Consider the following 144,179-nt stretch of genomic DNA (forward strand, 5'->3'; position numbering starts at 1 on the left):
CCACATAAAGAGGATAGTAATCTGTGTTCCCAGTTTTCCAGGCCTATATGTGGACCATCCCTGTTGAAGATGGCAGCAAACCACCACTTTGGACATGCCCCTCTGCTCTCTTCCAAAGGTGGCATGAAGACTGAACAAACTGCTGCACAAGCATCCCAGCTCTTATACATCACATTCTGAGGCATCTCAGTTTTATCACACATTTCACTCTGAGACCAAGGGCTTAGCACAGTATTCTGGATTCTAGCTCAAAGGCCAGGTTGCTCAAATTATATCCCATGGAACTTAAACACCCATAAGTGTGCTCCTTTCCTGACACACCACAAGAACAAAACAGGTGTACAAAGCCACTTATCAGAATAGCAGAATTCCTAGTTCATTTGATACTGCAGTAAATCCCTGCAAAAGTCATAGAATAAACACATTCCAGAAAGCCTGATATCCCTGGTATAATCTTAAAAAGCAAGATATAAGCTTTTTATTTTTAATTTTTCTTAACAGCTATAAGCAAACACTGGTGGAAAGTTTAAAGAATAGGTACCTTGTAACAGATTTAGACCTTTTTAAAAAGTAAATCTCTAGTAGTCCATTTGCATAAGAATTCTTATACTAAATAATAGAGAAAATATCACATTCATATTTAATATACCTCAAATTTGATATGTCCCTGACTATTTTTTCAGTAGTTTGTCGCTGAATTGCATATCTGAATCTTTCTTGTCCTTTGTATGATGCCAAGTTTTCAGTGACAATTTAACAGCTTAAGTGACAGGAACTTAAAATTTAAAAAATATATATCTACACAGGCACTGGAATTTTAACTTCTTTGAATTTGAATAAAATGAGATATTAAATCTTCACATGAAATATTTATTCATATTAGAAACACACAAAAAAGCATATCTCATGCATAACTCAGAACAAAGCAACCATATTATGCAAAGAAAAAAGGAAAGGTTATGTCTTGACTTTCCTCATATTTTATAGTGGATTATTATTCCTAAACCAGAAAGGACAAACAAAATAAAATAAATATTAAATCTGTGTCCTAAGGTGTTCTGACTTTTGTTTATATTTCACCATAATGTGTTTTTGAACACCTCTTATTCAAGAATAATTGTGATGCTATATAAATTTTAAAATAAAGTTGAAATAAGTTTTGTTTTATAAATGGAGTGGAGAACTTGGTGTAGTAGAGAAAATACTGTCTACTCTTTAGAGAAATGAAAAATAATTGACCATACTTAATTTTATTCTGAGCAATTCTTATTGAACTATTGGCAAGACCCACCAAGCAGCCAGGTTTTTCCTATGAGGAACTAGTAATTTAAATTTAAATTTAAAAACAAAGAGTTAAAATACAAAGCAGGAAGGTTTTTGTCTTTACGAATACTTTCAGGCCTGAATTCAGGAAACAAACTTTATGAAGCCAAAGCACATCAGCCCCCACACACAATAGATGTGCAGTGGTTTGCTGCCCAGCAGTGCTGCCCAAGAGACCACCACATTCTTATGAAAATGCTGGTATTCAAGATAATTCAAAGACACAGATTTCTGCAACATTATGGCTGTACTGCTTTCAACATCCAAGATACTCATTTTAAAGCTGAATGAAGCTTGAGTGTAATATCCTAAAATGAACTTTAATGTTTCACATGATTTGATAAATTCGGCACATTTTCTCTGAGGTTTTGACCGGTTTTTGTTGATGACATGCACACCACAACTGCTTTTGCAAAATTCCTCCAGCAGAAGCCCCAGCTGCAACATTCCTTACTGAAGCTGTACACAGCTGCCTGACTAACCTATTTTGCTGCTTCTCCTTGCACTCACACTGAAATTTCTTTTTGCCTTTTCCTTGCCCATCCTGTTAAAACATCTCATCATCAATTGTTTTGCCAAACATAAATTTAAAGGAACAGAAGTGACTTTGCATATAACTGAAAGACCTGAAAGTTTGTTCACATCACTGGTATAAACAGGTGATGTGAAAATAATTTCATCTTTGCAGTGGATGCAATTAACTCATTGGTTTGAGTTACACAACAAAATTCATCTAATGAAAACACTAATAAGTTTCTTTGACCATTTATGTATTTTGGCCATGTTTGTCCTGATGGTTCAGTCCACTGGGATTTTGAAGTATTTTCTTTGGTTCTTGAATAGGACATTGAATAAATAGTGAAAAATTAATGTTGATTTATAAAAAAAATACTGTATGTGTTATTACAAAATTCTGGTAAAAAATATGCTTTTTTGAATAAAAATATGATTAATGCATTTCTACTCAATTAAACAAAACTCAAAAAAAAATCTTAAGTGATACAAAATTGTATTGCCACAGATTTTTTAACTAAAATAGTTATTTTTCTAACTATCACCTCCAACATTACAAAACCATTTTGCATCTTTACAGTTGCTGGTATCTAAGAAAAGAAATTCTACACCATGTAAGAGCTAACAGAAGTCAAAACTATATTGGTAGAACAGCAAGTAACAGATGTCTTAAGATTTATTTTAGTGTAAGAACTCCAAAACAAATGGGAAACATTGTGAGACAACTTGATAATAAATTCACTTCAAACTCAAGTATTCAGTAATTGAATACAGTTGGAGCTGTATCAACTAATGGTTTGTCCCCTTAATACCTTTTCTTTAAAAAAAGAAAAAAATGCTCTATTTAGCAGCCATATGAATGTTACCAAGTCTGAAACAGATGTTTGTAATGCTGACAGTGCAATGTGTAAATATCTGTTTATTTATATATATATATATATACATACACACAGAATTTTTAAACTAAATGTTAGAGAAATTTTGCACCAGTAAGCTATATTCACATAAACTCCAGAAATGTACTACTTTGAGTAAGAAGTTAAAGAAGTTACAGAATATTCTGAGTTGGAAAAGACACATGTGGATCGAGTCCAACTCCCAAGTGAATGGTCCATACAGGGATTAAACTCTCGGACTTGACATTATTAACACCACACTCTGACCAGCTGAGCTAATCTCAGAGTTGATATCAACAGAAATTAGTTTTTCTAAGAGAAAGCTGAATTATTCCAGAATGAGCAAAACAGGCAATCCTCAGATATGGACAAGAAACTCATCTGATGGACTCCTAGGTCATACTGGGTCCTTCATGTTTAACTTTGCTATAAAGCAGATAAACTCAGGGAAACTTCAGAGGCCTCATGTCTAGACATGAGGCCTTAATGACCATCTCATTTAAGAAGTGGTTATGCTTATGCAAACAATTTTTTTTTCTGACTCTACCACCAGTGAGAAGGAAGGTACCAGTAGGTAAGAGAGAGAGAGAAAGGAATACAAGGATGATGCAGCTCCCTCGTCCCCTGAGGCAGGCTGGAAGCTTCAAGGTACAGTGCCTTTAACTATCCAAGGCTGAACGTCAGCAGAAGAAGTTCCTCTGCACCCAGCCTAGCTGCAGCAAGACTCTTGACCAGGCCAGGATGAAATAAACCCATGGAAAAGAAAGTTCTTAATTCTTAGTCTCCCCAGCTAACACTGCTGCACTCTAAAAAATATGACAATGCTACAGATAAGGATGTTTTTCCATCTATTCTCATTCATCCTTCAGGTATCAAATAAGGGAAATCACAGTTAATGGATGACAGTTTATATGCTGGGATTCCACACCACATAATCACAAGTTATAATTATTTTCTCCAATAATATTAAGGACTCAAACACAAGCCATTAGAATTAAATATAAAAGAATGTGTACTCTAGAATGAAGGCTTTGCACTGAGAAGATTTCCCTACCATTGAGCAGGGTAAAGAAGCTATACCCTCCTTTAAGTAATCATATACTAAAATTAAAAATAAGCATAAAAGGCTGCTTGAATGACTTCTACAAACTCCTGAAATGCAGGAGAAAGATGCAAAGTTCATGCTAGAGGACTACTAGGATGTGGAAAGATCAAAAGAAAGGGAGTAGTTCCTTTCTAGCAAGAGGTACCTGAGAGATAAAATACAATTCCTACTTCAACTCTTGAGGCACCATCTGCCTCTGCATCCAGTCTATATTTTTTTTGTGGTTGTTGTTTAAAAATTGAGGAGTCCAAGATTTTCTATTATTTCCCTTTTTCACACATACTCTGTCTTATTCCATTTCTATATTTTCAAATCACTTTGATATTTAAAATTAAAAACCTAAACACAGAACAGGAGTACATTATATCTGCTGTATTAGAGTAAAAGAGGTTTCCCTTTTGCAAGCCTCATTAAGTCTCCATGCCTTCATACTTTGTTCATCCATCTACACAATAATTTGCCTACAATATCACTGGAAAAATACATATTATGAAAGACTGATCAAAATGTTACCACTGCTTGGTGAAGAATCTTCTGTCATTAGGAAACTGTCCTAGTGCTGTCACTAAAGTAGCCCAAGAAGTTATAAATGCTCAGAACATTATAACCAATGGATCTGTGACTAAGCTGACTTGTTACTGAAATCATCTTTTTCCAGTGAAGTGGGTCTTTGCTGGAACCCCACACTTATCAGTATCAACATATCTGTGAAATTTCTGTCTGTTGGGCAAAGACCTTAAAGAAAACTTCCTGGTATGCTTACACTTTCTACAATGCTTCTCTGTTTCATCCCAATCTATGATGTCTTTAAAGATGGCCAAAGGGAATAGAAAAAATAATGATAGACTAGGAAGAAAGAGCAAAAGTTACAAAGAGCAAGTAGTGAGGAGCACAGTGGTATGAGCTGGAGGGAAGAAAGCCTGCCTAGTGAGAGACAAAAAGACCAAAACTGATAATGGAAATATAGAGTCAATAATGTCACTGAGAAGAATCCCACACCTGGCTGGAGAAGCTTAATTTCTTTGTTTAGATTATTCCTTGGGGCCGAGAGAAGGGGAGTGTGACAAAATACACAGCCAACAGTTATCTCCATCCTCTTCAATATCCAGTCACATAAAACCTCTGACCTCTGGCTTCAAACAATCCTTGGGACTGACTTCAAAGTTGTGTCTGATATTTCCTAGTTTCTCCTTTCGACCAACAGCATTGCATTCTCCTGCTTTGATGAAAAGTCCATGTGATTGAAGACTTAGGTTCAAAATACCACTGCTTTACGTCTCAGGCATTCCAGCTTCACTCTCAGCTGGATTACTTTCTCCATGCTGTACAGCATTCTTAAATCCTACTAACTGAAGAGTCCTCAAGGACTCTGTAGGACAGAGATAACCCAATGTGTAGTGACACAAAACCTGATATGCCCAGTGTATGGATCAGTAACAAGAGCATTTATTCTTACAGCAGAACACTGCCTGATAAATATAAGTAGCTAGCAGTATGCCATGCACAATTAGAGAACACATATACAATTGGTAGCAATGAAGCTTCAAAGTTGGAAATATTTTAACTTTTTCCACTTTATAATTGAAAGGGTATTGTAAGCTCCCACAAATCACTGCTTCTGTACCGAGCAAGAATTTAAAAATTAGATTATTTCCACTGCAGTGTAAATAACTGAAGATGCCATTACCTCTTTGCAGAGCTGGTGTGTGCATTTCTGAAGCTGTCAACCTGTGTACATGGTAAGTTATTACATACACTGAATTTTTATTTGCTAATGCTCTACCCAGATACTTAAAACACTTAAATATTCCTATTAAAATCCCTTTCTTCGTCTTGTCTAAAACTTCATAAGCAGCTGTCCTTTGCTCTATTCACACTACTGAAACTAAGAGCAAGACCGTCATAAGATCACTGAGTTAGAACAGATGTCTCAGGCTCCTAAGCAAAGTCCCTTGCTATGGGACATGCTGTGTGATTTAAATCCCTTTCACAATGTAAGACACCTCTAAATAAAGGGGAAAAAAAACCACAAAACCAAATCACAGCAGCTTCCTTCCTAACAATTTTTTTGGAGGAACATTCCAGAATTTGTTTACTCATAAAACTAGGAATCTTCCAGTTTTTGAGTTATATCTATTCCAAGTAAATCAATGCCCACTTGTTTCTGTTAGCACGGCTCTTTAGACAGCTAGTTCTTTTTTTCACGGTATTTATACCTGATAAGCTTGCAAATTTCACTCACAACTCTTCTTAGCCTTTGGTTTGCTAGAGTAAACAAATCAAGCCTTTTCAGTTGAAGGAGGTTTGCTGGCTCACCATTTTCTTGTCAGCGTTCTGCACTTGCAGCTGCTTGAGCTCTAGTTTGTCTTTCCTCTTTGTTCCTGAAATAATGTTTCACAATTTGTTTCATCGAAATCTTAATAGCACCAATTGTCTCTTTTCCTTTATTTTTCTTTTCTTTTCTTTTCTTTTCTTTTCTTTTCTTTTCTTTTCTTTTCTTTTCTTTTCTTTTCTTTTCTTTTCTTTTCTTTTCTTTTCTTTTCTTTTCTTTTCTTTTCTTTTCTCTTTTCTTTTCTTTTCTTTTCTTTTCTTTTCTTTTCTTTTCTTTTCTTTTCTTTTCTTTTCTTTTCTTTTCTTTTCTTTTCTTTTCTTTTCTTTTCTTTTCTTTTCTTTTCTTTTCTTTTCTTTTCTTTTCTTTTCTTTTCTTTTCTTTTCTTTTCTTTTCTTTTCTTTTCTTTTCTTTTCTTTTCTTTTGTAACATAGTTCTAATTGCATTGTGCCCTTTTTGCAAATGCATCACAATAGCAGTTTATAGCTGCACCAGCATTCTAAGATTTACCCTTAGCCAATTATTTCCACATTAGGAACTCTCAATGGGAAAAGCCTAAATGACAGCAGGAATAAGAGCAATTAAAGCAAAAAATTAGTGATACACAATCTAATAGCAAACATTCTCTCTGTAATATATTAGTCGGCTTTTGTGTCCTCCAACTAAATTTTGTTGGCAGATTATGCTGAAAATGTTTCCCCTGTTATTAATGTAAGGGTCATTAATGAAAACATTTAAGAAAATTACTCCCAATGCTAACCTTTGAGAAACACTAATGATTTGCCTTTGCTTGATATTTCTTCTTTCAGCATGAATAGTTGCATTAGCCAATACTTTATCCTCCTTTTTAATAACCTACATTGCTTTCTGTAACTTCTGATTTAAGACATAATCATGTAAAATTTCCTACTGAGGGCTACATAAAGGAGGTCTGTCTTATTTTCACCAGGGGAAAACCTCCACACTATGCTATATCACATTAACCTTCAAACCTTTTCTTTTTCTCCTTCTGTTCAAAGTATCATGATTGCAGCAGTGGCACTCAAGCTTTTTCAAAAAGAAAACCTTAACTGAAAAGCAGAAAGGATGAGATCCGAACCAGCAGTGGAAGGAAAGAGCAAGGACTAAGGACAGAAGAAGAATTAATGACAGTGTTAACTGAGCTGTTAGCATTCTGCTGGAACATATGAGGTGCCTTTTCTTCAACCAGCAGAAACACATGCCTTGACATCCTTTCTCTTGTGATCAGAATATTATCAGCAGAAAATTACTGGGGCTGATAAACACCTGGGTCTCATTCCTGTAAGGGAAAAAAAAAATTAAAAATCATGGTGCAATCAAGATATACATTTGGAGCCGGCTGCTTTACCACTGTGTAGTGAGAGAAGAATCCAACACCTACAATCTTGGTTAGCTTTGGGAAGGAAAAGTAGGGGAATTGCAGTTAGAGGGTGCTCCAAAATCCCTTTAGTCTGGACATTGAAGGAAATCAGCACTGAGGATTACATCATGCAGAGTTCATGCTCCATAACTGGGAATTAAGCAGGAAGAGTGTATGTGTAACTTGCTGTGGACAGCCATCTGTTCATCCATTAGGACTTCCAGGGCAGCCATACATACAGAAACAACAGCTAATCAAAGGGCAGGGAACAGTGCCTTGGACTTGGAAATCACACAACTGATCTTACAGGTGTCACTTATTTTTCTTCGAATACATTTTTTGGCCTAGATTTGTCAGGAAATGATGAAGGTATGAATACATTGCAGGTACACTTTTGTCAGGCAGAGAACAAGTAGCACATTTAACTTCTGAAGTAGATGACCAAATTGGTTAGGCTTACTATGCAATTTGACAGGTCCTCCTACACAGTGAAAAAAAGGCCAGGGCATGAGTATAGTCTTTGGAAAAAGAAGAAAATGCATATGAATTTTAATCCTGTTTCTCTTTTTAAGTTTCCAGAGGTTGAAGTGTTCACAGTACAAGCCTATTCATTTTGGCTACAAACGTAACTTCTTGTAAAGAAGGAAATAAATCCAAGTAATTATATTAAAACACTATTATTTTTTTAGTCTTTCATTCTAGGTTCATGAACAGTCAGGATCCTAAGAAGAAGGAGTGTCTACTGTAAGGGAAGTGCATGTACATATGTATATATACATATGTGTGTGTGTGTGTGTATAAATTCATTCGGGCACATACCACTGTAATTAATCATCTATAAATTTAAGATTGTAAAGGTGTTGTTACACCGACTTTTCTTGACATAAAGGTTTGATTTAGAACCTTTAAATGTGTTTAGGCGTACAATACAACAATTTGCATTCTTTATTTAAAGACTCCAAAAACCCAATCACCTATCAGAATAAGAAATCAAAGTAAATCATATGAATTACAAAAATGCAGTAAGCCCTCCATAGAACTCAGTCATCAAGACAAATGGCAATAGCTCATTTGTAGTACAATTGGAATGCTTATTTTCCTGAGCATACATTTTGACACATTGTTATTTCTCACATTCTGTTAAACCCTGACATATTTCAACCTTCTTAAAAGATATTCTTGCTTTTAAAACAGAATTTGTATTTCCTAAATAATATACAGGTTTGCTTTCAAATTTCCATTTCAAAGGTTCAATTAATTCAAGTGTAAGCTACAAAAGCTACTCGTCACCCAGTCTGACTATCAAAATGTGGAGGAAAAAGTAAGTTAATTTTCTTCTATTCAAATTTTAACAGAAGAAATAGACGTTCACATCAGATGAAAGCTTCCATTCTTTATGGGTTTTTCTTCTTGCTGTCCCCAGCATACAAATGGCAAAAAAATCCCAAAAAATAACAACAAAAATCTTTAATAGCTTTAACATCAAACTTAAAAAAAAAAGAAAATAAAAATTATAGTTGCTTAACCTAACTCTGACTTTGATGAATGATTCAGAAAAAAATCCAGAAAATAAATCTTCTATTTTATATATCAAATCCTTCTGGTTCAATGATAGACAATCTTCAAAGGTAGCAGAGCTTTGGTAAGGTTTCCTCTGGATTATCCTAAGCTTCTTTGATTTACCTGAACTTCTGAAGGTCCAGTGGCTCATAGTCCCTTGAATATTCTTGTTTGGCACAGTTTGCAGTGGAGGGCACAAGTTATGGGCCTGCAAAACTGTCAGTCCTCCTTTGTGTACTGACAATCAAGAGAAATGATTGTCTTGCCTATATTTGGCAGCTCTAACACAAACCTTAGTTCTCAGCATAATCTAATTTCCCTTTATTAAAAAAAAAAACAAAACAAAAACAAAAAAAAAAACAAGAAACAAAGAAAAAGACAACAACACAAAATAACATAAATACAAACCAAAACCAACTAAATGTACTGTAAGGGCAACTAAGTAGCTTCAGTCTCAATATCTTCCTGTCTTGATATAGATAGCTATTATTTTGAAAACTATGCCAATCAAAATAAATGTTTTTCAAAGAAATGAACAAAGCAATTTAAGAACATCAGTCCTGAGCAAAAAGATGAAGTGTCCAAGTGTATGCTTACAACAACTGGAGTCAGCAACAGAAAGTAGCTCAAAAGATGACAAAGTTATGAGAAGAATGTCTGGTCAGAAGGTATGCCAGGAAAAATTATAATTCTCAGATCAATGATGCAGCAAAAAGGGGAGGGATATGTGGACTGGAATCTCAGTAGCATAAAAATTTGAAGGTGTCTCTTATCTCTTCATGTTACTTGGGCCCTCACCATGCTGTTCTCTACTTCCCCATCAAAAACTGAGATACACATCCTGCACCACACCTCTATTTCTGAGCTTCAAATAAACTGAACAATTAGCAAAGTTGTGATTTATATGAATATGTAAGGCATAAGAGTCAATCACATTGCCTCACATTTTAGAACTCTCGAATAACTTTCCATTTCTGGAAAGGAAACTGGTGTAAATTAAACTAAACCACAGAGAAAATAACTGCTGAAATTTCATCAAGGCTTAATTTGCCTGGTTATTTTCTCTGCAACTCAATGAGTTTAAGTTATGACTCAGTCTAATTTAGCTATACAAGTGAATAAGGATACTACTTAACACTTGATGGAAAATTCCCTGAGTCAGCTGTAAAGTTAAACAATAGAGAATACAATCACAGCAGCAAATTAACTTCTTTATATATTATGAGATGTGGTCCCTGTATTTATTTTTTAATTAAAAACTGGGCAAGCCAAATTCTCAGTAAAACAGAAAACTCTGGTCTTGAAATTGTTCTGATAAGCTCTAGACATAGTGTCTTACAATCTGTAAATGCTTAAAACAGAGAACTAAAATATTTGAAGTACTGGTCTGGCATGATTGCAGTATAGACACAGAGAGTTCTGAAACTTGACGTTTAAACTTGTGTCCAGGTGATCCTTTGGCTAATCATCAAAAGCATTATGCAGTTTAACACAAGTAGCTTTGAAGGAGAAACTACACAGTAGTTTTGAATTGAATGTGAATAGTTATTTTCTAATAATTTAGGACTACCCAAGCCCTTTTGGATGTTTCAAATCCTCGCATATGCTAGTGCTGTTAGTCATACTGATATCTTTTCATACAAGGTTTGAAATGTGAACATAACTATGACGGGTTCAGATCATCCTTCTCCAAGGGTAATATCAACTCATATTAGAGTGTATAAAGAACATATTAAGTATAGAATAATGTTCTGTGATGCACTGGAGAAAGCTGGATCCAAACTCAACTGGAGCTCTTTAGGATAAGATTTGGAATGTTCAGGGATAGTGGATCTTTCCTCAAGTACTGTATCATTGTTCACATATCAAAAAATCTGCAGTTTAGTCAGCACCTGAGCCAAGTATATGGAGCTTCAAGGCCTGTGACACTTTTTCTCAATATAATTTCTGTGGGAGCTCTTGTCCCCTGAGCCTAATTCAGCAGCTATCTGCTGGGAATGGAGAATGAGAGGAGCAGGAGGAATACAAGGAGGGAGGGAGGTAGGGACAGAGAGATCTTCTATAGTAGACAAGTTTTGTCTTTTAATCTCCTCCCTGCCCTGCATCTTTTCTTCTCCTGTTCTTTCACTAAGCAGTAAGGCTTAGAGATTATAATATTAGAATGAGAACTTCAGCATGGTTAATAACATATTAAAACAGTAATGTCATGTCGCAGACATATTTTAATGAAAAATCCTTTCCTTAGGATTTTTCTCCTGAGAAGCTCAGAGGCCTCAGGAACAAATGTAAACAATGGTTATCTGTTGCTGTGGAATGCAACAGGTGGGTCTGTGATTGGCCCATGTTGGTTTGTTTGTAATTAATGGCCAATCACAGTCAGCTGGCTCAGATTCTTTGAGACAGAAGCTTTGTTATCATTCTTTCTGATTCTATTCTTAACTTAGCTAGCCTCCTGATGAAACCTTTTCTTCTATTCTTTTAGCATAGTTTTAATGTAATATATATTATAAAATAATAAATCAAGCCTTCTGAAACATGGAGTCAGACCCTAGTCTCTTCCCTCATCCAAGAACCCCTGTGAACACCATCACACTGTCATTGACTAGTTTCCTGAAGATCATGTCCACTAGATTTTCAAAATAAAGGGGAAAGATTCCCTTCAGTCCAAAGCTAAGGAATCAGATTTTCTGATAAGCTACTTTCCACAGCAAGTAAAAATTTTCTAAACATATAACAAGACAGCTCTTGATCATTTGCTAGATTCACAAGACAAAACCTTTATTGAAGCATATTAAAATCCTACATCGTATCTACAGGAGTTTCTCATAGAGCCAGCAATGATAAAAAAAGACACGATAATATCCCTTAGGTCAATGGACACAATAATTAAATATTGCTTTTAAATAAATGGATCGCTTTTATTTTTGTAAATTTGTATGGGCTATTAAAGAATCATTTAGCATTTTTCTTATATATAATATATACAAAAAGAAATTTAATGGAAAAAGGTTTCAGCCTTTGCAGTTTACGTTAGGAAAATAAAGTAAGAGAAACTTCACAATTTACTGTCACGTAACGAATTATCTCATAGATGTGCACTACCTGTGTATTATTTAACTTCTATCAATAAACACAAACACTGAATTAAAAATTTAAGATCCTGATGGAATATGCATCTTCTGTCAAAAGTTATAACTTCTGAGCAGCAACTGGCAAACCAACAATTTTTTTCACCAGCTCTGAAAATAAATTCAGCCAGGGACGGTAACTGGCGAACCATGAAATTGTGCACTTAAGTGGACTTCACACTGACAACAGAAATGCCAGATGAAATTTATATAGGCCTGCTAGTATCACATCTGCTGAGTCTTATTCTCCAGAATCTTCTTACCCAAAATCCATTTCCAATGCATGTAGCAGTCTAACCATTTGCTGTATCAATGCCAGTTTTCAGCATCGTATTGATCAAATTCTTTTTCCCTGAAGTTTCGACATCAGAAATAATTACCTTCATCCCAAACCTCTAAAAGGAAGGTGACAGCTAACAGTATGTATGCATGTTAGGATCAAATTAACTATTTGTGCCCTGTCAGAATTTTTGGGATTTGTTAAAAACTAACCAAGAGAAAAATCCAAACAAAATATAAAACAATACGTGGTATGCAAAACTGGACCATGATAGAACATGTATTCTATAAAAACAAAAGAGTATGAATACATGCAGTAGATGAATGCGTTTGTATTATTAGCAAATACTGTTTAGAAGATAAGTAAGTATGCATGGTTTAGAAAAAGGTTTGATTCTTTTTTTTTTCAAGAAAAATGGTGGTTGATAGCATTGGATTTGTTTCTTAATTTTTTTTATAATTTTTATTTTAGCATTCACTTGGAAAGTAGGAAAACTTCACTTGACTACTGGAAGTAATGCTAAAGTGGTATATAATTCATCAATTTGGAATAACACCAAGTAAATTTTCAATGCTCTCAAAATGAATGTTTCTTCAATTCATTTCTATAACTGCATTTACACAAGATATGGAATGCTACATGTTAAACTACAGAGAAACCTAAGACACAGTTTTGCAATAAAAATTAATAATGTAGATTATGTGAAAGTACCTTAACATAAAAAGCCTGTAAACAGATCAATTATGGAAAACAAATACATACTGAAAAATATCTTCTCTCTTCATTACTCCCATGCCAGTATTTAATGCTTGTAAAAATAGCCAGTTTCACTTAAAGGTAATTGCAATTTTCTTCAAGAACAATTTTTCCCCATATAAATTCAGTAGTCACAAATCCACCTACCTGTTCTATAGTTGCACTGCACAACTTTGACAGTCTGCAAACTAAACACTGAAGAGAGAAAAGCACAGATTTATATGTTTATAAATTTGTAGCATCTCATCTGGGCAACCACTGTGACAGCAGAGTCTCCTGCAAGCCAGAGACTCAATCCAGAGACTGCAATCCACAATTTCCCTCAGTCACCTGCCACTAAATGTGCACAGAGATTCATGCCTGTGCACACTCACTTTGTCAACTGCCAAAGCAAGGTCACAAATCCAGAAAATGCTGTTCCAAATATTTAAACCAGTGGACCAGACCGAGTACAAATGACCAATGAATTCTATTAATTTAAATTGGTTTATGCTGATTTATATCACCTGGGACCCAATCCATTTTGAAAATGTTTTTTCAGAGTAAATTTGGTAGAAAGTTTCCAGCTCTAGCAAGAACAGCATAATGTTCTTCTTGGTGTATATCCTCCCAACAAGTTGTCATCTATGTATATAAAGATCCAAGTTAAAATACAAGCTCTAGGGGGAAGAAGGGGGAAAACAAAAAGGAAGTAAAAGAACTAAGGAGTACCCCTTAGGTTTTCAAATGAACCAAAAGCAGCTTGGATCACAGACCAGATTTAAATATTCCACTCAGAGAATTTTCATCTCTTTCTCCACACTAGAAAGTCACGTTGAAAAGCTATCAAAGTGTCTTGGTGCTCTTCCCACCCTAGTAAAACAAATTTTTTTAGTTAGCTTTTCATTCTGATAAATAGAAACCATTACAATGAACTTTTTTCATACTTGCACATGGCAAGGACAGCCCAAGATATTGGCTGAAATACCATTACCCTTACAGAGTTTATATTTAGCCTGCACTTCTCCTGTAATCCCTTGTTGGTGACTGCAGGTAGCTATCTCATTCAGAGTATGACAGCTCTGTTCCCTGATTCAATAGCTGTTAAATCTAGTTTGTTTCCTCAGCAGATTTTGCTATGTTGCTAGGTGAATTAAATGTGAGAAGCAATGTGAAGCCTTCTCTCTCTAAGTCCCAGCTGATTTGCAGGAAAGACAGGATAAAATCTTATGTGGACTGCACAGTAATCCTTCCTGTAAATAGTTTGAGTGCCCTTTACATTACTCTTGCCCCCTTAAATAACTAAAAGCAGGGGAGTTACCATGGCCTCACACCAAGGATGCTACTAAGCAACAATCTCTGTTAGTCTCAAACATGTTTTTAGGTATACAAATCTTCATAATAAGTTTCAATAAACCTATTAACCATGTGTCAACACCAGCAGAAAAGTATACAAACTGTTAAATTCCCTCCTAACACATTCTTAGCAGTATAGACAGGAGCTAGCTGGCACAGCAAGAGCTAGATGGCAAAAGTTATTTTCAAGAAGGGATGTCATTACAGCTCCATTACTCTCTGCAGATGATCACAATACCGATATTTTTTATGGCCTCATTCTGTAACAGAAAAAAACGTGTTCAATGATATTCTATACTAATCTAAGATAAGAGTAGGAAAATATTCATAATGTATCTATATTGGGCCTGCCAATTCTACTCTTATTTTTAAGAGTTTTCATTTACATATTCATGCAAATGAGACACTGCAGCCAGCAAAGAGATACTGATGTAAATGAGGCTACTGTCCAGATAATAAGTAGCCATTATGATTCCCATTATTATTCACTAATAAAATTCAAATCTAAAAATACAAAGACTACTTTTAATTTTTCTAACTCTTTCACCTCCCCAGAACCTTCTGTAAAGGATGTATTTCTCAAATTTCTTGGCACAGTCCAGTAAAGTCCATTGCTGGCTGTCAGAACAGCTCTCTAATTTTATTAAGTAGGAAAATGAGCTGCCAGATTCCAAAGAGACCGATAATTTATAATGCAGTTTCCTGCTAGTTAGCATGCATTCACGCCATCAAAATGTTACTAATTAAATTTTTGGGGGTACTCAGGGAAAAAAAAAGCAAAAACCTGATAACAGACAAGGTACCCATGATTTCAAGTAGAAGTTAGAAATATTGATGTCTGCAAAGAATATATTATGACAAATATGATCCACAGCTTTGGAGAGTCCATTCTCTCTCATTCATAGTAAAGTTTTCATCCAGGAAAAAAAGCAATTAAAAAAAACAAGCACTCCCAATTAATATGGCATAAGTTTGCAAAGATATGTGTCTCAAATAAAGGCAGTTTTTACATTTAAATTATCACTATTTTCAACAGAACTGAAGTGACAGACAAAAAAAATAACAGATATGCTAATTTACATTAAATATTCTTTTATGTTCTGATTTTATAAATGTGACTGAAATAGCTGTTCATTACTGAGAATAACATAATCATGTCAGTGCTATCACTATTTTACAAGCGAATTAATGAAATTTCATTACAGGCAACAATGTGTCAGGTTGCAAATGCAAGATGTGACTGGGGGTGTGTATTCTATTGCGATCTCTTAGAGGTGGGGCAGTTATCTTCTGTTAATTGAGCAGTTTTTCTTTATCTCTTCCACAAGCAATCCTTCCTCCAGGGAGATATCTTCTGTTAATGGGCCATTGAGTGTCACTGCATAACTGATAAAATTACATCACCCCAGCTCTGCCCAAAGGGAGGAGCCAAGCATTCCTTCCTAGATATAATCTGAGATTTGAACACCACAAGCAGCCTTTTCTCACTGGATTCCCAGAGAAGCAGCTTTCTTTCCCACTGGATTCCCAGAGGAAGACCAGGCTCATCTACACCACCACTGGACCTTCAGAAGAAAACTACACCCTTCCACAGGATCATTGTTGCAACAGAACCACATCTGCCACTCCAGGAGGATTGCAGCCACCATTTATTGGGATTGCTACCGACACCCTGACAAACGGGCTGTCAGGTTGCATTCTCACTTTGTCAGTGTTGTTTTGTATCATTGATTTTTTTTGTTTTTTTAATTTTTCCTGGTAAAGAGCTGTTATTCCTATTCCCGTTTCTTTGCTTGAGAGCCCCTTAATTTCAAAATGATAGTAATTCAGAGGAAGAGGGTTTACATTTTCCATTTTAAGAGAGACTCCTGCCTTCCTTAGCAGACACCTGTCTTTTCAAAGCAAGACTAACATTTATTTAAGGAAAAGAATGCCTTTGAGGTAGCCTGGTTTCCTATAACAGTAGACATTCATTTACTTTATAGCCAAGTGTGCTTGCATTCAAACTCTTACAATCATTACTGTCTAGACATCCTTTGCATTTCAATTGTGTCCCTTAAGAAGTTCAATGTCCAAAGTTTTCAAAGTTCAGAATTGAAAAATGTAATTGGAGTTGGACTTCAAATAAAGTTGTATGCAACGCTTCAAGAACTCAAAGAGAAAAAGATAATATTTTGTGTTAAACCCGGTGCCTACATTTAAAGGAAAATTGCTATACTTTTTTTAAAAATGATAAACAGAAAAAGAGCCACTTCATTTCATAAGAGTGCTATGAAATCTAAAAAAACCTTCAGTATCAGATTTACAAGATAAACATGGAGGCTGAATCTACTCATGAAAGGGAATTAATAACTGGTTTTATAAGATGAATAAGTTTTATGAAGATCATCTGTGACCATTGCTTCTGCAATAAGAACATTCACGTTCACTAATTTAAGACTTCCCAGCATGATTGCTAAGCAAAGAAGAAAATCTATTTCAAAACTAGTATATTGTCAATTATAGATAATGTACCTATACATATATCTGTGTATGTGTATACAAACATATTCAGTTATAGAAGGTTATAGAAGGTTATAGAAGTTATGGTTATTAAATATTTGTGTGCAATCCCTTTGAAATGTATATAAACCTGCAATAGTTCACAAAAAAAAAAAATAATTCATTAGGTATTTTCCAAAACACAGCATCCTGCTTTATACCAAATATCAGAGATGTCACTGAGAAATTTTATTGTTACAAATCTGTAACATGATTGAATTTTCAAATCAATCTGCCAGGCTAAAATGCAAAAAACATGCTGATGTTCAGACACATTCAGAACACTGTGTGGATATATTGGGACAGTGTGTGGAGTCCTGAACAGAGTGATTCCATAATTCAGACTGACTGCTAAATAAATTCAAAACACCTTTGAGGTAGTTAAACTAGTAGGAAAATATAAATATTTGAAGAGGAAAAAGCAAAGAAACAAAAACCATGAAGTAGAAGAGACAAAGCATTTAAAGATAAATTAAAAGTATTTAAAAATCAGGTTTACCATACAATTTCTAATTCTAGAGTCACTTTCCAATGTCATCTTGACTGTTTCCTATGGACATGCAATTGATCCACACAGCCATGGGTTTAATTCCTGTACATAAATTTAGGTGTTAAACTGCATCTCCATTCCTACCCATGGAATTTTCCACTCCTCCTTCCTCCATCTATTTAATTTTATATTCTGCATTGTTAAAGGTCTCAGAAATCTCATTCAGAGACACCCAAAATTTACCCATTTTTTACTTAATGTGGAAGTTAGTTTCAAAATGTCCCTCACTAAATTCTTAAATCTCACCACATCTTCAGAAACACAAGCCTCTTATTAACATTTCAAACACCACATCCTGTACTTGATTGGAAGATTAGCAAATCAACCTCTCATTGCAGGGGAAGGAGAGGGGAAGACGACAATTGTTTTTCTCTGAAGTGAACAGGCAGTGATTAAATTTCAGTTTAAAACTTTTTGAATGTGTCTGATTGCTGCCAGTTAATCTGGTATCCTATTTCAAGGTACAGCAGGTACTGTGCTTCAGACAAAGACGTGACACACCTTCAAGATTCATCCAGCATATGTCCTTGTTTGCATTTGGGGAATCTTCTGACCCTTATGCAGACCAGTGTCTGAGTCCCTGAGGCATATGATTTGATTTTCTTTACCATCTTCACTACAAAGAGCTACGTGTTAACATTGTAGAATTAAAATGGAGGTTAATGTTCCACTACTGTGTGTAAGCATAAAGGCAAGGCATGAAGTGAAAGCAGAATGACTTTATACATCATACTGAGAAAGATTATACATCCCTAATCACCTTGAACAGCACTTCACTGAAAAAACATGAAATTCAAATTTGCTGCAGAGTAGAGACATAATTTCCTCTGTAAGAGAACAAGAATATTTTTTGTATAGCATAACAAACATTCTTTTATATAACCACAGATTAAAGCAAGTCTATTTTGATTCTCTAAATATTGTTGGGAGGAGGCAGTTTTTCTAGAAACACTAATGAAACTGCCTCATATTTTGCTATGATGCTTTTTCCCAAACCACCATGCAGAAAGAACCTAGGATGCTGTATTCTGTAAAATCTGTTGAAAGAAATCCTATTAACTTTGTCAAATTAAACCTTGCTGTTGATATAACTAAGTTTCTACCTTATTCAGTCTTACTTTAATAACATTCACAGCCTTCTGTTAATTCAATAACAGACATAGGAAGGGCAATAATATATATCCAGCATTGTCTTCCCTGGGACACACCAGCTACATCACACCTTGCAGTGACAAGGTTCCTTACTTCAGGAACAAAATAAGATATTAATACTGCTTATCTACCCAAAATAACATTTGGACCTATGCAATCTACCCAAATTTCATCACTTACTTTTGAGTTTAGAGTGTCAGGTGCAGTTAAAGAAGTACAATATTATTAAACATGCTGATGTATTTCGAGCTGTATTAGTAAAGGGAAAAAAATACAGCAGAAAGAAGAAAGTAGAGAGTGGAAGAATTATGATATGGGACTATAAACTACGAAAAAGGCAAAAGCAGAAATCTTGCAGTTTGAGTTGTATGAAATTATAATGCTTTCAATATATTTTTGAAATTATAAAAAAGCCAGCAAGAATTGTCAGTGAATTGAAGTTAAGATAGTTCAAATGAAACCAAAATAAACCCATCTGACATCAGTTCTCTGTAATGACAAGGATATACAGCAACCAAAGGGATATTTTGAAAAAGTAGCTTGTCAGATCCTCTCATTTTAGAAAGCAATTGGAGTGAAATTCTTCTACTAGTCAAAAATAATTGCACAAGAAGGAGCAGAGCTGAGATTCAAATTTTAGGATCTTACATCCAGCGAGAATTCATTATGTCCATTTTTCTGCTTGAAACTTGCAGTTCCCTACAGTTTTAGCTTTTCACAGTACCTGCCAATAAAGTGTTTAAAACTGTTTTGAGATTCTGAGGTTCTGAACTGTTTATTTAGATCCTCAAGTACACTGTGAGGCTGCATGAATTTCTGTATAAACTGCACTATCCCATATTCCTAAAAAAAGAAAAAAGCTGTTGAATTTCCCATACAGAGGTAGCTTACGTGCTGGATTTCTGTCAGTGAAGGAATCAACAGGCCTGGGAAGTACAGGGTGCAACATATTGGAAGGGGTCTTAAGTGGATTTTGCCACTCAACAATACAACAATTATTCAATATGAGAGAGATTTTCCTGTCTTCAGTCTTGGTCTCTATTTCTGAAACACATTGGTACATTTTTTTGCTTGCTCTAATGCTTCTGATTCATACCACATCCTTTTTTCTTCAATGCTATAAGGAGAGCAGAGTTCAACATGGAAATACTTTTATGAAATAAAACTACAGTGCAAACAGAACAGAAGAGAATCTAACCACCTCTGGCTGCAAGCAGTTACAAGATATATATCTTCTCTATCTTCCCAGGTAGAGAAAGAAAATCCTGCACTGTGTAAACACTCTCTGATTACATGGTAATACCATACAAACCTAATCAAGATCAAGAAAAAGATCACTGGAAGGAAAATAAGTGTGGAACATGATGGGAAACAAAAGGCTCCTATGAGAACACTGGCAACAAAACAAGACCAAGGAAAACTCGCATTTGCCGTTAATAAATGTAGGGGATCCAGTGATGAAGGAAGAACACATAAACACATTAGTACTTGCTTTCCTCTTCTGCCTTTACAGGTGAGGTCTACCCTCAGTGCACCTTACTGTACTTAATCATAGCCTCTGGGTCTGAGGGAGTGAAGTATTACCCAAAAGAGTAAATCACAGTAGAGAGGAGGACCATAAATTGATAAGGCTGGAAATACCAGCTCCACAGGACTGCATGGGACTCAAGGACATTGCCAAGCAACATTGCTTTGAGACTGCTTTCATCTCAGAGGGATTGCACATTTCTAGCAATACCACTACTGCCACTACAAATGTAGTTTGTTTTCAGAGAGGGAAGGGAAATGAATGAGTACTAAGAGTAAAACCCAAGTCCAAAGATTTGGTGTGTGGGGCCAGATACACACAAAATATATCTCTCAGATGTCTTTTCTGCCGTCTACTTGTAGCTCACTACCACTAGTCTGCATAATTGCCAGAAAATATTGCCATGGTACAACAAAAAAAGCACTGCTGAGATCAGTGCGCACCAGCAACAAGGGATAGCCTCTGCTCTATAAAAGACCCAAACAAAATGTTTCATCAACAGTTTTTGCTGCCAGAGCATTAAGATTTCAACAGCACAGAAACCTGCGTAGCAAAAAACCAAGATAGGTGAGTACACAATATTAACAGAAAACTGAACCTTTCCTAGAAAGTGGGATAAATCTCACGCGGAAACAAGAAAACCCATTCCTTTAAACCTAAACAGGAAATTTCCAGAAATTTTGAAATTATTGGGGGCTGAGAAAATACACAGATTCCCAATCATGGATGTGTTCAACACTCCTCCTCTCTCTTAAGTAAGATCCCATGTCTGAAGTTCTGAAAAAAATTGAAGTGTCTACAGTACTGACTTGCTACTGAAATGGATTTAATTTACTTCTTTCCAGAGAAAGATTGTAATGTACATAATTTACTTAACACCAAGCTTTTGTTAATGATGAAACTGTGGTGCACATTTTGGTACTTCAGAGCTGTATCAATGGGGTGGGACAGGGGCTACAGCACTCTTAAGTGAGAAAGGATGGTGAACAGAAGAATAAAATGGCAAAAATGAAAAGTATCAAAACTGTTAAATGATAAATAAACAGAAAGGCCTTTGAAATAATATGCAAATAAAGACTCACTGTTTAAACAAAGACACAAGGAAGAAGAGAAAACCTCTTTAGAGAAAAAGTGAAATTGATACCCCATCCATATATTATGCATGTCACCACAGTATTGAATATCACATATATGTGGTATATAATAGCCAGTTATTATACAGTTCAGATTCTTGAACGCTGCCTTATCACCCTACATAAATAGTAATTATTATATATTAGCTATTTCTACAAAATATGAAATATTTATAAAAAATTGATAGATCTTTGATTGGTCTGTGTAAATTACTTGCCAACTGATAAGTGGCAAATGTTATATACAGTAATTGGGTTAAAGGAAAACAACAATTTTTAATAACTAATACAAGGAGTAAAGAATCTTGCATTGCTCTAAAGGTATTTCAAGGGTCATCAGTGTTTGGCACTGAGACATACTTCATATAAAGCCTTATTTCTGAATTTAAAAGAATCCTGTCTTGCATGACCAAGAACTAACATGAAAGAAGAAAGAAAGTAAATTTTCATATGCTGCCAGACTGTACACTCAAATATTTCTGATAGAATGCATGAGGCCTAGCCATGCATTAAGTGGCACAGCTATGTTTTGGATCTTGATTCCTTTTCATTCAGTTCAGACAACTACGGAAGTTTCATTTATGTATTATGACAAAAATTGTATATGTTTTATGTATAGGAATCCTTTCACCTTTTTATCCAATAATTTTCTTAGGTCAGTTGACAACTTTATACTTTTGATAATTCCTCTTTATTAACGAGGAATCAGATATAACTAAGTATATGTGTGAGCAATTTGAATAGAGTTCTAAATTTAATAATTAGAAGAGATAATTCACAAGAACAGAAAAAGAAAAAAAGAGTAATTGTTTCTTACCTAAATTTCAGCAAAGCTTTCAAGGCAGTGCTCCACAGCAATCACACAGCCATGTCCTGGAAATACAGTCTGGATGGATGGACTCCACAGCATAAGAAAGGCTTGTTGGATGAGTAGTCTCTGACTCAATACTGGAGCCTATACTGCTTATTTTCTCCCCAGTGATCTTGCCAAAGGGATGAAAGAGATGGGGCTGTTCAGCCTGAAAAGAGAAGGCTCTGGGGAGACCTTATTGCAGCCTGACAGTACCTCAAGGGGGCTTGCAAAAAGGGGGAGTGTGACTCTTTACACAGCAGACAGCAAGAGGACAAAGGAGAATGGTGTTAAAGAGAAAAGATTTAGAGTAGATGTTAGGAAGGACTTCCCTTCTGTGAGAGGGGTTAGACCTGGAACAGATTGCCCAGGAAGGTGGCAGATGCCAGGACCTGAAAACAGTTAAATTCAGGTTATTTGGGCTCTGAGCAACCAGATCTAGTTGAAGTTGTCCCTACTCAGTGCAGGGGGTTGGACTAAATGACTTTTCTGTTAGTTTGACTTTTGTTCCAACTTCAGTCTATATAGATCAAGGGGATTTTTTTTTATAGTTCCTGACATGTTTTCTTCCATCACACATTTGTCTTAAAAAGAAATAAGTTATTTAGAAACTAAACTATATTTGTTTTGGAAAATCAGAATGATGAAACTGAAATAAAATAACCAGTTAAATGTTACAGAGAATATTAAAAATTACATGAATTATGAACATGTACAAAACAAATATGAAAACCTTTAGACCAGCTGTTAACTAGCATTTCAAAGCCAAATGAAGTGAGTTCATCGAATAATGCACCAGATGGAAGAAATATGTATACCCAGGGAATAACTGTTTCTTTATCTGCAATTCTAGCTTACTTTCAGACACATACTTATCACCACTGAAGAAAACTTCTTCACTCTGTATAACACCTTGAAATAAAATAGTCTTGAAATAAAGTAGTATTCTTTATGTCCTTGTCATTTTTTGCATGTTTTTTCCTTCAGTGTACAAAGGAGGAAAGTAGTAGGTAAAAAAATAGAAACAAAATTTAGGTATCTAGAAAAACAATCCTATATGCTTTCTGATTCAGCTTATGTCTGCACATGATCAAATATTATATGTATTATTTAATCATAAATTCATATAGGGGTCCTTATAAATGAAACTAACAGTCTTTGCATATAGCTTCTGTTTAACATTGATAATTTCCTATATTTGGATTATTTTGGGTGTGCAGAACCATACAGAAATTACTTTAATTAGCAACTATAAAGGATATGTCAGGAAACTTCTCCAGTACATGCTTAAATACAAGATACATATGTTGAAAATGGTGCTGTCAAACAGCATATTTAACTGAAACCTGATAGACAAAATTGTACCTGATAGACAAAATATGAAATGTGCTAATAGATTGATAGGAAATAAAAATGTTGCAAATTAGTTCATTAATACACAACAGAAGGGTATTTTAATTTTAGTTTTCTCCAAATGGACAGAGATTGTTGGGTTTGTAAGAGAAGGTTTTGGCAGTGGAGGGGCCACAGGGGCAGTTTCTGTGAGAAGCTGCTGTTATCTTCCCCCAAGGATGATAGAGCCAACACCAGCAGGCTCCAAGACTGGCCAAGGTTGATCCCAGCAGAGACTGAGGCAGTGCCTCTGGAATAACAACTTTAAGAAGGGAAAAGAAATTATTGCTCAGGAGCAATTGCAGCCAGAGAAGAGAGCATGAGAGTATGTCAGAGCAACAGCTCTGCAGACACCAAGGTGAGTGCAGAAGGAGGGGAGGAGGTGCTCCAAGTCTTGCAGCAGGCTGTGCCCCTGTAGACCATCGAGGTCCATGGGGGAGATACTGATATCCACCTGCAGCTTCTGGAGGGCCCCGCACTGGAGCAGGGGAAGAGTGTGAAGAGTGCTCCTCATGAGGAGGAAGGAGAGGAAGAGACAACATGTCATGAACTGAACAGAAGCACCAGTCCCTGTCCCCCAAGCCACTGAAGTGGAAGATGTCGAGAATCAGGAATACAACTGGGCCCAGGAAGAAAACAAGGGTGGGAGAAAGGTGTATTAAGATTTGAGTTAATTCTCATTATCCTTCTCTGATTTGAATGGTAATAAATGCAAAAATTTTTCCCAAGCAGAGTCTGTTTTACCTGTGATGGCAATAAGTGAGTAATCTCTCCCTGCCCTTATTTTGGTCCACAAGCATTTCATTATATTTTCTCTTCCCTGTCCAGCTGAGAACAGGAATGTTAGAATGACTTTGGTGAGCTCTTGGAATCCAGCCATGGTCAATACTACCATATAGATAGAAAATAATTTTCTACATGTGAAAGCTATGCATGGTCCTCAGATGCTGCAAATCCATCTAGGTCATGATTTACAAAACCTTAGGATACTGGCTGGTTTTTTGTGCATTAGGTGCTTTATACCAAAGGTTTTCCACAATATTTTTAGTAAACGTGGGCCTATACTAAGAAATATTCTTCCTGCACATAAAATATTTTATCCCAAATCTCAAGAGCCAATCAAATTATTCATTATTTGGCTTCTTTTGCTGTGGGGCAAAAAATGCTTTCAGAGATATAACTTCATTAAAACTACAGAAAACAGAGTGTGATGTAGACATCAAACACTATTGTACTTTCTCCCAGTATTTTGTTCAACCAAGCATGAATTCCTTTGTTGTTGGTATATGTTTTAATGTTGCAGTAAAATGAAGTCAGTACCCAATGTATAGAGATTAAAAAACGATGTGTTTCTTCGTTTTGTACTATGACTGTAATGATTTTGCATAATCACTGCAGCAAGTTGTGGAAGAGACAGAAAATTAATAAAACCTGCCGACTACACAGAGGATAAAATCATTGCTGTGAATTTTCAGCTGCGCTGTACTAGGTTATTTACTGCACACTACAAAAACAGAGGATGTTTAGCTCAGATGCAGGCAGAAAATAAAGGCCTTCCAAGTCCAGATGTCTTAACTGTGATGAAAAGATAAAAGTTGAATTTTGAAGTGTTAATATTTTATTTCTAAAATATTTTAATTATAATTTTTCACTCCCTAAGGCACTTCCCTTTCCTGTTTCCTTTAAAGCAACCAGATGGTTGAAACTTGCAGAACAAGAGCTATTTGCACATTTCAATCCTCAGTCGTCACAATATTCTGTAGAAAGCACAACACTGTTACTTAAGAAGATAATAGTAATTGCACATAAAAAATATCCTTGTGGAAAGGGAAGTAGCTAAGAACCTTACAGTTAAATTAATTTCTCCCCTCCTTGCAGACTAGAGTGTAAATCCTTGCTTAAGGAATAATGAAGGAAGGTTTGTTTGCCTGAACAACCTGTAAGATACTTAAACAGAAGCAAGTACAGCAATAACATGAAGGTACAAGAAAAGTTTTCTAAATTACTCTAAATTCTACAAAAACAGTCAGTAGGGCCAAAGTCACATACAACTATGCCATGGTTTAGAGGAGATGTTATGGCATGGGTTGAACTCAATGATCTTTAAGGTCTCTTCCAACCTAGTTATTCTGTGAATTCTGTGAACTGACATAATAATCAGATCAGTGTGAGACCCTCTCTGTAGTCACAGCTACAGCGCATAGGGAGATAAAATTTATTTATACAATCTTTAAAAAATATATAGGCAGGCAGCAGCTTGAATTGAATCCTGGTTCATTCCTAGATTCAGAATTATCTGTGATTTGGAAACAAGCAACACTGTTAGGAACTGTCACAGCTGTATTTGTACCTGCCATGAATGAGTGTTTTGGGCTGCTCAAATAACTGGCAGCAAAGGTATTGGCAAAAGTGGGTTTACTATAAAAGTGGAAGCATGAAAATCTTTGTTGGCAAGGTGCATGCTTTTACTTACTAGAAGATTAAATCACACAGGGAAAAATCAAACTAAAATCTGAAATCAATAAGTCTAAAACTAAGTGATCTCCATAGAGGCTGGGATGGAAAGGATTAAGGATAAAAAAGAGTAAGGGAGACCTACCCATTGAGTCACAAGGTTCAGGGTGGAACCTTTTTCCAAACTTTTCCCTGAACTTGACCAACAATTTAGACCAAAATGTTTAAGCAATTTCCTACTTAACAGCGGTAAATTGATAGCTGAATTGACACAATTTAACCAAATATTCTGTAAAATTGACTACAGCACTACAATACCTCACTTTCAGGGCTAACTTGCTTTCAAATCTGATATATTTAAGAATCTAAGAGTAACATTCATAGTACATTTGCTATTCACACACCTACAGAATAAAGGAGTATGTATGAGGCTCCATAGTCAGCTTTCAACAGCGAACCTCCAAGTATAGCAAACTTGGTAGTTCCCTATCTCTGAGAGGCATCCCTGAGGCAAACTCAGGGATTTTGCTGGTCACAGCCTGTTGCAGTCCAACAGAGCTCAAAAGGTCCCACTTAGGACCACTGTTGACAGGGCCACAAGAAAGTTGGCTTTAGGCAGAGTAATTTTCCATCCTGGCCTCAATCCAGGTCAGTAACTTTGAAAGTTGGATAACAAAAATGTTGTTACACTTGGGCTGTTATTCAGGCAAGAAAAATAGGTTTCCAAGGCTGTTCGTTAAAAAGCAGGATCTCATTAGACAGCAGAAGTTCCTGGCAGCAGACAGTGCTTCTACTGAGCTCAAGAGGAGCTTAGGCCAGGTGCTGTTTGTCAAGACTAAGGCCTAATGAGCATTTCTGAAATAATAGTGCAGCTCAAGGAAAGGGGGGAAGGCACCACCACAGTACATTACTTCAGCCAAGAAGTAAAGTCCAACTTCCTTGCTACTCACCAGACAAGGAAAAAGTCTTCAGAGGATCCTAAGTTTTATCTTGGTCTAACAATTTTGAAAAAAACCCACAACTATTTGTTCACACTATTTTTACACCAACTATACAACATTAACTATTGGAAAGGAGAAGAAAAATTATGCAGCTGCAACTACATCATGATTTGGATGTGAGCTCTGTTCTTATAGAACAGTCCTCTATTTTAGATTAACTTCACAGTCACTCAAAGGTCAAATATATCCTCAGCTATAAATGCTTGATGCAAGTGTTCAGGCACTGCAAAGAATAGTTGGGTCTATGCTACCTTTTCACACGAGAACAAGTGCTTACCCACTACAATGTGCATGACTGACATCTATCCCTGACCACATATTCCATCACATGATGCTTATTTTTATGCCACTCAACAAATGTAGGACAAGTCACTGAGGTTGTTTCCAGACCATCTTGATGTTATGTCTTGCAGTGCAGTATGATTTGCAGTCTGCTAGACAGGGGCATTAGGCCTGCTAAAAAATGGGGAGATAGTCTAAATCTCACTGTACTGCTTTATTTCCAGTCCCAGGATGCAGAATAGGTCAGCTAAATCAAGCCTGCACTACCAGCTGCTATTAAGTCCTTGGTGAGCTCTAAGCTCTCTCTGCATTGGGAAAGATAACCAGAAGAAGAGGACAGTGGACATATGTAGAAATACAAATTATTCCATGTACATGCTTCTTAAAAATATTTTTTTCTGGTTCGTTCTCTCAGGATTTAGTGGTGTCTCTACGAAAATTTCTGGCCTCCTATGTGACACCTACTATCTCCACTCCACCTAAATTCCTCTGAAGAAATAGCCAGGAGTAGCACTACAGATTTTCATAATTTGGAACTGTGCTAATTAAAGTCTAATCATAAAGGAGTACAAAAGCCTAAAGAATGCTGTGATGTTTTCTTTAGAAACATCAGAGGGTATAGGCCAAAGAGGCTGGTGTTGCCCTAACTGTCCCACAGAAATATCATCTTCTTTCTGGCAAGGTAAAAAAATTAAGAAAACCAGAATAAAACATATTACCATCAAATTATCCACATTTCTCCCATTCCAAAATAAAAGGAGAAAAAAAAAAAAAAAGGCTAAACAACAAAGAATTTAATCTCATTTAATTTCATGGATCACAAATTCAGGCTGGAGGAACTCAAGAGTTCCCTAGTCCAACTGCCCAGAGATAGCGAGGCAATCTCTGAGGTCAGACTGGTTGCTTGGGTTTGATCCAGTCTGGGCTTGAAAAAATGGAGGCTGAACAGTCTCTCCCACTCTTTGACTGCACTTAGGGTGAAAATGTCTTTACAGACAATCAAAATCTCTTGTATCAACATGTGTCCATTACAGGTTTTTCCTGCCATGCAAAAAGAGCCTGCAGAGTGCTGTTTGCATGACTGCAAAGAGCCTGGCATCTGATATATTTTGCATGCTGTTCATGTGAAAAAACAGGCATTGTATAAAATAAAGTGAAGCTTTTGAAATACAGGCTGAATCTTCGACATTTTCAGCTTGTGCCAAGAGATTTAAGAAGTATCATACCTTGCCTGTCCATTAAGTTTTAAGAGACAGTCCCTGGCTTTTGCAGTGTCCCTTACCCAGGAAGAATATGTGGAAAGCATCAGCTAAAGCCCCCCAGGAAAGACAAACAGAAAAGTACCAAATTTCTGAAGAAAAATTTGCCTGGTTTAATTATTCAACTTTTCTGAAATAAGAGCACTTCAAGCACTTCAGTTTGGAGTCAGAACTGCTATATAACTGCTATACAGGAGCCTTTGAAGCTTTTTGATAACTCACACACTCCCCAGAGTATCCTTTTAGGTTTAAACACTGAGTTCCCTTCCAAGAGAAATAAAACCCAGCAACAATCCTACATGCACTTGGTGCAGATATATGTTAAAACTGCTTCACATACATCCCTTTCTCAGCATAACCCTTCAGGCTCTTCATAAATATTAATTTACAGAATACCCAAGAGGAATAGAATTTATTTTTTTAAATGAAAAGGAAGACAAACAGAACACCTATTCCCAACTTCATAAACAAAATTTTCAACAGAGCAAGAAACTAAATCTAGATGCCTTACTTGCTTAGGCAAACTCTAGTTCAACAGTTTCTTTTCTCTCCAGACCACTCTACTATTCAGTTGGCATCATCTTTTGGAGATCTTAGATCAAATGTTGGCAAAGAGATGGGATCAGGAAAAATCAGCTGCTCAGCTGGGAGACCAGAGGCCATTCTCGCTGGCAAATGATTGGTTACAATGCAATATGGACTCTAAGTACCTGAAAGAAATTTCAGATAAAAACCAGATATTCATCTGATTATTCCTGAATATGCAAGCCAGTTATAGGGGTGAAGTTTATTGTAGTTTGTTTGGGGTTTCTGCAAGTTTTTTGCACTTGAACAGATGGTTTGAACTTGGAAGATTAGACATCAGCATTTTAAAAATTCAATAAATTATCATAATAAAAAAATTTTATTCTATGCTAAGTATTTCTGCTTATATAAACAAATTAATATGGACATATTATTACACAGGTTTGCTTTGCTAATTTAAAAGAATTCTGCATATGGAATTTAACTTATATTATTGTTTAACTTTCAGAGAAAAATAATGTTATAACCAGCCACTGAGAAAAAACAAAAAGGAATCTTGATAAAACAGTGATAGCTAAGTTTATTTACTATTGTGTCTTGTTTACAAAATTTTTCCACATATTCACGTGAAAGTGTCACCATGTTTTCCAGTCTTTCGCCCTTACAAAGGGATTTTTATTCTGAGGGCTCTTCTTCTTAGAGTTATGCAGTTGATATTTTCCCAGTTAGCAGATGAATTAGAATGGGAAGATGCTTATCTTGATGTAACTTGCTTCCTTCTTCAGCTGGGACAGGAAAGAGAAAACATAATGAAAAGCTTGCAGATCAAGATAAAGACAGGAAGGGATCACTCATCAGTTACAGTCATGGGCAGAACATACTCAGCTTGGGGAAATCAGTTTAGTTTAGTTTATTGCCAATCAAATTAGAACAGGACAAGGAATAAAACAAACAACAGCAGCAGTAACAACAAAACCAAAAAACAAACAAACAAACAAAAAAACCCCAAAACCCCAAAAAACCCCAAAACAACCCCTCACCAATAACCTCTCCCTTCTTCCCATTCCTCCTTCTTCCCAGGCTTAACTTTGTTGCTGATTTTTCCTACTTTATTTTCCCCCAGTGGTACAGGGAGTGTGGGCTGTGGTCAGTTCAGCATATGCTCTCTCTACCACTCCTTCGTCCTCAAGGGGAGGACTCCTCACACCCTTCCCCTGCTCCATTGTGTAGATCCTCACCCATGGGGTGAGTCCTCTCTGAACAGCTCAAATGTGAGTCCTTCCCATGGCCTGCAGAATGGGTCCCTTCCATTGGGGTGCAGTCCTTCAGGAACAGGCAGGTCCCCTTCAGGGTTACAAGTCCTACCAGAAAACCTGCTTCAGCATGGGCTTCCCACAGGCTCACAACCTCATTTAGGCATCCAGCCACTCTCTTTTGGGGTCCTCCGTGGGCTTCAGGTGGATCTATGCTACACCATGAAACCTCCATGGCTGCAGGGGAACAGTCCTGGTCTTCACCACAGCTTCAGGGTCTGAAGCACTTCCTCCACCTCCTTCTTCACTAACCTTGGTGTCTGCAGAGCTGTTTCTGTCATATATTCTCACTCTTCTCTGCTGTTATTATTACAACAATAAATTGGGGTTTTTTCCTACTACTGCCTCTGATGGACTCAGCCTTCGCTAGTGCTTTCTCTGCTGCTGTTCTTCTTGGCTGATGCTGAGGTTCAACAAAATTCCTCAGTACTTCAGTGTAGAAATGCAACAATTTAGGTATGGGAAAGTGTTTTAAAGTATCCACGCTCTCCAAAAGTTATGTGTTGCTTCATTCTAGAGAATATCATCAGTATAATTCCAGAAAGCAGTGTGCAAAATTGCAGAACACCAGCAGCAACTTTCAAGTACATTTCAGACATGATTCAAGTTGCTCTATAAGTATCTGTTAAAATAAAATAAAAACTCCAACATATACAACATCTTTCTCAAGGAACTTAGCCTCCAATAAAATAACTTTTTCTTGAACAAAAAAATCTCCATTAAGCACATTTCTGCTTTTAGTATCCATTAGCAGAGAAAAGGACATTAAAAATATTCACATAATGGCAAATCTGAAAGTTTTTACTTGGGTGTTTTAAGCAGTGTTGTACTGACTTGAGTCTTATAGTTCAATTTTCTCCCTTCCCTAATAGCTTTGCTATGCAGAGGAACACTCTTTTCAATGAGAGGAGGAAGGGTTGGTCTAAATATATATACACACACATTTACATGCCTTGTTATACACAGATAATTTATATTGAAACAGCTATCTCTGCCCACTGTTTGGACAATCTAGCATAATGGTGAGTTACAGTTATTCATACATGTATTTTGCAGATACAGAGACAGTTTCTTGTGCCTCTATTCTCATTTTATGCCTCTTTACTAACAGTATATTTTAAACAATCATATAAGCAAAAAATTAAGTTGCATTATTATGAAACATGTAATTTCAGAGTTTATTAAAAGAACATTTCTGAAGATTCACATGCCTGTAGGCAACAGCTGGTGATAGAAAAGGAGCAGCTGGTGGCTTTCAACAGCTGGTGACAACAACCATTGATGAGAGATACTACTTTTTTTGATAAAAAAGAAAAAGACATACTGCTTCTGAGCACTGAGAGAACTACACTCAAGAGGCAAAAGGAGTCAAAAGTGCTTGCTTGCCTTATAGATTCGGAGCATGTCTACCACTGGAAACAGAGTAAGAACTGACAAAAACCCAACAAAACACCACAAAACAAAACGAAAAACAAAGGAACTAATTTGAGTCCAAAACCTACACTAGTGTGGGTATAATGACAGAATAGCTGTTCTGTTAACATAGCATTTTGGCAGGTGGACTTCAAGAATAAATAGATAACTAGTTTTGTGGTAGGAAGGTTTGAAGTTGCCACACCTTGCACTATTACACAAACTTCCTTAGGAAGGGTTTTCATACATCTGCTAAATCCTGATATATTTGCAAGATAAGATTCCCTCATCAAAGGTCACAAAGCCCTGCAACTTCTTTTGAAGGCCCTTAGACCCCATGTTGCTATTTCCTCATCCTCTATGTGGCAGATCAGTAATGGATAGTAGCCTGTGGGCTGCACCAGGATTGGAAGTTTCCTTGTGACATCCTTAACCCATGGAGGCAGCAGATCTTCCTACTGGTTGGGCTCATTGCCTCACAACTGGTGTCCTCCTCCTTGTTGGGGGATGAATAAAGGATCCCCTTGGTCTTGAATTGTTCCTGGTAGCTGCTCCTTCTTTAGGGAGGCACAAGCATGGTCCCTCCAGTCTACCTCCCTCTCTGAGTCTCTGATGCATCTCAGCCTTTCTACTTCATTTCAGATCTCTGCTAGACTGAGCAGCTTGTTCACCTGGTCACATCTGATGCCACTTCCAGCACTGCTACAATCCACTGAGAGGCATGGGCGTTTCCTGTAGCTTGAAGCCTGAATGGCTACATAGAGTTTTGCATGTTTTTCATGGTTTGTTGTTCTGGGTTGCTCTGTTCTGTCTGGGTTGCTGAATCTTTTTCGATGACCTTAGACAAGACCTCAGAGTGGACATCATATCTGACCTCTCTTGGGGAACATAAGGACCAGCAATCCAGCTGGCTGCTTTTGCTGCAGTACTTCACCCTACCTGGGCAAATGGATCACCACTTGCACTCCTGGAGCCATTTCAATCTCCCTCAGATGCTCCTGAGCGTATATATACTCCTTCTTTGCCCAACTGGCTGACGAGGTGTGCCAGGTCCTGAGGGGGCCCTGGGCAGATGCTCCAGTTAACATTCAAATAACATTAACCCAAATTCCTAATACCACAATGGTCATGGGAGAAAAAACATGCCTCCTCAAATTTTCCATCCCCTTTGTAGCACATTTTTAATCCACAGAAAGCAATTTAATCTATAATTAACATCCTAAAACACCCATCTTGTTAGTATTGGCCCACATGCTTCTGCCTTTTAAGACCTAATCTGCCAGTCAAATATTTTTTTAAAAACAAAGAAATCACATTTTTCATTATTTAAAACAAACAGAAGAAATAAAGGTTAGCTAACAGTGTGTAAAGAAGCAAGCTATTACTAATGGCAAAATGTCATTCTTTTGGAGCACGGAGCCAAGCCAAGTTGTGTCTTTTCAAGCTAAGCCAAGCTGAGCCATGATGGGACAGGCTGGTGTCCTGGCTCTTGCTGCATGACAGGATAAAACTCTTCAACAGAGAGCTGGGCTGTTCTGTTTTTCCTAACAGAGATGGAAAATTCATTGTTAACCACTGAATGCTACAGTGATGCTAGAGAGAACCCAGTCTGAGGGCAAAGGGCTGCTGAGAGATGAAATAGAGTCCCCCTAGCCTATGGGAGTTTCAACACAGGTACAAGCAGCTACGGTCTCACTGCAGCTCACATCTTCCCTTCTTCAGATACTTCTCCACCCATGGTCTTTGTCCTCCACAGAAATATTTTAAAAACAATAATCATAATGTAATACAAATCCTAGAGCTGGAGATGACTTCCCATCAGAAACACTCACTGAATACTGTTGTCCCCATTCCCATGGGCTGAGACACTGCTGCCATTCTGATCTCTCGTGCTCCCAGACGTAGATAGATTTCAGCAGTGCCCTACTTGGCTTCCTGCAGGCTCTCAGGAGCCAGGAGTGCATGTTGAGTTGCTAATCACCCTCCCTAAGTCCTATCAGCAATCCTCTCTGCTGTACCCTGGCCACATGGTACTTCAGAGTCTCATCAGGAGATTTAATTGAAGAGAAACAAAAGAAAAGCTAAAACATCAACTAAACATCAACTAAAACAAACCAAGGGCTTCAGCTTACATGGCTTGCCTGGTGTCAGGTTTCAGAACAGGAAACTCTTGACTAGGGAGCCTCCAATTTGGATGGTGGGGGAGGACTCAGTGTGCAAATGTCAACTGCAATGTGAATGCAATTTGGGAGAAAGGAGGAATGGTCAGAGTGTATTTAGAGATGTGTAATCTCTATGTTACGTCCTGTATTTCCCTAATCATCAGGAAAACACTGCAAGTGCATGGCAAATGTGCTCCCATGCTAGCCAGAGGTGATCCACATTAACACACACACACACACAGCTGGGTTTGAAGCAGGATCCCAGAGAAAGCTCAGCAGAATGCAGCAGAATATCATCATTGAGGATGCTAACACACAAACTTGCAATCAGGTGTGCCTGAGAGAGCCTTGCTGGAATGGGCAACCATGATGTTGCTGTCACAGCCTCACCTGGTGATGCTGCAATACCCACAGCAGCCAGGAATCCTCAGACCATGCCTTCCTACACCCATCCACTACTTAGCCGTCCTGGAAGAGTGAAGATTAGGGTGATGCTACATGCTCTGCAGTTCAAAGTCTCCTGCATCCATCATGCCAGGGCTTCCTCCATGGCTCAGCAAGGGTTTACTCCCTCCCCTGGTTCAATTCTAAGTCACTTATTTTGGAAATATTTTCATATATCTTTCAGGACAGGATGCAATCTTAGCACTTGTTGCCCTCTAAATCATCTGGGCATAAGTCATCAAACCAAACACAGACAATGGAAGTGAACTACTCAAAACTCACGTAGCTGGAAAGGACAACTTGTGCTTGGAAAGGACAATGTTATTTTGCAGAAAACCTTAGCCATTTGAAAATTTGTCTGCTCAAAATCAAGCAAAAAGAAAAAAAAAACAATTCTATTATTTTCTCCACATGATTCTACAAAAAGTTCTACTGCAAAATCTCAGAATTACTATATTCTTCTGCCATATTATGATAGCTTCAAAGTAGTGCCATTGTGACTACACACATTTAATGTTTAATTGCATTAAAATAATTAATATATTTAATAGTTATCATTGTGCAGATCCCACAGACTAAATATTAATATTGCCTTTACAAAATTAGAACAATTATATCAGTAAATATATTTTTCTGGATGTTTCTATGCACACATATGTGCAGATATATATATATATATATAAACAAATCTCCATATATATTCACAAAATTCCATTAAAATATGTTAATTTTAGAAACATGGCATTTTCTGATAAAAAGATGTTTCAATGATTTTTTTAAAAGCAATCTGTTTTTATAATTTTGTTATTCAGATCTACATCCCTCCCACAACTGCCCCTCCAGTGTCCACTCAGCCTGCATCAATATTCATCTCTCTCTCTAATCATAAGATGGGCTCCCTGAAGGCCTATAGTAGTTAGGTTCTCTTTATATGACCAATAAAATAGATAACTGGCTTTGCCATTAAGCGTCTCTCAGCCTTCTGTGCAGTTATGCAGAAGTGCTTATGGTCCAGTTCCTAACAGGGAATCCACTCTGACAGAGCCCTGGAGAAGCATTTGGGATACTATTTTGCCAATAATGCTTAGAAGCAGAAAGTTAAGTTAACAAAGTCCTTCAGTGAAAGTTAATTTAGCTATAACCTTGAGTCAAAACCTTACTGAAGAAGTACATTAGACAGAAATCTTAGCTTAAATTAATTCAACCTGAAAGCTCAATAGAGACATATTAACATTTGTAGCTAGACAAATCAAAGCAGGGAGGCTTTTGGTAAAAAGCAGCACTAATTAAGACAGAAAAAAGAACTCCAGAAATTTCTCTAACCTAGAAAACTTCGCAAACCTGTGGTGGAGCAAATAAAATGATATTTTATATCAGCAAGCATCAACCACTAAAAGATCTTATTTTAACAGAACTGTTTTTTAAGACAGTCCTCTATTATTTCTTCTTTCTTTCTTTCCCTCTGTTTCTTTCTCTGCTTATTCTTTTTTCAAGCAGTTTTAAATTTCACTCTGTCCTTCTTTACTTTCTGATTTCTTGTGCTCCATCTGCTCTGCAACTCTTCTTCATGAAGCCTTTCTTATGTTAATCAACTCAGTGGTAACAAACTTTCTTATTGTAGCCACACAGATATAGGACAGATATCTAAAGGCTGTTATAAACAGATGTAGGACAAAAGGTAACAAGGCCTTCACACCCCTCTAATTAACATGAAAAGTCATTTCTCTGAGAGCTTTGATGTCTAAGATTCAAATCCATTAATTTAAACTAGAGGAACATTGCCAAAGGCTGGAATGTTTTCCACTGGTGATCTGTGAACACATTCTGTCACATTGTTTTTGGTAAAGCCTCAGTTCCTTTTACTTCAGGACCTCCTATTTAGCTGCAGCTCTTTCAAAATTTAAATAAACCAAATTTTGGAGTTAGACTTTTGAGATTATACTATAAAAACAATTACAAGGACAAATAAATTCCATTGCTACATCAGAATATTACCGGGGTGTGTTTTTAAACATAGTCAGTAAGTGTCCGCTGTGAAGAAACCATTATTATACATCATTCAGCCATGAACAGAAACAGTGATTTTATATAGATACAAAAAGGTTGTTTTGGGTAGCTCCTGTTGTTGCTGCTGCAAGACTACAGTATAAGAAATTATTTTGGATCTTCGCAGTATTTCAAATACTACTTTTATGAATGTTACATACATCTTTAGTACATATTAAAGAACCTACCATCTAACATAAAATAGACTCCATCAAAAAAAGTCTCCACCACATGAGCAGCAAGTAAATGAAGTTTGACTTTCATTAAATTACAAACAAGTTACTAAATTTATGATGCCCAAAGGGTATAATTTCTAGTTTCCTAAAACCTAATCATTAAAACAGGACTACATAATTCAATGTGATGAAGTCTAGATATAAAGAACATCGGAGTGGAAGAAGAGAAAAAAAAAAAGGAGAAAAAATGATTGATGAAATTGATGTTTATATAGATTTTTCTGAATGATTGCAGGACAGCAAAGACCATGATTACATTTATTATCATCTCTGGTTAGTTAGATGACATTTTAAGTAATAATAAGTAATTATTAAGTAATTTAAGACAGACTTTTTTAAGTCTATCTCAAATACAGAAACAGTGGTTTTTTTCTTTAAAATCTGAAGTCCCTTTTGTACACCTAGATCTTTTGCATTACATTGCTAAAATGCTAGTTCTCATTAATTTAAAACTTATCTGCTTAATCCACCTCCTAAAATGTCTTATCCTAATTTCCAGAGACAACACTACTTCAACATAGTGCGGATGTGTTCAACAGAAACACAGAAAGACCAGAAAATAGCATCAGCTAGTTCAGAACCCACAGGAGCAAAATTACATAATTTCATCGCATGAAAACAGAAAAATCTCACTTGGGCAGAAAGGGCAGAAAGTTGCGAGAGAAAGATAGATGCTCAAAATCTGAGCCAAACACTGTTTGCTAACTAGAATTAACTCACTTCTGAAAGCATATTCCATCTTGTATTGTGAAACATTACCCTCAAGGCACATGAGCATAAGAAAGGAAAGAAACCTCAAGAGCCCAGTTTGTAAAGGTGACTACAAGCATGTCTTGAAATCAGAGAAACTGTAAAGAATAACTGAGGCAAAGCCAAAGCCCTGCAGGTGTTTGGAACAGATATTTCCTTAGGAGACTTCTGCCTTCCCTTTAGTAGGCACTCCCATAAAAATAATCATTCACATTTTACCCACAGAGAAGTTTTGTTTTCTACTTATGTAATTTTTAAAAGTTTTTAAAAGTCATCTTTGCTAAGATGCTATTTGGGAAAATAACTCTAAGATAGGAATGGCTACATTATTTAAATTGTTGCATTATCACTACTACAGTTTGTGTAGGTACTACTAAACTAAATACAAAGTTGCAATTCAAGAACCATTTGCCTTGGTGTAGCTGCAACAAAAAGAGAGGCTTCTTCACGTGTTTAAAAAAGAACAAAACTTAAATATGTGGAAAAGATTTTTCTCTCTAGCTGAATGGCCTTTCCCAGAAGTGAGAGCCACCCAGCAATACAATCGGGAGTGGTTAACTGATGGATAAGAGCACCTGATTCAAAGTTCCTGGAACAGCTTCAAAGCCACTTTTCACTGTTCTGAATTCAACAGGTCTGAAATTTAACTTCTACTGTTGTTGGTTCTATAAAGCAAGTTTTGTTTTGAAAAGTTTCAGACACAATTACTAAATCTCGTAAGGCAAGCAATGATTTTCTTTTATAAAATGTAATAAAACTTCTATTTCTTTCAATAACAGGTGTCAAAGAGACAGAAAGTTTCTCTGAAAGACAGTAGATATTTAGGAAGACTGGAGCATTATATGTATTAAAAAAATAAAATAAATTGTAATGAGATACTTTTTATTTGTGTTTAAAAAAAATCACAGGATTGAGTGGGTGCCAGGAGTTTGTTAGAGCATGGTGGTGTTAACGCCTAAGTTGTGTTAACCAATCCCTGTATAGGCCATACACTTAAGAGTTTAACTTGATGACCCTTGTGGATTTCTTCCACCCCAGAATATTCTGCAAATCTGTGATTCCTCCACCCCAGCTACTGCCCTCCAGTGGGACACAATCTCAGGCCAGGAAGACTCTCCTGGTCCTGTCCCATGAGTCTGGCTGCTCTTGTGCTCTTTCCAGCCAGCAGCAAGATTGCGCACTCATTCCAAAATGATATGGGTAAACACAGTCAAAATATTGACACATACAGCTACAGAGACAGTGTCTTTACTGACATCTACTAGCCCCAACAAAAACACCACCAAGCGTTTTTTCCTCTTTGACTGATTTGAAGTCCATTAAAAAAAAAAAATACATGCTCTCACTCTGTGGTTTCACAAACGTATCTTAATTAATAATATCTCTGTACTGATTTTGTCCAGGATGGAGTTAATTCTTTTCAATATATCTTGTGTATTGCTATGGGATTTTTTTACTATTAAATCGTTGTTGACAATGTAGGGAAGTTTTAGTTATTGCTGAACAGGGCTTATCAGTGCAAAGGCCTTTTCTGTTCTTCACATCCACCAGCAAGGAGATGCACAATATATTGGGAGGGAGCACATCTGGGACAGCTGACCCTGACTGACCAAATTGCCATTCCATACCTTATGGCATCATGGTCAGCAACAAAAGCTGCAGGGAAGGAGGAGGGAAGACAACAGAGTTATGGTATTTGTCTTCCCATAACTTCATTTTGATGGAGCCCTGCTTCCCTGAAGACAGCTGACTATCTCCAATGAGAAGTAGTTTCATAATGAAAACAAAATAAGGAGTTCATTCACTATCTCTGTTTCAGGCCATGAGTTTTCTCAATTTTACACTTGCAATTCTCTTCTCTGTTCCACTGCAGTGGTGTGGGCAAGCAGCTGCATGGGGCTTAGCTGCTTATCAAGGTTAAATCAAAACAGTCACAAATATCAGCACAAACTCCACAACGCCCTAAAACACAGTTTAGATATTCTGGATGCCTTATGCAGCCCCTGCTTCAGACCTTTAGTCTTCCCATATGCAGGTCTCCTTCTACTTGCCAGTGAGCTCAATTTGACATCTGCTAGCACATTACATGTACTCATACAAAGAATTGCAAAGCCCTAGGGAAACATTAACCAGCTGCTGTTGGTAGACCTACAGGCCTCACCACCCACAGACATTTCTCCAGTGAAAGACCTCTCAACCATTCATCCCCTCCAGCTGCTGGCATTTAGATCTTTGAGCACATGCACAGAATACCTTACATGAAAAAGAGTTAAGGCCAGGATTATTGAGAAGATAGGACACGCTGAAGTGGACATGTACTGGGTGCTTTTTCAGCAAAAGACTACTGAGCAGCAGCTGTTTATTTGCAACTGGCCCCTTTTATCAAACTTCTCTCCTTTTTCTCATATTTGTGCAATCATCACCACCCCACACTATACCTTAGCTTTCCATTTCTCCACCCTGGTCTCCTCCTAAACAATCAACTTGCCCCCATCTGCTTTACTCCCTGTCAGTCTCAGTTTGGCTTCACTCATACTCACACCCTGTATTTCTGACACTCTTACCTAGGTCACCTTGTCCTTCATGACAATACTGCTAAAGTTACCTACCACTGTACTTGCAAGATAGCACTTTCACAAGGTCCCATAATACCCTTCTCCATCTCCTTTCAAAGGTCAGACATTCCCTACACAACTGATTTGTCACAGCAGTACCTCTGCCATCCTCACACTGTGTTATGGAACCTGCGTTAAATCCCATATTTTTGCATTCTCCATTCATTCACCTAATGGCCCTCTCATGGCCAGGGCCTAGTCCGTTGCCTGCCTGTCCCAGCAGTCAGTACCCACACACGCACACACACACAGACGTCTTCAACTCTCTGAGCTGCTCCCAATCAGCCTCTGAGGGAAGAGCTCTGAACACAGCTACCCTATGACTTAGCAAGCTTTCCTTCATTCCTATAAGATCTTTCACCACTACTGAGGATCTAGGACTCTCCTAGAAACAGCTGCTCCTACTCTTAATGGATGTAAATTACAGCAGATTGCTGCAGTGACTGCTGAGAGGTTGGAAAATCTTCGCTAGTTGAGCCCTGGGAAGATTAAAAATGAAACACCATGTTTCCTGCAGAGGAACAGTTGCTAAGTAGGGTAATACTCTTCTAGTCTAGGGAGCTCTCCTACAAGTTGCTGCTCTGTTACAGAATTAGCATTCTGATCCCAGCATCAAGTCACAGAGGAAAAGCTTCATCCTTTTGGTTAGGTCATGCTCCAGTCTGCTAACAACAGTCTGAAGCCTTGAGACAATTAATACATATGAAGATCCTTTTGTAGTGCTAAAACAGCATATGGAGACCTTAATGAAAGTAAAAGTTGCATTACTTTTTGATTAATATTGCTGCCAAAAGCACAAGACTCTGTTTTGGCACAGAAAGAAAGCATCAGTGCATTTGTTTCCTGAAATTAAATTAAGTTTATTAGACAGGAAAAAGAACAACTAAATGTGACTTAATAGGAAAAGTAGGATGAAACTCAAGATCCAAAAAGGCAGCAGTGTCTAATTACAAGGATTTGGAAAAAAGCCACTGTTTCTGAGTATGGCCTATATTAGGATCTATAAAACATGATATCTGTTGTCTTCTCCAAGAGTAAGTATCTGTTAATAGATTAATAACTTTTGTCTCCATTAACACTCTGTGAGGTCACCCTGTGCATTATATTGAATTTATCAGTCTGGGCTAGAGTTCAGCTATATCAACTGCAGGATGGCCAAATGTCAGAATATCTATTGACTTTGCCCCTGGAACCTTAACATTAAACTAAAACCCACAAGAGGAACTCAATTTGAGTTCATCCAAATGGAATCATAACTTACCTGCTTAAACTGGAGGAACTAATCTGCCACAAAGCAACAAAAATTGAAGCAGATAATACCTAATTGCAAATAGGTCAAATATCCTAATATCTGCTGAGAATGTTTGCAATTTTTAACCCATTCTCAGATGGATAGAGGTCTACAAGTCAGAATGAATGATTTATGAATGATTTCTAGAGCTGAAGGACTTACAGGACCAATGGATGTTTTTGAAGGTTTTAGTAAAACCAAGTTACTAGCAGCCTGGAAAAGTTTCAGAATATCCAAAATGTTGTGGAGATCCTCATCAGGAGAAATAGCTTCCCATGGAGCAGTTATGATTTTATAGATATGAATATTTTCTGCGAGGAAAGCAAAATATTACACACAGAAGTCTCTAGCTAGATGTTTTTACAGAGCTTCTCTTGTAAAAATGTTCTAAAAGTGTGAAATAGGGATGAAATATGGATATACATGATATTGAGATACATATTTGAAACATGAATGAGTAAAAAAAATAGTTCATCACCAAATTCTCTTGGGACTTTCAATCTGAACTTGTTTAGCAGGGATTATCTGAAAGAGTTTTAATATAACTGAATTTATAAAACCCGGAACCAAAAAGTTATAATGAAAATTCCAAAGCCACCTGTACTAGAGCAGCAGCAGACTCTGCTATAAATCAGTTTTCCCTGTGATTCAGAAATAATTCTATTTTTTTTTTCTTAGTGGCATTCACTCTTAAATGCGGCATTCTACACTTACAGCTGATTAGATTTAATTCAGCTACATGCATTAAAAAATAAATCAATTAAATAAAATCAATTAAACAATTTTTCACTCTAAATGTCTTTTTGTGAACTGAGCTTTCACTTTCCTGGTGAAGATTTTTGTATTTTCTTAAGCATGTGTTACATCTTCTTAAAGCCAGTCAGACTTCTTGAGGTCAGGAAAGGGAGGATGTCTGCACTTTCAAACACTGAGAATAAAAGTTGGTTGGAGAAGTGAGTTTGACTTACTAGTTTTTTTCAGATTTAAAACAGGCAACACACCAGTGAGGGTTAGCCATTATTAGAATTAGTAATGAAGTCACAGTGATTTAAAAAGCAGTTCTGTTTGGAAAGTATATCATTGCAATTCATCTTACTAGCACTATAAGAAAAAATACTAAGGCAAATTCAACTGAGACTATAAATTCCCGCATAATGGTATCCTGCCAAATTCTTGCTTGCTTTTCACCAGAATTATTCAGGTTGCATAAGTCCATTCCTTTCCTTTGGAATCTTGCTTCAGATTGTTCAGAATTCCACATCTTCCTGGATAATTTAGTGCTGATGCAGTGTTTCACAAAATATTTCTTCACCCATACAAAAGATTACCTTTCTGACAATGTTCTTCTTTGCACTTACATACAGGTTTTCATATCACAATAAGAAATCATTTTTGCTTTCACTATTAATCAAATAGCTTTTAAAACCATCCCTCTGCAACTGTCCTGCTATTACTGAAAGATGTTTCATGAATTTTGGATCATCCCTCCTGACTTTTTGCACATGGAGAACATTTTGGCAATGGTGCTCATCATATCTGCCCATTTATTAAATAGCTTACTCAGATATTAGAGCAAATGTCAATCTACACAGGCTATTTTTTCTTCCTGAGAATTCCTACACTAATGTGCAACATTCAACATTTTGTTCCCTACTACTTGAGAAATTAAAACCAATTTTTCCTACAGCCCAGTGCTGCATTTTTTTGTTTGTTTGCTTGTTTGGTTTACTTTTTTCAGGTCTGTTTTTCTTCTTTTTTTATTATTTGTTTGGTTGTTTTCCCCTGTAGATCATGCCCCACACTAAAGAACATAAAGTTTGTCAGGATTTTAAATTAGTGACATAGAATGAGTTTTAAGGAACACATCCATGCTTTTATTTAACTTAAATTCAGCTGCCTGAATTCTTTTGCAACTAGTCTTAATTCCTCCAGGTTTGGTGGTACCGCTAGCAAAAAGGGGACAACAAGTTCCTTGTCTGTACAGGGTTTTAGTTAATGTCCCTTTAAAAATATCCTGCTTTTGTAAGGAGAAGCAGATTAAACCTACACAGTGTTGTACTATCTTCATTTCCCAAAGGGCAGATAAACACAGAATGCTAAAGAGATATAAATACTATAATATAAATCTTTCCTGTAAGCAACCTAAACTACACAGAGTTTCAAACCTGACATCTTTGTCCAATAAGAAAGTGGAACCTGCTCTACATTTTAATTGAATTACTGCTCTTATAAGCCTAAACATTTTTCAATTTTAATCAGAAGTTCTAGTCTATGAAAATTTAGCAAGGTAAAAATGATGGACTTGGATTCTAAGTAGAATTAAGTTCCTGAGACTCTCCCTGGTCTTAAGGTCACTCAGTCAAGCATCAAGTCCTCAGCTGCAGGAAAAGGACAGCATCATCTTCCCCAGCTATAAGGTACCGCAGACACGGGCAACAAAAGGAAACAGAGGCAACCCATCACAGCAACAATTGTGAGGGTGGTGCAGTACAAACCCTTAGCACTTAATTGCCCATTATGCAGGCAAACTCTTATCATTTACACCTGCCAACCCATAGCTGGCAATATAGGAAAAAGAACAACTGGCTGGAAATGTGGCCTTTGTCCAGTCAAGGGTGAGCACATTACAACACTGCCAGCAGAGAGTGTTTTTTATCCCCAGTTAGATCATTTTCATATGCCATGAAGTTACCTCCATGCAGAGTAGCAGCACAGCTCGTTTTTCAGAGCATGTGAAGACCCTGTCAATCTCATAGTCCAAATATTGCTTTATAAAGAAATAATCAGAAATGCCAAGATTTTCATGAGGACTGGGGGAGTGAGGAGAAAAGCTTGGTATCAGAAAAGTAATGCTGCTCTTCACGTGTTTCAGTGTTCTAGCATATGCACAGGAACTTATACAGGAAGAAGCGGGAAGGAGTTCAGGTCTCAGCTGACAGAATTATAGAAAAAAGTGCTAAAAGATTAGAATAACTTAGGTTAAATTAAAAGTTGTACTATCAAAAATAAGCCAGCTTCAGGTCACTTCTTATTTTGCTAAATATGTTCAGTGGTTCCTCTTTTTTTTTTGTTGTTTTTATTTATTTTTTCTCCAAGATGTGTCTTATAATGAACAGCATAGCTATTATTAAAATTTTTAGCTTTCTGTTTTCTCTCTTTGTAAGAGCACTAGCAGTTTTCATCTGAGTACACTATCAAATACTAGGGACACACCTGGAGCAATGGCACATATAATCCCTCTGCATAAACTACTCGGGTTACACTTACCTGATATTAGTTAGGTCTCTTCTTCCCTTACCCAGATAACTAAATTTTCTAAACATGCCTAGTTTCACAATTTTTATTTTCCTTCAAAACAAGGACATCCTCTTACACATAAGTTTAAAAAGAAAAGTAGCAAACAAACACCCCAAACCTGCTCTAGTTCTTACTTGTCAAAAGATATGAAATCAACAAGATTTCTCTTCACAACCTGTGTTTATTTTAACTGCAGTGTCACAGTCACATTGCCCAGAAGAGGCTGAGAATGAGAGCATCCATCAGTGAAGAAGAAAAAAAGATCTCTTAATTGGTCTGATATATATCAGTCAAACAAACAAATGTAATTTATGTGTATTTCAGGCTTACAACTTCTACATACACACATTGTTTCTGTTGTATGCTTCTACAATAACATATTGGGTCATTTATAAACATTCATATCGTCCAATAAGTCAAAACCACTGAATAACTGATGCTTGCAGTGAATTAACTTGCTGACTGGAGTCAACAAGGACTTGGTTTCAGTTGAACACTGCTACCCACTGCGGTACCCGGGTACCTCGTTCTGCACCCCCTTGGCAGTAGGAAGCGTCCCACAGCCACCACCCCACCTGGCTGCAGGGACCAGTTGTTGGTACAGATTAAAACCCAGAGGACAGCAAGGGAAAACAGCAGCAGAAAACACTCTGGGCTTCAGTAAAGCATTTTTCAGCCTGCTCAGGGACTGAAGGGATGGATGCTGTGCAGTGCTGTTCCAAAGGGCAAGCAGGCACTGGAGGATCTGGTCAATATTCAACAAGAGTCTCTTCAAAGCACACTGATTAGCCTACCCCAGCATGGAAACCAAAGAGAGAATTCACAGGTTACACAGAGATGAGCAACAGTGTTCAAGCTTCAGGGCAGGGATTTTTTCAGTAGAAGGATGAACCTAAAAGAAGAGTACATTTATTAGTGAGTCCACTGCATGAGAACACATTTCCTGTTTATCAAATGTAAAAACAGTGATTCAAATCAATCATTGTACATAAACGCAGCAGTGATGCAAAGTTAACAATGGAAGCAAACAAGCAGAGAACATGTTTTTACATCCAGTACTGAAAATTCATGTAGAAACTTGTGGTTGTGGGGTTTTAGTTTTTTAAACAAAAAACAAAGAATAGAACAGTATAACTAATTCCTTTCAAATTCGGATGAATTCTATCCTTTGCATATCTGACTCACTGAGTCAGCTTAGATGAAAATTAGATGATAAAAAATAACAGATTGAATTTTAAATTGTTAAGTCATGTGTATTCATCAATATTTCTTTTTTCAGCTTTCAGACACCAAATTATTCAGAAGACAGACTCAAAATCCATTAGCAGCACTTAAAAATATGCTGTTATATAAACTTCTATATAAATGTGGTAAAAAGATCCTATTTATAACAAGTAGTTAATAACCTAATAAAAGCAAGGAAACAAACAAGGGGAAAGTTAGCTAAAGGAAATATATCACTTTCAATTGCAGCCCCAGGAGACTCTCTGGTGTTTCACTTTGACATTGTGCTATCAGCAATTTCACTGTTACAAGATAGTAGTTGACTGGTTATACACATAGTTTGTTTTGAAACTCATCTTCCCATGTCTAAAAAAATAAAAAAAAAAAAAAAACAACTTTACAATATCTTTCTAGAATTAATAGAAAAATGAGTAATGTTTTCAGGCTTTTTAAAATTTTTCTGTTTGGTTATTTAAACCAAAAGTCAATTCAACATGACAGCCTCAGTAACTTAGTCCAAAACTGTAAAACTTCATAATACTGATGGTGTTCTAAACAGTGCTTTATGACAGAGCAGCATGGTGAAGTGTAGGCCTTCCAGTGAACTCCTGCAGTACTGAAGGGGTGACAGACACCCCTACCAGAGGGGATGTGATGCTGGACATGATAGCCACCAGCACAAGTGAGCTAATCAGTGACATCAAGACTGAAGGCAGCCTGGGCTGCAGTGGTCATGCATTGGCGCAGTTTTCAAAATGTGGAAGAAGCTGAACTTGGCAAGGGATGCAAAGAATAGGAGGTGCTTCTTTAGGTATGTCAGTCAGAAAAGCATGGTCAAAGAAAGCATTCTTTAATGAACACAACTGGAAAATTGGCAACAGCACATGGAGAGAAGGCTGAGGTATCAACAACTTTTTCATCTCAGTCTTCACAGGAAACCTCACTTCCCACACCTCTTGAGTGGAAACATTTCACTCATTTTTAAAAAGGTTAGGAAGGGGGAACCTGAGAATGTGTCAGTCTCACCTCTGTGTCTGGGAAGATCATGGAAAAAATTCTCCTAGGAGCTATGCTGAGGCATAGAGAGGACAAGGAGGTGGTTTGAAACTGTAGTGTTAGAAGAGTTTCACCAAGGACAAAATCTGTCTGACCAAACTAGTGGCCTCCTATGAAAGAATGACTGTAAGAGTGAACAATGGAAGAGCTAGAAATGTCATCTGTCTGGAATCTGGACCTCTGTACAGCCTTTGTTGTGGTTGTTTGTTCCCCACAAACTACTTCTTTATAAATTTAAAATAGATGGATTTGATTAATGGACTGTTCAGTGGATGCAAAATTGGCTGGATGGTAGAAGTAGCAGTAGTAGTCAATAGCCCAATGATGACACCAAGTAGATGACACCAAGCTGAGTGGTGTGACTGACATGCCTGCAGGATGGGATGTCATCCAGAGGGACCTGGACAAGCTTGAGAAGGGGGCCCATGGGGATCTCATGCAGTTTAACAACTACAAATGGAAGCTGCCACACCTGGATCAGGGCAACTCCCGACTGGCTGGGGGAATGAAGAGATTGAGAGCAGCTCTGCTGAGAAGGACTCGGAGGTAGAGGTGGGTGAAAAGCTGGATGTGAGCTGGCAACGTGCACTTGTAGCTCAGGAAGCCGTCTGCATCCTGGTCTGAATCAAAAGCCAGCAGATTGAGGGAGGCAGGTGATTCTGCTCTTCTTCTCCAGTTCAATGAGACCCCATCTAGAGTATTATGTCCCTCTCTGGAGTCTTTAGCACAGAAAAAAAAATTATCTTTTAAAATAAATCCAAAGGAGAGCTGTGAAGATGATTACATGAGTGTAGGAACTTTCCTATAAAGACAGTCTGAAAGAGGTTGTTCAGCCTGGAGAACAGAAGGCTCTCAGGAGATCTTGTAAAGGCTTTTCAGTACTTAAAGGGGGCTTGTAAGAAAAATTGGGACAGACATTTTCATGGTGTTTTGCAGTAGAACAAAAGATAATGGTTTAGACTAGATTAAAGGAACAAATTTTGTACAAGAAATGTGATTAAACACTGGAACAGGTTGCTCAGGGAGGTGGAAGATGCACCATTCCCAGACACATTTAAAGTCAGACTGGACTCATTGCTGGGTGATTTGGCTAGATGATATTCAAAGGTTTCTTTCAACAAAAGTAATTCTATGATTCTATCTAACCAAGTCCATGGCACAACATGTTGAACTTAGGAATCCCAGGGTCTCAGATTTTAATGCCAGGAATCTGACATTATTAATTCATTATTAAATTCAGAGAGCAATTCAGATTTCTGTAGTCGCTGTCGAGAAGTGTCTCACTTTCCTTCCACACTAGCTGATAAGAATGAATTGGCAGCGGGATAGCATTTTGATCTCAGGACTACATACCAGATTCTGCTTGGATAGAGTTAGTTTTCCTCATAGTAGCCAATACATAGCCTTCACAGTAATGTTCTGCAGGGAATTTGTGACAAAATCAGTATTGATAAAACTTTTTATTGATAAAAAATTTTTACTTCTGCTGAGCAATGTGTTCACATGTCAAGGACTGTTCCCTACCTGCCATCCTACACACTATGCCTCCTCAGCAGGTAGGCTGGAAGTGCTGAAATTGCCAGGGAACACAGCCAGGACAACTGACCCAAACTGATCAATACCATGTGACTTCCACACCTCATGGCATCATGCTCAGCAGCAGAACTCAAAGAAAGGAAGATGGGAGAAGGTTTATGGTTGCCACATTTGACTTCCCCAGTAACTGTCATATGTGCTGAGGCCCTGCCAACACTGGCTCTGTGTCTGCCTGCCAACACAAAGCACTGAATATTTGTCTTTGCTTGTATGCACAGCTTTATTTAACATATTTAACTGTTGTTATTTTAATCCCTGAATTTTCTTATTTTTGCCCTTCTGATTCTTTCACCTTCATTCCACTGACAGGGAGGGAAGTAGCGGCAAGTCCCGAAACTTAAAATTACAGTGATATATTTTCTGGTCATCAAAACACCCAAAAGTCTTGTTGAGCTTAAAATAAAACCCACAACATTGTATTTCTTTAGAGGTATAACACAGGGAGGTTTTCATTTCTTTAAAAAACCTTTAGAGTAAACAAATAGTGGAAGTGATGGCAAGTTATAAAGAAAACTCCAAGTAAGACCTTGAGGAATATTAGTGAGATCTGCAATAGTCAATCTCTCACAGGTTTTCTCATAGTTCAAACTGCCCATGTCAAAGCCTTTCAAAAGGCATGGATATATCACAATTGTGAATAAGAGCTATAAAATGTTAGTGTTAGATGTAAATGTGTTACTCTTTATGTTGTCTGAGGCACATATGGGATCTATTAAGTAATAGGATACTGCGTATTTCCTTGCTCTCTCAGATGTATCAATGAAACCAATGCTTTTTTAAAGTCATATCTCCCTTCAATCCATGTATAAATATTGTTTTCTTAATGCTAAAAATATTCAAACCACTAAAAGTCTAAGGCTTAGGAGTTCTAGTGCTGGTTTAACAAATTTCTCTAATGCTTTGGAAGTTGTGATTTTAATAAAATGTGACAGTAACATACTTTGATTAGATGAAGGTTGCTGTGCCTTTTTTATTTTTACTTTATTTTACCAATATCTATGCAGATCAAATGTAAAATATTAAATGAAAGGCAGAGACTTTTGTCCTCCTTTCCACTTATTGATCACGAAGTTATGACTGAATTATTACTGGCATTTTGTTTAGAAGATTGAGTAATTTAAATAGCTCTGTACATCCTTCCTACTCCATTCTCCTAAAGAAGTAAGCCAATATCTACTTCTCAGTCCTCCCTCACTCAAAGTAGGTTTAGTCAACAACATATAAAAAAGTGACTCAGGCTATTTAAAAAGTTTAAAATCAGTGGGTTTGATAGTCTGTATTCTCTTTTGCATAAACAGAAGCTTCATTGTCATTTTCTACTCCCCCCCACACAAACTCAAAACACCCACAAAAACACAAATCAACCAACCCTAACACATTTGAGGATATTGTTGCTGCATTTTGTTCCCACACAGAGAAATTCTAATCTCCTTCATTAGAAAAGAGCTATTTTACTTAATGAGAAGTTCTACTGGTGCCACAGGAGTTGCCAATGAAGCTTACTCAAAATATCAAAACCTGATTCTTAAATATGGAAGGGGAAAATAAACTGTACAGAATTCTGTGAGGAAGGACACTCAAAGGGCAAATATGGAGGAATGCAGCCTACCTATCAATAACCTGCATCTAACTAAAGCTGAAACCTGAAGTATGAAATTATAGGAGGTTTCAGGTAAAGGGACTGCCCAAGACATTGCTTCTCTAAGCACAAAGATGTGTGTTCAACCTTCAAGAGGATTATAAATTAGTCCAGAACTAAAAAGACATGCTTCATCATTCAGCACCCAACAGATCACATTTGAATGCACACACCATAGCAGGAAGTATCAAAAATACACTGAATAAGGACATTAAGATAATTTCACTATAACAGTTTTGAAAAACTGATAATGCATCACACGCTGTGATACAGCTTTCTGGCTCTTGTGGGAAAATGATTGGTCTTTCAAGAATAGGTAGTTCCTTTTCAGTAATCACATCCTGCAGTTATTCTCTGTACAATATGCAAGCCAGAACTGCTAAAAAAGGTTTTCACACCTTTTGCTTCAGTACCTTTCTGGAATGTATGCTGTACTATCTACGGCAACCAGCTGTGCTCACATTGGATATCCTCAGTTAAGCAGGATCAGATTTTGGCACTGCTATTGTTAGCTGTAAGCATTTGTTTGTTTCATTAGTGGCAATTATGCCCAGTAGGGACTGCCAAAGTCGCATAGTGATCCATGAGGTAGATTTAATAAATAAGCTTATATCAGTGGAAAATATTCCATCAAGATATGAGAAAGCGCCGTATTTTTGATTTTCTTACTTTTCAAAATGTCACAGTTAACTTCTGAACAAGAAAAATCTGACTTTTTAGATGTTTGAGCCTCCAACCTACTTTCAGAGTAGTTGTCAATGTGGAAAAGTTATTAAAGAGCAATCTTCAAATTTCACCAAACAATTCCTCATTTCAAGATAAAGAAGCCTTCCTGCTTCTTGTCTACCATGACTAAGCCTTTCAGCTTACTGACTTGGAATCTGACATAAAAATACTTCTTTGTGTATCTAACAAGAATACAGTGCTAGCTGAAACATTAGGAGTTTTGGCTTCACAAAGCTCAACTAAACAGACATCTGGACCTAAAGTTGAAGTTAGCCAAAAAAACTAAGTACAAAAATCCCCTGTTTTATATTATCCTAGAATAAACCTTGAGATCTGGATAGGAATAAGAACAGACAATCCAGACAAATCACTGTAAACTGTTGAAAGCATCAAGTACTAAATTCCATCTCAAAAATTCAAAGTCTTCACTTCAGGGAAGAGTAGAAGTACTAACATAGAGCTATGCTTTGGCTTCAGATAATTCCATGCCAGGAAATGTGGGGGGAAAAAATGAGAAACTAAGACTGGCTGATTTTATACTGATTAAGATCTTAAATAGTACTGAAACCTTCCACCACAAACCCACAACTTGTTCAACAGGACAGGATGCTCACTGTGCCAAGCACAGTTGGCAAAGGGCGTTTTAATCATCAAACACCAAGTGTTTATCGTGGATGTTATGACTTCATCCAACACTTTCTGGCCACAGACACAAGTTAGAAAATATCTCCAGACCTGAGTTTTTCTTCCTGAGACAAGCAGTACAGAGCTTGGGAATCACTTTGTCTATGGGTTTTAGTATTAAATAATAATAAAAATATAAAAGACATCAAAAACACATCCTGAAAATTTTGATTGCACTATCTGATGAAACCTTCTATTTATAACTCAAGAAGCAGATATTGTGAGAGCAATGGAGGTTGATACACTGATAACTACTGAGAGTTAAGGCTGTCTTCTGATTAAAGAGTTTTGCTGGGACTATATATATCTATAACTCTCACCACAGAGAGAGTTGATAAGCCTTGATCTCAGCAATCACAATGAAAATTCTGAATCATTAAACCAAACAAGAATTAGGTGACTAATTTCCATTAACAATCTGAGCCAAAATTATTCTCTTTCTATTAAAAAACCAAGCAAAAAACCCCCCAAAACAAACAAAAATCCCTAGAAAAACTACCCTCCTCCCCAAAAAATAAAATAAAAAAAAAAAAAAAACCTGAAAAAGAAAAAGAACCAACTTATTCCTGAACAAACCCTGTATGTCATGAACTGTGGAAACACCATTTGGGGAAGTCTGGTTGTCCTGATGAGCTTCTTAACTCCTACTAAAAAGCATTTAAGGTAATTAGAATCTAGTAAGGGGGAAAAGAATCCAAACACATATTAAAAAAAAATTAATGGTGAGTAATGAAAAACAATTAATTCAAAATCTCCAATTTTGCATCTTAAACTGAATCATATTTTCCCCTTCATGTACAGAAAAAAAGATAAAATGCTTTAAAAAATAACCACTCCTATGACTCTCCATATAAAAGAGTACAAATCTTTTTCCTACTTTATTTACACTTGTATAGTTGCAGGAACTGGAAAGCTCTAAAAAAATGCTATTTTGGGGAGAATAATCTGTTTCATAAAATATCATCTGGATGGGATATTTATTCAATCCTTTTATAAGAAGAGATTTGGCATCTGAACATTATGTATGACAGACTTCTTTCACACCATCTGTTATCTGTAGCAAATCAGAAAGCATTTCTTCATTATTTTTTGTGAAGAACTCTCAGTGCAGTTCAGAACACTTAAAGAAATAAATTTGCTATTTTTTAGAGGAGAAATACTGGCAGTGGCCATTCAGTTCCAGGGCTTAAATGCTTTGTTCTTTGGGGATCCTGCTCAACAGTAGGCTAGTTCACAATGAGTTAGAAATTTTTAAGGCCACAGAATAGGGAAAAACAAAACCTTGTTTTTTTCTTTCTAATGTACTCCTTAACTCAATTATCTTTCCTATGATCTTCATTCACAGAGAAAGTAAATTAGGCTCTAGTGAGCCATTGCATTAACTCCAGTTACCCACATTGAGCAATTTCTTCAGCTGTTGACTTTGTAAGCATGAACATTCACTGATACCAAAATGTAACTTTATTTCACAGTGTGATCTTTTCCTACACTGCAGCTCATTTTTGAAGGAATATAAGTTTGTGAATAAAACTATACAACAGAAAAATTGGCAAAAGAGAGCCATCACATACACAAACACACACAAAATCCTAAGAAACAAAACATAAAAGCAAAACCAGACTAAACAAAAAAAAAAAACAAAAAACAAAAAACCGCAAAATAAACCCCAAACCAAACTAAACCAAATGAAAACCAAGAACTCTAAAACATTTTTATATTGGGGTTTTTTTTTAGATTTTTGAGATGTGTCTATTTTCTCAGTATCACGCTTCAGAAAATTCAACATGTTTCTTTCAATAACACAAAATTGCAAACATAAGTTTTAGGTGAGAGATGATTCTGAAACAGATTTACTATTCTACTTCCATCTTTGCCATGGCACAAAACAACTACACATCCAGAAGTGCTTTAACATTTGAAAGTTGCTGTAGAATCACAGAATTTGCTGAGATGGAAGGGACCCACAGTGATTATCCAGCCCATCTCCTGGCCCTGCATAGCACAACCCCAAGGCTCACACCATGTCTGAGAGCACAATTTTTGTGCTCTCAATGCCTGACAGCACTGTTCAAACATTTGAGCTCTGGCAGACTTGGTGCTGTGAGCAAGGTGGGGAGGAGCTAAAACGCAAGACTCATGTTGCTCTTACATAAGTCAGGATGAGATCATAACATTTCCTGGAGCAAAAACTGTAGCTAGGAGGGAAATAAAAAAGTTTCAAAAACACTGACCTCACATAGGATCCATTTGTCCAAATTCATTTGGTAAATAAAGTTTCACATTGATAAATTACCTTTTCTAAATTAACTGAAGTCACTGAAAATTTCTTGGAATTTGGGAAACAAGAATGGATTAGTAGGACAGAAGAGGATTAATGCAAGCTTCTTTTATTTTTTTGTGAACATTTTTTACCTATATTTTTCCTCTATCAATCAGGGTGTATGCTGCTCGTTGATATTCTCTATGTACGTATATATGAACCTATTCTTAGAAACCAAATTTATCCAGTAGTTAGCCCCAGACCCTCTGGTCTCCCTACTTATTAGCATCTGGCTGTAGAAGTCCTTGGGTTTTGCAGACACACTCTTCTTGTTGGTACTCAGGCCGGCTCTTGTTCTGTACACACCTCTCTCACTCCACAATAGATGTCCCAGACCCGTGGCTTTCTCAGAAGATGAGTGCCAGGCTCTCTGCCCTAGAAGGTGAAAGAGCCATCAAATATCTGACTGTCAGACTGCTGGTATCTCCACTGTCTGGTGCACAAACCTACTATCTCCTATAGCGTCCTGCCAGACCTCTTATCCCATGCAGCAGCTAATTTGGCTTGAAATTATCTGATGAAGAGCACACTGCAACACTGAAATTCCCTAAGGAAACATTCACACTCTTTCCAGTTACAAGCATTTAAACACTCAACACACTCAACACTCAAACTCAACACACAAACACCACACAGCACTCCACTGAGGAAAACAGAAACAGCATTTCACATGCAGAAATGAAATATTCTGGTGACCAGATCTAGTCCTCTAGCCAAACCTATTGACCAGAAATCTGTTTACACTGAAGTCCTTTCTCCCTCCCTGCTTCATCATGCCTCCTTTTCTCCCCATTTGCACAGGCATGTTCGCCCAGTTCACCTCTATTCTTCCCTTTCTCCACTTTTGGTCCTTCTCTAAATATCTCATTACATCTTTGTCTGTGCCACTACTCCCTTAAAATGTTCTACAAAATTTACTATACAAGCCTAAAACAGCTCTCCTGCATTCCATCTTAAGTCCCATATTCCTTGAGGCGATTAAATATCCTTCAATCTTCGAGGCACTTGCAGTCATTAAGATACAGCATTCCTCCATTTACTGTTTATTTGCATTTTTTGGTGATTAGCCTGTAATTATATTACCTATTAATTATTAGCTGTTATCCTCCTAGAAATCAAGCTGATTAAACTGTGCTCTTTTTCCTAAGACTGACAGCAACATAGTTGGTTTAGATTTTCTTCTCTTTCCTTCTTCACTTTTATATCCCATTGATTCTTAATGCCAACTCAAATGCTGTCCCATTTGAGTTATAATTGGAAAATATTCAATATTAATCTCTTTTCAATTTAAGTGATTTCTAATCTGCAAGTCAAAGTCCATAGGTTGTTTTTATACCTCCTGATCCTCCTAAATAGGATTTGAAGGTCTAACGCCAGCTGGCTTGATCCCTAGACCTTGAGAAAAAGTAATGAGAAACTTAGCAAGACCTCCCCCAAACAAGCCTAACTTGATTTTTGAGTTCTTTAGAAGCACTGAAATGAAACTATTTCCATAAAAATTCAAAAACCGTTCAACAGCAGTATGTTGAACAGAAGTAGACATTTCAATTTATAGTTTAAAAGAAACAAGTTTGCTCTTTGAAAGAAATGCAAATACTATTAAAAAATTCTGTGGTACTTTTATAGTAGATATATGAATGCCAGCTTAAGAATTGAATTAAATACACTGTTTTTTCCATGAAAAGCAATCTACAGATTCCTTTTGCATGTTTGTGTGTCCTGCAACTTGAAAAGCATCTGGATGCTATAGGCTGGCAACAGATTCTTTCAGATATAATAGAAAGTCTTATGAAGACTTAAAAAACAGAAATTGCAATCACAAGAGGCTGTTTCATGATGCAAAGATGTCTGTAACTAAGATTGTTTTCGGGCATCTAACTTCCCTCCCCCTCCAAAAAGTCAACATTTCTTCAAGAGGTATTTTCCATTAACAATAGTATTTTATCCCTACAGGGATCCTGTCCCATAAATACTATCAGTTTTTGTCTATCTATTGCCTTTGAAATACATAATCCTTTTCATAGGAGATTTCATATCCTGCAGCAGTATGTCTGTTTTCATTGCCCAGCTCTCTATTTTAATGCACGCATTTCAATTACTTCTCTGGTCTTGATGAGCTTGCAAATTAAACCACGCGCTGTCCTTTTATTATCTATACATGAAACTGAAGTTATAATAAAACTAGGCTTCATTTTGACAAAGTATATGTGACTCCTTTATATTGTGAGAATGAGGAAACTTTTTTATTCTTTCTGCATCCAGGCTTTCATACTCGTGTAGTCCTGCAGCTGCACCTGCTCATGTTCCAAAGATGATCGCTTCTCATTGGCAATTTTCATTTTTAACTCATTTCCTCGGTGATTCTTCAAACCTTAGGCTATTTAAAAACAGACAAAATCCAAAACATATACTCACACCCAAATGCTGTTACATGAGAATTCATTCCCTCTTCATCCTCTGCCTAAAGAAAAAGGAGGGTTAGATCAGGAATATGAAACCTTCAATGCAGTTTTGGGACCATTCTTAGCTTCTCTTTCTCCTTCAGAAGCAGGAAACAATATATGTCTTTTTTACTTTAATGTAGAGGAAGACTAGCTGCCCATTATAGACATATTTTGTACTTTATTTGATAGTATATTTTTATATTGATATTTATATATGTTCCAAGATAATTCACCATTAAGACACAAGCGTGATTAAGAGTACCCCAAGATATGTTTGCATGAAGTAGAAATTGAAAATTCCTAGGATGTCGTTTGTCTGTTTAGAGCATTAAAAGAAATCATATGTTTGCATTAGATAATTTTTCTGAAGTTACATATGTAATATATGAAGAAACAAGTGTTTTTATAGCATTCAAGCCAAAAAGTTTTGCTTTCATTCCTAGGAAATGTGAAGACTTTCCAGTAGTCCTAACCAAACCTTTTCTTTTGTAAATTGTGACTGGCATAGTTAAATCTAATGTGGGATCTAATCCTCTTTGTTTCCCAGTGGGTCGTTCCAATCAGCCATCATGTCACCAATTATAGCATGTCTAGACAATATAGCCCTTCATTAAGCCATATCACTTCCCTGGAATAACCATTGTTTTCGAGAGAAAAATCCAAATTTCAATACAAGTTTTTAATATCATGACTGCAATGCTTCATGTTTTCCAGAAAATGTGCAACCTAGTTACATTTCCTGGAAAATAGGACCATTCTGTCCCCTTTTCTTCACCCTCCTGCTGTCATTCATGGTTCCTGGATCCTAACTCTCTATCAAGAGAAGCCACTATTTCAGAAACTGCAGCATATTATTCAAAAATTACATAGTTATCCTGTCCATTTTAATATCTGATTTCCACAAAGTTTGTAACTCAAAATCATGGCTGGATCTCAAGCCATTTTCAACTCACCATTAAAAAGCTTAAGACCAAAGTGCAGATCTTGTAGGAAGGCCTGAATTGTCAAATCTGTTAATATATTTAACCCAGTGATAAAATCTTAGTGCTCAATAGGCACATTTATTAGATAAGCTAACAGAATTCCTATGGCTTGACTTCTCTTCCCCTACAATAGGGAAGCTTTATAAGATAAGGCTTAAGTACTTCATTCCTGTTACTTTCAATAAGTGTCACAATAACTGGTCAAATTGCTAACCATGAATGACAAGCCATGGGCTAATAGATGCCATAACAAAAATGTTCAAAATCAAGACAGTATTTTCCATAAGAAAGCTTGAAAAGAACTCCTTGGAATAACAGAAAAAGATAGAAGAGTATCATTTTGGGGAAGAAAAGTCAGAAAAACTATTTGTTAAATCTACCTCATATAAGCTATACTCTTTAATATATTCCTATTCCTATTGCTATTCTTAACAACTTAAGTTGTTTAAGTGCGTTTCACACTTGAAGAATAAATCCACTCATATCCAAATAATTTTTATTTGTAAAATTATGGTCACATGATCTTAGATGTATTTTATTAGAATTTCAGAGACTGTAAATTACTTCAAATAAAAATTATCAAAACTCTTAAATGATGTATCAACATTTCATCATTAAAGATAACCAAGATATCATTATGACTTCTGTTAACATTCCAATGAAATAAAATATTAAAGCATTTTTTCCACTAAAAGCACATTTTTTCCTACTTCCTGAATACCTGAAAATTACTTCCACCTGTGCACATAACAAAGAAGCTTACTTCCTTCTAAACTCCATTAAAATTATTTCTTAAAAAAAAAAAAAATTAAAAATACTGTTATAGAAACAACATACAGCATCTTAAGACTATTTTGTGAAATATATAGTCCCATAGCTATGCTGTATAATGGACTTCTTGAAAGCGAGGTCTACACACTACCTAGCCCATAAATAAAGAATGTAGTTCTTAATTATTTGTTAGCTTGATCCCAATTCCCCAAAGACCAAGTATTATCTTCACACTTATGGGTATCACTTTTGTGACTGACTGCAAGATGATCTACAGCTTCTAAGGCAGAGATTTTAGCCTATAATTGTGTTTTAAAACTGAGAATGAACCTTGTCATATTTCCAGGAAAAGTTAAGTCAACTAGAAGGAAAAATTAAGACATAGTAAGAAACTTGCTAGCCTGAAGTCCTTAATCATCTTGAATTCAAAAGAAAGCATAAACATTATATGATTGTCATGGTTTAACCTTAGCTGTCAACTAAGACCCACTGAGCCACTCACTCACTACTCCACAGTGGGATGGGGAGAGCATAGGAAGAGCAAAAGTGAGATTTGCAGATTGAGACAAAAGTTAAATAGAAAAAGCCAAATCTGCAAGCACAAACAAACCAAAACAATGAATTCATTTCCCACTTCCCAAGGGCAGAGTTCAGCCATACCCAGAAAAGCAGGGCTGCATCACACGTCACGGTAACTTGGGAAGACAAACATCATTAACTCTGCATGTGTCCCCCTCACTTTCCTCTTCCTCCAGCTATATATGGGGGAATGCCATATGGAATGGAATGTCCTTTTGGTTATCCAGGGTTAGCTGTCCTGTGTCCCCTCCTGAATCGCCATGTACTCCCAGCCTCCTCACTGGTGGGGCAGTGTGAGGAGCAGAAAAGGCCTTAACTCTGTGTGAGCACTGCCCAAGAGTAGCAAAAACATCCTTGCGCTATCAAAAGTGTTCAGCACAAATCCAAAACATGGCTCCATACCAGCTACTACAAAGAAAATAATCCCTGTTAAAACCTGCACAATTCTATAAGAAAACACTGAAGAATCCCAGGAATTTTGTTCTGTCTACATAAAGAATCAATATTCTGAACACACATCCTTCATCTCCTCCAGCTACCAGGACTCATAATGATGGTTCCTTTCTCACATAAGTCAGTGCTGGCATTCACTTTCCTTTTGTAAGTCTGTGGATTTCAAGTGCCTGTCTATTGATAATCCTCCCTCACAATATTTTTAAGTGAACAATGGAGAAGCCTGGCTGGTTTTTGCAGCATGATTGTAGAAATGATCTTGTTCATCTAGAGGGGATCTGGTTCAGCTCACAGACATAGCTTAGCATAAGAACAGGAAAAAGTGTTTCTACAACAGCATTCTTACGTTCATATAAAGTTGGTAGGAGGAAAGTTGTGCAGCTGGAATATAAATCAGTGTGTGAAGATGATCAGAATAGATCTGTATAGCTGGATAGATGGACTTTTTTTTAATTAAAGGTATTGAGACAAATCCCAGTTCCAAACACTGGAGTAAAATTTCAAAATATAGAGTGTAGCTGTTCTTCATTTCCTCTTACAGGAAAAGAAAAGAGTGAATAATAAATGCAGTTTTTGAAATACTTGCTTTGAGATCTTATTTTCTGATTTTTAATCACTTTACAGAAACAGTCCCCTTCCAAGTCAGTTCAGAAAAGCCTGAGCAAGATTCAACTACTGCAAAATGAGCATCTTAGAGTCATAGAATGTTAAGGGGCTGGCATGGACCTTAAAGGTCATCTAGTCCCAGCTTTCTCTGTCTGGTCAGTGAGTGCACGCTGCTGGTTCATGATCAAGCAGCATCCCCAACTCTTTCTCTGCAGGGTGGCTCTCATTTCTCTGCCCAGAATGTGGGTGTGCCTGGGAATGTCTCAGGTGTAGGACCTTGAGTTTCATTTTGCTGAACTTCACAAGGTTTCATGAACCTGTCCAGGTCCCTCTGGATGGTGTTCCTTTCCTCCAGCATGCTGACTGCCTGACAAAACTTGGTGTTGTCAGTGAGCTTGCTGAGGGTGCCCTTGATCCCCCTGTCTGTGTCACTGACAAGAGGCTAAACAGTATTGGCCCCACTACTGACCTCCAGGGACATCATTTTTTACTGGATGCAGCATTTGAATATTCTAGTCCTTCCATTAAAAGTTTCATTTTAAAGACTTTATACTTGCTTTCATTTTATCACCTCTTAAGCTATCCTCTTAGGATCAGAGCTAAAATTCCTGAAGCTGATTCCTAAATATAGGAAAACAAGTCTTTGCTTCAGCTTCTAAAGAACCAGACATTTTCCTAATACAGAGAATCCAAAGCTCCATAGGCAGAGAAGTTGAGTCCAGCTATTCTGCTACCTAATCTAAATAGATTGAAGGCCCTCTTATTTAAAGGGAAATATTCAAATACAGATGGCTAAGCTGTATCAGGTCGAAAATCCCAGTTCTTTTATCTATCTAAGCATCCAGAAACATCAAGAAGAAGTCTGGGCCAATATGAATTGAAAAAACTGGCCCTTCATATTCATTAGGCCTGGAATTACCTTTTAATTCAAACTTCTAGGGCAAGCTGCACATTTACTGAAGTGCCATAAAATAAGCTACGCATCTCATACTGTTACACAGGCTGCAATAAAGTGAAAGGTTCCAAAAAAGAATAGCCATTACATTTTAAGAGTCTTGAACTGAAGCAACACTCTGAAATATCAAAGATATCATCTTGACTTTACTACTGGCATATAAACAGCATACATGAAGAAGTAATTCAACTCTCCTTAATGTAATTCTCTGAGAATTACATTTTCATATAGTAGTTCTCAGAGAATACTCCAGTCGTGCGAAAGAGACCATTCAGTTCCTAAAGGGGAACAGTGAGAAAGAATAAAATCTCTATTTGAGGGAGAGGTACAAGAAGAAATTAGATTTTATAAATCAGTTTATTTTCAATAAAATGAGTGAAATAAGTGGTTTCTCTTCATTGGAATGTGTACATATTTAAATTAAAAGGTTGTAATTCAGAATACAGATCAAAGTACAATCTTGCACTCAGATCTGCCTTCCAAAGGAAGCTTAACACTTGTCCAGGAAATGGATCCTTAATTTTGCTGAGATTGCTAGAACTCATCTAGCTCTTGAGTTACTGCTCCTTATTGCCCGTTGTTACAACCACATAACAATGAAAAACACTGCAAAACACTGTTCAGGGACAATGAGATCAAGGTTGATGATATGTCTCTGAGGACTCAGGTGAAGAGGACAGGGATGGGTGGGAGATTCCCAATCAAATCAAGGAGAAAGACTACAGGAGGAACAGATATATCCTGTCAGTGAATCCATTGCTCTCAAGCTGGCAAAGCACTTTGGCTCCTACAAAACCGTAATGATCTTCAAAGAGCAAAATGCTGTCAAGGAACCTGTGATACTTGACAAAAATGGGGAAACAAATCAGAAAAGCAAGATGGGATAGTTTTTATGAATGGAGATGTGAGACAGATGGATACATGATTTTCAGGAAAAAGGGAAAAAAAATTATTTCATTTTACATAAAGGGAAAAAAAAGAATACATGGAGCTCTCCTACAGAATGATAATCGGAAACAGGATCTGTCAAAAGTCGAAGTGATCCATTAGTGAATGACTGTGGCAGCTACCAAAAAGTAGAAAAAATAGACTAAGCATTATTCAATATATACAAAGCATCATCCAGACAGCTGGGAGAAGCTCCAGTCACAAATCTTCATTCTCACAGAGGAGCTTCACCACTTTGATATCTACTGAAAAACCAACACTCTGAAACACAGCTAATCCAGAAAGTTTTAAAAGTGTGTTGAGTTATTTTTTCCCTAAAACTTAGGGGATAGACCAGCCAGGAAGGTGCTCTACTACATAACAAGAACTGGTTAGGGATATGAGAGTCACTGAAAATCTATGCTGCTGTGACCTGTAGATTGAAGAATTAAAGATCTTGAGGTAAGACAGGGAAGCAAGCAGCAGGAGAACAGACAGGGAAGGAAGCAGCAGGAGAATATTCAGACTTCGGAACTGTTTTCAGTCTATTCAGCGAACTGCTGGCAGGATTTCATAAGTTGCACAGAAGATAGAGGAGCTCACCAAGTCTGATTGATCTTCAGGGGTAGCTTCCTTAAAGCACAAAGATTATCAAAAAGTGAGTCAAGTTTTGAATCAAATGATTTACAGGCAAGAAAATGAGCAGTCATACCAGAAAGTCTCCAGACAGGTTAAAGAACCCCAACTAAGCTCAAGTGCAAGGAGGGAGGCTCAAAGAAGTGCAGGTAGCCATGCATTTCTTACAAAGTACTCAAAGAGCATTTGAAAGGCCAATGCTTCACTGGAGTGGAAATTGGAAGGATAAGTGAGGGCCAATGGGAAGGTACTGGTGTACACTGAAGCAAAAAGAAAGCCAAGAAAATCTTTGGCTGAGTAGTCAGTGTGATGGGTATTCTAATAATGAAACAAAGGCTGCTGTATTTGGCCTCTCTTCTTCCTGCAGGTTTTCAGTGACAAGTTGGTGCCCTAAGTCCATATGCTTGGCATCAGAGCTTGGAGAGGAAGAGTGTGATTAAAAAAAAAATTAGTCAGGAACTGCTTGAATAAGATGAACATGTAGAGGTCCAGAATTTTAAACCAAATATTCAGCATTACAGAGCAACCTGGCTAAAGTCATCATAAAGATGTTTCACCAACTTGGAAAGACAGCAGTAAACAGAAGAAGTTCTCAGAATTAGAAAAATCAACTAGAAAAATATCAATTTTATGTCCCAAAGATAGCATTGAGAAGGATGTGGGAAACTGAAGTCAGCCACAACTCCATTCCCAAGATCAGAGGTGCCCTCAAAACATTTTCTAGGCATGTGAAAGGCACAGAATCAGCCTGAACAGAAAAAAGGAAAAAGCCTGTACCTGACTCCGTTTATCACTTTGTGACACAAATTGAATTCAGCAATACACCCACAAAGTAATTAAAAACAGATAATTAATATCTCAAAGTAGAATCAAAATAAACACTTTGATAATTGTGCTAATTTCCAAATTATCTTTGACAAAAAATTCCTCAATTTTCTTTTTTTAGACTCAGATACCATCTTCTTGCTTGAATCTCCTAATATTGTTTTAGTTTGCCATAATTTATATCAGTTTTTTTCAGCAGAGTCAGGACAGGTGTCTCACAATAACCAAAATACTAGTGTTTACAAGCAAGCCATTCATTCACTGGAGCTTGTCTCGAACAACTTTTCTCCCTCAAAAAATAAATACTAGGTTAACATTAGCTAGGGCTAGAAAACCTACTTAGCATTGGGATGTAATTTCTATTTGCTCAGTGCTTTCAGACATATGATCTAGAGCTTTGATCATTTTCAAGGACTAGTCAATTTGTAAACACTTTTTCAAACCTGGCTGAATTTTACCCATAGTGTATATATTGAATTACAGGTATTACTAAGTCTCTACAATGAGGCTGAGTGTGTGTCAGTTTGTATAACATTCTAGAGAAAAAGTAACCCGGTCTTCTCCCCAAATGATTTTCAGCACGTGAAATTTTCAGGCTTTTCCTCCTGCTTCAACTGCTGTCACTTTCACTCCCATTATCCAGTCTCCTTGCTTTAAGCTTGATTTTTATCACCAGACTTAAACCCAAACAAGTTATTCTCAACCCAAAACAATGAACTTCATTCTAGACAAATTTTTCTGCTCACTTTGCTTTGACTGTATGGCTAGGAACACTTGACGTTGCAAAGGAGGTTTATTACTCTCTTTCATAATTTTATTTTTGCAAGCTTATAACACAGGTTTTCATACCCTAAAATTCACACAGTGTGAAAAGGTAAAGAAGATCCAGAAGATTCTTCTGTGGATTTCCCAAAAAAATTTCTACAACATGAATTTTTCTACTAGTGGTCCTTCATTTCTCCATAACAGAACACAGTTACAGGCAGGTTTGGCACAAAGGATGCTTTCGAATGTTGTTACTAGCAACTCACACGAGCCTTTGGCCAGAAGTTGGGCACAGGAGCAGATACTCCAGGGCATAGTTTTCAGTTTTACTGTCAGTCTAATTATAATTACTTTAATTTTCTTCTATTACATCAATGACAAAATGGAAAGAGAGAGGAATGACCTGGGAGTGAACCCAGACAGTCACGGCTCAGTTGTAAAATGGTCTAAAGCCAATCCATACATTTTGAGTGCTTTCCCAGGAAATGGAATGACTAGAAGGAAAGTACTCAGACCAGTAAGAGAATCAGCTTTGTTAATAGCTTTCAATGTAACAGCAGAATATGATTTTAATATTTTCTAGCTCAGAAAGTAGTGTTTGTGCCTGAAAAGAGGTATTGCCAGAGATGTAAATAGCTCTCTGAAGTTCATCTGAAAAACATTAAAACTGCTTGAAATTCTTATTTATACACACAGCTGTGATGCAATTACAATGGTTATGCAAAATATAGTGAAAAAAAATTAGAGTTATAGCAAAAAACATCTACTGGAGTAAATACTCCATCTGTGCAGGATTTCTACACTGTCATTCATATAAAAAAGACTTTTCCAGACCTCCACAGTTGATCAAAAGTGATATCCAATTTCTGAGAAAGCAGAGGTTTTTAGAGGTATCACAGTAACTGAATTTTTCCCTTAAAGAAAAATACGCATGGACCACCTCTGTGGTTTGATTTAATATTTTTCATTTATGACTAAGTCCTTCCTTTAAGTTCCCTTCTTCCATTTTTGTTGATTTGCATTTGAGTACAGAGAGGTTTTAATTTTGTTTCTCTAATTGAATAGTATTCATCAATACATTGTGACAGTGACTTAGCCCTCTTTATAAAAACTTTTCACTGCAGCAATTTAAGTGTGTTGTCTTCTTCTATATCACTTAAATGAACATCTGATAAGAAATTGTCAAAATCTCTGGTCAGTTATGATATCTTCAGGGGTGTTTTTGTTTGTTTTGTTTTGTTTTATTTTGTAGAATCATATCATTCCCTGAGTAGGAAGTGATCCACAAGTATCATCAAGTCCAACTCCTGATCCTGCACAAGAAAGCCCCTCATATTTTGCATCTGAGGTCATTGTCCAAATACTTCTTGAACTCTGCCAGTGCTGTGACTCCTTCCTTGGGGGTCTGTTCCAGTGCCCAAACATCTTCTGGGTGAAGAACCTGTTCCTAACATCCAATGTAAATCACCCTTTAAACAGCTTCATGCAATTCCCTTGGGTTGTATCACTGGTCATCACAGAGAAGAGATCCATGTCTGTCCCCCCTCTTCTCCTCACAAGGAAGTTGTGGACTGCAATGAAGTCTCCCCTCAGTCTCCTCTTCTCCAGGATAAACAGACCAAGTGGCCTCAGGCCCTCATACAACTTCCCCTCATGGCCCTTCACCATCATTTTCGCTGTCATCTGGATGCTTTCTTATAGTTTTATATCCCTTATGCAGCACTCAAGGTGAGGCTGACCCAGTGCAGAGCAGAGAGGAACAATCCTCTCCCTTGCCTGGCTGGGATGCCGCAGGACAGGATTGGCCCTCTTGGCTGCCAGGGCACTGCTGGCTTAGGTTCCGCTTGCCATTGACCCAGACCCCCAGCTGTCTTTCTGCAATTCTGCTCCCCAGCCTCTCATTCTCCAGTCTGTGTGGACATTAAGGGATGACTCGTCCCAGTTGCAAAATCTGGCATTTGTTTTGTTAAACTTCATATGGCTGGTGATTGCCCAGCCCTCTCATTTGTTGAAGTCTCTTTGCAGACCCTTCCCGCCTTTGAGGGAGTCAAGAGCTCCTTCCAATTTAATACCATTGGCAAACTTAGCATTCCTTCAAGTCTTATGTCCAAGTCATTTATGAAGATGTTGAAGAGCACAGGGCTGAGGATGGGGCCCTGTGGAATCCCACTAGTGGCAGGTTTTCAGTCTGATGTCACCTCATTCATTACAATGAATCACATTCGTTAACGTCACCTCATCCCCTTTGTGCTCAGCCTGTGAGCCAGTTGTTCACACATCTCATGATGTGTTTATCCATCTGTGTGCTGGACATTTTGTCCAGATGGATACTGTGAGAAACATTATCAAAAGCTTTGCTGAAATCCAAAAAGATCACATAACTTTGCTTCCCTTGGTCAGCTAGGTGGGCTACTTATACTAAACAAACAAGAACTTCCCCTCATGAAGCTGTGGTGGCTGTGACTGATCGCTACAATTTCCCTCAGGTGATTTTCAATAATTCCGGTTGATCTTTGGCCACATTAATTTTCTGGCTACAGAGATGAGCATCATCACTGTATTCCTCCCATGTCACCCAATCTTGTTTCCTCTGGGCATAAAACTGATTTTTCTGGCTTACCTCCAAACGAAGTTCCCTGGTTAGCCAAGCTGGCCTTCTGTCTTAGCTGCTTGACTTCCAACATTTTGGAATTCCCTGCTGCTGTGCCTTTAAGAGGTGGTGCTTGGAAAATGACCAGCACTGATGGACCCCAGTACCTTCAAAAGTATTTTCCATGGGATCATTACTAACTAGTTCCCTGAGCAACCTGAAGTCTGTTCTCCTCATGTTGAGGGTTGAAGTTTTGTCGGTTTTTTTCCTCCTGTCAACAGAGCATCTTGGTGTTCCCCTGGGGTTCCTCTGGTTCTAGAAATTCGTCTTGCTGTGTCGAATGTGTTTGCACCAGAATTGTTCACTTTGGTGAGTGATGGTTATAAGATTACCTTAATTTTTGTGCTCTTTTACATACACAAGTACCCTATTGCAACATTGATAAAGTGTTTTGACTTTAATCATATCATGATCACAGCAGAAATGTTATGGGATGGAAGAAGTAGGAAGAAACAAAGGTGTATGAAAAACTTGCACGATCTGTCAGAAGATACTATCTAATTTAATTTTGCTTAAAGTCTTCTAGCAGAAGTGAAAAGACATGCCAGAACTCTCATGAACTTTGTGAATATAAATTATTTTCAATATCAGTTATCTTGTCTCATTCCTGAGTCAGGCTAGAACAAGAGGAGGCAATAAAGTGAGAAGAGAAAACCTTGTAATGAGGGCTGAAAGAGAAGTTTAGATAGGGAGCAAGGAAGGAGATTCTAGAATAGAACTTTCATTTTAGTGCACAAGAAGCATATCATTCTTGAAAGAAATATTCCAATAGATCAATCTGATTCCCTGCAAGATAGGTCAGGTATCTTAATCAAGTCATAATCAATCTCTCTTCCCACAGACAAAAAGCAGTGACTAAGGCTACCTTGCTCTGAAACCAGTCTCAGTGACACAGTTCATAGGGCAGCAAGAATAGTCTGTTTTGTGTGTTCCTTCCTCTTCTTGGTATGAGACCTTCAGAGCTTTTATGCTTCAGACTTCAAGCAATCACTGTTTCAGCCGAGTTCAATAGGAATCAGTGTCCTGAACCTGTGTAATCACCACAATACAAAGCAGCATGAATCAAGTTGCCTACAATTATGGAGTATTTGTAACCTAAATTTCCTCTTGTATCCTAACCTATGCCACAGGGATAGGAAGACTTTCTCTTTGGAATGGTACTGCAAAGAAGTTAGTTTGAAATGAGTCATTGTAATCACAGGAAACTCTAACAAAAGAAAATTTAACTCGATTTTCAAACAGGGTACAAGTGGAGTTCAGAAAGCAGTTTAGGGTCATACTTGAATACAGACCAGTTCGAGAGAGGACTCTGTTCTATGAACAAAAACCGTAGAGGCACAGCAAAAATAAGATCCCATTTTCACTGCACTAAGTTCTATTATAATGAACAGACTAAGAAGCAAGTTAATTTTGTTGTCTGCACTGGTATTGCAAAGTCTTGTGAATCTTGAATTTTTGTAAGTGAAATAATTTCCAAGTGTTTCTTTATTATTTTTAGACGATGTGTCATTTTATAAATACTAATACAAGTAGAAATTACTTCATCTATTTTTAAAGAATGTTTTAGTGTTCCTTTTCTAACCTGGTATAACATAAAATAATATATCCCAATATATTTTCACAGTCACTGTGCTATTATTCTCACTCAGAAGAGATGGTACATACAAAGCAAATGTTTAATCTCTCCTTGGTGAGAGGTTACTTTCATGGGAAATTCATTTCATAACAATTTCATATCTGTGATACTTAGGAATGATCTTCCAGGATCGCACAATGAAACAGAAATCTTCCTGGGAAATGATACTACATATCCCGTTAAGATTTAGGTCAGCTATGTATTGAAGAACTTCCATCAGGATGTAAAGATATCCTCAGAGAATTGAAAAGGGCACAAAAATAAAACTAACTGAACTGGGAAATGTGTGCAATACAAAATAATTTCAGTTGGACACAATAGAACAAAAATTGAAGGTTAGAAATAGAAGAATTACAATAACTTTCAAGAAAAGAAAAAGGTACCAGATGCATATCACAAATTATCATGTTATGAGAGAAAAACTAGAGAGAAGAGAAAGAGATATTTGAAATGTAAGAGAAACATTTCTTCAAATTATCTTCTCGTGGCCTCTGAAAAATTTTCAGACTGATCTGTTTTTTCTGCTGCTTCATATCAGTGAGAAGGCAGTGAGACCCTACAAAGAATATACAATACTATTTTGGAATAGAGAGATCAAAAGAAAAGATCAAAAGACCACTGATAGCTCACAAGGATTCCAGTTTGGAAATCTGAGATTTATTGGTTTTCAATTCCTTTTATTCTAAAGGAACTGATAATGAAATTCATACAGAAGAAATAACTTGGAGAACCATGAAAACAACAGTTTACATGAAGTTTTGTGCACTTTTTGCAGGAAGAAAGGTATAGTTAAGGGACTTCAGCAAGATGTATTCTTTTTATCCTTGTTATTCTATTATTTTCCCACCTTAAATGATGCTCCTCCAAGACTTAAGCAAATTAAATCAAACAGAAAAAGCAATATAATGTTCTGTTCTTGATATGAGTATTCTAGTTTAAACTTAGAATGACAATAGTAAATAGAAAATAGTTTTACCCAAAATATTTACTTATAGATCATATTATTGGTTTCATCTGGAACAATTCTCCATATGAAACACTCACAGAAATGTTAGAAAAAATCAAACACCAAAAAAATAGTCATCTACATTTCAACATTAGATAATTACAATTTTTACCTTCTGATTCATGTTTACATAGAACTGATATTTTGTTGATGAAGAACATTGAGTAGGCAAGGAAACACAGTGCTGTATGCCCTCTTCTGTATTATCAGGTCTTAAGACTCAGATTTTATGATTCAAACTATCTTGGGGCAAGCATGCCTGAGACACATTCCATCATCAAACATGTTATTTAGTAAACTAGGGCTCCTAAGCCACAAAGCAGATGATGTATCTATATCTATGGTAGTGTATCCCAATGTACCATCATAAAATGCAAGATGTTTTCTCTTACTACCATAGTGAGAAATATAAAAGGCCAATACCAATAAAAAAATAATTCATTACTTTTAAAAGAGGACTTCTTTCCCCTAAAATGCATACCTAGTTTTAAGTAAGTTTTATCCTAGTATCACATCATCATGTATTTCCATACAGTATGCTCCATAAGATGTATATGTGTCTTTTCACTAGTAGAAATCATTTTAAATGTATGAACAGTATCAGAGTCTACCGGTGAGACTGCCTTTTGCTGGCATTTCATGTTTATGTTGAATTGTGAGTGTGTGAGAATAATATAAAAATTTGAATATATTAGAGTCATTTAGGTCAGAAAAGATCCTTGAAATGGAATTCAACCATACACTTAGTGCTATCACTACTAAAACAAATCCCCAAGTGTCAATCTATACATCTTTTAAATACCTTGAGGGATGGTGACACAATTCTTTTCCTGGGCAGCCTGTTCATAGTGCTTAATAACCCTTTCCATAAGGAAATATTCCTTATATCTTATTTGAACACTCCCTTGTGCAACTTGAAGATATTTCCTTTTGTCCATCACTTGTTATCAGAGACAAGCGGCCAATCTCCACCTCAATACAATCTCCTTTCAGGTAGCTGTGAAGAGCAATAAGGTCTCCCCTGAGATTCCTTTCCTTCAGGCTAAACACGCCTCGCTTTCTCAACTGCTTTTCATCAGACCTGTGCTCCAGATCCTTCACCAGCTCCACTGCTCAAGCACCTCAATGTCTTTCTTATTATGAGGGGTCCAGAACTGGACACAGGAATCAAGGTATGGCCTCGCCTGTACTGAGTACAGGGGAACAATCACTGCCCTGGTCCTGGCCACACCATTGCTGATACAGGCCAGGATGCCATTGGCCTTCTTGGCTAACTGGGAGCGCAGCTGGCTCATGTTCAACTGTTGAAGCCCCAGGTCCTTTTCCACCAAGCAGCTTTTCAACCACTCCTCCCCTGGCCTCTATCACTGCCTGGAGTTGTTGTCATCCAAATAAAGGGTGGGGCACTTGGCCTTGTTCAACATCATGCGATTGGCCTCAGCCCATCAATCCAGCCTATCCAGACCCATCTGCAGAGCCTTTCTATCTCCATCAGATCAACATTCCTGTCTAATTTGATGTTGTCTCTATGCCCTCATTCAGATACTTGATAAAGATTGCAAACAGTGTTGCAGTGTGAGCCTATTTCCTATTTTAGACTTCCCAGTCCCTTCCCAGGTGTGGCAATACTTGTCTCCCTTCCCCCTCACCCCTGCTGGGTTGTCAGTCAGTCTTAACATTCCAGCAAGGCCATCGTGTGTTTGGTCAAGTTCGAAAGATGCCCCCAGGCCTGGGGTCATTGGCCTGTCTCTGTGTCCCTTGTTCCCTGAGACCCTCCTCCTCCCACCTGGTTGGTGCTCACTGTCCCTTCCCCTCCCCCTGTCCCTGGGCTTAAATTGACCCAGGACCATGTGGTCTTTATTCTGTTGGAGCTCTTTCCAAGATTCAGATGTCTGTGACCATGGAATAAAACTCTGGATCAAACCCTCTGCAGAATCCGTCTCCTTTTCCTCTTCACCATCGCTTGAAGCCTTTCCACCTGAGGTAAACAGAGTTTCTACAAGCCTGGGTTTGTTTCAGTGCCCAGCTGCAACATCCAGCCAGCCAAAGGTGTCTCTGAGGTGAAACACCACAGTTGCCGCCTTTGACCTAGCAGCAAGGGTCAGACCAGCCCAGGCACAATCTACCTGCTAATATTGGGATCATATTCCAATAAAACAGAACTGTACCCCAATAGTGAGCCCTAGGGAGCCCCACTTGTATTTGGCTGTCAACTAGATTTCACTCCTTTCAGCCCCACTCCCAGGGTTCAGCCATCCAAATTTTTATCGAGTGGAAAGTGTACCTGTCCAAACCATGAGCAGCCATCTTCTCCAGGAGAATGGAATAGACAGTGACATCCAGGTTACCATGCCTTTGCCATCATAGAATCATCAGGCATGGGAAAGACCTCTAAGATTGAGCACAACTCTCAACCTTACACTTTCAGGTTCACCACTAAATTATTTACCAAAGCACCACATCTACAAGATTTCTGAACCCTTTCAGGGATGGTGATTCCGTCACTTCCCTGTGCAGCCTGTTTCAATTGCTGATCACCTTGTCATCCACACTAAGCTGCTCAAATAAATTAATTTATCAGGCTGATAAGTTCCACAGTTTTACACTAGCACAACACTACTTCTTAGACATGGTTTTTTTGGTGTACTCCATACAGTCGGTAGAATTGTCTCAACTTACACTATTCAAAACCACCTCGTCCATGGCTGCTATATGATTGAAGATAAATATTCAGTTTGATAAAATTCTCATATCTTTAGCGAAATAAATTTTGCAAGTCTGATGATTTGGGGTTTAAAAACTACTTTCTAGGAATATATTTAATGGATTACTGTTTTCAGAGTAAACTTTTTAAAATAAAAGTTATTTCATCAAAATACTCCTAATCCATAGCTAATTCTCATAGAAGGATTGTAACACACTACCATTCAAAATTTAATAGGCAGAAGTAGAGTTGTACTTATAGAGAATTAAACCCAAAATAGATTTTGTAATGTATCTGATGCATTTTGAAGAAATCTGCTTCTTCTCCTTTTCTGTAATGACCCCATGACAGGTACGCCAGAGGTAATAGTACTTACAGATAAAATCCCTAAAAATTAAATACATGCTTGCACAAGAAGTACTTTTTACTCTTTTTTGTGTAGAAAATGCTCATATATGTATATATATATATAGATAGATAAAACTATTTTTAGGTTAATTTGTAAAGTTCTTAGAGGCCAAGACAATACTAATTAGGAAACTGAAAAAAGAAAGATTGTCTCTTGTGATCAAATTCCTTTTAAACTGTTACTGCAAACACAAAGAATAATTTCCCTTTTCAGTGTTTCAGATCAGCAGGGTTCATAGCATGCTGAGTTTGAGGACTCTTAGTAAGTAAGCAAAATGCACGAATTAGAACTGTTTTCAAGCTTTCAAGCTGTATAATGTAGAAATACATTAAATAAATTCTTTGAAACTACTTCCAGTCTCAAAACTGTAGCATTTTCTAAGAACTGTAAGATATATTCCTACATGAAAAAGAATTCATCTTCTGGTTAAAAAGAGTTCCAAAAAATAAACACTTTCCTACAGGTGGTTAACCATAAAATTGTCTTTCCTGTCTTCCATAGCCCAGACAGAGAGGATAATTACAGCTGTTGAGATTGGAATTGATGTTGTCTCAAACACTTTGTCATGTTTGCCGCTGTTTTCTGCTTCTGTCAACTTTTTCATGCTACTGCTTTTGGCGGGGGTGGATATGAAGAATTCAGCTTCTTCCCCTTGCTAACTAGAGAATAACAGGGAAAGATCTGGAGTTCTTTCAAAAGCTCACAATGAGTAGAAGTTGCTTATACAGTATGCACTCCTTAAACCAAAGAAGAATGGCCAGCCAAGGAGGAAGTCTATTTACTGTCAGCAAGATGTAAGCTACTGTTTCTGGGAGAGAGACAAGAGTATATTATCAAGCATATAATTCTTCTTTCTCAACACCAAATTACACTACAATAAAACTTCACAGCACTGATTTTGACCTGAGAGCTCTCACCTTTACTAATCAAAGCTATTTTTCTTTCTTCCCATATGTGTATGGAAAAGTTTGTCCAGACAATGCTCACATTAGTCTTATCTCTGGAGAGATTAAAAACATCATCACTCCCTAGTTCCCTAGAAAAAATAAAGATGTGGAGCTGTTTTCAGATCCCTGTCTTTCAACTTCATCTTGAGTAGTCACTGTTGGCTATTACAGGCCTGAATCATGCAAAAGTTATGGAGTTATTTTTGTCTCTACCCCAACAGCAGTGTTTCCCAGAAGTTCCATCATTGTACAGCTGACTACAGATTTGGTGGGATTTAGGCCAGAGCTGGATTCAGTGATGTTGTCTCAGAAAGAGTCCCGCACTTCATCTTACCATCTGAACATTTGGTAGCACTTCTGCTAAATGAATACCAAACCAACCAAAAGCCAAAATTTTGTCTAGTACTTATCTTCTTGCACATAATAACATCAATTCTACTACTGCACTACATGTTTTTTTTTTTTTTTTTCAAGTTAAATTTGAACACAATCTGCTTTTACATCTCACTTCAATATCGTCATTAGTACCAGAGGCAGTACTAAGCTTTATACTGGTAGTGATTACATTCAGTATCAACCTAAGATGCTAGAATGTCTACTCAAGGTGCTTTACGGCCTCTATAGAGTTTATATTGCATCCTAAAACAAGGAATTTATAGCCCAGGTACAGAAAGGCACACAAAGAGCTAAATGGCCAAATAGCTAAATATTGGGACACTAATGATTTTGTGTGTTCTCAACAATTTAGAGAACCCTGAAAGCTGTGTCTCAGTTACAGCTGAGTTGCATAACATTTTATGCACTTTGAGGTCCCAAGATATCACTCAACCTATAAAAAAAGCTGTCTTCTGTGACAGGAGACTCCATCAAACACGAAACATCATGGATGTTTCCTGTGAAACATCCTCAGAGGCAGGAAAAGTAGGCTCTTTCAAAATTATTATATAACACTTCAGTGAAGAAAAGAAAGTCAAACACAATGGTTCTCATCTTTCTAAATGCCATGGTTTTGGGAACAACCTACATTGGGTATCTATAAAGCCATGCATTTTCACTTACTGCAAATTTCTTTGCTTACAAGCACCAAAGTAATGGATAGCGTGACCAATTTTTTCCCCTCATAACATATGCCAGTTCACAATCCCCTGCAGAATAATTTATGTTGCCATTTAGACTCAAAGGTCAGTACAAAGCTACATTTTGCATCTGGTTGTGTAGTTCATGAAAGAAAAATCTAATGAAGTTGTCCTAACTTTCAATTTACAGTTGTCCGTGTGTTGGTTTTAGAATCTGGCCTTCAGAATAATGTGATAATATTTTTAATCACTATATTAGCTTTTGCTTATAGTCCTTCAGTCAGTTTTCACTTCATTGAATCTGAATGGAAAGGAAAATTAATATATATTTGAATAGAAGCTCTACCTTAAGATAAAAACCAACAAACCAAACACCAAAACCCCCACATTAGCTTTATCCATTTTACAGTGGAAGTGGATAAATAATAAAGAGTTTGAGAGAGCAGAAGATAATTTCCCTAGTGAGTACTCTGGGGCATTAATCTTGGGCAGGTGCCAGACTACTACCTAGCTGCTCTGTCACTACTCTTCCTCAACAGGATAGGAGGACACAATAACAAGACAAGACTCATGAACTGAGATAAAAACAAGGAGACACCTTATCAAATACTATCACTGGCAAATCAGACTTGACTTGGGGAAAATTTGGGTTCTTGTCAGTTAAATTAAGGTTGATTTAAGAAACAAAGGCAAAATCTAAAACACCTTCAGTTATCATATTCCATTCTTACAAGGTTCAGCTTCATTCCTGATTCTTCTAACTCTTCCCCCAGTCTACATTTAGCTTAATACATTTTTAAGCATATAATAATGGACCACACAAAATAAATCAATTTCTACAAGAATTGAAGATCAACTTGAATCCTGAACCAGTCCAGTATTTTACTTTCAGGAAAAATTAATTGTTGCAGAAATCCAGTTAAAATAAGATTCTGAAAGTAGCAGATAGAGGGCAAAAAGGACAATAGTTAATTATTCTCATTTCTGGTTTGACATTAAATTAACAGAGTATTAATATCAGAACCTCTTGATTCCTTATTAATGTAAGTTAGCTTAAGTCAAACACTCCACTTTTTTTCTTCAACACTGGAATGCCATTTGTATTTCTTATATTTTCACAGCTCTTACTACTGTTAGTTTCTAAATTTAAACAGAATATATTACAGACCTTTGAAGATTTACTGTTTAATAGTTTAACACTCTTCTAAAAGTGACATAAGTAGTAGAAATAAAGAACTCTGAAAATGGAGAAAATTTTTTCAGAATTTGGGTTGATATTACCATAAGCAGCGAAGCAAATATTTTGAGCACTCTAGTAGTGCATTACTTTGTTCTGACATTATATACACCAAAACAGTATATTAGCTACTTTAAATTAAGGGGCTCTCAGGTAAAAATATGGGATCAGCAATAACAGTTCTTTATTAGGGAAGAAAATAAAAAGATAAAATAAACCATGCAGTAAACTAAAACAACACTGACAGAGTCAGAACACAACCTGACACCCTATTGGTCAGGATGTTGGTGGCAGTCCAACTGGAATTGTAGCAGCAGTCCTCCTGGAGCATCAGGTGGGGTTCTGTTGGAGCAGGGATCCTGTAGAAAAGGGTGTATTCTTCCTCTGAAAGTACAGTGGGAAAAGCCGTGCTGGTGTTCCAGAATCTCAAGATTATATCCAGGTAGGAATGCATGGCTCCTCCCTCTGGGTGGAGCATCTCACAACCAGATGCTATAGTCCCTATCAGTCATGCAGTGACATTCAATAGCCTGTTATCAGCGGACGTCTCCCCAGAGGGAGGAGTGGTTGTGGAAGAAGGAAAAATGCCCACTTAACAGAAAGCAACTGCCATACAGATGGCAAATAGAATACAATTTGCTTGGCAATCCAGGACAAGACATAGCCAGGACAGCTGAAACCAACTGGCCAAAGGGATATTCTAGACCATCTATTGTTTTTTCTTAAAAAAAAAAAACGACTGAGGGAGCTGGCTGGGGAATACAGCCTGCTACTTAAGCACTGGTTGGGCATGAGTCACTGGGTTGTAAGCAATTGCGTTGTGCATCACTTGGCTTTTATGTTCTCTTAGTATTTTTATAAGTTTCTCTTCCTTTTCTGTGCTTCCTTTTCGACCCATTAGTTCAATCTTTTTTTTCAGATTCTTTCCCCATCCCACTGAAGGGGGTGTAAGCAAATGGCTGTGTGTTCAGCTGCCTGATGGAATAAATGACAACAGCAATTCAGAACATACTTTCAAGTATCAAACTCTATTTAGAAATGGCAAAGGTGATAAATATTTTGGCAGAATCTTTATCCTTATGCTCTTGAGAATGTCTAGTGTCATAACAAAGCAGACTGTATTATACTCAACAGTGTGCCTTATAAACTTTTCCTCGCCCTGTAGCTCATGTCTGTCTTTCTCATGTCAGTAACATCTATATGGAAGAACATTCCACGCTACAGTCCAAGCAAGCCATGCCATTTTTCTCACTTTTCTTACAAATTATTACCTTGATAAACATACTGTAGTATTGATACCATCAATCAAGGCTGTAAAAGTTACCGTAAAACAAGAACTCTAAGTTGAGACTTACAGAGCAAAAATATGTTTCTTGTTATTTAAATGATTACACAAAAAATTCCAAGGACTATTTTACCCCAGTGTTGCAGAACTAATCTTTATCTCTGCAAGGTCTCAGTTTACATGTGTACCTTGAGTTTACCAGTCTGTCACAAGATAAGGGTCTATGATGATTGACATCATGTAAATGCACTAAAACTCTCTGTGGAAGCTTAAATTTAACTCCGAGGAGCAGTGCAATTCTGGTTTTATGTACTCTTTCAGTAGAAAAGCAATTGTCAAAAATTTCTTACTGAAAAACACAGACTTAGAAAATGAGGAACATAGGACACCCATTCTCCAGCAAAAACAAAATCTGAAGCTCCTGTGGTGCTGGAAAATGTTATGTGCATTAACTAGTAACTTGAATTTTATACTGCTTCTGCCTGGTAAAACTAAATAAGATGAATTGATAACAGCTCACTGAGATCATATGTAGTACAACTCAATCTAATCAAATGTTCTTTACAATAATTTATGTTTTGTTCTGGACATTTTTCACTTTAAAGACTGGCTGTTTATCTTCCACTGCTCAAGTCTATAAAATAATCATCTATGAACAGCATTTTCTAACAATTCATGCAGTATTATTGCTAAAAAGTTAGAATTTAGTTTAAACTTAGCTTCATTTTTCTGTAAGCAAGGAGAAGAATAAACCAGACTAATCCTTGACAATCACAGGTTTTAACAATCATTCGCATAACTTACCCAGATGACTGAACGAGTGTGCGATATGAAATGCATTTTACATCTTAATGCTTGTAAAGCTGCCATACTGACTCATTTCTTTCCTTTCATCCTGTAAAAGGCCAGTGCAGTTGCTAAGGTGAATGGCAAGTATTTGACATTAAGAACAGCCCTTTGTGAAACTTTCAACAAATACCTGTAGCTGCCTTTAGCACACTGAGAACAGGATCTGGAATATATTAATCCAAGATAGTAAATAGATGCCTGTAACACAGCATATCTATTGGCTGGTAATATTTGTGTTGATTTTCTTGGTATTGACTATTTTATTTTACCTCAACTTGTATTGCATTCCTTTAGGAAGGGAGATGAGCTCCAACGGAGCACTTAGCAAGAAGAGAGGGCAGTTTCTAGAGAACTTAGCAGTATACACAGGAATATTTAGATGGCAGTAGGTGTTACCTACAACAGCTGAAGAGATAAAAACACTTAGGAAATACACAACTATGTCTCAGAGGCAATTGATTATCTTCTAGGGGCTAAAAGAATTTTTTTCAGTTCACTGCAGATTAAGAAATTAGTGCACAATCTGAAATCAAGCCTAATCATAAAAAATATTATTTTACTTCTAAATTTCTGTTCTCTCTGACCCAGTCACTGAGATTCCTCCATTTTAAAAGTAGTATAATTATTTTAAACTGAATTATATTAATCTTGAAAACCCCTCTGTCATCTTTGAGGAATTTATTAAAAATAGGTCTATATAGGTCTGCTGTTACTCTCTGACCAAGCTATGTCCACGCTATTTTGTTAGTATCTCATGACAGACAACAACTAATTTGGACTTCATTCTCTGAATTATGTAATGTCATCAAACTTGGAATAAAGAATTTTTTAAGGTCAGACAGAACTGATAAAGAAGTCAAAGGGGAGAGAGACACTGAAAACTGTTAGAAATTCTAGAGTCCTCACAGTGTCAGTCACTACCAAGGGACCCAAGAACCACATTCTCAAGCCCACAATGAGCAGGAAAAAAAATAAAGAAAAGAACAAAAGAATAACCATGCAACACCTTTGCTGCAGAAAGTCAGGACATCAGAGTTACAAAGCATTAGTTTGTATGGGTACAAACAGAATCATACACAGATTATATATAAAATCTGAGGGACAAATAAAAACAGCAGACTACGACAATTTTAGTCTGGCCATGTCCAGTCCATATTTTTACACTTTTAATCAAAATCTCAAAATCCCAGTTTCTGGGATCCTAAATTCAAAACCACCTCCACTTTTAGTAAGATGAGAGTCTTTCAAAGCATAAGAAAAGTGATACTGACCTTCAGATAGCTGTTTTAATTTTTTTCATTCTTCTTCCAAAACAGAAAAAAAAACCCAAAAGCATTTGCATTCATATTCTCTTATTACAATATAGGTGTAATAAGTGTCACCCAAGATGACAGGGAAATTTACAAAGGGGGTCAACTTCTGAGCAAGCCCAACCCTTTATTTGGGAGTCTCTTAAGACTGGTTTAGCCTTAGAGATCTGTGTCTGAAGACACGTACTGGTAAACAAGTTATCCAAATGGGTTCATTTTAAAATGTAGAGAGGTGGTATCATAAAACTTTCATTAGAAACGTGATTAGTGTGTGTGGAAAAAGTGTTACCTTGAATAATGCAATTAGGCTCACCCATTAGGTGCTTTTATTGGTCATAGAACTGACCACTGGTGAATGAGAATCCTATTTAGCATTGCAACAGCTCACTTCACCATGCTTCATACACACGAGCTACACACAGTAGAACACATGGAAATTCAACATGGACTCAGGGAGGAGTAGCCAGAGGACAATATTTAAATTTAGAAGTAGCTGAAGGAAGAAACACTTGACCTGACTTTTTGTTATCCTGCATATGTTGTTAACAAAGTATTCTTATTCACTCAGCTGATATTAAAGACCATTTTCTACTGAACCTGCATGGAGCAATGATGACTCAGAGAATGATTATGCAAATCACACATTGGTATTCCCAATAGGTATTATACAGCATAAATCCCAGGCTCCTTCCTGTTAAAAAAGAACTACTGAGAAAATTAATCAGCCAAGTATCACCTGTTTCAAACATTACAAGTTTTCTACATCTGAAGTATAATTAAACTGCCTTGTACTTGCATTAAAAAAGTATTTTCATAATACTTTTATGGTTATTTACAACGTTGATAGTTCTTTACTTAGCATATACTGTGCTTGTGTATGAAAACTCTGTTTTAATAAAACTATGTAGATTATGATTATGACAATACACTCCTGGACTAGAAGCAGATATAATACTTTAATCCTTCATTGTGACGCTTGAGGAGTGAAAAAAACCCATGGTTTTGGTTTGGTGACTGCTTGGCTTTCAGAGTAGGATTACACAACCCACACTCCCTGTGCCCAAGGATTTGCAATTCTGACAAAAACGGTAAGGTCAGAATATGACTCTGAAGCAGAGAAGATGCTGAGAGAATTACAATTTCTTTTTTCTCCCTTGGGAGCAGTATGACAACGAAATTGTAGCTTTTCTGCTGCACCATGGCTTCCAGCTCCTCCTGTTTGCTACTCATGCTGGGTGCATTGGTACAGGTGGTTCAGCTGGGCTGCTGATCTTGCCCCCAGCGCAAGTTGTCCCCAGGCTCATCTCTATTGAGCCTGGTCTTATACCCTTCAAAACTAATTTACAGCCCTCTCAATCAGCCTGCCAACTCATGGACTGGCGTTCTTTCCCTCTTTTCAGACAAGTGAACCCTATCTGCCTCCAACATGCCCAGTGAAGAAGAAAGAAACAAGGAAAACCAAAAATGTATGAACACCTAAAAAGTTTTAAACCAAGTTACTGTGCTTATGATTGATACAGAAAATTACAGACAGTTCTCTCAAAAAATTTTCTGATGAAGAAGTGCTGAATATTTAACCCATTTTCTTACAGGTATCTAAACTCAAAGACACTATCCCTACATAAGCATAATTTTCATCAGCACAGGCTGTTTCTTCAAAGAAAAGGTGCATATAAGGACTTTTAGCTAAAAACTGATACAAAGTGTATTTATATGCATGATGTTCAAGTGAAATGTGTTAGAGGTTATTAACGCTCTAGCACAATTTAAAAATATTTAAGCATAACATAATTTTTTTCTAAGTGAAAAACACCTTTAGAAAAGTTTTATATGGCTACTAAGAAGACCTGTAAAGTACAAATATAACTTTGATTATTCTAATAACATTATAGCTATCTATTAAGTCTGAAATAAACCTGATTTTTTGGCAAAGATTTTTTGTTCTCTGTGTTTATTCCTTTTTTTCTCCTATGTTGATCTAATTTGAATAGTTTTCTTAGATTAGCTAAGATATTACTACATGGGTATTCATTAATCTCTAATTAGCATTTTTAAATCCTTACATTTTGATTTAGACATGCATGAAGTCTAATCTCTGTAACAGCAATTAGATTCGCTAATTTAATAAATTTTGAACTAATGACTGTATTGTTCTAAAATAGTTTATCATCATATATTTCACAGAAAAATGAGATTATAAAAAGTATATGGCAATACACTCTTGGAAGACTGTTTTAGCAGCAAGGTGGTCTTGGTCAGTTTTGGGGTTTTAAATTTTTTGTTTTTTCTTCTAATTTGACATAAAACCAACAGTAGCCCCAGTTTTTCCAACTATCTCAGTATTATAAGAGTGATAGATGTTTATCAGCTATAGAGGTCATTCTGCCCTGAAGTTGTGGCTGTGACATTTCTACTTGTTAGAAAGAGCCAAAGAGTCTTTTTCCCTTCTGTTAACTAATAATATTTTTTAAGACAACGAGGAGTTTGTGCACCATTGTAAGCCTCACTGTACAGATTAGTAGAGTTCTGCTCTCTTCCTGGTTTTAAGACAATAAAATTCAGGCCGAATAACAATATAGACTGTTGTGGTGTGCTGTAATGTCCCATTTTGGCCTTCCAGGTCATCCCCCCAGGTGTGCCTATACCTCTCTCCCTTCCCCCTTGCCCCCATGCTGAGTGAGTCCTGTCAATCAGGCTTAACGTTCCAGCAAGGCGTCGTGTGGTTGGTCAAGTTCAAAGGATGCCCCTATGCCCAGAGGTCATTGGCCTTTCTGGGTGTCATCTTCCTCTGAGACCCTGCCCCTCTCACCTGGTTGGTGGCTTACCTGTACCTCCCCTCCCCCTGTCCCTGCGCTTAAAAAGGTCATCAGACCATGCGGCCGGGATTCTGTTGGAGCAGGTCCTCACGTTCAGACCTCTGTAACCATGGAATAAACCTCTGGACATTAAACCCTCCAGCAGAATCCATCCTTTTTCTCTTCACCATTGCCTGAAGCTATTCCTCCTGAGGTAAACGGGGTTCCTAACAAGCCTGGAGTTGTTCAGTGCCCAGCTGCAACCACCAGCAAGCCAAGGTATCTCTGGGGTGATACACCACAGTTGCTGCCTTTGGCCCAGCAGCGAGGGTCAGACTGGCCCAGGCACAATCCAACTGGTAATATTGGGAGCTATTTTCCAATATTTGGCGTCCCTGGGTGGGCTAAGCGACTCTGCAGCCTGAGACGGACTTGCAGTACCTCGGAGAAGCTTCTAGCAACTGTGCGTCCAGCTGAAAAGGGCTTTGGTTGCATCGCCCTCAGCTAGAGACTTTGGGAATATTCCCAGAAGAAGTTTCGTGGACTGTTCGGCACCTCTGGAAAGCCCAGCTCTTTTCTGGTGAGCAGATTTTCCAGAGGGAGGACAGGGGACCCTCTCTCACCCACAGAGAGGTCCTGTTCCAGTGAAGAGACTTGCCTGTACCCAGCCAGCTACAGCTTCCATTTCGGGTGAGTATCTCTGCTCTCGGTAGAGCAGGAGCTCTGTTTAACAAATATAGAGAAAATTTCTCTATAAAAGTCCTTTTAGATAGAGAAAATCACCAGGGCAAAAAATGGTGCAAAGGTGTATTTAACATTCAGCTAAGATAATATAAAAGTGTTGAATTTAGAGAGAGTTAAGTCAGAGCCAGATCTGATATCCACATTTCCTAAAAACAGGTCTGATCAGTCTGTTCTCCTCCACCATACTATGGCTGCTATCTACATTTTAGATTTAGCTGAGAACAGAAAAATTAAAGTTAACTGTTGCCAACTTATTGGCCAAGAAAGCTCCAGACAGAGGAATAAGCTTAAAAGGTGCCTGAGTGCTCTGGTGTGCACCTTGTCTTTTGAGCAGTGCAAGGATATACCAAGGAGGTCACGCCTGCAGCTTGGAACAGCTGTGCCAGTGGGCCCTCACCATTTGCACAACTTCTTTGTCACTTAGAAGGGTCCAGCTTGTCAACTGATTGTTTGTGTAGCATGACGATGGTAATAAGGATGAGCTGGTCATTCAACTGTTAGACTGAGCACTTGGGTAGCTCTATATTCCAGTATTAGCACAGCCATCAACTGGCCACAGGCTGAGTGTTCTTAAGCCCTGAGAACTGAGCTTTCTCACAATTGCTACATTTTACTTTTTCTTGACCTGCCTGCAACATTTTTTCACTTGGTTTACCTGTTACTTTTTTTTTTAATTAATCATGTCGGAATCCAGGAAATTCCTCTGGCTGTCCTGGAGGACTCGAGACCCTGCCAGGGGGCTCAGAGACCTCGGCACAGACTCCAAGACACCTGTGACTTTGATTTAGCCCTCGGAAAAAATTACCAACCTTATATGAGGATCTGCAAGCCACGGAAGTTTAAGTAGAATGATAGTGAATTTATCACAGGGTGAAAAATGTAGAATTTTGGGATTTTAGAATGGGGGTTTAGGAGGCAAGATGGAGGATTTTGGATGTGTCCATTCCTTCTTCTTTCTTCTTTCTAGCCTCCATCTCCTGCTGTATTGGTGGCATTTTTGGATTGGTTTAAGGTAGAAACTCACTGTCTAACATAGGTAATAGGTATTGGGAAATTATTGCAAATAATGTACACATAGTTTTTAGTATTAAAAGATAACATCGCCCTGAGGGCAGCCAGTGTGCCTCGACCACACCTGCTGGACAGACCTTCAGGGGGTCAGAGAAAGAATGCTATAGATAAGAAATAATAAACAACCTTGAGAACGAGAACAGAAGAATTCTGACTCCTTCTTTAACTGTTGGGCTGGGAAAAAGAGACTTGTATTTATCTCAGAGTCACTCTGACCAGGCAGAGATTCTGAGAAACCAGATGTCTGTTGCTGGGGCTTTTTGCTTGTTTTGGCTTCACATTGTGCAATCACAACTTTATATGCAAAGTAGTCACAAATATTTATTCTCTACAAATATATCATCATACAACTAATGTAACAAGGTGCATAAAGAAAAGAATACTGACAGGAAAACAGAGGCCTTGATTTGTGATTAGCTCCACAAATACAACCTTAAGTTTGCATGCAGTCTCATCCTCTCAAGACTATCTTATCAAGCATATCCCGCAGTATGCAAAGTGTGTTCAGACATCACATTTGCTGCGTTTCCCATATGTCTGTGAATCATGAGAAAGGCTCACCATTAGTGTTTGCACTGCCTCTCCTCCTGAGCTCCTTGCAGCCTTTATTCTGCTTTTGGCTCAAGAGCAGCAAGTTGCAATGGCATCTGACCTACCCCAGACACTGCTCAGGAATCTACAGGCAAACATACAGCACAGAACAAACCCTCCTACATAGCTAGGTGTCTTCATTTGTCTTTGCCATTTAATGGTATATAACACTTCAGCTTGTATAAAACAGCCAAAGAATATTAAGGGGCATTCTGTTGATGAAAAACGTTAAGCTCCAACTTAGATAGGTAGGAAGTTGGAGTGAATTCTTCCAGGATTTGTAATTGGTTTTTTGTACTTTGTCATGATAATGCGTGCATTAGGGAGTTTTGAAAGTGTTCAGTAGACTGATTCTTAAGAGAAGAGTGAGTGAAGGGAAAAGTTGAGGAGTTTAATTAACATTTTAGGGTGAAAACCAGTTCTTTTTTCATTCAATGTTTTCTGTAATATAAAAAAAAAAAAAAGCGACAACTAGAAGTACCTTAATTGAAAATGCTTCCATTAATATTTCAGCTAAGCTTCACAGCAAGACATACCTCTTCACAAGTACATGAAGAGGCTGTTAAAAATGCTTGCAATGTAATGGTTTTGCTGATAACAGTAAAAGGTGCATCTGAGCTCAACAGGATTGATTCAAGTACAAGGCATATTGTTGAAGGTGTGTGAAAGTCAAACTAGTCAAAAACATGTAAATTAATACTTCAATCAGCTTAGCATAAATTTCATCCAAAATCTTGTTAGAAATTTGTGAACCCAGCCTCCCTCCATCTGCAGTGAACTTGCAGAATTTAGCTAACAAAAGCTCCTTTATTCTCTGTGTGAGTCCTGCATATTTTGTAGGATTTCATTCAATTCTTCAAAAACTTTGAAAATCCACAATAACCTACATATATACTATACTGAAATAATATAAACACTGTCTGAAGTGTTTGAGAATCTCTAACTGAGAATCCTCACAGCACTGAGAATCCTTATAACATCTTCCAAAATTTTGACACAAAGCTCAACTTAGATGTGTCTGATTAAAACTACTTATATTAAACATTTTATCAAAAGTCTTTATATTTCCCTTGTTTTTAGCCTTGGATGTGTGGGAGGTGTGGACTCCTTGAATAAGGGAGACTGAAGAATGCATTTTAATAGAAAATGCTTGTGTTGTCTTTGAAAGACACAATGGTAGCAGATCCTGTATTTTCTCCTAACTGTACTATGAAAGTGTAGATAGGCATCACAACTGCTGTTAAAATTCAAATTTCTTACCCAGTTCTAACACAGCCCTCACAACAATATCTTGGTGCCTCAGATGGATTTACCCATTTTGTGCATGTACACAATATAGATGACACAGAGATTATCGGTATCATCTTTAGTTAAATAAAAGAAACAAAAGCACAGGTGCCAAGAGCAAGATCAGCAAAAGGACTATCATGTTGTTACTCTTACTAGATTGGATATTATGCAATATTTTCTAGGAATAGCTTTTTTTAGTTCCCTTTTTTGGAAAAGTATTTTTTGTGGTTACAACTGTCAGATATGGGAGGTCTGGCTCTTCAGTTACTGTTTTCCCAATTTGCACACACTGAAGTGACTCCAATACTCCAGCAATGTGTTGTGTGAAGGAGCAAGCACTTTTAGACTGGCTTATAATAAATTTCAAAAGTAGGAAGCAACCCTCTAACCTCTGTGGCCAACCAAATAAGCTGGTGAATTTTGTACTTCTATATTTATGTGTGATAATGCTGCATCTTATACAAAATAAAGGAAAACCAGGATGCCTGTAGAAACACCTTCACTCCAACCTTTCTTCACCTCCCATCACAAGCAAAGGCATGAAAAGGTGTTAGTGGTCCCTAAAAGAATGCAACTTTGAACATTAGACATTTAAAGACTAACAGAGAACATACAACCATCATCCATTAATTTTGGCAGGAAGTAGGACGAATAAGAAAGTGCAATTCTAGTTATAACCCAGCAGTTATAGCATCTTAGGAAGAAGAGAGAAATCACTCAAACATCATCTCTCAAAGCTCAGAACACAAGACTAAATCAACATTTCTACTTAAATCATAGACTAATTCATTGTGGGAAGACAGCTTGGGCTGAAATTAGAGAAAACTGAGAAGCTATATTTACATTCCAGCGGAAGTTATAACTCGATCCCGTAATCCCATACATAGGATGAAAGCCTCCTGAAATGTCTTCATTTTTAAATTTACTTCTCACAATGTTTTGCTTTCACAGACTCAGCAAACATAAGTTATTTTGAAATTTAAAATGTCCTTTCATATTTCTATATTACCTTTCCTCAAGGCAGTGATGGATGCCATAGAACTGTGTCAGCGTGAATTCAGCTGCAACATGTGGATGATTATACTTTCATTCCATTTGACTTTTGGGCTAGATAACTAGGTCTAAAGCTGTGTAAGCATTTAAGTCCCTTCCAGAAATCAGTTAATTTGCTGATTTACCACCTGAGCAGTACCTATAATACAAGTATTGACATGGATTCACACATAACTTGTTTAGGAAAATATTTGGTGCTCAAGTTGACTGCATATATTCCATGAGATACCAGTTGCTTTGCAGTATCTCAGTGTATAGCGCCCCTGGAAACAGAAATACGATGAAAAGAGTAGTGTGTGTAAACCTCAACAGACAATTCTAACAAAAGCCATAGCTATTATTAGAAACAAAGCTAGGAATGCTGCAGAGCTTTATGATCAATGAAACATTATCAGTTCCTGTTATTTGTCATAACATGACCTAATGCAGTGTAAGATCAATACAGTAGGCACTGAATCCCTGGGGAAAGATTTCAGCACAAAACATAGTGATTTCTCTGTGAAAGTAACCAACCACACGAAGAATCTGTTATTAAATCAAAAACCCTCTTCATCATGGACAGAAGATGAAATGTAGAACTTTGTGCTATTCAGTTCTGCTTTATTTGGCAAAAAAATGGCAAGTTTACTCTTAACTACAGGAACAGAATAGGCTTACTTCAATGAGCAAGGATTTTTGAGTCAGCAAACAATGATTAGAGAAATTTTTGGAGAGACTGATTTGTCACAGTAGCTTTTATAGTGCAGTCAAAGAGTGCAAGTCACAAGGCTCCACCTGATTATTTGAGAGATAGATTTAGAAACTTTAGATGACAACAGACATTCAGTAAGAATGAGGGAAGATTTTTGCATACATGTACTATGAACAACCTTCATCAGTGAGAAATGTAAGCACCAAACCTAAAGCTGAATGGCCATTAAGATCTTGAATATTTTGAACCAATGCTACTGGTAATTTTGAGTACAGCCCTGCACACGTTCACCATTTACAAAATTGAAAGGTGAATAAAAGGTTGCGTTTTCACACTTACCTGTTAACTAACAATTGAACACAAAGCCTGGCTTAATTTCCAAGTTATGTAATGGTGTTTAACAGACTGTTTTAACTACAATACAAGGCATCTTTTGCTATATTAATACTCTGATATTTAAAAACTTGCTGATTCTAGTTAATGAACCAAGGCATCCATCTCATCTTTGTGATTTGCATCCAAAACTTCTACTTATGTTTTTCCCAAATGGTACCTCACTTTAGCAACCGCTATACAAGATTTAATTGCTAATTTTATAATGATTTACTTACAACAAACAAAGTGATTGACAAATCACAAAAATCCTCAATATATTAATTTTTGCAAGAGCTTTAACATGCAACGTGCCCTTGAATATAATTTTGTGGCATGGAACTTGAGAACTGAAAATACAACAAAAGGGTGTTTGGAAGCAATGAATCTACAGTTTTTGAAGCTTTGAAAAGTGAGGCTCAAGTAGTGACTATTGACAAACTGTTGTGTTTGATAGAACTTGGATTCACCTGGAGTTAAATAAAAATTGGTGAAACTAAGTTGCTGAAGAACAGCAAAGAGAAAATAACCTTGCAGAGAATAAGAATGTGAAAAAAGAATGACTGAAGTTTGTTCTTACTAAAAATGGTAGATTGGTTTGTCAAGAAAACATACTATGCATTTAAAATTAAAAAAAAAAAGATGAGCCTGTAAAAGAACAATAGCCTCATTAAAATAGTTATCTCCCACAGAGTTTAAACCTCCAATACACCTAATATTCTACTGTTTCCAGTGAAAGTATGCTGTCTTACATATAGAATCAAGAGTGGAGTAGGCAAGCCATGGAGGAAACATCAGTTGTGGCTACTGATAACCTAGAGAATTACTCATCCACCTCTGCTGACCCCATGAGCTCTCCAGAGGAATTGAGTATATTTTTGCAACATCAGGAATGTACTCACAGAAGTAGATTTTTTTTAAATGGTGCATTATTTTATTATGTTTATTATCTGGGAACCTAGTAAAAATTAGTCAATATTTTCATCAATTAAAAAAAAATATTTAATATATGTGGATGTGGCAGGAAGTTTACTCCAGGGGTTAAGAAATTCCTTTATTTTCCAGTATATACTCTCTAAATGCATTTTTTTAGTTTCTGAAATAAAGCTACCTTAGGGATGCATCTGCTAGATTTAGAGACAGGCTGTTATATGCAGGTTTACCCACAGAGCTGTCGGACCCACCCTGCTAAGGCTCCTGCTTGTAAGGGCTTTTGCATATTGGTTCTACGATTGCCAGTTGAACAAAGCTGGCTTAAAACCAGCAAGATCTAGGTGCTTGTAAATATAGACAGTCACCCAATTAAACACTGCCTTTAGCCTCTATAAGACCAGCTGGGGTCTGTAAAGTTGCACAAGTCTTTTTCTAGATCTAGACCCAAGCTATTTGTTCAGAGACATGGAGTCCTATAGTAGAGATTAATCCTTAGATTCATGTTCAAAACCGTGTATTTCTAAACACACAGATAGAATAGCAGATTCAGCCAGTAGGGGATTTGTTTAAATAAAGTAAGATTGAGTATTTGCACAACTGTCTTATAGTCACAAACATGAGCAAATTTAGCTTTTCATGCAAGGGTAAAACTAAAAGCACAAACCCATGAAACTTGCTTGCATTCTCTTAGTAGCACAACAGCAGTTAGAAGTTTAACACCAATTTTTTCAGACTTCAGATTTTTTCCTCAACTTCAAACAGGCTTCATACTGAGAAAGATGGATTTTTTTTTTGTCAGCCTTGAAACCACTCAAACAGGAAAAAAATGTTCACAGCCCAGCACAACACCAGCCCAAACAAATTCAGTATTAAAACAGAGAATACAAAACACAAGCCACTGTCTTTTATACTTACTTGAGCAGTGCTATCTCAAGGAAGTCTTTATGGTTCACTCCTGAAGTTTCTCATTCCTTCTTCAGGATCTCAGCCACCACTCACTTGCATCATAAATGCCAGATCAGTTTTGGCAGATTCAAATCCCAGGGGAAACCTGCACTACACCTTGCCCACATAGTCTTAGCAGGAAGCCTGTTACGGAAGTCAGGTCTTCCTCCCACACCATATTTCAAAGAGAAAGCACAGTTTCTTCTACAACAAGGAAATAAATAGAATTTTATAAAGCAATAAGAAACATCTTATTTGAATTTTCATATGCAAGGAACAAAAACTCGATTCACCTCTTTTTTTAATGTACAGAACAAGCAGTGTGCCAACCTACTCTTTCCTTTTTAAGTAACTGGAGACATCTGGGTTACCATTGCTAATTGAAAATAATCAACCAATTTATACTTTGTCAATAGATCTGTTTTTGTATGCTAAGAGGCTTGGCTTATTGAATGCATTTTGGTTGTATTGTATAGAAAAATGCAAGGCAGTTCTCTTACTAAGAAGGCATTGGACTTTTTTTAAAGTCTTTTATATTTTCTGTCTTTTCTATGTAGTGGTAACATTCCCTGATCTTTTCTATTGAGTACTTTCTTGAATATTGCAGCATTATCTACTGATTCTGTCTTAGATAATAGTACTCTACTATAAAATAGAAGATTAATAAAATACTGGGCTGAATTTTTTCCAGCCCAAACTCTTCATATAAGGATATAATTTAAAGAAAATCATTTATTCTTACTATATAGGCTGCAGCAGGAACCAAATCTGACTTTATTCTGAACTGAAAAATGTTATGATATCCAAAAGTTCATTAAACACATATGATAATGCCAGTTAAAACAACAAAAAAATATAGAAACAAAGAAATTACTCTATATTCCTTATGTTTATTGGCTCAGAGGGACTGTGAATCAAAATCAGGACAATGTTTTGCTGATTTTTGGGGGCACGGTATATCTAACAACAATTAACTGAGGGCAGGGAGAGAAATGGAGAGTAGGAACTTAAACAATACAGACTAGTTTACCAAGATATTTATTGGATGGTTTGGATGATCTATAGCGAATTCTACTTCTTGAAGAGCTACTTCAGTTGGTTTTTTTTCGACTATCACTGAAATTTCTTAAAAACTTTGGATAAGCAGCTGTCTAATGGCAGCTCAAATAGACCAAGTTCTGCCTTTTGCCTTTTGAAAATTCAGTCCTTTCAAGAGGATAACTTCAAAATATTTAAAATCTGTGCTAAATTATGCAAATCTACCAGGTTTATCACTGTTATAAATTGTATAAAACATTATGGATTCAAAGTACGCTTCTGTGAACACAGCTTTATAGTACAGTGGCAACTTGAGGCATAGATCACTGTTTAATTTTTTACTTGAAGCTGAAAACATAGTAGAAGTTCCTTTCCTGAATAAATCTATGGCTGAAGCAGAATTTATGTAAAATTCCCAAATGCCTTGCAACCAGCATTAAAAAAATGATAACTTCTTTTTTTGATCCTGCCAGTACCACCTAGAGACACAGATCTTCCACAAACAGATCTATTCATACTTCCTAGGGACCAACCAGACCAAAAGTGAGTGGGCAAGTACTGGAAGCACACATAGTTACTCTTTAGGAAATGTTTAAGGAATGAAACAGGAAAGCAAGAGATCAGAGTTGGAGGCTAGGGAGCAGAAATACACACTGTGTATCAGTAAGCATTAAGAATGATGGATAGCTGAGCCCTTCTGAATTCAAGAACTATCTGCACAGTTTGTGGTGTTCACTGTTGCTGAGGATATAATTCATTATATTAAGTTTGTAAATTTGTATGCATGATGAAAGGACAGAAGGGTTTACTATTGTAAGCAAACTGTTCCTTCCAGAATGAACAGTGGTTGCACTAAGTTTGTATATGCAGCATTTTTTTAATTTTGTTTACTCCTTTATATCAGCATATTACTGTAGTAGAGGTGGCAGCTGACTTGGAGCTCCTTTATCTGCAACTCTGCACTTTAAATATAAAGTTATTCATTTCCTGCAGACGTTTGGTGGGTTTTGGTTTGTTGAGTTTTTTTTTAAAGTAAACTAGCTAATAATAATCTCTGGTAATTAATTTTGGAAACATGATTAGAGTCAAAAGAAAAAAGACAAAGAATATAATTTTTGACCTACATTACAACCAGCCACTCATGTGAGTGTATAGTTCACTCATAGTTCACTGTATGAACAATCAAAGGCAGTTCTGAAGTTTATCTTGCACAAAGGTGAGAAAGAAAATGTGGTGGGAGTGCAATTAAACTAAAAGCTTTTAAATAGAAATAAGATCCATAATAGAATAATGATGGTTTCATTCTTATTACTCCCTTATATCATGTGTAAGCTGAATTTATTATCATGCAGCACATCTTGGAGCAAGAAGGCAAGTTCTAATTATTAAAAGCAATTTCACTGGGTGTGATGATATAAACAGATTTTTCTGCACTGTGTCAGGTATGTATGTGTGATCATATGCCACAAAATGGGAAATCTGATTGGTTTGCTGACATACTGCAGGGTGATTTACTGTTAGTTTGTTGTAATTCACATAGGAAACTGGAATGTAGAACCTTTCAATTTTTAGATCATCACATTAAGGAACAGATTTGTCTTTCCCCCAAAATCTATACTGCCTTCAGTCTAAAACTCAATGCACCTAAACTTTTCGTATAATTGAGGCTGTTTGTAAATATTTGGGGCTTAATAATTATTTTATTAGTAAGAATTAGTTGCATTTCAAAATGTCAGCCAATATTGAAGTTGAAGTGGGCACAGATTTTTTGCCAAGAAGTCCCAAACCATCCTGCTTTGTATGAGTAATATCATGGGCAGCAGGACCAGGGAAGTGATCGTCCCCCTCTACTCAGCCCTGGTGAGGGCAAATCCTAAATCCTGTGTACAGTTTTGGGCCCCTCAATACAAAAAAGAAATTGAGAGGCTGGAGCACGTCCACAGAAGGACAACAGAGCTGGTTAAGGGAATGTAAAACAAGTCTGATTGAGAAGGGGCTGAGGGATCTGGGGTAGTTCAGCCTGGAGAAAAGGAACTCAGGGGAAACCTTAATGCTCTCTACAAATACCTGAAAGAAGGCTGGGGCCTGGTGAGAGGTGGTGTCATTTCCCAGGCAACAAGTGACAGGACAAGAGGAAATGTCCTCAAGTTTCATCAGGGTAGGTTTAGATTGAATAGTAGGAAAAACTTCCTTTCTGAAAGGGTTGTCAAATATTGGAACACAGTACGCAAGGAAGTAGTGGAGCTACCATTCCTGTAAGTATTTTAAAAATGGGTAGCTGTGCTTTAGTGGTGGACTTGGCTGCACTGGGTTAATTGTTTGACTTCATGATCATGAAGGTCTTCTCCAACATAAATGACTTTATGATTGCATGACCTTTCTGTTAAAATTTTGAGAGATGTTAATAGCAGCTATTGATACCTAAGAAGTCACAGCCTATTGGAGCACATCAGCAGAAAAAAAAAAAAAATAATGAAAAACAAGGCAAGAAACACCAAGTTAATGTATGTGCAAGGTGTAGTTGCAAAAGATGTTGTACTTAGGAAAACAGGATGATATTAACAGCTACTTCATTAGCTAGGCCAATGTCCCGGTTGCAGTAGTGCAACCAACTTAATTTTGAGATTGTGTTAAATAATAAACTTTTTTGAAATAGTTGTCCATATCACCCCTGTGTTTTCCTGTATAGAACCTCCAAATCTAGTTGCTCAAACTTCCAACTGCTTAAACTCAGATTGCATGTATTATTGCCAAGACTCCTACAGGATGGTCGTGTCAGCTCTTGCTCCCCTTTGGCACTGTTCAAATACTATCACAATCACTTTCAAACTGTTTGGGTTTTCAGATTAACACCAGGAACAGATAAGAGGCTCTTTTCAGCTCTGTTTGAAAATACCATTTGCAGGAGTTGAGCTTGCCATCTGGTGCTGAGAATTTCTCCATAGTATTTGCTTCATAATGCTGCCAGTCAGTACTGCTGAACAGAGAGGAGAAACACCACTGTATCACTCGAGCAACATCCATTTCTGATTAGACCTCTTCCATGGATAGTAAAGCAGAACACCAGCTTTCCTGTCCCATTCATCTCTCCTGAAATGCTATTTGTGTCCTGGTGATGCTTGTAATGACCTTTTATTACTCAACATGTGCTTTTAGCACCATGACCTTAACTACAGTTTATGACTTTTCCATATGCTTTCAGAAGACACAATTTCTTGGAAACCTGTAAATTGTACATATTTTTTTGTTTATATTAAAAGCAATAAACTGGGATTTATGCAACATGCTCATGCGTAGCCCTAGGGAGGAACTAAGTGCTTTACAGTCAGACATATCTTTCAAAAATGCAAATTAAGAACAGACTCACAAAAGCTGTAAGTTACAGAGCATGACATAATTATGAAGGAACAGTTTTCCAGCTCCAGTGTTGCCTAACACCTAGCATTTCTTTTCACCTGTTTTTCCTTCCACTCTGCTTATCAGGTTATTTGATTTTAGGACCATTAGTCTTTCAGTTTAGAAGGACATTTATGCCAATTATCAAGTCCCTCTCTGAAAGCTCTGTTAGTTCTTCACAAGCCACTGACAACTTAAGGCCTTTGTTGACTCAAGATCAACATAATTACAAGACTAACAAGAAAAGAAGACTTGGGACTTAGGAGAAATCTTTCTATAAGAACAGAAAAAGTAGCACCCAAATGTCCACCTGGAAAGTCCTGCACATCTTGAAAGGAATTAATGCATCCAGTAAATGGATACAGGTGTTTATTTAGCCTATTTCTGCTTTTAGAACCTGGAAAAAATTAATGTGTTCCTTTCATAAGGAAAAGGTTATACAATATCTTGTAAGACTCTCTCTTCTTTTTGTTGTAATAATGTATTGTCAGCTCATAAATTAAAAAAAAAAAAAAAACACTGTACCTCTCTGAGAGTAAAAACCAGAGCCTCTGGAAAATTTAAAGCTAAGACCCTAAATTACACTTTCAATTTCTCGATGAAGCAAAAATCCCCAGAGGATTTTTACAGCTGCCTCTCACCCCAGTAAAAAAAGTAACTTAGAGTATAGATAGTATGTAATTATTTGGGCTAATGAGTGCAAACAATCCAGACAAAGCAAGAGCAGGTAATACAGAGCATTTATAAAACAGCCTAAGTATTTCAGAATTACTTTTGAAAAGTAATTCTGAAAGCTTACCAGACAAACAATAGCCAAGTAACATTTTAAGTCACATAGATAGCATTTCTCATTGCACTATGCATGCATGCTGTCCAGGCTGCATGCTAAAGAGTCTTGACCCTTTCTAAAAGGGTCAATCAATTTTTTTTTTTTTTTTAAGAAAATTATATACAAATTGAGTTGAGGACAGAATGGGGTAACAGCCCAAGACTCTTCAGAATTACTTTCAACAACATTAAAAAGATAAAGATTAAATTAAAATGGAGCAGTGACTCTAAATACTGTTCTAAAAGAGCTTGTGAAGTTCACCACTAGAGGGTGGCACTGCAGAAAAACAACAGTTGTATTAAGAAGAAATAACTTTTCATATCACTCCATCAGAAGAAACTGAAGCAATACTGAGGTTTCACACTGTCTTTGGACCATAGTAGAGTAAGCACTTTGACATGACCACACCTCTGACCTTTTCTTTGGTGCAAGTTTTCCAAAGATCAAAATGTCCTTCAAATTAAAATAAAAAACAACCAAAACCAAAACAAAAAAACAAACCCCACACATATTTTATTAGAATAGAGCGAATTCTTTGTCTTTTATACAGACTCTCAGAAGGACTAATCAACCAAACAAGAAATTATTACACACTCGCAGCCATGTTGGAAGCATGATGAACTGCTGGCTTTTAGACATCTCTCAGGACCTTCTTTCTTTCACAAACTCTCTTCCTTCAAGAACACACCAGCAGGTAGATGTCTGCTCTACTAAAAGAGAGTATAACATAGATGTGGTATTATGCATCAGAAAGTCTTTACTATATCAGTAATGATAGGTGTGGGGAACTCTGACCTGCCAGAGAGTAGCCTGGGGATGCACAAGAAGTTGGAAGACAGCATAGTCAGGACAGATGAACTGAACTAACTAAAGGCATATTCTGTTCCATACCATATGGTGTCATCCTCCAAAAAAAATTGGTAGGTTTAGTGTTTTGTTGTTTGGTTGGTTTTATTTTTTTGGTTTTTTTTTTTTTTTGTCTGTTTGTTTGGAGGGCTTTCTTTTTGTAGGGTCAGGGGGCATGCAGGGAGGGGTGTGTTTGTGTGATTCTATTTCTTACTTGTTAAACTGTCTCTCTTAATCCATGAGTTTTCTCTCCTTTACCCTTCTGATTCTCTCTCCCATCTCACTCAGAGGGATTGAGGGAGCAGTGGTGTGGTTCTTAGCTGCCTAGCATGGTTATACCACAAGTATTATTTGCAAATTTTAAAGTACTCAAGAAACATTAAAGAGTTTGTTTTTTACAGTATCTTCAAGTAGCTAAATACAGTGTTTTAGTAATTAACTGTTTTTAAATGCTATTAGCTGATGCTTCAATGATATAATGGCTTCCAGCATAATGGCAGATTATGGATTTCTAAAATAAATATTGTAGATATTAATTTCAGAACTATCACAATCAAATGGGTAGTGATGTTCTTGTTATTTTATTTATTCTTGTTTATTATTCTAATAAAGCAACAATGTATAACTCTAATTTAATTAGAGTCAGCCTTGTAACTACATGGAATCACATACCTGGTGTTTTGACAATAGTGCTTTGTCTAACTTGATATGAGTTCCAAAACTAACATTTTACACTAGAAAACTATCTATCTATGTACCATCTATCTATCTATCTATCTATCTATCTATCTATCTATCTATCTATCTATCATCTTTCTTCCAAATTTTGTTCAAAGAATAAGGTTTCATTCCAAATCTGATTGACTTTTTTTTTTTTTTTTACTTTGGAATACCATGAACCAGAGATATTCAGGCCCTAAGCATTCTTAAGATCATCTTTGTCTTTAACTCTTTAATTACTTATGTTCATAGTATCTCAACCACTTGCAAATCTGCCTCACCAAATAATTTATCTTTCTCTGTAGTCTTATCCAACTGGAAGAGAAAGCTTACACCTTTGTGTCTGCACCTCTATGAATTATTTTCTGAGGATATTCAAACTCCCAGTAGACCAGAGGTCACTTTCCATACCATCATTTTTCCACCTTTTGTTTTGTCTGTTTATTCTGCTGTGTCTGAACTGTACGTCTTAATTCCACCATGGCTGGTGCTGCAACTTTGTGCCCTATGCAAAATACTTCTCCAGGAAACTGATGCTTTCCTGAAATTCATATGATTAGCCAGCCTTCTTTTCTTACTATTTTATGGATGTCATGGCTGACAAGTAGACAATTTCATTGAAGATCATACAAAGTCTTGGGCTTAAGGAATACATATTGGCATCGACAGAAAAGCAGTACAGGTCAAAGAGTTCTCATAAAGTTCCTAATATATTTCAGATTGGAAGCCACCTCTGGAGAGTTAACCCTTGCATAAAAAACACTAAATTCAAACCTAGATGTGTTTTCTCAGAACTTTTCAGGTGAATTTTGAAAATCTCTATGGATAAAGGTTCAACACACTCTGACCCCCTCTTCCAGTGCTTCTAAATGAGGAAAATTCCTTCTTTATGTCCTGTTGGATTTCCCCTTTTCTAAACTGTGGCCTTTTGGTCTCTTTGCTTTTGCTCTGTGGATCTGAGAGGAGTCATGATCCACCTCTATAGTCCTTCCTTTTGACAGTGAAAAGCTAAAATAAGATATCAATAGCTTTCTGTTTTCCAGGCCTAATAAATACTGTCTCACATAGAAGTTTCTTTTATGTCATTCGCCAGCTCATTGCCCATAACAGAGGCATGGTGGGACTCAGCTGAGCCCACTCTGGTTTTCCAATATTTTTCTTCTTCTACATATGCAAAACTAGAAAGAATAGGTGTAGCTTCATGAGTGCTAAAATAGACAGTCTTTGTCCTTGAGACTATTTACTTATTATTGCAGCCCAATATGTGATTAAATTTCACTGCTGTAAGGAAACCTTGCTTGTTCGTATTCCATTCATCCCTCAAAACTCTCAGATTCTCTTTTGAATACTGCCTGACCCCTCAGAATTCACAGAGATACTCTTCCTGAATCAGTTTCTGCATTTGTATTTGTTGGAGCTCATGGATGCCTGTAGTCCTGCTCTTTCAGCTTGTTGAAGTCCTGACAAACAAATCCCTGAATCTACCTGGGTATGCTGCCTCAGAGTATAAACTGAGAACGCAAGGACACACATATGTGCAGGCTTAGTTAAATACAGCTATTATTGATGCTTAATTAATTTGTGGGAATGTGTCAGATGATCCTCAATGCAGAAATAAGACAATCCTTTCCTAGATAGCATCCAATCTATAGAGAGACATCCCAGCAGTGTGGAGACAGACTGATGGACATACAGAAAGAATTAATGGAATGAAAATATTTTACATAACTAGTGATTGTGAGGGCATAACAGGACCAAGCCATTGCAATTTCTTTCTAGATATCTTGTGTACCCGCTTTCAAGCTCAGTTCTCATCTTTGTGGAGGGGCTTTGTGAATAAGGATGCTAGTTTGGAGGTGCTTGAAAACTATAAAAAGAGACAGAACAAATTACCTGAGACATATTCTTTCAAATGAAATTTTTAAGGAGGAAAGATGGAAGGAGACACAGGGAATTTACACAGAGATTTGTACAAATTTTCTTTTTAGAAGAAAACATATATCTCTGAAATATTAAACATTTTTTTTGTTTTGGGTTGGTTGATGGGGGTTTTTTTGGCTAGGTTTTTTTTCTGTGTTTTGTTTTTTTCTTGTTTGTTTATTTTTTCATTCTGGTGAAATATTACAGGTTAGAATTGTCTGGGAAATTAAAATTTAGTTCTGTGAGAAACCCTCAAGCAGCAAAATGTGCCATTGTTCCATGTTGAAATTGTTTCAGGTAATTTTTTTTTATGTGATCCAATTTTCTAGATCTTTTAGTTATTCTCCTTATTTCTCAAAGTCACCAGAAAACCCAGTTGTGTTTCAAAAACTTCTTGTTGGGAACTTCATCAGTATCAGTGGTTCCATGAATTGTGTTTGCCCTTTGCAGAACAGCAACTTTAGGCCCAAAAGTCATATTTCTTTTAAAAGGGTCTAGTACTATTAAAAATTGTGTAGGCAAAAGGAAAGTAAATCAAGTGGGATAATTATTCTCAAATTGTCATTTAAATATTTAAATACTTTTAATATTTAAAATTTATTTTTAATTATTTCAGAGGATTCAGTCATCCATTGTGCTATAGGGGTCCAAAAAGAAAACATCATTCCTAAATTTAGGTGAAAAGAAATTGGTCTGCTGTGCACCACTCTAAGGAAAGACTGCAGCATATAGGTGTTGCTGTCAGAAAGTGACATCCCTGGTGAAGGGATATATAGGAGTCACAAGAGTTTTTAATAGTTAGGGTTAATGTAACTGTGTTAGCTACTGTGCGGTTCAGCTGTCTGTGACCCAAAGTCCAGGTTTTGTACAGCAAAACTATGTAACCATGGCTAAGGTTGCTGAAGCAACTGTTTTGTGACTAGAGAAATTGTGAGAAAGTATATTTGATTTTCACCATGCAATATATAGACTTTTGAGATGTAAACACAAAGACTAAAGAGAAGATAAACCACAGCCCAAAATTATATGGAAGTATACAAAATGCTACAGGTAAAAAACATTAATACAAGACAGCTCCACAGCTCTGAAGCTCCATTTCAGGGAGCAGCAGATGCCAGACCTTTCCTATAACATCAGCTACTGTCTGCCAGAAAAGACATTGGATGTCTTAAGTATGACAAGATGATTTGGAAGTCTGAAGTACACTTAAATAAGTATGTGAGTGTTTGGCTCAGTGACTTGATAATGCTAGATATCATTTGTGTGTGATTTACAGTCAATGCTGGCTTTATACTTTGAAGTTTTATACAGCGGTCTTCAGAGGCTTTCAGCACATGCAAAAGATGCCCCAAAAAAGTGACCCTGAGAGAGACATATGGTTACATCAGTTGCTTCTGCTCATGTCCCAGCTGAATACTGAGAATAAATTTAGATTGGTTTTATAAGAACTACAGTAACATTCCTAGACACAAGTGGAGGCGTAAATAAAATTTGGTGACCTTGGGTGTAAATCTCTTCTGAGGTAATTCTGAAGTCATTGGTAAGATATATATGTGTACTGGGAAACACTCTGAATCCTCTATGACAGAGAGGCAAAACTGATCCTCAGAGTCCTTACAATCTGCTTGGGCAGGTCAGACAAAACTTTTAAGGTCAGCACAGAGAGTTCTATAATGTAGAGACACATGTAGCTTATTAGCCAGTCACATACAGTAAAAAAGTATACAGTATTTCAGTTTTTATATATATATATATATATATATATATATATATATATATATATATATATATATATATATATATATATATATAAATATTTACCTGTATGGACATGCTGGTATTGGTGATGTAGCAGCACATTGCACTGTCAGTCCATTAGAACATTTGCTATTCCACTACCCACCATTCAGATTTCAGCCATCAGCAAATCTGTTAATGATTTCCATATCTCTGGCCAAACAGATGCATAAAAAAATCTGAAAACTTACCGAAAATTGGTCCAGAGCAACAAAAAGATTACTTGTTGTAGGCAAGAAAACAGATTCAACATGCAAATCCACAGAACCATGAAGCAGAGAAAAATTAAGTTACATAAATGTGATGAAGGATAGAAAAGACAAATAATGAGTATTTAAGTAGGCCACCCTTAAGCATAATAATGGTCTGTGCTGTTAAACTCATAACCTAAGGGCCACACCTAATTTTCATGTGCATTGAGATTTATGTCAGGAAGGTAAGCTCTAATTGCTGCTACACTGCCCCAGGCTTGATAACTTCTTTTATTGTAAAAAGAGGAGGAGGAGGAATGTCACAATGGATCTTTATTTATATTTAAGCAACTCCCAACAGAAGACCTTACTGGTATAACAAAATGGAATATATATTATGTATGTGTTTATGTGTAGCAAATATAACACAATTGACCTGTTCAGAATCTGGTGAAAAAGTAAAAAGGAGAAATTGCTTTGGTGTTAAACGAAATCTGTAATTTATATATTTTCAGACAGTCTTTCCAATGTAATTACTGAGATATGAAACATTGACTTTGTATGTGCACATGCATTCTTTGATTACAGTAAAGCACTTTTAGGACTCATGTCTGTGTTACTTGTGCCGAACTACACCCAGTGAATCTCCATTTGGCTTGCCACTTCAGCCATTGGGACAGAGAGCTGAAACAGACAAAAAGAATTAACTAAGGGACTGACTGTATGAAAGACTACAAAGAAGATGTGCAGACCTCTGGTGTTAGCTTGAAGCAGAGTTGTTCCAGTCCTGTACCTATAGGGCTTCTCACAGCATTTCGTGGTGCCTTACAGCCAGTAGCATCCACTGAGAACCTTTAAAGTCACAAAAGAATTGTCAGTGTCTCACATTCCCATTCTCACAGTGTTGAGGAAAGGAAGTTGAATGGATAACACTGATATTCTTTGTGTCTATGTCTTCGACTCTGGGGATGTTCTACTGATTAATGCTCAATTCAAATAATATTTGAGTTGAACGTAAATATTGGAATTGATATATATATATATATCTCAAGTTTGAATTGATATATATGTCTCAGGTACCAAATTGCTTTGGTACCTAAGGGAGAGTAACTCTTACTGTGTCTGCATGAGAATTTTCAAATTACAGACTTTAAGGTAACTAGTTTTTTAATCTTATTATTGCAATCATTATTTTTACATAAATAGTATGATACCCAATTCCACATACTAGAGAATTAGTAATAAACCTTCTGAAACAATGAAGGAAGTGTATTCTTTCAAGTGGATTTTCATGATGTTGTTAATAACTGTATTACAAATTAGTGATGTTTCTTATATTATAGACATACATACTATGCTATTAAGTATTGTTTTACAGAAAAAAATGAGATGGATTTATAGGTTTCCAATAGCTCTAAAGTCATGATAACTGAAGACATCAATGAAAAAGATAAAGGCATAAAGATATTCTGCAAGACAGGGAAATCCCTTTGGAAGACTACTGTATAGAATACAAAGCTTTTCAAAGAAAAAGTGTTTATGAGAGACAGTAAGAATAGTGAAAAATTCTGTCCTTCCAAGCTAAGAGATGTCAGCAATTACTTTCAAGGAAAAAATAGGACAAAACAGAAGAGAAAAGCGATGTGTTACCACCCAAAGCAAAGGATTGTATGCATTAGATCTCCAAATGTCACTCATTTTCAGACTGTAAGTATATAAATTAATTGCAACATACATTTATCTCTAGTATTCAAACTTTAAACAAAGTTTCTTGCTTTGCTAGCAAAGTATGTGAAATAAAATGAAGAAGTTCTAAGATACCCAGCTGTAAAAGCAGACGAGAGTTATCTGCAGTAAGCCAGGAAGGCACTTTATGAAGACAGTTTTGCTTCTTAAAGAAGACAAGGATATTGAAAATTACAGTTCCCTTTACTTTTGTTTATTCTTTTCTTCTTCCTGTTTTAGCATAAGAGCTGCAATTATTTTCAGCATGTTGCTTTTTCTTACTGGAGAAAGCAGAAAGAACTGAAGGAAGAACACTTCTCCCTGCAGGCAATACCATGTACCAATGTTGTATTCTTGGCCCAGTTGAAGCTCAAGGAGACCAGTAATGGATTGGTGTTTCTGTAAGATTGTGCAATTTCCCATTCAAAGGTTTATAAAACACAGTGGATAAAGGACAGTTTCAAATTTCCTGGTGCTTGCCAGGCTCATCCAGCTGTGTTCTTACAGCTCTGCTTTGAAAAAAAATAACAATGACCAGAGCTTCTCTCAGTCTATTTTCCTGAAATAGTGCTAGGAAGAGCTCCTTTACATTCCTGCAACCCTAGCAGCTCTCTAACATGCATCTCAGCTCTGCCTCCAGGTGAGATCAAGCTTTCCTCCTTTAAGAGGCTAAGCAGAGTTAAAACACTACTGAGTCATTAGTGAGCAAAGGTGACATTACAGCAATCATCTCAGACAGTAAATCACTGGGCACTCTGTGCCACAACGATGCTAATTAAACATGAAGCACTCAGTCCAGCCCATATTTCAGCTGAAGAATTGCCACTGAGGACAATATTACACCAGCAATGAACTTGACCTAATGTCCTTGGAAAGATCACTTCAGAGTGACTTTTCTGAAAAGAAAAATGGCATAGCTACAACGGTAAGACACAGAGGAAGGAAGAGGGCAGTAGTTCAAACCTTTTCATATGGACAAAAATCACTGATTATATCCTGGAGATTCCTGCCTCTTTTAAAATTTAAATTAACCACAAAGCTCATCCCTTGCTTCTCATATTGGCACTTGGTTGCTTTAAAAATATTCCATAGCTAGGCAGATTAGAAAAAGTCTTTTCCCTCACCCAATCTCACAAAAATCTGTTTTGTTGAAGCAGAGGGAATAATATGGCCTTCCATATAACCTTTGCAATAGAAGTTAAAGTTTGATTTGCCAGTGAGTTCTCAAAAAATCCACGAATTTCTCAGAAAGTATCTGTTTTCTGATAAAATGTAAAATAGGAGGACAGAGGCAAAATCGTTGTTATCAGTATCAGCTGTGTGAAGATGCTTCATAAGGGTCATGAAGACAATCAAGGGGCTGGAACACCTCTCCTGTGAGGAAAGGGTGAGAGTGTTGGGTTGTTCAGCCTGGAGAAGAGGAGGCTCTGGGGAGACCTTACTGCAGCCTTAAAGGGGGCTTATATACAGGTGGAGACAAACTTCAGCAGGGCCTGTTGCATCAGGTCAAAGGGTAAATTTTTTACACTGAAGAAGGGTCAGTTTAGGTCAGATACAGGGAAGAAGTTTTTCAAAGCGATGGTGGTAAAACACTGGAATGGATTACCCAGGGAGACGGTAGGTGTTCCATTCCCTGAAACACTCCAGGGGCTCTGAGCAATCTGATCTCATTGAAGATGTTCTAGCTTAGTGCAGGAGGGTTGAACTGGATTTTTTTCCTATGCCACATAAAAGTAGAATAGTCACTCAGGTTGAGTGTCTGAGAGAACTTTTCCTCTCCACATTTTTTTTCTGATTTTTTTTTTCAAGGAGGGTTGTGGCAGGGGGAGAAGGGAAATGCAGTTTAAAAAATGCTGGTTTAAAGAGAGACTCACAAAACTCTGAAGCCAATATAATAAACCACACCTGTGTCTACTAGACAAGTAACCATTGCTGGATGGATTTCAGAGGAGGCAGGCAGCTTCTACAAATTCTTTTCTATTTTTATAGGTTGAATAAATTTCTAGTATGGAGGGGAAAAGGGACAATTTCAGTTTTTAAAAATTTAAATAAATTTTAAAAATATTAAAAATTTGGAAAATATCAAAATGTTGAAGGCATGATGTCAAGAGACTGATGAAAATGCTTATGGAAACAATGAATATTTTCCTGCCTCACATTCTACTTGCCAAAACAAATTAACTGAAAATTCAGATCAAACGTCTCACTCCACTCCTCCTTTGATTTTTGAAAAGCCAAAATAAGATGTCTTATCCTCTCTTCTAGCAATATTTTTTCTGGTACTCTTGCATTCTCTTGACTGTAATGCAAACAAATCTGATGATCCAGTTTTCTGTCATTTTTTTCCCCCAAATTTCTGTTACCTGCACCTTCTGTTCTCCACGTTTCATAGTTTGCAAGCTCCCTTGTTCTGTTAGTGTCCAAACTCTTGACTTACTGTTATTCAGAGTTTTGATTCTTTAGAACACTTGAGGAAATGCACTGGATTTGCTACACCAAAGCCTGCTATCAAGTGGGTATTTTTGATTAATTTATGGCCAAGCTGCATAAAGGTATTGCTGGAACTTGGCTAACAAAATCTGCTGCTTCACTAAGCATTTTTAAAACAGCCAATCATCAAGGTAGCTGAGCACGCAAACACATTTATACTTTTAAACATTTATCTAAAACGAAGTACATGCAAATACCTCTTATACTTACTTCACAGCTGAGTGTGAAAAAAGCTTCAAAGCAAAGTAAAATAGGTCAAAAAAGGCTACAACTGAAGAAAAAGAGACTATTTTGAGTAGAAAGCCTTTTCTCTGTTGACTGAATGCATATGTTTTAGCTACAGCTGTAGCTAGCTCAGAAATGCATTTGCAAGTGTGCAGCATACGGAATGTGGGGCTGATGATAGACAGATTAGCACACTGTCAGGATTGAAGATGAGAGATATTCTTTCACAGAGTGACAGAAGAAGGATTAACTTACAGGAGGGAGCTAATGTCTCCTAATGAGCATAAAAGATTTGGAAAAACCCTTGAGCTGTGTGACGCATTGAAATACCAGTTTACTAACAGGAAGAAAAGTAGAAAAGGAACTGAAAATGCTTTTGGTGTTTCATTTTCTAATCAAGAAAATAAATAGATTTATTTTAGAGAAAGAATAAAGAATGTTCATTTTCATGTGATCGTTTTCTGTTTAGATTTGGTTTTATATTGTTTACAAAATGGAAACACATTAGGAAAAAAACAGTGGGAACAGAAAAAATTAATTTAAAAAAATGTTTAGCTCTTTCAATCTGGAGGTAAAAAGGAGATGAAGAGCACAAAATCTCATCAAAATTAAATTGAAAAAGATTTCTGTGATACTCAACAGCTTTCTGTTAATGTTTTTTATTTTATGGCAAACTAAGCTGAACCTTAAAATTTAGAATGCTCAGAAGACAGAGAAAATACTCTGCGAAGCAAATTCTGTGTCAGTTCTTTTATCAAAACTTCACTGTGATCAATGGAAAGCTAACTGAGAGTTTGAGAGGCTTTAGCTTGCAATCCTGGTAGCAGCTTCATAGGAAATGCAGTAAGAGACTACCTGAGATGTGTCAAAAGGCATGATGGGGGATAGCAGATATTTTCTTCTTACTATCTCTTGTTTTCTTTAACTGCCAATGATGGAGTAAGAATATTCATTTAGAATAGAGATCCCTCTCTTCCACAGCTAAATGAGATTCAAAATGCCTGCAATCAACGCTTTCTCATTATCTTTTGAATTTTACATTTATAAAGATCATTCTGAAGTAAAAAAAAGCAAAAGAGATTTTATTTTTACTTTCTAGGGGTATGCAGTGTGTGAGGCCACGTATCTTAAGCCGGTGTGATGCTGTAGCAGCAGCTGCTGGCTGAGCTATCCCAGTGTTAAAAAGAGAAGTCACTCCTTTTGTGAAATTTACTGTTACATTTGCCCAGTCTTGTAATGCCCACCCTCTCACAGAATTGAGTTTCCTTTCTCCAAAGTTAGGCTGATTTTAGCTGAGTTTCTCCCCTGTCAACTGACTCACTTGGTCATTTCAATGAGTGAAGAAAAGCCTAGGCAAAAATATTAAGAGGAATACCTGTGTGAGAAAGCAACAGTCTGCTATCTATGCTTAGCACACGCGAGGGTGTCATGCCAATATGTATTTCAACAAGCAGCAAGTCTTCCTTACTAGGATATCATGAAAATGTGCAGAGTTCTGCAGCTACTTTGGCTGTATTATATCTCATACCTGTCCATCCCAGTGGCACATAATCTTGAATTGAAAAAGCTCCACAAGAAGTATTTGAGGTTGAGCAATTTTTGTGCAAAATAGGCTGGAAGAGCATAACCATGTTTTCATTATTATTGAGAGGGTGCTATTTAGATTGTATACTTTTCAGTGCAAAGGCAACTATATTTTGCCTGCATGCTGCCATCAGCAACACCTCCATTTCAGATAGTCAATATCAGCAATTCACAGGTGTGCAAGTAAGCTGGCAAAATAAACCTCGATCATTGTCAAGTCCTAGTGCTATAGGAGTTTATGTTGCATAGTGAAGATTTCATGGCAGAAAGTTTCATTTCAACTGCTAATACTCATTTTGGTTTTAAAATTGTATTTTCTCTTCAGAAATTCTGTTTCATTGTACTAGTTTCTCCTTTCTTAGATACTGTTCTCTATTACTTTTGCTAGCACAAGATTCTATACAGCACTGAATCTTTCTATTCAGTGCCCCACTACTTTTTTTTCGCTTCATCAGTCCATCCCTCTAAGTAACATATTCCAGCCTCTAAAAGTATCCAGTTAAACCTCAAAGCAAAGCTTAGGCAATACAAAGTGAGTGGAGAGGTTCCCTGTAGCCCTTTGGAATGCCTGCCATATGTTTTCAATTAAGAAGAAATTTCAGGCAGATATCCTCTTAATGCATCTCCCTTTGTTCATAGGCTGAATAGATGTTACTTGACGCCCTGTTTTGTTTGTTTATTTTTTCTGTTTAGTTACCATGCAAAGGGTGCTTCCAGTTATCAGCAAAATGTAACAATGGAGTGTGTGCAAAAAGAAAGGGATAATGTCATTATCAGGTTGCAGGCTCCCAGTTGGCACCATCAGACATAGCAGGCTCTGCCCCTCATCAGAATATGTGTCACAGAAAAAACATGAAGTTATAAAGGTTGCTGATTTGGAAACAGGAGCAGTGTGAAACTAGTTTTAAAAGCTCTGCTTTGTATAGAAGCATTACCAAAGAAACATTTCTCTTAAAATGGAAGATTTCAAAATTTTGTGACATTTAATAAGTTCTTCACAAGTTCTTCTTAAAACCACTATGAAAAAAAAAAAAACCTCTCTGTACATATAAAATAATTTTTAAAATAAGTGTGAGAAAAGCAATAAAATCCCTTTCTTTTCCCAGAAGGAATAAAAAAGAAGCATTGTTTGTTTCCTACCAAGAATATGTTCTTACTTACACATCTAATCACCTAGATAGTGGAAGTAATTTTCTGATAGCCAGTCATGAAATTCTGATAAACCTAAATAATTAACTAAAGAAAATGCATAGGATGTCTTTGATTTCAGTGTTCCAACTTAGATCTTCTGATTTGGGGAAGAATCTAGTTTCCAGGTTTAGATGGAAGCTAGACGTTCTCTAGTAAAAGAAACAACCATGATGTTCTCCAATAAAAGAAACAACCATTTTCTCATGCAGAATAAGGAACATATTGCAGAGAGTTGGAGGCAAAGAAATGTCCCAGTTTTTACTTATTATGTAGCCCTTCACCCCATGAAGTGCAACTTACTGTTATTTCAGCCTTCTGTTTAATTATCCTTGCTATAACTCATGAAATAAAGAGGAGTAACAATGTCACTTGAGGTCAGATATTTTGATTATTACTTGCAAACTGTGTCACATTCAGTGGACAGAATATTGGAAAATTTGAAGATAAGAATGCAAATCTGTTTAAATTTAACGCAGAGGAGATACATCCAATACAAAAATTATTTTGCATTTCCTACTGAACAGAAAAGAAAAACATTAACAGCTGAAATTGGGTTATCCCTGAACTTTTTCCCCCTACAGAAAGGTTACTCTATTTTCATTATTTTCTGTGTAATTTGTTCAAATTATGTATTTGTCAGCATTCTGTGTTCAATTAGTTGGTCTTTTCTGTGTGGTTTCCCTTAATGAAATTACATATTTATTCAATGAAAATTATCCTACTTGCAAATGGCTTATTTAATTTGAATGTTTAGTTTCGATTTCAGATTTTTTTTTTTTATTCTCACTTGGTTTATATCTTTTATAGATTGCAATAGATTGTTGTGAAATGTATTTTTGATGCACTTTTCTTAACTGAAACAAACTTTTTTTTGTTATTCTACTTCACTTTTGTGCATCATGTCAGTTTTTCACTGTCATTGATATTGGAAATAAGAAAAAAATTATGTTCCATATTGCATGTACTGTTTTGCGAATTTGTATTTCTCATATCAATAATTATTTAATATATATTTAATTTAGTGCATTAAATAGTCTTGAACTAAGAACTGGAATCTATTCCAAGATGTTTCCAAGAGGTGACTGGCTTAGAATCAATTTCTCTATTTCCAGTGAGCTAAAACCTCAAACCTATTGTCTTCAGTTATTGATCATGTGCATAGGGGAGCAGAGCAGAACACTTTCAGTTTTCCCACACAGATGAGTAGTGCTCATCAGCATTTCAGAGACCTATTCCAGGAACTTTTTCTGGATATAGGCCAATATAATTTACATGCCATTAAAATCAACAAGGTGATGTCAGAGGAGCAAACATCGTCCTTTAGAAGATCTAGCATCAGATGTCTAGCAATTAGAGTTTACCCAAATGGGACAAAACTTCATTAAAGATATTTCTTTCCTCTACAAATATGAGTCACAAATGTACAGAATATTTGTCATGGCTATTTGTGAAATGAAGTTTTCTTCGTTACTACTTGTTCCAAGCTCACAGCTGTCCCTAACAGAACTGAAGCATTAAAGATAGAGCTGGAAATCCAGCACTGCAGTTTCCTCACCCTCAGAGACGTGGCTGAGTCTAGCAATATATGTAAATAGCTTTCCATATGTAGAGCCATATGTAAACTTCTCTGCAGACAAGGATAATAAAAATATTGGTGAGTGGGGAACCTTTAAACTTATTAAAGTATTCAATTTGTAAGTATGCAGAAAGCACATACATTTTTAACCATAACTTGATTTTTTATTGATGTAACTCTGTGCAGCATTCAGAGAAACCTGAAGTAGAATTAAATCTAAAATAAAGAATTTATTTTATTTCAGTCAAAATGATAGCTGTGTAGTGTAACCAAGCTACAGACTTTAGTTGGATGTTTTTTGTGAATTATGAAATATTCATCACTTCTTCAAAGGTTGTACATGGCTTAGAAAATATTATTAAATAAATTATACATCCTCTTCCTAACTGCATATTTGATACCTCTTTACCATATGCATTTCCGCCTAGCATTGTCATTATTATTGTTCATTTCATTTTAGCTGAGACTGCATGATTTTCTATTGTAAAGGTGAGAGTAAGAATTTTATAACCACTCGCTTTTATACCAATGTAAGTCATTGCTGCATACAAATCATGTTTCTGTTTTCTACTCCATGTGTCCCTTCTTAAAACACTGGTAAATGGAAAGAAAATAAAGTGGTTTGCAGAAAATATATTTCACAAATTAAAAAGAAAAATGCAATGTTTATTTCTATTAATGAATAATGCGGGCAGGGGTGGGGGAAGTTAAAAACAAAACAAAACTAAACAATTGAACAATTATATTGGGTTTGTATGGCCAGGTTTTGGTAGTGGGGGGGATAGAGGGATGGCTTCTGTGAGAAACTGCCAGAAGATTCCACCATGTCCAGCAAAGGCAATGCCAGCTGGCTCCAGAACAGACCCACTGCTGGCCAAGGCTGGACCCTTCAGAGATAGTGGTAATCCTCTGTGATACCATACTCAAGGAGAAAAAAAAAGAAAAGTGCAGCTGTAATTGCAGACAGAGAAGAGGGAATATGTGAGAGAAACAGCCCTGCACACACCATGGTCAGTGCAGAAGGAGGGGAGGAGGAAGGAGGGGCAGCAGATGCTCCAGGTGCCAGAGCCGAGCTTCCCCTGCAGGCTGTGGTGCAGACCATGGTGGAGCAGCAGTGCCCCTGCAGCTCTCACAGATCCATGGGGATGCAGAGATCCCCCTGCAGCCCCTGGCGGAGATGCACACTGGAGCAGATGGATGCCTGAGAGGAGGCTGAGAACCCATGGGGAACCCATGCTGGAGCAGGGTCCCTGGCAGGACTTGTGACCCCGTGGGGACCCACACTGGAGCAGGCTGTGCTCGAAGGACTCCGTGGAAGTGACCCACGCCACAGCAGTTTGTGGAGAACTATAGCCCATGGGATCCAGTCACGCTGCAATTCATGGAGAACTACTTCCAATGGAAGGGACCCCACCCTGGAGCCGGGGAAGGACTCCTCTCCTCGAGCAGGAACAATGTGTGATGCAATGACCCCCATTCTCTGTCTCACTGTGCCACTGGCGAGAGGAGGTGGAGCTGGGCAGGAGGAAGGGGTGGAGTGAAGGTGTTTTTAATGGCTTATTTAATTTCTCATTATTCTGCTCTGGTTTTGTTAGCAATAAATTCAATTAATATTCCCACTCTTAGCAAACTCTTTGCACTAAATTGATGCTACTTTTTTTTTTTTTTTTTTTTTTTCACCATTCTGTGCATTTGTTCTCTTTGGAACTGAATTATATGAGGAATCAGGAATATCAGTGTAGAGGTTTGCCCAATATTCAGTTATGTTACTATAGCTGTTCATGATTTTAACCTGGATTATATCATTAGTATAAGTCTGCACATTAAAATATATTATGAAATATAAAACAAAAACATTCAATCTTTTTATTAATCCATCATTTATATATTTGATTTTTTTTGGCATGCTTGCAATGATTTAGACATAAAGTATTATTATTTTAGTTTCTACCAGTAGTTGAGGACACAAAATGTAACACAGCAAATCTAGAACCTCAGTTTCTTGCAGTCCTGAGGAGTGAGTAATATGAATAAAAGGAATCATTTAAAAAATATTCAAATATTCTTTATTTCATAGATTTTGTGCTCAGAAATTTTGAAAGTCAGGTCTCTTCAGCAATCAAGCCCCACTGCAGTGGAGTTCTTAAAGCGTATGAGTGCTTGCTGCTTAGCATATGAAAGAAACAGGCAATATGCTAGTGAAGTTACTGACATAGTTACAGAAAAAAATACAGAGAAGAAATTCTAGAACAGATTTAAAGTTTACATGTACAAACTGGCAGTTCATGGGAGAGGCCAGTCATGCTCAGAGGTAAACCAAGATCTGGAGGATAACCATGGTCAAGAGAGATGGTCCTTCTGTGAGCAGGCAAAGGTATAAAAAAATGCTTGCTCAAAAGAAAAAAAATGGAATATATATCATTATGGGACAGTGTAAGGGAAGGAAAAAATCTTGAAATAACCATTAACCAAATGTTCACCAAAATATGAACACATTCCACATTGTTAGTGACCCACTGATAGAGTCATGGTTAGTCTTGCAAATTTGCTGTTGTAAAAACTAATCAAAGTTTTGTCTTTTAAATCTAATATCTGTATTAGCTGATGTGGCTGTCTCACAGGCAAACCTTTTTTGTTCTCTGTATTAATATAGAGAAACATTCTATTAAGTTCAGAATTTCAGTTTAATGTGAAAAATCATACTGTTGTCTGAGAATGAAGCAGAAGTATAAAATCCTGCAGAATGTATTAGTGAAGGAAATGGGAAAAATGAATGTCTTCCTTTTAATGTTCTTTTCTTTTGACTTAATTTATTTCACTTTATGAAATGATATTTTTAGCTGCAGATTAATTTCATTTGCAGACATATTTAATAGGTAACTGAGTGCCAAAATTAATTTCAATTTTTACACTGACTTGAAATTCAGTTCCTTTATTTCTGATGCGTGAGTATGAGTTGAAAGGTTCTGGATAACAGAGGACATTTAATTTTCCTACAAAATACGAATCCTTCGATACTGAGCACTTCAAACTTCAGGATCTGGAAGGCATCCCAAATTGCCTGAATGGTGCATTTCAGGTATTATATTGTAGCAAGGAAGGAAGAACAGACAGCAGAGCAGTGAAAAAAAAGATTAAAGCATCTCATGGAAATTGCTGAGAGTTGTGAATATAAATCCTGGCTTGAAGCCAGATCACTGACCAAGAAAAGAAAGAAACCACAAAAAAGGCAGAGTCCATCTATAAACCATTCTGACGTGACAAGAAAAAAACGTAATTTAGATATAAAATAAAATACTGTAATACAAATTCCTTGACCAGGATTCCATACAGGGAGTTTTGTGCTATGGAACAACAGCTCCTTTATTCAAATCACATCCCCTGAGATGTGTAGCACCTTCCAGCCCACACTTATCCCTGCAGATGTGCTGCCTCAAAGTAGTAGCCACTGACAGTGGTCATCTCCCCTCCATCCTGCTGCATTCCTGAACTCTCTTTGGATGTTCTTCTGTGGAAGCACAAATCTCCAACCACATGTCTAATCACACTTTCACTTTTGGATAGCTGAATTCTGCTCTCTGTGCATGGTTCTCTGCAAGACACAGGTTCTCCTTTGCTGGACCCTATTCTCTGCTCGTCCCATTCAGCTGTCTCCCAGATATGCCTGGAGATGTTCTGGGAATCTAAGAACTACAATTCCCTGGGTGCTGTCTTATGAGTGAGGGTGAGATGTTCACCCAGGAGCCACATCTCTAGGGAGACACATGAAAGGGAAAACTGCAAAACAACGCAACTCTTCTCCTTTCTGCTGCACCTCAACAAGAGAGATCAACTCCCAAAACACTCTGAAAGACCAGCTGCAGGTTTGACTCTTGCCTATAGCACTGTGCAACCTCTGTGCTTGACTATGTCATCTTGGAGAGGGAGCTTGATCCCCAAGCATGTCTCTGGCTCATGGAAATGTTAACTGAGCCAACAACTCTTGTAAGTTATCACATTTATTCTGAGAAGTCACTTTTAACACACATTATAGACCTAGCATCTGACAAGAACAACATAATTAGTTTATCTGTCTCCCCCCAACATTTCAATGACCTTAGCTCACCACTGCAGACTTTACAGAAGTCTTCTTCACTAATTGCAGGTGGAAAACATGTTGGAAAAAGTGAGCTAGTGGTGTTGTCTGCTGCTCTTTCAGTGGAGGGAAGTTGCTTAAGCCTAGCCCAGCTATTGGTTTCAGTTTAAAAACCCTACTTGATGTTTCAGAAGAAAGCTAAGAAACTAACAATCATAAATTTTTCTCATCTGTTCAGGTAAACAGATGAAAAAACATTAACATTGCAAAGGAAACCAAAATTTCACGTGTAAGAGAAAAATTTAACTGTCTAGGTGTGAATTAAAGTGGAGAGGGAAAAAAATAAAAAATAACTCCCTTACTGACAATATTATAAAAGAAAAATCTTCCAAAGCATGAAATTGCATTGTCCATGAGTTATCAATAAAGACTGCCTTGGATCCTTAGTAAAGAACTTTATGCTGATTTTCGCTGAAGGATATTATTTATTCTTTCCTTTGCTCCCTGTCTTTGAATCTCTTTCTCTCTGTGAATCGACTGTGAGTACATTATTCACTGAAGGGACCTGTGAAAATAAATACTATTATGAAATTTAAATCAATTACCTCTCTCTATATAAGCCTCTGTGCTAATGTCAGAGAGTCATCTTCTCTCAAGTCAATCACAGATCTGGTAGATGAGAGGGGAGAGAACATTCACAAACACACACAAAAGAATGTTTGTAAATTCATCTCTATTGAACAAGTCATGCAAACCACTCAGTGGCTGAACTGGTCATGGAATTTTCTTTAAATTCTTTGTCTGGACTTCTTTCCCCACAGCGCTGACATCCATATTTTCCTTAGAATTTGTTAGATATGTATTGTGAAATTATTCAGTTCCATTCCAGACTGACATCACTGAAGATATAAGCAGAACATTCACAGACTTGTGACATTAAATCAGGACTACAGTTACAGGAGTGCAGAGAACATCATCACATCATAACTCTTTAATAAGACACAAATGTATTTTGGAGTTTTTTCAGACAAATATTGCAATTTTATTGCTCATTTAACATTGGAAGAATCAATGAAAAGATGCCTAGTAGAGGTTATAAAGTTAATAGAAGTGCCTTCAGCATTCTTTGTTTCTTAGCAGGACTTTCTTTTTTGAGAAGCAATATGTATGGCAGTAACTGGAGAGAGGTGTTGTCTTTTCCTTTTTCCACTTTGAAGTCTTTATAAGCTGATATTGGAGTGAATGTGTTTTATCTCTTTATCCTAAATAAGTTGTGAGGAAGATGGTCTCAGCAAGTTTTAAAAACATTTATTTTTATTTTAGTTCTCTTTCCATTTGCTTGCACTTTTTGTTTCCTCTTTTTCTATTTTCTTCTGCCCTTCTCATAATTTTCTTTTTAATTATTTCTAAAATGTCATGAGTCGCCTTCTAAAATTAATTGGCCTCCCACTGTTTCCCTGCTTTCCCGTTCTACATTACAAGATTCATATTTCCACTTTCTCCCTTTGTTTTGTTGTGTGGAATAAATAGCTTATTTGTTATGGCACTTTTTCTCCTTTTTCTTCAAGGCTTGGGGAACTTCAGCTAAATTTTTTGTTATGATACTGTAGAGCTCTGTTGGCTCAATGTGTGTTATGACTTTCTGAAGGGCAGTGCACACTGAATGTGCCTCCTGTCATTGTTTACAAAGCAAAACATCAGTGCAAAGAAACTAGATTTTACAAGACTGAAGAAAACCTGTTTGATAGAATTCAGGAACCAGAATTTTTGGGTTTTTTTCCTGAAAATTTCAGAATCATTTTGGGTTCACTTCAAATTAAATGCCCATTATTATCTATGAAGACTCCTTCTGAAATTTTTTTCTGAATATTCAGGGGCTGAATTCTTCCTAAAACTCTGTCCATTAGCACCACAAATGAAGCTTCGTTTTCTCCACTACACTTCCCTCAAAGTCCATACATCTGCAAATCTTTAGGAAGTGATTTATTTGCACTAAAGAGTGTGGTTGTAAAAGCAAGCCTCACATTAAACAATTCATACTATAAAAAATAGTGCAACAGTCGTCATATGACTGTCTTTAGAGATGTGATATAGCAAGGTGGAAAGGTGATGTTCAAAGAGTAGAACTGTAAAATGTACCTCCAGTGCATTTTTATTTTTCTTTAAAACTGCTATAATGCTATTTTTATATACACATATTTCCTGAGTTTATATCTGTATTTGTGGTACTTATTTTTGAAACTCTTGTATTGATGCTTCCAGGCGTAGCTGAAAAATCTAAAACTACACAGAATCTACTTTTCCATTTCAGTGAAGTATATAATATCTGAGCCTATACAAAATCTCTGCACATCTGAGATCTGAACATTTTTTGGTTTGGACTATGGTGAGAAATTGCGAGGCTGTACAGAGAATTTGTTATGTCTCAGTTCAATTGTGTCCGTTTCAAAACAAAAAGTGGACACACCACTCTCCTGTCGAGGCAGCCACCACTGTTATCATGTTACAAAGAGCTCCTTATCTGCTGCTGAGGGTGGGTATGGAATGTCCTATGGCTGCAGCATCCCATGGCGGGGTGTGCATGGGAGGCATGGTGTGCACATCCTGCAGGGCAGCATCTGCCAGTCAACATCTCCTGGCTTCATTCATCCACAGACAACTCCAAATGGATTTCTCCGTAATGTTTGGTCTGCTGCTAATGGATGTACTCTCCTTAGTAATTTGCATATAAACAGAACATCAGCTTTCTGTAAAAATTGGACTGACCCTATTACTGTTACATGAAGCGCATTTACCAAAACATTGTTTCTTGATATTTTGTAGAATGGTAAATATAGTCATAATTACTGATCACAAAATCTAATTTTCTGCTTGAATTAAACTACTGCACAACAGATTTTTTTTTTTTAATTCACAAGACAGTAATTTATTATTTGGAAAATTAACGTTTCTCATATTTTTCAAAATTCTTTTGCAGCAAAAGGCTAATTTAAAATTATTGACTATTCTGCCCAAAAAAATTTCAGGATGGATTTTCAGGTACTGTTTTCCTGAATGGCCCGATACATGGTCCAGTGAGGCCACATTTTTGGAGGAATCTTCTTTGAAGATCTGTATCTAATAAACCAATACAGTGCTCTTAGCCTCCAAACTGCAAATCTTTGAAAACATGAAACTTTACCTGCTAAAAACCATACAACCACATTTAGGGGAAGAATTGATAATGTGTTAAATACTTTCTTAAGCATAATATTTCTTTTTATTTATTCACTAATGACCTAATAAACAGAGACCTACAATATGCTCAATCAGATATATATAGAACAATTTGTATATGTGTAGTTATTTATACTTTCCTGTTTTGTCTTGTTACAGTCTATCCAGTATATAATGCCTTTCATATAAAGAAAACATAACTAAAAATTACCTTTTTCAAAATACTCTCTTGAATTAGTTGTTTACCCAGGGAAACAAGGATGCCTCCTTGACTGATATATTACAAAATACCAATGAGATTTAGTTTTAATAATAAGGATGAGAACTCGGAGACCGCCAAAGAATAGGCATCCTTGGAACAGAAAAAAAGTGTTTCTTAACCTCTAAGACTGCTTGAAACTTATTGTCAAAGACAACATAATATTCATCTTAAGATCATGATTCTCAAGTTAGGAATGTAATTTAAATGTATATTTCAATACTGAAACAAATGCCAGAGTTACTGAAAGACATGAGGTTCTCTATCAATTAAATCAACAGCTGGATTCTGTTGTAAATTAGCCAAGTAAGATGCCAAGATAAGAATGAAAATTTTGCTGGATTGTTTATCAGTCAGTTTGTAGAAAATCTCTCTGCATCGTGTACCATTTTTAACAGATGTGCTTTATGATTCTAGATAAGCTGTGGAAGTCCCAAATTAAAGGTGAATGGGCAAGAGTCCATAACTCCTAAAACGAGAAGATTCTTAATAGAAAAAATTACATTAAAGTGTTGAGTTCTACTTTTAATTAGAAATGTATTTAAATCTGCAGTGCAACTCAATGAAATGGAAAAATCACTTGCTGACAAAAAGGTCAACAAAACCAAACAATCCATGCTCATGTAGTAGAGATCTTTATTTCCATAATATTGGAAGACTGACTCTGTCTTCAAGGATGTAATCCAAATTTAAAGAATTAGTGAAATATGTTATGGTATCAGAGAATGAGAGCCTGTAATAGAAAAGCATGTAAGGGGAAAAAAATAGATTTGTAGAGGTTAATCCACAACAAGAACAGACATATGCCCTTGGACAAAATATCTTAGCTGTCATTATAATAATAAGAGGGGATATTGTAAATTACAGCCAAGATTTCAGACGAGGTCCATTACTGAGAATAAATCCTCAAAAACTCCATAAAGTAGAAAAGAAATAACGGATTTCTGAAGTAATAAAAACATTCAATATCTGATGACATGGCTTTTCAGAGCATGCATTACAAAAGTACATATATTTAAAAACTGAACTGGGTAGTATCAGTATTAAAAAACCTTTTTAAACCAATATTTTAAAATCTTTTCAATAACATTTGATCAAAACATCAATTCCTAAGCCTGCATCATTATTTAAAAATTTCACATTTCAAAGTTACTTAAATAAATATTGGAACATTTCTTCTTGGAAATTTAAATTCGCTATTTTTAACTGGCATTGCAGAGTTTGCAAGACATGTAGGTTTTGTCACATATTATACATGCACATCTATGAATTATTAGAGTAATCAGCAGTGAATTGGAAATACATAGTTTGGAGGCTCCCATAACACTGCAGAAACATGAGTGCTATCCCTTGGCAGAAACAAATATGGCAATAAATAATGAGCATAGCATCAGTCCTTGTATTTTGATATGTACTTGATAATTATTTGGAGCCTAAAACTGACAGATAAATATTTATCAGTTATTTAAGGAACAGAGAAGGCCATTATGTTCTATTCAGTTTGACATTCTGTGTAATGAAGGTCACACATCTTCACTCTGAGAAAATGCATATTGGAGATATGAATACTACAGAATACAGATTTACTACATTATGACAGACAGATTATTTTGGAAGGACAAAAGTGTTAAAAAATATTATATCAGCATGTGATATATATTGGAAATACATAGATGTTTTAAAGTTATGAATGCACTTTTGCACTGCCATGGTCATCATTGATGCTAATTAATGCAAATATTTTAAGCCAGAAGAATTCTTGTGATAGTTTTGACCCTGGGAAAAGAGAACTACTTATACCTACAGGCATGATCTACCAAGGATGTAGGGATGTAAAGGATACCAAGAGGCAACTGTAATCTCAGGTCACAGAATGAATTCACACCATTCCGGCCCTGACATGAAGAAAGGACATAATGAAACAGACTCACTAAACTCAATCTGCATTAAAGATCTGATTGGGATGATGAAATAAACTATACCTATTTTATGCTATCAGGCTTAATGAGACAAAAGAAATCTGCAGGAGTAGAACTGTATTAAAGTTCATAAACCTGCTGGGCATAATCACAGTGAGTTACAAATGGATTAAAGACCAAATGAGTGTTCTGAAAGGAAAGGAACATAATGCCACACTCGAAAAAGATTATCAAGAACCTGACATTCAGTATTTGTTCTGAGAGGATCAGCAGTATCATTAATCTAATAATTATGGCACAAATACTTTTGGCATTGTGTAAAAACACAAATCTGCACCAGTTAATGAGAGAATTGTTGGAAGGTTATTTGGGCGCTACAGAAATATTTTTCCCATAATGTGTTTCCATTTGAGTGTACTTCTATAAAATTATAATAATTAGGGTCAGATATTTTGGTACCAAATTGAAATTAAATTGCCTTAATGTAATTTGCAAAGCCAGATTCTGGGTATTAGTTTTTAGCAACTGCCAGGCAGAATTAGCACTTTCTGACTAATGAAAAAAATACCATACTCAGAGTTCTCTGAAACTAACCATGGAGAAACCACAGAGTTTGCTGCATCAATGAACAGAATACATTTATAGGCCATTTTATTTTTTTTTCATTTACCTCCCTACCCCACATCATTTTGAATGAAGCAAGAAAATGAACACTCCTTGCAGGAGAACCGAGTTCGTAACTGTCACAAAACACTGGAAGTCAGCATGATAATGAGCCAATTTGTGTGGAAATGAACTCATTAATGCTAATGTTTTGCTGACTCCCAACTGATTCACAAACTCCTTAACAAAAATCAAAACAGAAGAAGGAGGGGAGGTTCATGAATTTTGGAACTGTTGTGTGAAGAAATAAATGTATCTCTTCCTTATTCATATTCCAATTTCAGTGATCTGCTCTGTGCTCTAATCATCCCATCCCAGAATACAGTCTGGGGAATATCAGTTTGTATAGAAGATAGTATAGCTGAATTCTAGAAATACCCATTAGGTAGAAAAGAAAGTATTGATTACTTCTATTTTTAGTTCCTTTCTAACAAAACACTTCTTTACTTTCAAATGAATAGGCTTTCCAACCTGAAGAAAATAGAAGATTTTATATGAGAAATCTCAAAAACAGTTCTGCAAGATATTGATTCTCATACAACACTTCAGATATATACACAAATCTGTCCTTCACGCAAATGGTGCTTTTACCAAGGTAATTTACAGGTAGAGTGTTCCAGTATCACCAGTAATTTCTGCATCCAACCCACGTATTTCAAATTCAACATAATTTTTTTCCCCTTAAAATAAACCCACAAAAAAGCACAGAACAGCTGAGGTACAAAGGCAAAACATGAAGTTTTGTTATCTCAGAGGAGCATTGAGAGTTTTATCACTACAAGCTGCAAAATATTAGAAAGCTTCTACTGCAAAGCATATTCCAAGAGCTGGAGGTCACAAGGTATGTGCAGTTCAGATAAACATCTCAACTCTTAACTCAGAAAGATTAGACCGCAAATCTTGCTTGAGTGCTTGAATAAAGGACTACAGAAGTGCATCACATGAAGTTACAACTATTTTATGAAGATTAGAATAAATTTTTATGACTTATGAAGATAAATTTGCATTGAGTTTATTTTTAAATTGATATTTATTAGATTAGGCTAAGATGATGCAGGGTTCAATTAACATTTAGTAATTTATAATTATTTTATCTACTCATTCATACTTAAAGGCTCTAATTAATTAAAATTTTAGAAAATCATTCTTCTTGATTATGCCAATTACTTCAGTCAAAACTGCAATACCATTTATTTTTATAGGACCATAGTCAGTACAATTAATTATATTTCGTTGCTACTGAGCTACATATCTAGCAAGGAAGAGAGCCAAATTAATTTAGCAAATATACTTCTTTTCTTTCCTTACCAGTATTTAACATTTATAATCATTTTCTAAATGTGACAGCTATACAGTGATGCTATGTTTCACAGAATCTATTCAAATTAATAGTTTTTTATGGGTTTTGGTTGGTTGGTTGGTGGTTTTGTTTTTTCTTACATCAAAATACCTCGAGTGGATCAAACTTCTTTGAGTTAATATCTGAAGTGAGACATGCAGCATCATGATCACCTCCTAGATGGAAACCTAGTATTACCAAACAGTTCTTTATCTCTTTGCTAAGGTAAAATATCACAATTTATTTGCCTTTTCCATTCAGCTTAGAAATTACAAAATTTTTTTTGTGCTTCCTTAAGGGTAATTTTTAATGATTGGTATAACAGCCATTGGTACTGCACTGTTGTACTGCTGAAAAGTCATGCCAGAAAACATTCTGACCCTGCAGCATAGCTCTGAGATAACAGAGTTAGTTTTAAGCAAGTAGTATCATGAAATAGGTAAAGGAACACATCCAGGGGTCCATAAAGGCTGTTATTTTAATCATCAAAATAAGATCATTTTATTCCAGTGGAAGCATCTCTCTACTACTGTATTTTATTTACATACCTGAGAGATATTTGAGTCATACTTTCTTTCACTCTAGAAGAGTAATCAAATGGCAACTGTACTTGCACCAATCAACCTGACACATTGAGGACACAACCTGCTCTGAAGATCACTTTTTTCAGTGACAACAGTCCCAAAACCATACAGGTTATAAATCATATTATTTTACTAACAACTTGGGAGTTAGTCCCTGCCACTAGACCTCCAAAGACTTTTTCCTGGAAACCTGGGTTTGCCCACCATTTGCAGCATGTGACAAAAGACAAGCAGAAGGGAAACGTAGTCAAAAGTCACTAGAGTACGTGAGACAGAATAGGGAGCACGACTTGCAACCTGTTTTCTGCCCACTTCCTTTTTTAAGGAGAGGGAATTTTTGACCACTGTAACCTGAATGTGATGATTTTGACCGCAAAACATTTCCTGGAGCAGACAGTTGCAAAGGGTCACCTGCGTGCAAACGTGGTTTACTCAGGAGCAAATACTATCAAGAAATACTTTTTCCCCAAAGTGCTCTCATTGTAATTCCATCTGTCAATACCAGATGAAAATGTGACCACACACTTTATTCACTCAGTAACAGTCAGGTAATGATCAGTGGCTTTATGTTATTCTTTCCAGTTTGATTTGTATGCTGTGTGACATTCAGCTTTTGCAGCACAGAATGGGTGGAAAAATAAAGAAAGAAAAAAAAAAAAACAACTAAATTCCATTTCTGGGAGCTTCTGAATTCTATTGCATTTCAATGAAGATTCACCTGCACATAGAGCAGCTGATCTACAGAAGCATATTTTTCTCAGCTGGAACACAGTAAAATACAAAATGTCATTTCAATGATCAGTTTCTTCCCTGTGCAGAGAAATATGTTCCAGATAAGCTTCAAAAACACATACTTTAGCACTAGAGCAGATACAGCAGTTTATGCAGATGGATAAAAGAACTGTAATAATCTTGTTAGGAGAAGTTATATCATAGATGGAATTTCTTTGAATATTTAGACCTTTATTTATAATCTTCATAAATCACCTGAGCAGACAATCCTACTTTGAAAAGTTTAAACTTGCTGACAAACCAAAACTGCAAACACTGAAAAAAGTAGAATCAAGAGTTAAGTAAGCAGTTCCCAGTGTAGACAGAGAAAAAAATTGTATTATTATGTGCACCAGATGACTAATATATTAAAATAGTATTGAGACATCTGAAAATCACTGATTGCTTAAAAAGAGAAAATAGGTGGGCCCAGCATGAGCTCTGTCTATCAACATTCCCCCCATGAAGGGTCTGGGGTGGACAATATCCTGGAAAGGGACACAACCAGGCCAGCTGACCCAAATTAACAAAAGCAATATTCCTTACTATACAGCATCAGCTCAGATATAAAAGCTAAGGGAGGAGGAGGAAGGGAGGGCATTTGTTATTTTACAATATTTGCCTTCTGGAGCAACTGCTATGCCTGCAGAAGCCCTGCTTCCCAGGAAGTGTCTGAACATCACTTGCTGATGGAAAGTAGAGATTAAATTTGCTTATCCACGTGTAAGCTTTTTTTTTCTTCTTTTTTTTTCTTTAGTGAACTGCCTTATCTCAACATGCTAGTTATTTTCCATCTTATTTTTTTCTGCTTTGTCCCACTGGGAAGAGGAGTGATAGAGTGGCTTGGAGGGCACCTGGCATCCAGCCAAGGTGAACCCACTACAGTGACCATTAACATATAAACAAAGAACAGTACCAGAAGTTTTGTCTCTGTCCCTTTTATCTACTGTTAAAGAACAAACATTCATCTGTATGACACAGAGTATTGTCAAAGGAAAAGCCAGGTGAAAACCTCAGATACACCAAGCAAAAACCATTTTAATAGAAACCATTTTTCTGCTTGTATTTAGAATCATTCAGATATTCTTTTTCTTAAAAATACTTTTTATTCTTCTAAACTAAATGCAAAATTATGTAACCAAATGACTGTAAATAAGTAAATAGCACACACACCTCATTCATCTCCCATGTTTTAAGAAAAACAAGAATAAAACAAATTTAGATTTTGAAAAGATCAGAAATTTTATTCCATCCTCATAAAACATAGCCTTCTGAAACTGCTCTATAACTCCAGTTGTTTGACAAAAAAAAAAATCACCACCCTTTACAGAAACATTCAATTAAATAATTTTGTTTCCACTTGGAAAGATCACTTATCATGCTCTCTTTATCAAAGCAGTAATTTTCTTTGCCTTGTACCTAATTAATTTAAACTTGTCTTATACAGTTCTTGAATGACAGTCCTTAACACATATTTTAAACTAAGGATGATAATGGACAATCATACCGCCTCCCTAAGGATTTTCATACATAGAGAAGATCATTTGCAGAAATCTAGGGTTGTAAGTTTGTAACAGAGTCATCACTTCTCATTAGTTTCCCCTGCAAACCCTCGGTGCTTTGTACCCATGGGGTGCCAACCACACTCTGCAAGTGGAGTAAATGGCCCCATGGAGAAGGCACCTAGCAGGTAGAATCATTTTTTCAGGCTGGTAGTCACTAGTGAGTCTCTGTTTGGTCTGTACTGCTGAGCTGTATTGGACAAAATCTGGTAGAAATTCTCCCCAAATTGTGGACGTTGCAGAAATGTCACCATCTCCTCAGAGAAGTTCTCCAGGCTGTTAATTTGATATATAGATGGTCACAAGTTCACTGCATACCTTGGACAACTGTTATGATTAGGGGGGTGAGTCTTTTCTGACTAATTTTCTTCACTTCTTTATGTCTCTGTAGGCATCCAGGAAAGCTAGAAGTAAAAAGACCAAACAGCCATCCAACCAACCAAACAAAAAAACAAAGAAAGCAACAACAGGGAAAAAACCCACAAACAATCCTCATTCTTTTTTACTATATCCTCCCCCTCTCTGTAAATTGGTTCCCATGTTGCATTCTTAACAGTGAACTGATTGATATAATTTCCCCAAATTTAATTCTCTACAGAAATGCAAGATAAAGGTAGAGGGAAAAGGGGAAATAAATGTCTAGTTGTAACTGAATCTATAGACCTCCTTCAGTCCTTCAGACGTGTTCAGCTGTCTGAAGTTTATCACGGTAGCCAATGATCAAATACCAGCAGGCTCCTTAGGTGATACTTAAGGATTAAACAGATAATCTAATTCACATCCTACTTATGGATTTTGATGCCCAAGACTGACATTATTCTTCATCAAGATTCCTCCTAGAGATCTATAATCCTCATAGACCATAGTCCCATTTGACCTCAGTTTTCCCTTTAAAATCTTCTTTACAGCCTTGGCACATTCAGAGGTTTTGGCAACAAGGATCTATTCAGGCTCTATTTAATTACTCAGTCCATTCTTTCTTGATATGAAAATGAGAAAACCTTACAATTTCTAAAGTGTATTTCAAAGGAAAAAACTATATAAAGAAAAAGACCCATATTTGACCCTAATATACTGATTCCCCTTCTGTGCAGACTATGCTATTCACAAATACAGTCTTTATCCTCTATTTCAGAAATTACCAACAGGACAGCGATTTTAATGGAAGTTATGATGTTAAAATTATACATATTGTGAAAACAATTGTGTTTTCAAACTGTGTTTTTGCGTTGCTGTTCTATGAGACTCTTCACTTCCTATCATGGTCTACTAAGGTAAATAGCCTACAACTAAAAAAAAATTCAAAACAAATATTTCAATAATACTTTGGTTTTATTTATTTAAAGAAGCTTTATGAAGAGAATAATTTTTCACAGTGGTTAAAAAATACATTTTTGCTATGCAAAACTAATCTCAGTTTGTTTTTAAATTGGTTTAGCAAAATTGCAACTTGTAATATGTAATTTCCACTCAAAATATATCTACAAATAGTTTGGTTTAATTTGTAAAACATCGCAGTCAGATTTCAAACTGCATCACAGGCATAACTTGTTTCTCTATTTTTTTAATATAAAAATAATAGAGATCAGTTCGTAGGGCAAAAGAGAAAAAAACAAGCAGTTGCTAATGAAAATTACTGTATATGGTTATGCTAGAGCTCAGTTAAAGCCCTGTAGTTTCCTGTAGGAAGAAGAGGTCGGCAGGTGATAGCATCCACATTCTGTTGTGGCTACACTGTTGTGTCTACAGTCAGACTATCATGATGTGATTAAAACTTTATAGATTAAAACTTTAAAAGCTTCTCCCAAAATAAAGTTGATAGAGTTTCTCAGCCTAAAACTTAGTGTTCTTTAAGACTCTATATTCCTAAACCACAAAATGTATCTTATAAGTAAGGGTTACGCAGTTCTGAATCTGAATTCATCAGAAAAAAATTTATATGCATTAAAATAATTGTTAAAGTTATTATTTATCATTATAAGACATGTTAGATGAAAAGCAGCTAATTAGTGTTAAGAAGCAAAATCATAGCTCTAGCTTCTTTTTACTTCTTTAGTTTGAAACTTAATCCTACTGGCTTTCTTCACTAGGAATTTCTATTTGCTTCTTCACTGTATTTCTAATAAATAAAGAATTATTACTTTATGTATCTGGCCTCCATCATACTTTCTTATATAAGAGTAGTCTTTTGTAAAATATGGGGATTGGCAGGGAGATGACATGAACATAACTGAATCCAAGATATTTTCCTTAACTTTGTACATTTACACTACTAACATTTGAAATATTAAAATGACGACATTTATAAATTATGTGTCTTGTAAATTATTTAATATCTGAAGAATTTAAGAAGAGATGCAACATAATTGTTGTTAGTGTCTCTTCTAAAAACTGTTAGTTAAATCAATGGGAGTCAGCTTAATTGTTCCAGTTGATTTTGCATCAGCCCCTAAGACACTCTAAACAACCAACAAATCAAAATTTATCCTAATGTTTCCCTTCATATTTTGTTAATGAATTATGTTTATTTAAACTTCACAAATGAGATTAAAGCTCCATTTTAAACAAATAAATGGCATAGACCAAGGTGAAACTTGACTATGAGTTTGCTACAAGTATTTCTAAGAAACACAGAGAGTAGTAACAACAAAATTTTGTCATTATCTGAGCAGTCACTATGATTGAGTGACAAAATGAAGTCAATGGGTTTGCATCAATAACTCACCTAAACCATAGGAATGTGCAGGATATTCAATATACTGTCTTCTTACATTACAAGATTTACAGAAACACCTGCTTAAGTAATTTTATGTTCATCCACCTGGGAAAACAGGCAAAGATTGAAGACTAACAGGCTGTCAAATGTACTTTTCCTTTACTTAAACATTTTCTGTCCTCAAATCCTCTGGAAAATAGCATCAGTGAAATCAGAAGAACTGCATTTATTCTTCTGGCTAAAGAATGGCCAAGTTTATTTCTTGGTTTGACACAATTAATTAACTGTATGAATATTCTCGAGTGAAGGATTAGAATGGCAATACTTGGCCTCAAGAACATTTCACCTTTTGTTTTAAGTCCTTGCAGTACCTCTATATAATATTGCTATTTATATGTTAGCTATAGCCTAAGGAATAGTGAACATTTCAGAGAAATTAATCATTACTTCCCTTCCAGAGGCTGACAAGAAAGTGTTAATTAGTACCTTTTTTGTCATTATAAGGATTTTTAAGAATGTCTATGAACTTACAAATAATTAATTGAATGTTACCTACAAGATCTGATTTATTGAAACAGAGTTTTTTTTTTTTCCACAAAGATTGAAAGAAGGATATTTTTTAAAGGATTTTGAATTGAAAGCTGCATTCCTATACATTTTCCATTGAGGTCCATTTTCTGAGTTTTGAAAATGTAAGTCTTTAATAAAAACGTCCAGTTTTTTAAAATCTGAAAATAATTTTATAAAATCTGAAAGGAGCTATGGAATACAAGAGGGGGAAACTGCCAGCAAGCCTTGGCTACAGAACTGACTGACAGTGTCAAGTGGCTTCCATGGGGCACTGTCTTAACCAGCCATTCGTCAAGTTTCTGCAGTGTAAAAAGTACATAAGGGACCCAGTCTCAAATGTGCCCCATATGTTATCCCAGAACAATAATCAGAATTCTAAAGGAAATTAATAATTCAAACCTTAAAATCATGGATTTCATGAAGAAAAATATTTTTTTTTAAATTTGTTTTTACAATCTCTTGTTGTACCCATAAATATCACCTATTTTACTGACTTGTATTTATTTGTAAGACAAGATCCTATCCTTTGGCAATTGCTAGCAGAATCCAGTTCGAGAAGATTTAAAAGCTTACACCAATGGATAATTCTATGATATATAATATTAGCCTCAAAATAACTATAATCAAGAGAAAGGGATTTTCCTTACGTTTGAGAGCAGCAGAAAAGTATTGATGAACCAGTCACCTGTGACACAGATCAAAGTTATTAAAAAATGCAGTGAATTACATATTAATGGCAAGGATGGGAAAATATATTCAAGATATTCATTAAACAGTTATTTTGCAGGGAGATATTTCCCAGGGTTCACTAGGGGAATGATTTAGGTACCCTGTAAAGAGGTATGGGAAAGCCATGTTAGTTTAGTTATTTTCTAGTGAAATGAAAGCTGACAAAACACTATTAAGGGAAATACTAAAGAGTAACACAAGTACACAGTTAAGTAAATCCTGTAATAATATGCAGAAGCATACACTGATAATGAATTAATCTAATTTAATTTAGATTAATAATCCTCATGAGTACAAGCTATGATGAATTTTAATGATCTGTGGTACAGGATAGGTTCCACTTTCTGAGAGCATCTAGGAGTTTTATTTCTTAAATATACTGTGAATGTGAAAGCCTGGGATATTGGCAGCGTCCATGGTATTTTGTCTTTCTAGAGTGTGTTACATCAAAGATACATCAATTTTGTTTTTCACTGCATGTCACAGGTGCATGGTAAAACAAATTTAGTCTGTATTCTGCAAGCCCTTCTACATCTAAATTTCTATTACATGCACTTACAGAATTTTGGATGGTATGGTACTATTCAGTTCTGTCTTCCTGGGTGTGGAAAGCTAACTTCCTTGAAAGATTTCCAAACCAAACTTAGATTGTACCTGTCTGTAAGAGCATCACCCTGGAAACAAAATCACAATGCTTTCTCCCACTTCACATATGATATACTAAAAATAGTTACCAAAAATCCACAAAGTCTCTCAGTGCATTGAATCTTTGTTTGTTTGGGCATTTTTATAAATTAGGAGGGTTAATATGGGAACCAGTGCAACTAAAAATTACTGCAGCTACTCAGCTGAATTACTGCATTTGCTAGCAGTTTTTCTTCATTTTTCAGCTGTATCATTGTTCTGTATGGATGAAGTTAAAATAGCCTTTCTTCACAAAGACAACAAAAGCAACATTTTCACCTCTGAGCAGTTAGTGAGATTGAACTCAGTTCTTACATAAATGCATTTCAAATGTTTAATTATTTCTGAAATTTATAATGGGACAACTTAGTGACAAAACTGCTTTAGGAATGGACGATCATGACTGTAGAATATGAGGTTACCTGATGGAACCCTTTCTGCCTCCCACAGGCTGAGCTATTTTGCATAGCACTGCAGCTGCCTTCAGAGACAGATGATGCATCACCTCCACAGTGGGGGGGTATAGGAAATAAGAAACTATAAGATGGAAAAGGAACAATAATAACAGTAATAATAGCTGCAAAAAAACCCTCCCAATAATAGTAAGTATTTGCAAGGCAGGGATAATGTGTTCTATCTCAAACTTGCTGAGTTTGCAAGACTTATGAGGCTGTATTTTGACACATGCTGAGATTCAAACCATTCAGCAAAGGATAAGGAAAGATATGACTTTCTGCAAGACCTTTTCACAGACCCTGGAGGTAAATTGAATATATATGCTGATTTCAAATAGACTTAACCACTCTGCCCACATCCAAAACAGAACTCAAAACTTGAGAAACAGCAATAAAAGGCTACAAAGATGAAGGTGAATAAATTTTTATCCATCTCTGATAGTTTGTGTTCCCAGTTTCTTCAAGAAAGTCTCACCAGTACACATTTGCAGAAGGAAGAGACTTGCATTCTACTTCATGCTCTCAGTGTCAGATCATGATTAGCTCTAAATAATCCACTCTGCTACTTTATTCTCTCTTAATTTATCATAAAGCAGTAGCTCAGCAGCCTCATGAGAGTTACATATTCCCACATGTGTGCCAATATAAGAAAGTAGAATTCAGATACAAGTAGGAAGAAGTGGAAAGGTGAATTCTGTCTTTCTTGAATGGTTTCAAGGATGCCTCCAGGAAATGTTGCTCTGTGTTTCTTGGTTCATTTGCTTCTGTTCTGTGACTACTTAATTGATACTAAAAGAGGCCTATGTTAGAAGCCTTAAAATTACTATCCGGAGTTTTATTTTCCTTGCTTGAATGATGAAATTGTTCAGCAGTTTATCCAGAATGCTGTGTTCTGAAGTCCATAGGAATTTCAGCAATTATCAGCAGTTTTTCATCTAGTTGAACTTCCAGAGAAGTGATAATAAACACAAATTCATAGATTATTGTTCCAAGGTTTACAGCTTGGGCCAGGGACTCATAAAATTGAGAATTGATACTTTTTAGATATGCAGTTATTTGAGAGTTTTCTTTTGTACTTGAAGATATTTAATTTCATAATAATTATAAACCAAAGGCAAAAGAAAAAACAAAAGTAGAATAGGTTACTAATTGTATCAAGGAAAACTTTCCTTTGATATTAATATATGCTTGTGTTATGTGTCATAGAATTGGAAGAAACTTTATACATCGTCTAGTTCATTCTCCAATCCAACATATACATAAATCATTTAAAATAGTTTGGGTATAAAAACTTTAGATGACAAATATTCAAAAATGTCAAGGAAACTTGATCCAGAGCTTACTCTAAACTATTACAGAATATTTTGTGTAAGGAGCTCTTGGATTAACTGTCATAATTCAGTATTGTTTTTCTGTACTGACATCAGAGGAAAGAACTTAGTAGTATTTTGCTGGTAACTTAGAAAATGAAGAAAATGCAAGAATTCATGAGATACTGTTACAGTTTCAACCAAATATAAAAGTTCAAGATTGTCTAAACTCTGAAGAAAACCTTCATCCCCTCCTTAAATTGGATTTGTTATAGCTGAGACAACAGCTTGTTCCAGTGTTGCACTGGGATTTACTGAAACTGGGAGAAACACTGTCAAAGCACAAAATCTTGGAGAACAACACAGCAAGAAAAGGGTGGGAAAGACAGGATAAAATGCAAAAGTTACCCAAACAACCTCATGTACTCACAATGTTGTTTGACAAACAGTCATAAAGAATAGTCTCTGACTTTCATTAAAAAAAAAGAAATACACCCATTTGGTTACTGCTGAGTATTCTCTAATTCTGTAGAATTCTTACTTCTCTTTGGAACTGTGAGTAACTGAAAACTTAAAAAACATTATCTTTTTCACTGGGCATTTCAGAACAAATCTGCAAAAACAGCAAGTCTCAGTTGGCTGCTTTGGCTGTTTTATTGACATGGTGTGATTTCAAACATACTACTTCCAACATCTAATGAAAAGGAGTGGTTGAGACACCAAAAGAAATTACTGACAAAAATTGAAAATTAAAGGAATGCCTGTATGAAACATGCTTGTGACACAAGTACAGGTCAAGCCAAGTTCAGAAGACTAGATGAACTGCTGAAAGAATATTGTTGCCAAACTTAAGTGCTCTTTTTGAAAGAACAACTAGCCAGATGTGACCCTCTTTTTTTTTTTTTTTAATGTCTAAATAATGCCTGACATTTTTCCACATTCAATCTCTGAGAAAAATCCTAGCAAAAATGAATGAGAGAAATATGAGAGAATCAATGTTGCTACTGAACATTGTGCTACACTGCCTCCATGCTTGGCACCAGCAAAAGTTTGGTTGTATAAAAGAACAAGAAGTCACTTGCTTCAGCTCTGAGACTAGCTGAATTTCAATGTCTGTTCTTAGATGGACAGAATGAGCTTCATAATTGTGAGTAGTTAGTTGAAGGGATGGGTCTAAAGACTAATAAAAACTTCATAAATGTAGTAGATTAGATAAATAGCGCATTAAAACAAAAGACAAACAGCCTGGAAAAATAGCAAAGTTGCCAAATTTTCCTGGATGATTTTGTATTTTGTTTGTAATTCACAAAGGAAAAGTAGTTTACAGTAACCAGCTGAGAGACATGAGGCTAGAAGAAAAACCTTAATAGGGTGTCACTGGGAATAATACTTAATCTTTTCACCTTATTGCAGTAAATTCCATAGTCAGCACTGAAGAAAGTGACTCTGATTATATGTCAGTATTCTTTGAAGCAAAATAAATCAGCTTCCACCATTCTGCAGCAGCTGGGCTACTTTGACCGCCTCCCTTTACATATACATGAGCTATAGTGCATATACCCGAGCTCCAGTGCACACAGCGAAAAGCCACTTGAAAAATATACTAGTAATTGCCTTTAAATTAGTTCCAGATATTTTCAAGATATTAAAATAAAATTATGTCTTTAATGAAATTACTTCTGTGGTTTATACATGTTCAGATTTTGAAATTTACATTGCCCACATCCATCTCCTCCAAACAAACATGTTTTTAAATTTCTGGGTGCTGAAAATTTTGTATAGGAGTATTCAATTCTATTTTTTGCTTGATATTCCTTCTAAAGAAAAAGTCCTGTGATTTATTCATTGCAAAGTAAGCCTATTAAAGTGTCAAAGGTTGAGAAATGAGAAATACTGGTACACTCATCAAAATATTTCTAGTTGTGACACGTTGTGTTATAGTTTAAAAAAAGATTAATTGAAAAGGATAATTTATAGTGACTACTTTTAGATAGACTGATGGTAATTTAACTTGTTTGTATAGGATGTTTTGGGGGAGGATTGAGAGAAAGCTATTTAATAAGCACAGTTGTCTTTGTGGTAGCATGTGGTTTCTTTAAAATATCATTGCTGTATTTATCTTTGGTATCATCACTATTAACAGTGATTAGGAAAAGAATCTAATATAACTGTGATGAAAATAAAATTGAAAATACATTTTTATGTAGCGCTCAGGGACATTATTTTTAGCTCAGTGGAATGTGTCAGCATTTGTGTTATTACAAAGTGGAAAGTAGCTCTGAACATTCAATGATAGTTCTCTGTTAGGGAACTACATAAAAGATTTTCCTTATAGTCTAGACTAGAGAACCCCATGTGGTTACTGTTTGCATCTCTGTGATAATCATATTTCCATAAGATATTTTTCTCAAGAATTTAATTTGTGAGTGATAAGTATAGAATATGAAGTGTCAGATGTTAAATTTTCTTGCACCCTTCATTTTTCTTGCAGATAAAACATTTACTGAAATCTCAAAATTGGTGAATTTGACTGATGAATTTAGACAAAAGGATTTGTACACTCCTGGCCTCACTTTCATTAGCTCTTGTTCTCCAAAGCCATGTGGGGCTTTGACATCACAGAGAAATTGATATTTTTTTTTCTTTTTCTCAAATTTTTTTAATCAACAGGTTGCTGAGATAAAAAGTTCTGATATTCAGATAATCGATATCAGTTTTAATCAAAATCAATTATTCGAGTGAGAATAGTCATTCCATTCATGTTTGGGGAAGGTTTTTTTTATTAGGAACATTCATGGGGGGTTTTTTTTGGTGTTTTTTTTTTCTTCTTGCTGTACTTTGCCCAGCAACTCACAAAGTCACAAAATGACTAGGTTGGAAGAGACCTTAGAGATCATTGAGTCCAACCCATGTCCTAACACTTCAATTAAAACATGGCACTGTGTGCCACATTCAATCATTTTTAAAACACATCCAGGGATGGTGACTCCACCACCTCCCTGGGCAGACAATCCCAGAACTTTGTCAATCTTTCTGTAAAAATCTTTTTCCTAATATCCAACCTATATTCCCCTTGGCGCAGTTTAAGACTGTGTTCTGGTTCTGTCAGTTGCTGCCCGGAAAGAGAGTGACCCCCACCTGGCTACAGCCACCCTTCAGGCAGCTGTAGAGAGTGATAAGGTCACCCCTGAGTCTCCTTTTCTCCAGGCTGAACAGCCCCAGCTCCCTCAGTCGTTCCTCTCAGGGCTTGTGCTCCAAGCCCCTCTCCAGCCTCGCTGCCTCCTCTGGACGAGCTCAAGCCTCTCAATGTCCTTCCCAAACTGAGGGGCCAGGACTGGACACAGCACTCAAGGTGTGGCCTCACCAGTGACAAGTACAGTGGAATCATGACCTCCCTGCTCCTGCTGGCCACACCGTTCCTGATACTGGCCTGGATGCCATTGGCCTTCTTGGCCACCAGGGCACACTGCTGGCTCATGTTCAGCCGACTGTCAACCAGCACCCCCAGGTCCCTTTCCACCTGAACACTGTCCAGCCACACCATCCCCAGCCCATAGCAGTGCAGGGAGTTATTGTGGCCAAAATGCAGGACTTGGCACTTGGATTATTAAACTTCATTTTATTGGACTCTGCCCACACATCCACCCATTCCAGTCTTTCTGCAGAGCCCTCCTACCTTCCAACAGATCGACACACACTCACAGCTTAAATCTGCTAATTTACTAATGAAAGACTCAATCCCCTCATCCATGTCATCAATAAAGATCTTAAACAGAACTGGACCCAGCACAGACCCCTGAGTGTCACCACTGGTGACTGGTTGCCAGCTGGATGCAGCACCATTCACCACCACTCTCTGGGCCTGGCCATGCAGCCAGTTCTGAACCCAGCACAGAGTGCTCCTGCCCAAGCCACTGCCTGCAAACTTGTCCAGGAGTGTGCTGGAAACTAAAATTGCCCTTATTTTACTCAAATACCTATGTATGCAATCTATTTCACAAACACATAGGCAAAAAAGATTCTGATTTTTAGACTAAGAATTGTAATTTGGCTGCAATTATGCTTTAATTTCAGAACTGTTGGCTGCAGCAGGGAAATGCGGACCTTCAGAAAAAGGTTCTACTTATATGTCAAACTTTTAAGAAAAATATATTTTCCTTTATTAAATCCAGACTGTCAGATACCTGGGAAGAATTGCATAACACAAATATTACCCTGTCAAATCATCTAATGGAACCCATAATACTCATCTAGTTTTCCTCTTTCCTGAATTGTTGAAGTCCCCAAGGATACCCCTTGGGAATAGGAACTACAAGTCCTTTTTTATGACTGGCAAAAACCTATTTGGTAACTCTAATTTTACCTTTTTATGTGGAAAATATCTGTAGCAGTTTTTAAAGAAGCAATGCAGAATCTCTTTTTCACTAAGAGCACAGGCCACTTTTTGTTTGCTCAAGCAAATCTAAGTATCAACATCACAAATTTTAAAAAAAGGGAGATAGAAGTAAATACTTTGTTGAAGCACAGTTCAGTATCCCAAGGATTTTCAGAAGCATTCTGTGAAGTTAACTTGAAAGAGAATACATAGTAATAGTTCAGTGCTAGTCTTTGTTATATCCTCTGTGATTCACAGCAGCTGTAATATGATTTTGTGAATAAAACTGATTGTCCCTCTTACCTTTGAGTTACTTTGTGGATTCCATCAAATTATCTGAGCAACCAAAAAAAGATGGTGTGAAGTAGGATCATAGAAATTATTTTTTCTTATATAATAGAAAGAGCAACTGAGAACCATATGAAGTGAATAAAGTAATATTAGAACTTAAATGGTTGGAAAAATGAGACTACACTATTTTCCCTAAGAAAAAAATAAAATGTAAGTGAGAATTATATCAACCATAGTTGCAATGTTTTCTTTGAACAATAAAAAATCTGAAAACATAGAGCCTATCCAGACCTGTTATTCTTATGGTCACCGTTACAGCTTAATTTGCCACTGGATTTAAAGTTTATAGTCACTTAGAGGGATTCAGGGCTGCTATTTGATCATGCTTAGTGATAAGATAACTAAAAGACAGTTTAATTCAGTAATAAATATATTGTGCACATATACAATTATATATTTGAATAATTTTTACTGAAGCTGAAAAAATCTATAAGAAGCAATGATTTAAAAAAAAAAATAAACCAAGAAAAAAGGGCACAGATAGAATAGAGAATGGAAATTACATTCTCAAATACAAACAACAATTTGACAAGATTGTAACACAATCCATACAGCTATAAAACTGTGATAACAATTAAAAATTGATTGTCAAGTGGTAGAAAATGAAAAAAAGATCTCACCAACCATAAATCTCAAGGAAGAATAACAAAGCTGGAGTCTGAGGGCTCCTGGGATGTGAAAAAGTCAGCTGTTCCATGTGTACTTCTGGAATCTCATCATGAACAATGCAAATCTTGACGAAGCCATTGTACCTAGATGAAGATGTTATATTACAAAATCAGATTAAAATAAGAACATTTAAGTAACACAGTTACTGTAAGTATTTCTATACAATAACTGCAGTAAACCAGTGATAATATTCTACTAAAAAGATGAAAAAAAAAGAAAAAAAATCACCATAAAGTTAGCCATATTTTTAATTATCTTAAAATATTTATTTAAAATATAATAAAAAGATCATAGAATTCCAAAATGGTGTGGGTGTAGAAGGACCTTAGAGATCATCTACTTCCAATCCCCTTGCCATGGACAAGAACACCTTCCACTAGACCACGTTGCTCAGAGCTCCATCCAACCTGGCATTGAACACTTGCAGGGATGGGACATCCACAGCTTCTCAGGACAACCCATTGCAGTACTTCTCCTCCCTCAAAATGAAGAATATTTTCCTGATATCTAATACAAAAATTCTCTCTGCCACTTTCAAGCCATTGCTCCTTGTCCTGTCACTGCATGCCCCTGTAAATACTCTTTGTCCATCTTTCTTTAGGCAAAACTCTTTGATAAACAAGAGATGAATATTAAGCTCACAAGTGTCAAATATGATAACAGAAGATATTTCAAAGTCCACTTAGACTATTTTAAAAAAATTAATTAGTTTAAAATATTTAGAAAGTAATACAGGTTAGCCTTAGAAAAGATAAGACTGAAGTTTAAAGGGTAAAGTAGTCAGTGTAAATGTAACAGACTTATAGCAATTTGGAGTTGCCTGGAACACTAATCAATATATAATTAAGAAAGACAACGATGTGCTGGAGCATGTCCAGAGAAGGTCAGCAAAGCTGGTAAAGGGTGCAGAGTGCAAGCGTTTGGAGGATGAGGGAGCTGGGGTTGCTTAGGCAGGAGGCTTAAGGGAGACCTTCTGGCTCTTCACAACTACCTGAAAAGATGCTGCAGCAAGGTGAGGACTAATCTCTTCTCATAAGCAACAAGTGACAGGACAAGAGGAAATGGCTTCAAGTTGTACCAGAAGAAGCTTAGTTTGGCTATCAGGAAAAATCGCTTTACAGAAAATGTGGTCAAGCATTTGAACAGGCTGCCCAAGTAAGTGGTGGAGTTACCCTCCTTGGAGGCATTGAGAAGCATTTTAGAAGGGTCACTTAGAAACATGGTTTAATGATGGACTTGGAAGTGCTGAATTAACAGTTGGTTTTGATGATCTTAAAGGCCTTTTCCAAACTAATTCTATGTTTATGTGCTTGACAAGAGCAATAATACATCTTTTGTTCTTCAAGTCTTACACCAAAAAAAAAAAATCAATAAAAAATTAATTGTTGAGATAGACACAAAAAAAAAAAAATGAAGTTATGGAAAAGAGGGAAACATCCGTATTTGAGTTACCTTGGGTCTAGTCTTTGTGATCAAACATAAAGCATTCATCCAGCAAAGAGCCACAGAGACTACAGTTACAGAAGTGATAAGTGCTCATGGAAGATCTTTTGGAGGAGAAGTCAGTGGGATGCTTTGCCCAGAAATCTTTCTCCAAATCATTGCTACAGCAGCCAATAACTATTACAAATGGTCTCTTGTCTGATAAGGCAGAAAACAAAGTTAACAGTTGTTTTGTATGTGTAAACAACAGATAACTGACTTCTAAGTCATTGACTAATTTACACAAAGCCTAAGCTTTTGACTTCTAAGAAATTTTCACAGACTAGACTCTCTACCATACCCCCAAAAAACCCTAATTGTTTAAGGATTAATATATCTCTTAATCTTACAGGCAAATTAATATTACTATCTAAATGACAATCTCAAAGTCACTCAAATTCTTATTTTCTCTACAGATTTATCTGTAGAAATTCACTACGGAGTATTCCCTGTGGCATATTCCTGTACTGGGAAGAATTAAACTTCTGAGAAGCTAAACTAAGGCAGAGATCCCCACTAAGCTGTACGACTCATCAGTCCTAAGAAAGCATGTTTGTTGTGCTTCCTTCTACTGTGTGAGCTTTGGGCATCAGAAAAGGGATACATCAAAGTAATAATGATCTAACCACTGCTATTGTCCCCATGTGATGTCTTGACTATCCTATGATAAATCTTCCTGTCTGTACTTTTGATTTAAAAGTTCAGGAGAAGAATGTCTTCTATCTAACAAAGCCTGCCTCCAAAATGTTATGACAAAGTTACTTGGAAAGTCTGTTGTGGGTTTATGCAATGTGAGTTTCTTGGAACACATCTAACTTCTCTGGTATCTGTTTCAGGAAAAAAAAAATCATTTTGTGAAAAATTTGGAGGGTTCTTATGCGGATTAAAAAATTCTGAAGTACTTGATGAGTTTATAAGCACTTTGATAAAATCAGTGACTGAAAGCAAAAAGAAAAATAATACCCATAAACCAACATAAACTCCTAGTGATGATTGGTCATTCAACCAGTATCTTAGGAAAACAGAAAAAAAAAAAGTGCTCAATAAAAATTTAGAAAAGGAAAAATAGGTGATGAAGCATAATTTTTGAAAAATTTCTGTGTTGAAATGAGATAAATTTCTGTATTATTTTCTGGAATTGTTCATCCAACGAGAAAAAATTTACTCTAAAATTCTTAGATGAATTCCCACTGGAAACACATGATTTTAACTGATCTATATTCCCAAGGAAGTCATCCCTTACATTATGTTCAACACTCTGAAAAGTACATATAAATACTGCATCCAGTTTTGAGTTCCCCACCAGGGAATGATATTGATAAACTAAAATTAGTTCAGCAGAAGTCCATCAAGCTGGTGGGGTCCAGAGCTCCATCTCTGTGTGGTGATGCTAAGAGACTGAGTCTTTGTCAGCCTGGAGATGCGGTTTTTCGAGGGATCTTCGAGCAGCCTGCAAGCAGACAAAATTGGGATTGCAAGAACACAGAGCTGGGCAGACATCGTGGTGCCTGGTGAGAATACAAGGCACAGCAGGCTTAAATGGAGCCAGAGGAGGTTCTGCTCAGACATGAGGAAGTTATCGCCATAGTGAAAAACTTCAATATTAGAAAAACATCCCATGGAGGCTGTGCAGTCTTTATCTCTGGAGACTTTCAAAGTCTGACTACATAAAGCCCTTAGAAACTTGGTGTGAATTCATTCTTGGTCAAGGAGACTGTGCCAGAGACCTCCTGAGGTCCCTTCCCTCTGCAAGGGTTCAATGATACAGGTGCAGTCGGAATCACAGCACAGCACAATGAACTCCTTAGATACCCTCACAGACTCACCAGTTCCTTCAAGTTCTTGACATTTACCAATCAGACCTTAAAGTCTGTTAGGGATGTGAGATGGTCTGCTGCAATCTGAGAGAACATGATGGAGATCTTTAGAAAACCCTCTCAGGTTAAGGAACAAGCAGAAGAAAGAGTGCACTTTATCCCAGGAAAATGAACAAACAAACAAAACCAATCAAATGTTGTTGTTTGATACTGTCCAAATGCCAGGCATCCATGAAAGCAGCTCATTCACCTTCCCCTGCTGCACCTGCGCAGGGAAGAGAAAAATTTAATAAAGGATTAACGAGTTGAGATAATGTACAAAAAGCACACCATGAAAAGCAACGTCCACAAAGGAGACAGATGAATCATGCAAATTTATTCAAAAAGGAGAGAGAGTCTAGAGGAGCACATGCCTGTGTGGTTTTCCCTCTCGAGATTCTGGAGGATACAGTCTCCTTTTATCCTAAACTCCCACCCAGCCACACATATTGCCCTCTTCCCTTCCCCATTGCCTGAGGTAATAGTTATTTACAGCCTTTCCAAAACACCTACCACATATTCCCCCTTGAACCTACTATTTTACCCTAAAGTTCAGAAGTTCAGAGAAGTTCAGGCTTGTGCAGATTCCCTTGACCATTTCATGAGCCAAGGTGCCTGGGCTCTGTAACAAACCTGCTGCTTGAAGTTAGTAGAGACACTAAGACCCATTTCAAATATGTTAATACCCATCCCTTCACCCATAGTATTGTTTAAATCAGAAGAGGAAAGTAAGAAATAAAGTAAGCCCTTAAAACCACCTTTTATCCCCCAAACCCCTCCCTCCTTCCCACTGACAGTGCTGGATGACAGGGAGTAGGGATTTTGGTCAGTTCATCACTCAAGGGTTTTGTCCACTGCTCAGGGAGAGGAGTCCTTCCCCTGCTGCACTGTGGGGTCCCTGCCACAGGACACAGCTCTCCATGAACTCCTCCAGCATGGATGCAATCTCATGAGCAGCTGTCCTGCCAAAACTGCTGCAACATGAGGCCCCTCCCAAGGGCAAACAGTCCTCCCAAAATTGCTGCAGCATGGGGGAGTGCAGTCTTTCAAGGGGTGCAGTCCTCCAAGGCCAGGCTGCTCCAGCCTGGAAGCAGGGCCCCTCTCTCCACTGGGTCTCCCATTGGATCACAGCCCCCTCCAGACATTCACACACTCCAGCATGGGCACCTCCCACACGGGCCGTGGGTGGATCTCTGCATCCCCCGTGGATCCCCACGGGCTGTGGGTGGATCTCTGCATCCCCCGTGGATCCCCACGGGCTGTGGGTGGATCTCTGCATCCCCCATGGATCCCCACGGGCTGTGGGTGGATCTCTGCATCCCCCATGGATCCCCACGGGCTGTGGGTGGATCTCTGCATCCCCCGTGGATCCCCACGGGCTGTGGGTGGATCTCTGCATCCCCCGTGGATCCCCACGGGCTGTGGGTGGATCTCTGCATCCCCCATGGATCCCCACGGGCTGAGGGTGGATCTCTGCATCCCCCATGGATCCCCACGGGCTGTGGGTGGATCTCTGCATCCCCCGTGGATCCCCACGGGCTGTGGGTGGATCTCTGCATCCCCCGTGGATCCCCACGGGCTGTGGGTGGATCTCTGCATCCCCCATGGATCCCCACGGGCTGTGGGTGGATCTCTGCATCCCCCATGGATCCCCATGGGGTGTGAGCAGATTTTTGCATCCCCCGTGGATCCCCACGGGCTGCAGGGGCACAGCTGCTTCACCATGGTCTCACCACAGCCTGCAGAGGAACCTCAGCTCTGGCATCTCCTGCTCCTCCTTCTCTACAGACCTTGGGGTCTCCATGTGGTTTCCCTCACATGTTCTCACCTCTTCCTCTTCTCTGTCTGGAAATAAAACTGCGTGCCACACTTAGTTTTGATTTTCTCTTTAAATTTGTTATCACAGAAGTGTTACCACCATCTCTGGTTGGCCCAGCCCTGATGAGCAGCACATCCATCTTCAGAGCCATCAGGGATTGGCTCTGTAGGACATGGTGGAAGCTTCTAGCAGCTTCTCACAGCAGCCACCTCTGTGGCCCCCCCCACCAAAAATCAGGCCATGCAAAACCAACATACCCAACCAGACATAAAACCTCCAAAACCACAAAAGCAACAAAAAAGAAAACAATATCCAACACTCAGACACAATAAGAGCCAAGAGTAAAACATCAAAGCAATTTCATTCAGGCTGGAAATATATTCAACTGTATAAAAGTATTTTGAAACAGCAAAAGATGGCATCAATAAGAGAAATTTCTTTCACAGTAACTCTGCACATCTCAAAGCTGGAGGTTTAAAGCACTCTTTTAAAATCACATATCTATCTCTATTTCTCTATGTTGTTATCTATATGATCTATATTTATCTATATACAAATATTCAAATACTGTCAGAGAGAAAGGAGTCTACATATTTTACTAAGTAAATGCTCAAAATATGGAATAATTTGGAGTCCTGTGCATCCTGACTTTATGAAAATTGACAAGAATTTCCTTTCAGTCAAAATTATTTTTTAAAAAAATATAACAGCAAATTAATTAATTTTGTTTTCATTTTTAGTAGGTTTTTCTGTTTTAATATTATTGCTTTTAGTCTGGGTTTGATTTTGACTGATTAGATTTTTAAAGGAATGAAATAGGCTTGATGATCCCAAGCAGTGTGCTGCTCTTGGTATATAAGTTTATATAGTCAACATTTCTTTCAAGAAGTGTTTAGACTTTGAAATAACAGTACTTGATAACAATAGTTTTCCTTTCCAATTATAACACTTAAACATTATATGACCTAAACAACAACTTATTCAAATTCTTATATTTGTTAAGATTTATAAGGCTTTCCACTCCTCCCGTCTGGAAATATATTTTGACACAAATCTTTTATGGAACTGCTAGTACTTTAATTCATTGCTGGATTTGGCCTAGTAATAAAAACACTCATTTCATTTAAATGAGTAATGTTCTGGAGATTGGCATCATCTGGATTTGGGTTTTAATGGTAATCTCCTACTTATTTCTTCCACTAATGTCAAGTAAAGCAAGTCTTGCTTCTTTTTTTAATTAAAGCTTTTCATGCAAAGATTGGCTCACAGTAAATAATATCATGTCAGTGGAAAAGAGATCAGTGATATTATGCATTCAGTAACAGGTTCTAAGAATATTCTGTTGCAGTAACAACTGAAGGTATTGAAATTTAATTAAACTGTTCCTTGATTCAAACATTCAAAAAATGTGCTTATAATTTTTAGATGGCAAACTGCTGATTTTGTAGGGAACCTATACAGCACACTGTTTTTCTGAAGGGCTCTGATTTACTCTGCATTTTGACAGGATAGCACTGAAACCACAAGTTCCCTATGTCTGCCTGTGATGTTGTGATGGCATTGCCGTCACTCTGATCACAGTGAGGAGATATTGGAAGCTGGTCAGAAGCTGCAATAGAGGAGGGGATCTTTTGTTGTGCTCCAGAAAAGTACCTGGGCACATGTGTCAGTGGTCACAAGGGTTTTCAGGGTGAGAGAGAGGCAAGAATGTTGACCTCATGTTCAGAAGGCTTGATTTATTATTTTATTACATATATTACATTATGACTATACTAAAAAGAAATAGAAGGAAAGTTCTCAGAAGGCTAGCTAAGCTAAGAATAGAAAAGAAAGAATAACAAAGGTCTGTGTCTCAGCAGAGAGTGAGACCCAGCTCTGCCGTGAGTGGTCAGTAAATCCAAACATCCACAGGGTACCAATCATGGATCCAGCTGTTGCATTCCACAGCAGCACATAACCATTGTTTACATTTGCTGCTGAGGCCACAGCTTCTCAGAAGGGAGAAAAATCCCAAGAAAGGATTTTTCACAAAAAATGTCTGTGACAGGCACATGCTTAACTTCCCTCTCTAGCAGTGCTTACAGGTCTTCATAGATGATGTAGGTTGATTTGCTTCATCGAGACAATATTTTCAGAGTCCTAATGGAGCCACCTATGAACTGTCCCCACAGGCTCTTCTATTAATCAAATTCACATAGCAGTAATCTCATTTTGATTTAAAGTAATTAATATAATTAATCCCATGATAATTAGTTCAGGATATTACTACATTTAATAAACCACATTCTGAAATCAAGAGTTATATTTTTAGATTTTTATTTCAAATACATTTAAAAATAGCCTCCGTAGGTAAAAGAAAATTAATAAAACTTAAATTAAATCCTTAATTATTATGAACAAGATATATTTATGGTTTTTTCCTACCGTGTACCAGATTGCATGCACAGCTAGCTAGTAATTTACAAATGAGCAATTATCTATCACTGGGGATTGAGAAGGAGATAGATAAGTTCAAATGTTATATATCAGCAATTAATATTTTAGAATATAGAAAAAAAGAATCTGTAACAAAAAAAAGGAAAAAAAACCTGCTCCATAGAGGACGTGATTTTAAATACTTCTATGGAGAAAAATGTCAATGATAAAGGACAAGTAATTTGTTTGAGAGTTGGTTGGCATGGTTTTTTTCAGTGCTGGGTCCTGAGAGAAGGACTTCAGACAGAATTATTTCTTGGTTAAATGTTTTCTATGCCAGAGTGCACTGGCAGCAAAATGCAGGAATATAAGTGAACTAGCACAGCAGCTAAAGGGATGGTGAAGCACTTACTGTAGAGGGGTACATCCCACCTGTATCTGTAGTAATACTCCATTTATGGCTTTAGTACCCATGTAACCTATTTATTTTCTTAACAAGAAAAGTTTTCACACAAATGTTAAAAAAATCAACAACAACAAAAAAAAAAAAAAAAACAATGGCCAATGGAATTCACACAGACCAATGCCCATCAATATTTTCCCCTCCCCAGAACTCTACTAGACTGGAGACTCAATATTTCAATATACTGACCTGTCAGTTCACAGTCGCTGGCTTTTAATGCAGTAGGACACCTTTTTTCAGATTAGAGGAAATTTTTTTTCCAAACCAGCCAAATTACTCTGGATGGCCTATCGTATTTTTAGTGGAGTGGGCTTGTTTTTGTTCAGTTGTTGCTTGTTTTTTGTTTTTTTTTTTTTGCTAAGTTGTTTTTTTGTGTGTGTGTGTGTGTTTATTTTTGTTGGTTATTAGGTTTTCTTTGTAATTTGTTTTATTTTGAGAGTTAATTAGAATGCCCATACGAATGGATGGAATCAGTTGGAAACTCACAAAGAATATTAATCTACAAGTATCCTGAAATTACAAGTTTCTAGCACTGAGAATGCCAAAAGTACTTTTTCATGGCTGTCCAATAATGCAGATTCCTGTTTCAGAAAATCAGAAGACATGGATGTGTGTAAAATAAAACTTAACAATTTTCTAGTGTTAATCCCAATCTTCATGTGCTTAGTCACAGTAAACCTTTTGCTTAAGTGAAGTCAAAGAATATTTCGCTTTTACATTACTGTTTATAACTGTACTTTTACTGT

This window comes from Ammospiza caudacuta, chromosome 1, assembly GCF_027887145.1.
Source record: "Ammospiza caudacuta isolate bAmmCau1 chromosome 1, bAmmCau1.pri, whole genome shotgun sequence".
NCBI classification, from domain to species: domain Eukaryota; kingdom Metazoa; phylum Chordata; class Aves; order Passeriformes; family Passerellidae; genus Ammospiza; species Ammospiza caudacuta.